The sequence below is a fragment of the Manis pentadactyla genome, chromosome 3 (assembly GCF_030020395.1).
Source record: "Manis pentadactyla isolate mManPen7 chromosome 3, mManPen7.hap1, whole genome shotgun sequence".
NCBI lineage: Eukaryota > Metazoa > Chordata > Mammalia > Pholidota > Manidae > Manis > Manis pentadactyla.
The window spans coordinates 16,526,712-16,648,607 of record NC_080021.1 but is presented as its reverse complement, the minus strand read 5'-3'; the positions used below and the strand labels follow the sequence as shown (position 1 = coordinate 16,648,607).

Sequence of the window (121,896 nt, the reverse complement as noted above, 5' to 3'; positions counted from 1 at the left end):
CAGCAAACAGAACAAGAAGTAGAAACAGTATTGGATAAGGCAATGGTCCTTTTAAGGTTGATGCAAGAAAAAGATGTATTTGAATGTTATTATAAGCAACACTTGGCAAGGAGACTTCTCACAAATAAAAGTGTTACTGATGACTCTGAAAAAAATATGATATCTAAATGAAAAGTAAGGGGTACATAAGATGGAATGGAGTCTGTCCAACGAACTAATGTTTACCACATGATTAAACACTAGTAGCATATTATTAGAAAATACTTAATTTAGTTAAAATATTTTTTAATTAGCAAAGGTAGATTTTGTTTTTTTGACCAGGCTATACTTTTGTTCAGGTTCTGGGGCATTCACAGTTGGCTGTTATTTGTCATGATGTGACAGGGCATGTTCATGGAAATGGGGAGCATCACCGTATAGTTCTGTTTCACAAACTGTGGTCCGGACTACCTGTACCCATTACCGCCTGAGATGCTTGTTAAAAACAGAGTTCTGGGCCCTACCATCAGGGAGGTATATCAGAATCTGAAAGAGTCTGGGAATCTACATTATAAAATAGAATCCTTGGGTTATTCATAGAGCAACTCTTGGAAAGATTTAGAAAAGATGGCAGTAGCGTGGAATAGTTTATTTCTTTGTACATTTTCTCATTAAAAAGTCCCTCATTTATTTATGTGTATTTGTGTTTTTCCTCCATAGACTGAATGTGGATGTCAGTTCACATCAAAACTGGAAGGAATGTTTAGGGAAATGAGCATCTCAAGCATAACTATGGATGAATTCAGGCAACATCTACAGACAACCGGGGTAAGATTCTCCACTTATTTCTACTTTTAAATGAAATTCCTTCTTGTATAGTCTTTTTGTTTTTAATTAAAGTATCGTTGATAACATAATATTACATTGGTTTAAAGTATATGACACTGTTATTCATCAGCTCATGTAGTCTTCTGCAGTGGGCATTTTCATCCATTATCAGAACTGAATTGCTGGGGTTGGTTCCTTAAATGTCATGAGAGACAATATATGTATTGTCTGAGTGCTTTAAAAATCATTTTCCCCCATATAAGCTCTTCTTCTAACTATCAATGTTAAAATACTTATTTCTTACTCTTCTAAAACTAAGTTTATCCTCCCTACATGAAGGAATGCACTGAAAATTTAATGAACAATGATTCTGCTGTTATAACCATTCTAGATCACGGAGAGTATCATGGGCTGAGGCAGGCGTCCTGAGTTTTAGTGCTCTTGCTTTCACTCGCCCTCAGCACCCAGCATTGTGCTGTGGAAGACTTGTTGCCCCGCTATCCTATGCCTCAGTCTCCTCATTCACATCTGTAAGAGCAGCCTAAATGGGCCTGACGTCTGACGAACTGAATATTAAACACTGACACCAGTGCATTTTAAATGTGATTGTACTGTGACTCCCAAAAGGCAGTAAGCTAGAATCTGTACAGCTTTGGAGTCCAGCGGGAGTTTTGTGAGGATTCAGTGAAGTTCAGAATTTTGTTTCTTTCTTACTGTTTTTCAACTTCACCTTTAACCGTAAGTTTTAGAGAACTCCAGCTTTTCTTTGACATTTTCTCTCTCAAATAGTATATACTGCTTTGTAATTAAGACATGTCACACCCATGAAAGAAATTTGGAGATCTTTCCTCTGATATTTAAATATGAGATCACTTCTACTGGTTCCACAGTCTCTTCACAAGTAAAATATATGAAAATACCTAATTCTATAGAAATGGGCATTTATATATATTAAGGCATTACTGGGACTTCTGGTCCCTCTCTATTTTAAATAGTTGTATGATTTGCCTCATATTTGTAGTGTAGAAGGGCTGAAAGCAGGAAAGATAAAAGTCTATGGTAAATAGAAATTTGGGTGGGGAGAAACTGAATAATGTGATGATCCTAGATACTTTTGTCTTTTTTAGATTGTTAGGGATTTGTAACTCTATTCTAATATATTGATATATATTTTCATGTAATTCAGTTTTTTTTCTGTTCATATTTATTCTTCAACTAACTTTACATATATTAAGAGCTACAGGGAGACAACTAGTCGGAATAAATACTCTGTTGAAACTACCTGTAAGGGAAGGTTCAACACCCTTACTGTTTTAAGTATTGTTGAAAATTACCTGGCCTGTGATCTTGAAGGCCCCTTGACAAGAAAATTAGGTTCTTGGCTCTTGACTACTTTGCTGGGGTTGTCTCATTTAAAAAGAGGGAGAGAATGATTATTCAACATAATGATTTCATCAGATCTGTTTGCCTTTCAGTTGTTTAAAGTTTGTGAGTTTTCCAGACTTAAATCTTGATTGTTCAGACATATCTTTCACTCTGGTAGAGTATTTGTTTAGTAATTTGTTAACTACAGTAAGGAGAGTACTTATCAAGATGCTCTGTTTTTTCTGCTAATTTGATTGCAGCTTCCACTTAACTATAAAGCCACTATTTACAAGGAATTATTGGCTTTTTTATAATTGTTTATGCTAAGGACCTTAAGCTCTAAATTTCTGAAGCCTTAATCTGCATTAGACAGATTTGATGAAAAGTGACAGATTAATCAAAACAGATCTTGAGCTTTCTGAAATCTTCGAGCTCTTTTAAAATATCACCAATCCTGCAGCTGATGATTCTTTGTAACTTTCTTAAAGGTTCTCAGTCTGTTGAAATATACCAAGACACTGGCTCTTCACTTTCTTTTAGAAGTCAAAAAATAAGTACTTTCTTGAAATTCTAATAATAATTGTGGTATATTTTATTTAGATAAATCTTAAGCTGTAATAAATTTAAGTATTTGTCCATTTTTTCCTCTGTTTTTATTTTTAAAACAGGGACAGGGTAAGGAAAATCATCTTACAATCATATTTCTGTTTATATCACAAATCACATCAGATCCTAACAGACTTTTCTGGTACCTCTGTCTGTGTATTTGCCCCTGTCATGTGCTATCTGAATATAGGCTGAGTGGCCTCAAAATATTGCTAAGATAGTTAGAAAGAGATGATACAAACTTCTAGTAATAGTTCTTTAAGGTTTTTTTTTCCTTCTATTTAACAAGTAATTCATCAAGTGTTTTCTGTGCAAAGCATTGTTGTAGAAGTGGGTATACATAGCAGAACAAAATAGACACAAATCCTGCCATGATGGAGCTTACATTCTGTTCTGGGAGACAGATAATGAACCAGATAAATAAACATAGTACCTTAGCTGCTGATAGGAGCTGCAGAGGAAATCTGCAACAGGGAAACGTGGTTAGGGAAGGCCTCCTTAAAAAAAAATGACATTTTGAGCAAAGACTTGAATGTTAAGAAATTGTGTGGATATATGGGAGAAAGATTAAAAAGACTTCGTTGTCTAGGATGTATCGAATCAAGTTGTGACCCCCCACTCCCAGTCCCCAATTTTGACAAATACAGTTATCCAACCTACTCTTTTCATCCTCTGAGAATCTCTGCTATGATCATCTCTCCTATGCATCATCTAAGATTTCTAGTTGCAGTTTTTCTAAAGTGGAGTAAACAATTAATAGATATGTGGGGAGAAATCTGACTGTGGAATACTTCTTTATGTTATAGATTCAATTGCTCTCTTTTAAGAATCTGTTATCACCAAATCATGAAGGTTAGATAAAAATGGAGTAATAGTTTAGAACAAGCTGTCGATTATCAATAATAAAGATAATACTTCCCCCTTAAAAATTCCTATTGATACACTTTATTGCTTACTTAAAAATTAAATTTGTTCAAAGAATAAATAATCATGGCAGTATTTCTAATGTATATTTTCTGGAGGTAGTCACACATTATACAAATATTTAGATCACCTACTATGTAGGACTGTATATACAGTGTCCCGTAGAGAGGTTGTTAAAATGTGAACTACATGTAAAAAACAAGTTTTGTCAATGTAGTTGAAATGTGAATAGGATATTAGAAGTAAGTTGTTTGTATGTTAAGATGGTTTAAAAGATTTAAAAGCTGAGATAAAAGATACTATCGTAGAAATTTCTTTAAAATGATGGTGACATATGGTCCCTTGATATTTTATCTGTAAATTAGCTTACAAGCCAAAATTTTACACTTCTCAGTGACACCAATAAGACTTTGTTCACATGCATAGAGTTATCCTTTGATTAGTATTTTATAAAGCCAACAACGTAAGCAATGATGATAAATATTTGCCAAGATAGTTAAAATTTGGAATACACTGGGATGGGTCTAACCTTTAAGAAGAGTTATGTGCTAGATATTGGACATGGAGCTAACTACTTTGATAACTCTATCAAATGTGTGAATGTGGAATGGGTAACTAATCCTAGTTAATTGGGGGGCATATGTCTTTCTCTTCTGCACAAGTATCTTTAGGTGGTGTTGACCTCACAGTCCGGGTGCTAATGACAGGATACTGGCCCACTCCGTCAGCCACACCAAAGTGCAACATCCCACCAGCCCCAAGACATGCTTTTGAGATATTCAGAAGGTAAACAGAAATACAACTTTGCTTTTCTGAGTGCAAATAATTGTCCAAAATTGAAATAAATTTGAGCATTGGTAGTGTCCCTGATTGAGGCTATACTCCATTTTTAACCTCATGTTCTAAAGGAGAAGTATTATCCCTATGCTTTTCAACTTGTAAGAAAGAGCTGTATACATTCTTTTCAGAGGAATATTTATTAATGTCTTTTCTTCAGCATTCAGTGCATGGTTAGGAGTATATTTTGTCTTGTTGATGTCTGCCAGTGGCTTAGGGTGAATTGATTGTGAAGAAAGGTGGTCTTTAGAACAGCAGTGACTGAGCAGAGGCCAGGGGCAAGTGTACCAGTGGAAATTATTTAGTATCCTACATTTATCATTTAATGCCTAGCTGAATGAATCACTTAGGTCTTTTTCCCTCTATCTCCGTCTCCCTCCCCCTTCCTTTTTTTTTTTTTTTTTGAGACTTGAATGCTTTATTTTAAGAAAGATCTTGTATTTTGACCCAGTTAACAAAAAGGAGCTTTCAATATAATAAGAGTTCTTCACTTTTCCCTTTTACATTAAGGGAATAAATATGGTCATGCTTGTAGGAGAAGACATTGAAATGTTTGGGAAAATGTAGGGGGTGACACTTCAAACAGAAACCCAGGCTTAGTTAGTTTTTCTATATAGTGGTTCTTTTGTTACTGCTTATATAAGCATTATATATGGGAAAGTAGCTTTTTAAAATCTAGTAAGAAGTAGTAGAAATTTTTAGCAATTTTTCTTAATTGTTAAGCAATGCTTTCATATTAGAAAAAATATGTTCCTCTTAGAGCTCTAAATTGATAATCACAATTTATTTAATAATCATTTCATATTATAGACTTAAATGTTGAAATTCATCTTAGCAGACTGTAATCCGTACAGGTATAAAATGAGATTTATATATATATATGTCTTAGCATGAAATATAGGTGGTGTAGAAATTACTGTTAATGATTTTCACTTTTAAAAATGAATTTTAAAGAAATATATTTCTATCAAAGTTGAGGACACATTCACAGTTCAAAGAAATGTAATTTAGCTAAAATTTCTAATGTTACTAAAAGAAAATGCAGAATATAAATTAAAATGTATTTTAACAGTTGTAAATATAATTATTAAATATAAAGATGTTAGCTCTGGTACATAAGAAAATATTTATAACTAATAAAAAAGTGGATTGTAGAATATACATGTTCTATGTATAAAAATAAGTAAAATATTTTATAGTCCAAAGGATATTTTCTAAGCCAGGTTATCCATGCAACTCTATTATAATACCCATCTCATTAGCATTACTGGAGCACATAGAAGCATGGAAGAAATCTAACAATAATCTTGTTTTAAAGCTCATATTGCAACTTTAGCAACTGTACATCTTGTAAAATGCTCATTTGGTGTGTCTAAGAGGTCATCAAAGAGCTGTTCAATTTGTTCCTTTTGGCTCTTTCTAATTAGTGTCAACATCATCTTAAACCTTTCTGCTTTGCTCAGATAGAAAAGATGCTGATACACCAATGAGGGATCTTTATCGATAAGATTGTTTTTCAGACACTGAATGAGGAGGAGGAATATATCGCCTTCAAGTTTGTTACTCAACAACACTGGCAAATCTTTTGGTTCCGTGATGGCTAAAAGGTGTGCGCAGGCTTCTTTATCTTTCCTAGTACTGACAGCATTTATAACCTGACCAAATTCATAGGCATTGTTAGGCTTAGTGATCAGTAGCTTTTCATAGTGTTCCCGTGGTGCATCGCTTGGGTCTCCCTCTTCAGGAGCAAGGCTGGCTGTGGCGACCTCCTCTGAGGTCCTTGAGGGCTCCTCTTCATGGCCTGCACTTACCTCTTGAATCTCGATTTTCCTTCTCTCCTTGTCTTTATTGAGTGATGCTGTATTATCCTTAATGTTAAGGAATCTGGTTACTTCTTCCAGTTCCATCTTTGCCTCAACAATACTTGAGTCTAGTAGAAGAACTTTATGGAGATCGCTTAAACTTTTCTGGTAGTTCTTGAATCCTTTATGAGCAAGAGCTCGTCTATAGCAAGCTTTCACATTCCTGTAATCTGTCTGCAGTGCCTGATCACAGTCCTGCTTTGCCTCTTCAAACTGGCACAGTTTCAAGTAACAGAGAGCTCTGTTTGTGTAAATGGCACATTGCTTGTTGTTAATGTTTAAGCATTCACTGTATTTACTGAGGGCATCTTTATAGTGTTTATCCTTTACACATTGATTTCCTTCTTCTTTAAGAATTTTAAACATTTTTTCATCTGTGGTGCCTTCTTGGTGGTGGCTGCAGGCATCTCCCACTTGGTCTGGGGGTGTCTCTGCTGTAGGCTGCCAAGCCCGCAGCTGCACAGAAGAGGGCACAGCAGGAATGGGCAACAGCTTCTCCCTCCAGCTTGGTCCATCCAGATCCATTAAAATTCTTGTTATTCAGCAGAGAGGAAGCGGCTGAAAAGAGATGTGTTGCCAGGGAGAAAAGCATATGCAGGGGAATTTAATATATACAGATTTCTTCCCATTTTCACTCAGGGGGTAAACATAGGTCATAATATAAATTAGATCCAAATTCTTTGCTATTTCAGCATTATAAATTAATACTCATCCTAGATGAGTGTCTATTTAAAAGGCATATAACGCAAATATCTAGCAGGCTCATGGAGATATCCATTCTCCTGAGGAGAAACAACAGATATGTTTCCACTGACAGATGTGGTGCCAGTGAACATGTGCAAATCCTGTTAATACTGTCATTTGCTAGCTGGATTCCACAGTCTATTTGCAACACTGTTTTATAATCCACATAAGCTTTCTGATACTGCTCTAAAGTTTCAGAGGCCATTGCTCGTCGAAGAAGAGGTTTGATTGAGAATGGATGAAGTTCCGGAGCCCTGTTACAATCTTGAATGCATCCACTGCAGTTTCCTTCTTTTAGGTAACATGCTGCTCTATTTGAATATAAGATACTCAGATCATCTGTACATCCACTTCCTGCAGGCTCCAGCTGTGTGATCGCCGCCGAGTATTTGAGGGCCGCCTCCGAGAACTGCCCGGTTTTGAAGAGCTCGTTGCCCCGGCTCTTCAGGCCGGCGGGGCCCAGCGGCAGGGCGCCGGGCTCGGTCGGCGCGCAGGCGGCAGCGGGGTCCCCGGCGCCGCCTCCGCAGCCCTGGTGTCCGAGGGTACTGCCCGCCGCCGCCGAGGCCCGCGCCCGGCCCCGCCTGTCCGTGCGGGCCCCTGGCGCCCGCGCCCGCCGCGGCGCGCCTCGCTCCGGCCGCCTGCCGCCCTCGCCTTTGCCGGTCAGCTTCTTCTGGATGTTGCCCATGGCGCGCGGCCCGGTGGCGCCGCCGGTTCCTGCCGGCTCCGGGGCCTCTGTGGGGAGCGGATGCGGGAAGTGAGAGTTTGCATCACCCGGAGAACCCACGGCGGAGGCCGCCGGGAGCCGGCGCAGGGGCGACCGCCGCTCCCAGGGGCGGGTTCGCGCGGACGCCTCCCTCCCCCCTCCTTTTATTGTTTCCTTTTCTGTAAGTTACGGGAGCTGAGCTTGATTCCTGAGATTTCCTTTAGCTTTCAAATCTCCCCCTCTGAGGATGCCGCACCGCCCAGTGACAGCTTCCCCGCTCAGCTCAGCCAGCTCTCCAGCCTGCACCGCCCTGCGTCCCATGCCCCCTGCTGCGCCTCCAGCCCCAACACCCGCCCTGTCACTGTGCCTTGTTCTTTTTGGCAGCAGTGCGCTGAGGGCCGTGCTGCAGGGGCTGAGGCAGTCAGGTCTGAGCCTGAGCCACCACAGTTTGTCATCTGGATGGGAGAGGCAGCTCTCTATTCCTTCTTTTTTTTTTTTTGATGAATTATGTCAATTTTAATAACATAATAAAAGAACAACAAAATTAAACACATCTGTAATATTTTGCATTAAACATAAAACAAGACTTGGTTGCCATATATCAGGTACATGGCCTCAAAGAGCTCTCCACTTCAGAAAAAAACAGTTCTTATATTTGATAGTATTTTAAAGTATTAGGCACGTGTATGTAGTCTCCAGCACTTAAGTGTCATGAGGACTTTTAATATGGGAGTGTTGTTTTACAACAATCATCAATATTTCTATTACTCTTTAATCATTATAAAGCAGTAAGGATTTGGTTATTCATTTTCTGCTTCATTTATAAAAGGCTGCATAGGATTGCCCCTTTTTAAAATGCATGCTCTTTAACTTTATTTAATGCAGAAGGTAGAAACAGATGAAATGAAGGGCACTGATCTACAAATTACTCAAGTAAGACACCTGCGTCATCTGTGAGTTTTCAAATGATTCATTGTTTAAATGATTAAGTGAACAACCAGACCTATAACAGGAAGTCCATGTAGGCATGATCATATCATAGGCATGTCTCCAGACTGGAGCAACTTTAACTTGGTTGGCTTGATGACATTAAATATGAAAAATCTAGCAGGATGTCAATAAATGTTAACCTTCTCTCCCTTTCTAAAATCAAAGCCATTCAATGATGATTTATTACTTGACTTTGATTTTTCCCATGTTCTACATCCATAGGATGTAGATATGAAATATTGATAAGGAAAATACTAGAACATATCAAAATATTACTGTTCACAGTACCTGTTAAGCACTGGTATTTTAGAAATCTGTAAGAAAATAGACCAAATGTTAATGGCAGTAGTGTCTCTGAATGGAGGAATTGTAGGTGGTGTTTTATTTTTTTTATGTTGTTCAAGTTTCCATGATGATCATGTATTACTACCGGATTATAGAAAGTTTTAACCTTAATAAGAGTAGATGAAAAGAAAGAGAAAGAACATGATACCTCCTTTCACTTATTAAATATCTTTAAGAAAACATTTTATAATATAATTTGTTTTAAAAAGGCTTTAAATGACCAAAAGAAGCTAACTACTATCCTAGCCTTTTTCCCAGCCATGCTGAACTACTTGTACTTCCACTCGTACATCATGCTGACTCCCTTGTAGATGCTGTTCCTGATGTCTTAAATACCTTCCTTGTGTCCTTAAAGTAACTAACTCCAAGATGTCTTTAAAAACTCATCAACACCTTATCCAGGAAGCCTTTCTATTCTCCCCAGTGCAATATAAATGTCCTTTGGACAGTCTTCTATGGTGATTGCAGAAAGTGTTACTCCCAAGTGACTTAGCATAGCACGTACTGAATAAAAAGAAGAGTGAATAGAGAAGCCACTTTGACATTTCTGTAATATGAACAATGGTTAACCTTTGTTCTTTCTCTCACTTAAGTGACAGACATCAGAGATGCATTAAGTGATTGGTCCTTTGACCAGAGTGGTTAAGCCAAACTAGGTGTCTGGACACTTTAAAAAGGGCTACGCTTACTTATGTAGACTCAACCTGTTAATTTCATAATATGTGTTCAGTAAATATTAATTGACGGCATAAATTCCAGGTTCTGTGTTAGGCACTGGAATATAGAATGGAGAGACAATGCGTCTTCTCCCAGTGAGGTTAGAGTCTCATGAGGTCAGAGGGAAAACCTACAGTTCTGGAGGGTGACAAGTGCTTGTGTTGAGGCATTCAAATACTGTGGCAGCAAAAAAGAGGTGGTGGGGATGGGGACAAACCTTCTCCCCCCCGCAACAATGTATAAAATTAAAATGCAGCTGTGTCTACAAAGGCAAATCAAAATAAGAGACAGGACTGGACAACCACCTGAGTAACATAATCAGTGTAAACAGTCAATGTCCTGTAACGTGAATAGACAAAGCAAACAGCAAAACCCGCTGTCACAGCTCCCGCTCACAGTGGAAGATTGGAAGACAGGCTGGCTGCCCCTCACTGCAGGAAGTCCAGATCTTTCTGTACACCAGCATGTTCGGTGATTCATCTGCCACCCCGTTGCTGGTCTGCCCGTAATTATTCCCCTGGGCCATGTCACCGCACACTTGCTCCACTCTCAGAAGCAAGAATTACCAGTCTGCCCTCCGCGCCAAGGTCACGGCCCCGAGGCGGCGCCCCGCTCGGGCGCTGTCAGATGGCAGCGAGCACAGCCTCGCGGCAGGGCAGTTGCGTCACCCGCGGCGGATGCGTAACCGCGCCGCCTCCGGCCGCTCGGGCCAATGCCAACCCCGTCGCGTGCACGGGCAGCTCGGCAGCCCGTTCGCCGCTCGCTCCGCCCGCGCCGCCCTCCCAGTCAACCGCCCCGCTGAGCGCGCGCCGGAGACCGGCGACGGCTCGTGCGCGCGCCCGCGCAGGGAGGGCTCCCTGTTCCTTCTTGAGTGTGTTTTGGTACTTGATTAAGTACCACTACCAAATAATTTGCCTATTAAAGCTATATTTTGTCAAATTTATGAGTTTAGAACTCTTTATTGTATTTCCTTATCCTTTTAATGTCCTTAGGAATATAGTGATATGCCCTCTTTTGGGTAATTTTCTCTTGTTTTCTTTGGTTAGCTTGGAAGAGTTCTTTCAGTTTTATTGACTTTTTTTCCCTGCAAAGAACTAGCTTTTTTTTTTTCATAGGTAAAACCTTTATTTGATTAACTTTTTCTTGAAATATAACATTCATACAGAAAAATGCACAAATCATGAGTGTACAATTCAATGACTATTTGCAGACTGAACACACCCACGTAAAAGCACCCAGATCAAGAAACGGAATGTGACCAGCACCCCTGAAATCTTCCTTGTGTCTCCTCCCAATCACTATACCCCGAAGACAACTATGATGACTGACTTTTAACACATAGATTAGTTTTACCTCTTCTGGACCTTTACATGAATGGAATCACACAGTGTGCATCTTTCTGTCTAGCTTTTTTCCATTTCACATTATACTTAATGAGATTTATCCATGTTTTCCATGCAGCAACACCTTGGTCATTCTCACGGCTATAATTCAAAATCTTTCTTAAATCTAAGTCTTGTCAAATGCATCTTCAAGAACTACATTGGAGATGCCCAGCTGGAGTGTTTTATCACATTCAATTTTCATTTGACTTTCCATGATTCATTTAAGCCAGTTTCTGCCTCTTCTCTCAGAACACTATTTCACAAGTTCTGACGTGCAGAAAATGTTCCTGAGAGTCTGAATTTTCCTTCCCAAGAATCCTTTTTATGTTATCTAATTACTCTCCCTGGGACCATTATATTTCTCCAGTGATGGAAGACTATTATTGGTCCCTCTTAGTCATCTGTTGGCTGTAGTGCCTTTCTTCTTGCTTTTATAGAACTTCTGTCTTCCTATTTTCTGCCATCATTTTGAAATTCAGAGTCCAAACCAAGCAGCAAAATTCCAAGGACCATGTCCAGCCAACAGACACACAGCTGGCCTGTACACAGTCTTCATCTAAGGGAAGAATTTGTTCTTCCCTGAGGTCTCTTCCCTGGTGCCCCCAGATTAGAACCAGCACTGTCTTGTTGAAAAACACGAGGCTGCATTTGAGAACAGGATTCGAAGAGAGGAGAAAATCAACTAATCCTTTATGACCATCTTGGTATTTGAAAGCACTCTTCAGGTCTTTATCAACCCTCACAGTTTTCTTTTTCTTTTTTTTTAGATAATTATTTTTTATGGAAGGGTAGTTGACACACAGTATTACATTAGTTTCAGGTGTACAACACAGTGATTCAACATTTATATACATGATAATTCTAGGTACCAGCTATCACCATACCAAGTTGTTACAATATTTTGACTATATTCCTTATGCTATACATTACATCCCGGTTACTTATTTATTTTACAATTGGAAGTGTATATATATATATATATATATATATTTTGTGTGTGTGTGAGGGCATCTCTCATATTTATTGATCAAATGGTTGTTAACAACAATAAAATTCTGTATAGGGGGGTCAATGCTCAATGCACAATCATTAATCCACCCCAAGCCTAATTTTCATCAGTCTCCAATCTTCTGAAGCATAATGAACAAGTTCTTACATGGAGTACAAATTCTTACATAATGAATAAGTTACATGGTGAACATTACAAGGGCAGTCATCACAGAGGCTTTCGGTTTTGCTCATACATTATGAACTATAAACAGTCAGTTCAAATATGAATATTCAGTTGATTTTTATACTTGATTTATATGTGGATACCACATTTCTCTCTTTATTATTATTATTTTTAATAAAATGCTGAAGTGGTAGGTAGATACAAGATAAAGGTAGAAAACATAGTTTAGTGTTGTAAGAGGGCAAATGTAGATGATCAGGTGTGTGCCTGTAGACTATGTGTTAATCCAAGCTAGACAAGGGCAATAAAACATCCATGTATGCAGAAGATTTCTCTCAGAATGGGGGGGGGAGGTTCTAAGCGTTACCTCTGTTGATCCCCAATTTCTCACCTGATGGCCCCCCTGCGACTGTGCCTGTCTTAGGTAAGAACTAGCTTTTGATTTTACTGATTTTGTTGTCTACGTTCATTGATTTCCATTCTGTTCTTTAGTATTTCCTTCTATATTTAGCTTTGGTTTTATTTGCTTTTCTCTTTCTAGAGTTTTAAGATGGGAGCTTAGAGTATTCATTGGAGTTTTCTTTCTACTATGATTTAGTGCCTTAATTTCTGTGTAAGAATCCTGTAAATTTTATGTTCTATTTCTATTTTCACACAATTCATATTATTTTCTCTTTCACCTTTAAATGTCTTTATTGACCCATGGGTTACCTTGAGGTGTATTTAATTTCCACACTTGAGGTCCTGTTTTTTTTTTTACTGTTTTGTTACTGATTTTAAGTTTACTACCCTCTTATCAGAAAACATTTTCTGTGATTTGAAATTTTTTCCCTTGTTAAGATTAGTTTTATGACCCGGTATATGATCTCACAGTGTATGTCATAATGCACCCTTGAGAAGAATGTACATTCTGTGGCCAGGCTGCATACTGGAATGTCACTGGGACCTGTTGGTTGGTAGTGTTGGTCTGTGGTGGTGGTGTTCTAGTTACAGACTTTTCTCTTTTCAGTTGTATCAATTTTTGCCTCGTGTAGTTTGAAGCTCTTTTGTCAGGTGAGTATACATTTAGAATTTGATGAAGGAAATCATAACATTATATAATGTCCCTCTTTACTCCTTGTAATTTTCCTAGCTCTGAAGCTCTGAGTATTTTGTCTGGTATTAATATAGCCTTTAGCTTTCTTTTGTTTAATATTTTCCATTTCCCTTAATGGAGGTCAGATTCTCTTAGCTTTCCATCATCTAACTCTCTCTCTCTCTCTCTCTCTCTATTATTCTTGAATTTGTTCCACAAATCTTTTGCTTAGATAAAGGATTCTCTTCTGGGTTGGCAGTTCTTTACTTGCCTCACTTTAAAGACACTATTGAACATTCTGTGGCCTCCACTGTATTTTATGAGAATTCTGTGATCATTCAAATTTTAGTTTTTCTTTGCTTTTTAGCATTATGACATGTTTAGGCTTATCAGGCCTAGCTGTTCATTACTGATTTTGAGTTTACGCCTTATTGGGCCTAAACTCTTTGAATTTGCTCTGTTTGGGGCTTGCTGAGCATCTTGAATCTCTAAATTTACATTTTTGTCAAAGCTGAGATCTTTTCTGCTCTTAGTAAGAATTGTTTTATCTAAAAAATAAGACTTTCTTTTCTTTTATAGAACACCTATAATGTGAAATTTAGACAATTTGATACTGTCCCACAAGTTTCTAAGGATGTGTTCATTTTTTCCAATGTTTTTTCCTGTCTTTCCTTCAGTGTAGGTAATTTCTGCTGCTCTGTTATCTTCAAGTTTACAGACCCTTCTATCATCTCTATTCAGTGGTTGAGCCCATGCAATGTCTTTTGTAATTTTTGGTAATTATATTTTTCAGTTCTAAATTTCTCGACGTGGATCTTTTTTTATAGTTTTTATTTTTCTGCTAGAAGTTTAGTCTTTCCAACTTTTAAGAGTATTAAGCATTACCACATTTAATATGGTTGTAATAGCTGCTTTAAAGTCTTTATGTGATAATTACAACATGAGGCATCTCAAAATAGGCATCTGTCTTTTCTTTTCCTTGAGAATTTGTCACATTCTCCAATGGCGTGTGTATGTGTGTGTGTTGTTCGCTTTACCGTGTGCAGTAAATTTTGGATTTTATTCTGGCCATTTTGAATATGATCATGTCATTTCTGAGTCATGTTTGTATAGGTGCATTCAGACCATTTACATTTAGGGTGATTATGGATTGGTATGTACTTATTGCTATTGCAGACTTTAGATTCGTGGTAACCAAATGTTCAAGGGTAACGTCCTTACTATCTGAGAGTCTAATTTAACTCACTTAGTATGCTATTACACACACAAACTAAACATTCTTTTTTTTCCTCTCCTTTTCTTTGTCCTCCATTCTTTATATATTGGGTATCGTATTCTGTACTCTTTCTCTGTACATTTTTATTACCTCTGGTGACAGCTATTTAACCTTAGGAACACCTCCATCTATAGGAGTCCCTCCAGAATACACTGTAGAGACGGTTTGTGGTAGGTAAATTCTCTCAGCTTTTGCTTAACTGGAAATTGTTTAATCCCTCCTTCAAATTTAAATGATAACCTTGCCAGGTAGAGTATTCTTGGTTCGAGGCCCTTCTGCTTCATTGCATTAACTATATCATGCCACTCCCTTCTGGCCTGTAAGGTTTCTGCTGGGAAGGCTGATGATAGCCTGATGGGCTTTCCTTTGTGTGTGATCTGTTTACTCTCTCTGGCTGCTTTTAATAGTCTGTCCTTATCCTTGATCTTTGCCATTTTAATTAGTACATGTTTTGGTGTTGTCTTCCTTGGGTCCCTTGTGTTTAGAGATCTGTGCAATCTGCGCACCTCCACGGCCTGAGAGACCATCTCCTTCCCCAGGTAGGGGAAGTTTTCAGCAATTACCTCCTCAAAGACACTTTGCTTTTTACACTCTCTTCTTCTTCTGGTACCCCTCTAATACAAATGCTGTTCCATTTGGTTTGTTCACACAGTTCTCTCAATACTCTTTCATTCCTAGAGATCCTTCTTTCCTGTTGCTCTTTCAGGATTAGTTGTGTTAATTATATTTTCATACTATATGTGGTCTTGGGGGGAGGCCTCTGTCTCACCTCTTACACTGCCATCTGCAAACCAATCCTGTCAGTAGTGTGGCTTCTTTACACTGATGTCATACTCACTGAGGGCAGGGGTCAACTCCTCCATGGTTAAGTGTACTCCCTTCATTTTGTGGTGCGGCAGAGCATCGTGGGCAATATCTGAGATGAATTTATGGGCAGCTAGGGAGATGAGCTGAATTCCATGTGTGTTCAAGGCCTCAAAGCCAGTATGGTTCAGGCAGTATCCAGTCATTACATCTGGGAATAGAGATGTGGAAGCCTCCAGCTACAATCAGGAAGTCCACTAGAGGTGTGCTGAACACCGTCAGCCTCACTGCTCCATGGGCAGTGTTGAGCAGAGGGTAAACGCCGTTAGACACGGCCCCCTCTGAGGATGCCGCACCGCCCAGTGACAGCTTCCCCGCTCAGCTCAGCCAGCTCTCCAGCCTGCGCCGCCGTGCATCCCATGCCCCCTGCTGCGCCTCCAGCCCCAACACCCGTACTGTCACTGTGCCTTGTTCTTTTGTCAGCAGTGCACTGAGGGCCATGCTGCAGGGGCTGAGGCAGTGGAGGCCAGTGCCTCCTTGAGGTCTGAGCCTGAGCCACCACAGTTTGTCATCTGGATGGGAGAGGCAACTCTCTATTCCTTCTTGAGTGAGTTTTGGTAATTGATAAGTACCACTACCAAGTAATTTGCCTATTTCAGCTATCTTGTCAAATTTATGAGTTTAGAACTCTTTATTGTATTTCCTTATCCTTTTAATGTCTTTAGGAATATAGTGATATGCCCTCTTTTGGGTAATTTGCTCTTGTTTTCTTTGGTTAGCTTGGAAGAGTTCTTTCAGTTTTATTGACTTTTTTTCCCCTGCAGAGAACTAGCTTTTGATTTTACTGATTTTGTTGTCTACGTTCATTGATTTCCATTCTGTTCTTTAGTATTTCCTTCTATATTTAGCTTTGGTTTTATTTGCTTTTCTCTTTCTAGAGTTTTAAATGGGAGCTTAGAGTATTCATTGGAGTTTTCTTTCTACTATGATTTAGTGCCTTAATTTCTGTGTAAGAATCCTGTAAACTTTATGTTCTATTTCTATTTTCACACAATTCATTTTATTTTCTCTTTGCCCTTGAAATGTCTTTATTGACCCATGGGTTACCTTGGGGTGTATTTAATTTCCACACTTGAGGTCCTGTTTTTTTTAATTGTTTTGTTACTGATTTTAAGTTTACTACCCTCTTATCAGAAAACATTTTCTGTGATTTGAAATTTTTTCCCTTGTTAAGATTAGTTTTATGACCCGGTATATGATCTCACAGTGTATGTCATAATGCACCCTTGAGAAGAATGTACATTCTGTGGCCAGGCTGCATACTGGAATGTCACTGGGACCTGTTGGTTGGTAGTGTTGGTCTGTGGTGGTGGTGTTCCAGTTACAGACTTTTCTGTTTTCAGTTGTATCAATTTTTGCCTCGTGTAATTTGAAGCTCTTTTGTCAGGTGAGTATACATTTAGAATTTGATGAAGGAAATCATAACATTATATAATGTCCCTCTTTACTCCTTGTAATTTTCCTAGCTCTGAAGCTCTGAGTATTTTGTCTGGTATTAATATAGCCTTTAGCTTTCTTTTGTTTAATATTTTCCATTTCCCTTAATGGAGGTCAGATTCTCTTAGCTTTCCATCATCTAAGTCTCTCTCTGTTTCTCTCTCTCTATTGTTTTTGTATTCATTCCACAAATCTTTTGCTTAGATAAAGGATTCTCTTCTGGATTGGCATTTATTTTCTTTCCTCACTTTAAAGATAGTATTGAACATTCTGTGGCCTCCATTGTATTCTATAAGAATTCTGTGATCATTCAAATTTTAGCTTATCTTTGCTTTTTAGCATTATGACATATTTAGGACTTATCAGACGTAACTGTTTGTTATTGATTTTTAGTTTTGACCTTATTAGGCCTAAACTCTCTGAATTTGCTCCTTTTGGGGCTTGCTGAGCATCTTGAATCTCTAAATTTATGTTTTTGTCAAAACTGGTGTCTTTTCTGCTTTTAGTAAGATTTCTTTTTCTAAAAAAATAAAATTTTCTTTTCCTTTATATAACACGTTAATGTGAAATTTATACAATTTGATACTGCCCACAAGATTCTAAAGATGTATTCATTTTGGTAATGTTTTTTTCTCTTTCAAAATTTTTACAAAATTTTATGTAAAGTCATGCTTGTAATAAAGGTACTATAATTTGATAATTCAAAGTTCTTAAATAAGGTCTTAGGTACATAGAAGGCTTTTTGTTTTTCGCAGGTGTATAAGTTGAATAGGTACACTTTATACAGAATTTAGTTCAATCTCCTCATTTTAGGAGTGATAAGTTATATGACTTTTCTGTGGTCACATATTGTTGGAAGAATTGTAATTGAAGCATTGTTCCAGGGAACTAATTTCCAGAGCAGTGTGATTGGTAAAAGTGAAGAATATGGTGCAGCCTTGAAAGTGTTAGAAAAGGAATACAAACTAGTAATTTGAATTTTTAATGCAATGTAGTATTAATTTAGGGAAGTGCAAAAAATATGTAAATGTGTTTTATGTAGTTAGATATTTAATAACAAGCATTATAATTGGTTTAGTTGACTTCACTAAAAGGGAGACAGGCTTAAAAAATTCTCTGTTGTTTAAAAAATTTTTGAAATTAATAAAATTAAAAACATTCAAGAATTTAAAAAATATGCTTTGGGCATGGAAAAAACTGGCTAGAGCTTTATTTTCCCTTATGAGTTTAATGAAATCAATTTTTGGAGTTTTTAATTTTAATTGGTAAATTTAAGGAGGACATGTTAACTAACATTTAATGTACTGTTTACTGTTCCTGAGTACTAGTCTACACTTAACATTTATTAACTCATTTAACCCTCACTGCTACTCTAGGAGGTAGGTTATTTCTTTCATTTTATAGACTAGGAAAATGAGGTTACCCTAGTTCATAGTTTGGTAAATAATTGTTGTCAGGATTCCTATCTAGGGAGTGTCATTCTAGAACCAGGTTCTGAAACCTCTCATTTATAGCAACCATTTTTGAAATTTGGTAATCTGATATAAAGGAACTGATACCAGAACCACCAAGGAATTCTATAGTATATCTACTTACATAATGAAGCAGATTTGATAAGGCCATATTTTAATATGAATCAGGTTATGGAGGAAACAGTTATCTATCTATGTTAAATTCATTATTTTTTCCCATTGCATTTTTATTAGGAATGTCTGTGTTAGAGTTGATTAAACACTGCCATGTGGTATCTGAAAGGAAAAGAAATCTTACTGAATTAAATCTATTATCTATTTTCTTGCATTTGAAGGTCATTAATAGATGGGAATCTTCCTGTTGTTAGAAACATATAATGGGTACATTTTGAGTTGTTGAGCATGTTTTTAATGGTCTTCCTACTGCATTATCTCTTTTGTTGATGAGCTTATTGCATCAGAGTTAGAGAAATCTTTAAGTACTGATACAGAAAGCCTTCCAGTACATAAAGATTTATCTAATTTTTAGAAGTGTATGTATAGTATGTACTTACATACTATGTATATTGGGAATTTTTTTTTAAAAGCAGCACAGGTGATTGTGATGATGAGCTGGGTTTAAGACCCCTGCACTAGTAGGCAACACTTTTTCAGTGAAATTCCATGTCTAAGATAATTTTATATATGTAGTCAGAAAATGATATACTAATTATTCTTAACAACTTTTGCTTTTCCTTTTTTCTTTTCTTATTTCTCTCCAATTGTTTATGCCAACGTGGCTTCATTCATACCGATTTCCCAAGGATTGGGAGAGCAGCATAAAATTAGAATCAGCCAGCTGATTGCCCAGCAGGATGTGGTCAACTATCCAAGAACAGAGCCTGAAGGACCCTGAGATTGCAAAACTCTTCTCCAAAGAAGATCCAGGGAAGCGCTTCACAGATCTCAGAAAAGTTGGCCAGGGAGGCTATGGAACAGTGTTCTTTGTAAGTGTTAAAGGCGTAATGTCAGTGACCAGCATTTATTTAATATCCAGTCCTGGCAGAGTAAAAATCAGTAATACAAAAAGACATAGGCAATAGTCTATTTTATAGTCACTTGCATTAGGTGTATATAAAAAGAGATCATTTTATTTATTGAGCTTCTTAGATTATTGAAAAAATGGGAAAGATATTCGGCTTTAATTTCCATGTTGTTTACACTACTTTAGCAGTTTTATGACTTACATTGTTATTGAATCAAATATTACAAAACACTGACCGTAAAGTCCCATACACACATTTCATTATTATTCATTCATTATTTCTTCCTATTAAGAATGCTTTTTTTTCTCAGCAACAAGTTTTGTATAGATGTTTAATATTGTGGTAGTATTAAAGATTTAGCTTTTTCATTTTAATGGGTACCTTAAGAATAAAAGAGAAAATGTGTTCCAAATTCTTAACAGTTTGAACTTTTCACTTAATTCTCATTTGTAAAGTAGAGGTAAAAATAAGGTAGTAGAAACTCCCTCTGCAATTTTCCTACCCAAAGACAGCTGCTGTTTAGATAAACATCCTTGCAGAGTCTTTTTGTCTACGCATGCTTTATGTGTGTGTGTGATGTAGGTTATATTTGTTTGATTTCTGGATTGGACACAGGATAAGGGAAGAGGCACTCAGAAAACAGGTATTTCATAAACAACCTTTTTTCTGTGTTACAGTTTTGTCTGAATGTAAGCTTCTCCCATTGTTCTCCTTAATACTACTGTGGAGAAATGTAGAATAAAAAAGGAAAAAAATATACAGCCTCTTAGAAATGGGCCCAATAAGAGAACCCTGTTGAAAAAATCCCTGTCATGTAGCCATTCAATGTGTGTCAGTAGTATTTTTTAGTTGACTTGTTTTATTAAGTGTAATTTATATACAGTAAATACAGATATGTTAAATGTACAGTTTGATGAAATTAGACAAGTTATATGCCATGCAACCAACAATTCAAGATACAGAATGGTGATAGTTGTGGGGAATAGAAAGAAGTAGAAAGAGGATAGAATGATAACTTGTTTTACCTCTTTTGATAATAAATATTTAGTATATTTGAAAGTTAAAATTGTCATTATGTATGGGGGGAGTCACTAATAGGCAAGCAGGAACAATGAATCCAACTGTATTTGGGCTATAACCACATTGGAGTAAAAACCAAAACTAATATAAGTAACTTCCATACACAGTATTTTAAGTGTATACCCTCTGTCTGGTTGGGAAGAGGAAACTGCCAACAAATCTTGAACTCTTCTCCGTAAACTTGTTTCATATTGGTATGGGTGTGAAAATTCTGAAACTGTGTGTTAAAAGATTGAGCAGTGAATAATTTTGATGTCATTTTGGACTCAGATCCTAACTGAAAAGAATGATAGAAATAGGAAATTGGCAAATGTAAGGAAGAACCATGTGGGACTAGATAGGTATTGGATAGGAATTTGTGGCATTAACATGAACTAATTACATGACATATATATTTCCTAGCTCTCTCGACTGTAAGATCCTAGTTGCGTTGATATCCTAGTAGCAAGCAGCACACTTAGCACTCAGATCTTGGTTTCCTCACTACATGGATCAAGAGCTCTTGCAGTAATGGTTCATTCTACTGTGGGGACAAGGATCATAAAAGATAAGCTTTAGAATAACTTGAACCAGAAATTTAAAAAATGCTTTTAAAATGAAAAATAGGACCTTTCAAGAGGATGCTAGAACCAGCTTGAAGATGCTCCCACTGGCCACATCTGGAACAATTTGAGCATCAATATAGACATCTATTGATCATAACCCATTGAATAAAATAGGAATTCCTAATTTCCATGACAGATATAGGATGGATAGATAGTTAGAAAGGGAGGGCTTTTCTTTATAATAGAATGCTGACTGATAAATGTGAAGGAATGGTAGAGTTGGGAAAAACCAGCATTTTGAAATCATCATTGCAAAGATTGTTTGGGGCTAGAATCTTCAGTGGTTGCTAAAACTAGGGGGAAAGTTTGATGAGCAGAATATTTATATAGTTTAAAAGTATCTCTCCACAGATTGCTTGTTAGATACAAAGTAGGAAACAGTGGTTATAACTATATACATTGGAAAGAAACAGTCAAACACCTTGAGTGGGTGATGAAAATTTGTAACCAGTGATGAACAGACATTGTATGCGTCCAGATATGATACCCTGAAAAGGACACAATATTACTCATGTAGTATTTCAGCCAGAGATATGTAACCAGAATCTAATCTTGAAGAAGCTTCAGACAAACACAAATTTAGTAAGGTAAGTACTGCTGTGTAGTCTCAAAAAATGCCAGTGTCATAAAAGACAAGGAAGAGTTGAGGAAATTGTTCCAGATTAGAGGAGATGAAGAAGACATGGTAAGTAAGCACAACTCGTAATCCTGAAGGGACAGAGAAACATGACTGTGGACATTAAATATTTATCTGTTGGTTTTTGTGTGTGTGTGTGTGTGATAGGCAAAAATAATCTCATGTTAATCTGATTTAATTTTAATGTAATCATCATTACTAATGCGTTTGGATTTTAATAAATTGCAGTCACTTTAACTTACTATTTTAAAGTAATACTAGAGCTGCAGATTTTGCAATAATAATAGAGTTTACCCTATAATCTTCTCCCAGATCCTTTAAAGTTTACAAGTTTCATAACCACAGAACCTTTATCAAAACTAAGAAATCAACACTGATACACTGATACTATTAACAAAAAATACACTTTATTTAGATTTTCCCAGTCTTTGCGCTCTTTTCTGGAATCTACTCCAAGTGACTACACTGCATTTAGTATACCCTCTTTTGAACTTTATCCTGTGCTAGTTAGAAATGCAGCTCTTTAGCAGAACAATGAAATTGGACCCTTACCTCATACCATATATGAAAATTAAAATTATAAAACTCTTAGGGTAAAATTGCATGACCTTGGTTTTGTCAAAGGATTCTTAGAAATGACAACAAAAAGCATGAACAAAAGAACTTGGATTTGATCAAAAGATAAAACTTCTATGCTTCAAAACTGAAAAGACAACAATAGAATAGGAGAAATTATTTGTAAATCATATGTCTGCTAAGGAACTTGTGTCTAGAATATATAAAGAACTCTTACAACTCAATAAAAAAAGGCAACCCAATTTTTAAATGGGCAAAGAATCTGAATTGACATTTCTCCAAAGATGTACAAATGGCCAAAAAGCACATAAAAAGATGTTCAACATTCACTGGTCTCAAATCTTGAAAACATTATACTAAGTGAAAGAAACCAGTCACAAAAGACCATATATTATATGGTTCCAAAGTGTACAGAATGGGCACATCTCCAGAGACACAGAAAGTAGATTAGTTGTTCCTTAGGGCTGAAGGGGTGAGGAATAGGGATAGGAGAGTGATAGCTAAAGGGTGTGGGGTTTCTTTTTTCTTTTTTTTTAATGGGGAAAAAATTTGAGGTAAGGTACACATAATCTAAAACTTACCATTTTAACCATTTTTAAATGAAACAATTTGGAGTTTCTCTTTAAAGTGATGAAAGTTCTAAAATTGTAGTTATCGGTAAATTGCATATATGTATCATATTGATCAGTATTGCCATGCATCTGTCAGTGTACTAAAAGCTATAGAATTACACACATTCAAATGGGTGAAATGTGTGCTATGTAAATTATATCTCATTAAAACTGTTAGAAAAGAATGTAGCTGGTTAGACCTATTGACTGAAATCAAGGGGCTCACAGATTGATGAGTAGAGAACATTTTGGAAAAGTGAATTCATATTCAAGATCTTATGCAGACAGATCCACTTCACCCATTATGTTAGGCGGTGCACGTTTTCCTTAACCAGTCTGCTAGTAATTGAAATTGGAAGGTCATTAGTTGTTCCAAGGACCCACTTAAAAGAATATATATATATATATATATTTTTTTAAGGAATTCTACTTAGGTATAATTTGCATACCTGCTTGTCTAATTTTTTAACAGCTTTTTTGAGATTTAAGTTACATACTCTCAGTTCACCAATTTTAAGTGTGCATTTCATAGATTTTTAGTAAGTTAGATTTTTGTAGCCATCACCATAATCTAATTTTAAAACATTTTATCTTTGGGAATTCATTAAAGACTGAATTGAAGATGAATTCTTCCACAGATGACTAGAGATGATGAACCCTTCTTACTGAACTCATTTGAAATGTTTTGCAGCTATCCTCTTGTGCCTTCTTTATATATCATCTTTTTTTTAACACATAATGAGAATTTGGCTCTCTCTTATTTTCTAAAGAGTTAACTTTTATGTTTCTGTTATGCTTTTATTTTTTTATCAAAATTCCACAGCAGTGGTAAAAGTAATGGTGATGGCATTTTAGCTGTCTTGTTTTAATTCTAGTTAATAGTTGTTTACAATAGACATGATTTATCATGTGGAGGAATTACCTTTCCCATGTGGGTTTTCTAAGAGTTTGGTCTTCCCTGCATTAGATACATTTAGAGTTGAGCTCTTTCTACATTTTCAATATTTATTAAGCATTTATATGTATAAGTATATATTTCCCCCTTTGATTTGTAAAAAAATATGGCAAATTATGAAATGTTTTCCTGTATCAAAATTTTGCATTTCTGTGGTAATATATTTTATCCAAATGAAATATTCTTTTAATGCCCAGTAATATTTGGTTTTAAAATTTTATTTAGAGTTCCCTTGCCTACATTTATAAGTCAGATTGGTACCTAACTTTCTATTTTGCGCTGCTTGTGAGGGTTTAGTTGTTGGGTTAGACTGCCTCCTTACAGTTAATGGGGTAGCTTTCGTTTTTCTCCCCTTTTATCCTGGGAAGTTCCCCTAGTGAAACTGCTCCACTCACAGTTTTAAAGACAATTAGTATTCTTTTCAATCTTCCACCACTGTTTTACTCAAATTTTCTTCTCTAGATCAATTTTAGTAGTTCTTTCTTAGAGAATTGTCCATTTCATTGAAATTTGGACATTTACGGGCCTAGCATAGACTTGTACTAGTCACTTATTTGTTTGTTTATAGTTCTGTTCAAATTTCTATATTTTTCCTCTCAACTAGCTGATTCAAAGATAAACATGCATTATTCTTATTTCTAAAGTACCAGCTCCTTGACAATTTGATACGCTTTTTGCTATCCATTTACTTATGTTTTTAATGTTCTTTAAAATCAGTTTTGGTATCTTTTTGGACATGGTAGTTTATAAATGTTAATTTTTATAGTGGTCTTCTGTCTTTTTTAGGCACGAGATGTGCACACCTATGACATGGTGGCTATCAAGATAATACCTTATAGTGGAAAGAGGGCTATGGAGGTAGGTGAAATATATATGTTTGTATTGGCATGTTATAGAAAGCCATACCATTTTTAATTGGGGATAGGTGGAAATTTTTTCAAAAAATGTTGAAAAATTTACAAATACTAAGGTTTATCTCAGTGAATTTACTTCCACAGACTCAATGTGCCCATTTAACCTGTACCTAGAGCCATAAACAACATTCCTGACATCCCAGAAACCTCCCAACTACATCCCTTACTTTTAATTTTTTAGATATGTGCTGCTGACATGAGTTTAATTTTTTTAATTGTTCAGCAGATTATTCTATAATAGAGGAATTATCATGTCTGAGAAAGTACACTAGAATAAGGTACATTTGACAGTAAATATACTGGATATAAATTTTTAATGGTTGAGAAATTATTTAACGGCTGTTTCAAATAATCATCGGCAGCAATATATCTAATCTGAAAAATAAGGCAGTGGGTAATAATCTGAAAAATGCAATTACTGATACTGTGTTGCATGTACTTTAGTTCATCAGTGTTCTGATTAGTTCTTCCTTAATTGCATAAGTTTATAAAATTACTTTCTAAGTCTGTTCTCTATCTTTAATTCTTTAAAAAATTTATTTATTTTTAATTGTGGTAAAGTACACAAAACAAATTTACCATCTTGACCACTTTAAGTGTAAGTTCAGTGGTGTCAAGGACATTCACATTGCTGTGCAACCATCACCACCATTCATCTCCAGAATTCTTTCATTTTGCAAAAGTGATATTCTCCACCCATCAAACAGTAACACCTCATTCCCTCCTCCCCGCAGCCCTTGGAAATCACCTCTCCACTTTCTGTCTCTATCAATTTGACTACTTTAGGTATCTCATGTAATTGAAATTATGCACCATTTGTCCTTTTGTGACTGGCTTGTTTCACTTAATATAGTGTCCTCAAAGTTCATCTATGTTGTAGTGTGTCAGAATTACCTTTCTTTTTAAAGCTGAATAATATTCCCGTGTGTGTGTGTGTGTAAAAACACCACATTTTGTCCATCTACCACCTGTAAATGGACACTTAGTTGCTTCTACCCCTTGGTTATTGTGAATAATGCTGCTGTGCACATAGGTACACAAGTATTTCTTTGAGTTCCCGCTTTTAAACTTTAGGGTATATGCCCAGAGGTAGAACTGCTAGATCAGTCTTTAATTTTTAAAGGTTTTGGCTTTCTACATTTCTGTAATCTCTGTTTTGTGGTAAATGTTGTTTTTTGTGATAATCATACTTATGGGTATGACAACACCGTTGTGATTGATCACTGTTCCATTACGTCGATACCTAAAAAAACTCTTAATTTCTAAAACCCCTAAAAAAACCTCCATTTTTTACAAGTTTAATTTAATTTGCCATTCTACAGTATAACTTTAGAACCAGCTTTCATAGCAGACTTGTGTTGGAGTCTGTTTAATTAGTCATGCCCAGAACCAAAAGTTTCACCTAGGGCATCATCTTCTCTCATCTAATATTGTATCCTTCCTGGAAGTTTTTTTTACATTGAAGAATACAGGTTTTAGCTTGGTTTTGTTTTGAGAGTTTGCCTCCCAGAGCACTCAAATTTGAAATGTAAAGCCCATAAAACACTTTCTGAAGTTAGCGTCTTACAGCTTACACATTTTACACTGTGAATATCTTGCTCTATTTTCTTGAAGGCTTATGAAATAACATAGGAGATACAGGATCTTAAATTCTAGTGCAAAACATTTTTTAAAGTTCTGTATTCTAGTTCCCCTACCTTTAGAAATACGGTACAAGTCAGCAGTAAAGCTTGGAAAAACTGAAACAAGAACAAAAAACAGATTCCAAGTTCCCATCCCACATCTACTAAGCCTCTGGTATTTTCAGTTCCCTGATTGCTTCTGACAAGTAACTATATTTAGGATATGGCCTAAGTTTCTGAAGTTGTCATAGAGTAGCTTTTATTGCTGAAGGTTTATCTGTTATTTACTAGTAGGCGTCAATGGGAAGGCTCTTCGGGAAATCCTGTAGGAAAATGTTTCCATGCTGCTTGGTTTTTCTGTGAACTTTCCTCTGTTATAACCTAAGTGTTCACTAGCATTTTAGAATATGTGCATTTAGGAATTTAGGTAATTACTTGATTTGAGTTTAAACAGCAGAAAAAACTTAACATTTGGTAGACAATATAAGCCAAAAAACACAACAGCTGAACTTTAAGGTATGTAAATCATACAACAATAAAGCTGCAAAAAAGAAGGGGGCGGTTGAACTTTTGAAGAAAAACCACTAAATATAGTATATAGTTTCCAACAGGCTTGGTGTGTGGTTGTAAAATTTATATAAGACTCATTGATAATAAATTTTATGAAAATAAAAATGTGTCCTACCTGGAATGAATTTTATGTTATTGAGTTGTAAACTATATGAATGTAATTTCTTTAAAATATATTAGTTTGACATTTAAATATTACAAATAAAGCAAAGTTGTATGTTCTTGTTAACTTTTTAATCTAATAATTACTTTTGTACTTCTATAGTTTTCTAAGGAAAGGCAACTGTTCCTAATTCTTTCCTTTATTCTTTTTTTTCTCCCCACAGAGTTGGCAGGGTATTATTAAGGAAGTCAGGTGCCTACGAACATTAAAACATCCCAACATTGTAGAATACAAAGGCTGCTATTTACGTGAGCACAGAGCATGGGTAGGTATCTGCTCTCCCCTTGCTGTAATTTTAGTAGGTTTAGTTTATAATTAATTCAAAAATGTCTCAAAATAGTTGTGTAAAGCCACGCACAAACACCTTGAAATGTGAGCTCATACTGAGAAAAGAGGAGCAGCTTTCCCTGAGACTCTTAGGCAGTAAGAGATAACAGAACCTTTGCCGGTTGACTCCAGAGATTCAGCTGACCGTCACGTGCACGGGAAAATGTTCTGATGTATGTTAGCGGTATCACTCTTCAAATGCTTTATCAAACATTTGTTGAGAGCAATCCTATTAAAGGATGAAAATCAGCATTTATTTTTGACATAAATGTATTGTAAGCTATTTAACCACAAGGATCTTGGTTGGAATATTGGTGGTGAATCCTGGTGAAATCTGAGCTGATTGTGATTCTTTGGCTGAATAATACTAAAGGTAGAAAATTGGGACATTTTATTGCAGAAAATGGAAATTAATTTTGCCCTATTGTTGAAACTAAGGTAAGGTAGTAATCTTACAACGGTTTAGGCATAGTAATTATGTCTTTTCAGAGAAAGGCTAAGTTTTCTTTAAACAGGAATGACCTTTTATTTTTAATAAGCTACAGCTGATTATCATTTTAGTATACAGAACTTAGATTTATTTAGATTTGTAATGTTTGGTTTAATTTGATGGTGATGGTACTCCTAAATTTGAGGCTGTGGTAAAAGAAAAAACAGTGGCAGAGAGGGTAGACTGCCTCTCTGTCTTTCCAGTTTCTCCATCTGTAAAACAAGGATGATAATAGGGTCTACTTCCAGAGGTGGTTATGAGAATTAAATTAGTTAATATATGTAAAATACCTGGCACATAAGAGGTACTCTTTGTGTGCTTTATAGGAAAGATTTAAACTGTAACCTAAACTTTGTATATATATAGTACCAGAGGACGATTTTCTGCTTCCTAACAATACCAGTATTGCTACTATAGGTTAATATTAATGGAATATATATATTCCTTTATAGCTTTAGTTAGTAATTATATGAAACACACATCTTCTACAAGCAGTTATATGTCGGCATTATAAAAGATTAATGTAGCATTGGCTTAACTTCATGTATGCATTTAACAAGTTTCAATATGTATACTTATATTTAAAGGTAATTGATAAGTAGAGTTTGTTTCACTTCAAACTATCTTCTCAATCTCCTTGGTGAATTTATTTTATCTCATATAGAATCTTTTTATTTTAATAGTGTATTTTAATGTTTTTATCATTTTTTCCCCCTGTAGCTTGTAATGGAATATTGTTCAGGATCTGTTTCAGATTTGCTGGAATGTAAGTTTCCTTTATTTATTAAGAAAAGAAAAGTATTAGCATAATAAAATGAGAATTCATTCACTAAGAGATTTTTAAAATAATGTTAAAACTTTCCAGGAAGAGTAAAAACCTTTGTCTTTTCTAGAGTCTCAGTGTGGTATGCACTGTCCTCATTAAATACTACGTTTTAGCATAACAGATGAGTTTTCTTTCATTATGATTTAACAGGCATTTTTCTGCCTTCTTTATCATTAAACTTGATTTATTCCTTCTGTTCAGAATGAAGATATGTAGGAATATAAAAAGGGAAAGCTTCTCTTTCATTGTTTTTATAATCATGAAATAATTGTTAAATGTTAACTTAGAGGAAAATTGGCTGTGAACTATAATAACTAGGCACAACTGCACACTTATTAAGTTCAATTGCTTTGTTTATTATCTTGGAAAGCAAAAAATTCCTTCTTGCTAAATGTTAGTTTTTTGAAATTTGCCCATATATTAGATATGTGTATATATATTTTAAAATGAAAATGTTCTATAGAATAATTATTTTCAAATAAAATCTTATTTTAAGTTCCCAAAATGCCAATACAAGAAATGGAAATAGCAGCAATTATACACGGTGCTCTTCAGGGATTAGCCTACTTACATTCTCATGGCATGATCCATAGGTAAGTACTTTAAAAATTACCATATATTAATATGCAAATTTATCAGACCTAGAATTTATTAATCCTGAAAGCTTTGTTGGTTTTAGCTAAATAAAAGTATTCTGGAGTTCTACAAACTCATATTCTTTTAGCTTATCCATGTCTTAAAATGAATATACTAATTTATTTGATCTCTTTGTTGAGAATAATTTTTATCTTTTTCTACACATGCTGCTGGGCCTTCTGAAGTATGTGCACTTTATAGATTTGTGATAGAAATTTAATTACAGAAAAGTTTAATTTGTGAAGTGGAAAAGACTATAGGGATTATGTATTCTTACTTGTTTCATTTTACAGATGAAGAAACTGATGCCCCAATTTGTGACTCACTTCTCAAAGCTGATGAAGCAAGATAGATTAGACTAGAACTAACCTAGATCTTTTGTCCTCCTGGTGACTCATAATGCCAGATTTGTTCCATTGATTCCATGACATAGACAAGTAGAAGCTACTTAACACTCTATGCTTTTGAGACAATCCTTGATAATCCCTGATAATGGATAGTGATTTAAAGATTAAACCATCATAAACTACATTTTTAGCATTGGTATTGGTTTTGCCTGTTTTTAGAAGGAAGCTAGCATTTTTAAAATTATCTATGTGAACCAGACAATACATAGTAAACTTGTATAGTAGAGTCATTGCAAATTAATGGGTTATCAGTTTTTTAGATGAGGATAGTAAGGTCCAAGAGAAATCCACATGCATAGTAAATAAGAGAATGAAAGAGTTGGAAGCAGAACCTAAGGTCTTCTCAACTTCAAAGAACCTTCCATTTTTAAAAAAAACAAATGGAAGAAAACAGATTGACTTAATGTTACACCCATTATAATACTGTATAGTATGAATTGACAAGTGCTTAGAAATTTCTTTCTGTTTGAATGTTATGGTGCCCATTGGGAATACAATCCCATTATAATTTTCTTAGTTCACATGTACATTGCTGATTTGGAAAAGAGCTTAAAAGTAAATTTGGGATCATTGATATTATCTTACTCATGTGTTTTAGTTTTCATTTCATATTTAGGTAGGAGAACTATGCAAAAATTTGGAATGATATGAGTAATTAAAAAAAAACTAATTTGGGGCATCAGGTTCTTTTTTTTCCATTATATTGTTAAGGGTCTACTCAGAAATCTTACAGTCATATAAGAATGTTCAGCTAAATTTTTAAAACCATTATTTGTACCAATAAACAGGCACTCAAATATCGAGTCTGTGCTATTAATTACCTAATTTTTTTCTTTTGTTTCTACTGCTATTTTATCTTCTCTTTTAGAAAATTGTTGCTATATACTTATAGGAATTCTGTGTATCTCATTTCTTAGTTTTGATCTTAATTCTCATTATCCCAATTGAGAGATTATCCAAGGCCTTAATTATTCTCATTTCTCCTTCCCTATTTTATAAATTTTTATATGATCTTTATCATTTTCAGTATAATCTTACAAAGGAAAGAAAAATAATCTTCTGTGTTCCTTAAACGCAGAGACATCAAAGCAAGAAATATCCTTCTGACACCACGAGGCCAGGTGAAACTTGCTGACTTTGGATTTGCTTCCATGGCCTCTACTTCCAAGACTTTTGTGGGAACACCGCATTGGTAAGCGTAGTCCTATCTGGTATTGATCCTCATAATTGGAATAGGCAGTGTGTGTTTGTACTTTTATCAGGTGCTTTATGTTTCTCTTGGAAGTACAGTGCTGCTTTAGATATTACTCTAAGCACTGTAGTTTCAGATACAGATTTGGAGTGCTGCCCTTGTATCTCCTACTGTATCATTTGTCCCCCCTACGTTTCTTTCCTATTATCATCTACATCATGTATTGGGGGTAGGAGAGAAAAAATTTAAATCTTTAAGAAGGGAGAAGATAGAAATGCTAAGTGGAAATTTTCTTTAGATTTATACTTACTGTGTGTCAGTATCTTCTGAATAAGAGTACCTGAAGACTGGTAGCTGATTAGGAACTTTTTGTTTTCATTTTTTATTGTGGAGAATTTCAAGTATACAGGGAAATAGACAAAAATATAACGAAGGCTCACACAGCGGTCAGCTCAGCCTAACAGCACTACCCCAGTGCCTGGCTTCCCTGTGTACTTGACCTTCTTGCCCTCCCTCCCACCTCCAGTTATCTGAAGCGACTTCTAGACATCATCTAATTTTATTCATAAATAATTCCATATTAATGTCAGCAAGTTTGAAGGGTATAATTTTCCACATCTTCAACTTCCATAGATGTCCTCTCTCTGTATATGTTGAGAAGTGTCTTAGGTCTACTGCATCTTCTTTTCCACCTACCTTTCAAATCTCCCAACTCCCAGTTTGTTAAAGAAAGGCTTCTCACCCATCCTGAAGAGTAGAGTGATGCATTGTTCTGAGAATTAAAAGCCTCAAACCATCACCAGAGGGACAATCTGAGAAAACGTAACATCTAGAATATATAGCATCAGAAATATTGAAGAGTTAGGACACCAAGTTTTGGCAAAGGGCCTTCTGCCTTCACAGTCATCTCTCTTCAGTTCCTTTTACTCCTTGCTCTTTCTTTTCCCCAATTATCTTTCCTCCCATCTTCTTTTCTAGTGAATCACATATTATCTCATTTACAACTGGGACAATTGTTGTGAGGACACATTAACATGTTATTTACAATGAGAAATGAAGTTTGGCATTTCCTGACAGAAAATAATTCTGATCTGAATGGTTCATATGACCGTGCAGACTGGGTTTGCTAATTAGGTTATTATACAGCAGTGTTTTTAATGAATTGAATGAGCGAGGTTCTCAGCTCCAAGTTGTAAATATCTGTAAAGCACATATACATATGTGTGCATTATATCCTTTGCAACTATTAAGTTTATAAAATTTAGATACCAACTCAAAAATGTACAAGCGGATACATTTTTAAAATAAATTCATTGGAAGTAAGAAAATAAAAAGTTTGAAGACCACTGTTCTGTATGACCAAAAATTTCTTATGTAGAACCCTAGTTTAGATAGAATCCTCTTCCCCTGTATAAAAAAAGGGTTCTTTGGACAAATAATGCTTCTTTATGGTCACCCTCTTTACAAGTCAGTGATCAATATTAGATACTAGAAAGGAGCTAGAAAGTTGTGCATTAAAAACAAAACTACCTTTTTAACTTTGTTGAACTTGGTGACTCCCCAAGCTTACTTCAACATCTTAACACATTAGAAGCCCTCTATTATAGGCAATTGAAATTTGTATATGGTATATTAGGAACACAGCACTATGTACATATTTACATATTTTTACACACAGGAACTCACATACGCCTGGTGACAATCTTATTAAGCAGTCAGAAACTGTTCTAAATGTTTGTCTGTGCTTAACAAGTAGAAAGGAAGTATAAGGTAAAGCAACAGTGAGAACATTAGTCTAGCTGAAGATGCGAATTAGCGTTTCATTTTATAGCCAAGACGCCTCCAAAGTTAATAATTGTATAATTTATTTAGTTATGAGTGGTGGTCCTAGCCACTTTTATCACAGAACACTACTCCTATTTGCAGAAAAGACTGACAAACTGCTTATTCATTGTTGCTTATTGTGGCAGATATTTTCTCAGCTAAATGTAGTCAGTTTGTTTACTTCAAGAAAACAAGTGCCAGTGATAAAAATTTAAACTTTTTAAATAAGATGCTGAAACCAAAATGTTTGAGAACCGCTGGCATAAAGGATATACAATATTACAATCTGCAAACTTGAACTGATGCAGAACGCACCCCTGCTTGGGGGAGTCTTCCCTCCAGGACGCTGGTACGTGATCATGACAACTGGTGAGAATAAGTCTAACACTGTGTACGCAACGGTAAATATTCACCTCTCACAACCCGTAATGCATTTATTTCCCTTTATAAGAATTCTTATGTCCAGACGTATCATCTGGAATTCACACAGGTATTCTCCATGTGGTTGGTCATTACATTTTTAAAGACTAGTATACTTTTCTTTTCTTTTTTAACTTTAAGTAACATTTTATGTTTTAGGATGGCCCCAGAAATAATTTTAGGCAGGAATGAAGAACAATATGATAGCAAAGTAGATGTATGGTCTCTGGGGATAACATGTATTGAAATAGGTAAGCATTGCTCTTTATTACTGTGTAGTAAGTTTCGATCAATGTTTCAGCTCAATTTCTGTACCAAAGTACAGTTTTTCATTTTTATGTCAGTGTTTAAGGGGAGCAATAAATCTATCAAGGTTGTCACTTTGGTTATTTGGCAATATGTATATATATATATATGCTAGTTTAGGTATATTACATTTGCTGTATTAAATTAGGTCTAAAATAGTTTCTACTGTGGTATTAATTTTGAGGTATCTGTGTCTAAAATTTAATGAGTATTTGTTAAACACCTAGAATATGTCTATGGTTATAGATTCATGAATGCTTTAGAGTAGTAGTACCACTACTAAGGTTACTTAATACTTCATGTTCGGTATGAGGATTAGGTTATCAGCTTGCATACCTTATTGTACAGTTTGAATTTTTTATTTTGGTATCATTAATCTACAATTACATGAAGAACATTATGTATACTAGGCTCCCCCCTTCGCCAAGTCCCCCCCACATACCCCTTCACAATCACTGTCCATCACCGCAGTAAGAGGGTGTAAAATCACTACTTGTCTGCTCTGTGTTGCACAGCCCTCCCCGTGCCCCCACACACTCTACATGCTAATCGTAATGCCTCCTTTCCTTTTCCCCGCCCTTATCCCTCCCTTCCCTCCCATCCTCCCCAGTCCCTTTCCCTTTGGTAACTATTAGGCCATTCTTGGGTTCTGTGATTCAGCTGCTGTTTTGCTCCTTCAGATTTCCTTTGTTCTTATACTCCGGAGATGAGTGAAATCACTTGGTACTTGTCTTTCTCCACCTGGCTTATTTCACGGAGCATAACTCCCTCTACCTCCATCCATGTTGTTGCAAATGGTAGGATCTGTTTTTTCTTATGGCTGAGTAATATTCCATTGTGTATATGTACCACTTCTTCTTTATCCATTCATCTACTGATGGACATTTAGGTTGCTTCCATATCTTGGCTATTGTAAATAGTGCAGCGATAAACATAGGGGTGCATCTGTCTTTTTCAAACTGGAGTGCTGCATTCTTAGGGTAAATTCCTAGAAGTGGAATTCCTGGGTCAAATGGTATTTCTATTTTAAGCATTTTCAGGAACCTCCATACTGCTTTCCACAATGGTCGAACTAATTTACATTCCCACCAACAGTGTAGGAGGGTTCCCTTTTCTCCACAACCTCACCAACATTTGTTGTTGTCTTTTTGATGATGGTGATCCTTACTGGTGTGAGGTGATATCTCATTGTGGTTTTAATTTGCATTTCTCTGATGACAAGCGATGTGGAGCTTCTTTTCATGTGTCTGTTGGCCGTCTGAATTTCTTTTTTAGAGAACTGTCTATTCAGCTCCTTTGCCCATTTTTTAATTGGATTATTTGCTTTTTGTTTGTTGAGGTGTGTGAGCTCTTCATATGTTTTGGATGTCAACCCTTTATCAGATCTGTCATTTTCGAATATATTCTCCCATACTGTAGGATACCTTTTTGTTTTATTTATCGTGTCCTTAGCTGTACAGAAGCTTTTCAGCTTGATATAGTCCCATTTGTTCATTTTTGCGTTTGTTTCCCTTGCCCGGGGAGATATGTTCAAGAAGAGGTCACTCATGTTTATGTCCAAGAGATTTTGCCTATGTTTTTTCTAAGAGTTTTATGGTTTCATGACTTACATTCAAGTCTTTGATCCATTTCGAATTTACTTTTGTGTATGGGGTTAGACAGTGATACAGTTTCATTTTCTTACATGTAGCTGTCCAGTTTTGCCAGGGTCATCCTTTGAAGAGACTGTCATTTCCCCATTATATGTCCATGGCCCCTTTATTGAATAGTAGTTGACCATATATGTTTGGGTTAATGTTTGGAGTCTCTGTTCTGTTAAATTGGTCTGTGGCTCTGTTCTTGTGCCAGTACCAAATTGTCTTGATTACTGTGGCTTTGTAGTAGAGCTTGAAGTTGGGAAGTGAGATCCCCCTGACTTTATTCTTCCTTCTCAGGATTGCTTTAGCTATTTGGGGTCTTTGGTGTTTCCATATGAATTTTTGAACTATTTGTTCCAGTTCATTGAAGAAAGCTGTTGGTAATTTGATAGGGATTGCATCAAATCTGTATATTGCTTTGGGCAGGATGGCCATTTTGACGATATTAATTCTTCCTAGCCAAGAGCATGGATGAGTTTCCATTTGTTAGTGACCTCTTTAATTTCTCTTAAGAGTGTCTTGTAGTTTTCAGGGTCTTTCACTTCCTTGGTTAGGTTTATTCCTAAGTACTTTCTTCTTTTTGATGCTACTGTGAATGGAATTTTCTTCCTGATTTCTCTTTCTATTAGTTCATTGTTAGTGTATAGGAAAGCCACAGATTTCTGTGTGTTGATTTTGTATCCTGCAACTTTGCTGAATTCCGATATTAGCTCTAGTAGTTTCGGAGTGGAGTCTTTAGTGTTTTTTATGTACAATATCATGTCATCTGCAAATAGTGACAGTTCAACTTCTTCTTTACCAATCTGGATTCCTTGTATTTCTTTGTTTTGTCTAATTGCCATGGCTAGGACCTCCAGTACTATGTTGAATAACAGTGGGGATAGTGGACATCTCTGTCTTGTTCCCGATCACAGAGGAAAAGCTTTCAGCTCCTCACTGTTCAGTATGATGTTGGCTGTGGATTTATCATATATGGCCTTTATTTTGTTGAGGTACTTGCCCTCTATACCCATTTTGTTGAAAGTTTTTATCATGAATGGATGATGAATTTTATCGAATGCTTTTTCAGCATCTATGGAGATGATCATGTGGTTTTTGTCCTTTTTGTTGATGTGGTGGATGATGTTGATGGATTTTCAAATGTTGTACCATCCTTGCATCCCTGGGATGAATCCCACTTGGTCATGGTGTATGATCCTTTTGATGTATTTTTTATTTCGGTTTGCTAATATTTTGTTGAGTATTTTTGCATCTACGTTCATCAGGGATATTGGTCTGTAGTTTTCTTTTTTGGTGGGGTCTTTGCCTGGTTTTGGCATTAGGGTGATGTTGGCTTCATAGAATGAGTTTGGGAGTATTCCCTCCTCTTCTATTTTTGGAAAACTTTAAGGAGAATGGATATTATGGCTTCTCTGTATGTCTGAAAAAATTCCGAGGTAAATCCATCTGGCCTGCGGATTTTGTTCTTTGGTAGTTTTTTGATTACTGCTTCAATTTCGTTGCTGGTAATTGGTCTGTTTAGATTTTCTGTTTCTTTCTGGGTCAGTCTTGGAAGGTTGTATTTTTCTAGGAAGTTGTCCATTTCTCCTAGGTTCAGCTTGTTAGCATATAGGTTTTCACAGCAGTCTCTAATAATTCTTTGTATTTCTGTGGGGACCGTCGTGATTTTTCCTTTCTCGTTTCTGATTCTGTTGATTTGTGTTGACTCTTTTTTCCTCTTAGTAAGTCTGGCTAGAGGCTTATCTATTTTGTTTATTTTCTCGAAGAACCAGCTCTTGGTTTCATTGATTTTTGCTATTGTTTTATTCTTCTCAATTTTATTTATTTCTTCTCTGATCTTCGTTATGTCCCTCCTTCTGCTGACCTTGGGCCTCTTTTGTTCTTCTTTTTCCAATTTTGATATTTGTGACGTTAGACTATTCATTTGGGATTGTTCTTCCTTCTTTAAATATGCCTGCATTGCTATATACTTTCCTCTTAAGACTGCTTTTGCTGTATCCCACAGTAGTTGGGGCTTTGTGCTGTTGTTGTCGTTTGTTTCCATAAATTGCTGGATCTCCATTTTGATTTGGTCATTGATCCATTGATTATTTAGGAGCGTGTTGTTAAGCCTCCATGTGTTTGTGAGCCTTTTTGCTTTCTTTGTACAGTTTATTTCTAGTTTTATGCCTTTGTGGTCTGAAAAGTTGGTTGGTAGGATTTCAATCTTTTGGAATTTACAGAGGCTCTTTTTGTGGCCTGGTATGTGGTCTATTCTGGAGAATGCTCTATGTGCACTTAAGAAGAATTTATATCCTGTTGCTTTCGGATGTAGAGTTCTGTAGATGTCTATTAGGTCCATCTGTTCTAGTGTGTTGTTCAGTGCCTCTGTGTCCTTACTTATTTTCTGTCTGGTGGATCTGTCCTTTGCAGTGAGTGGTGTTTTGAAGTCTCCCAGAATGAATGCAGCATTCTATTTCCTCCTTTAATTCTGTTAGTATTTGTTTCACATATGTTGGTGCTCCTGTATTGGGTGCATATATATTTATAATGGTTATATCCTCTTGTTGAACTGAGCCCTTTATCATTATGTAATGTCCTTCTTTATCTTTTGTTACTTTCTTTATTTTGAAGTCTATTTTGTCTGATACTAGTATTGCAACACCTGCTTTTTTCTGTTGTTTGCATGAAATATCTTTTTCCATCCCTTGACTTTAAGTCTGTGCATGTCTTTGGGTTTGAGGTGAGTCTCTTGTAAGCAGCATATGGATGGGTCTTGCTTTTTTATCCATTCTATTACTCTGTGTCTTTTGATTGGTACATTCAGTCCATTTACATTTAGGGTGATTATTGAAAGATATGTACTTATTGCCATTGCAGGCTTTAAGTTTGTAGTTTAAGGTTAGCTTCTTTACTATCTTACTGTCTAATTTAACTCACTTATTGAGCTATTATAAACACTGTCTGATGATTCTTTATTTCTCTCCCTTCTTATTCCTCCTCCTCCCTTCTTCATATGTTGGGTGTTTTGTTCTGTGCTCTTTTTAGGAGTGTTCCCATCTAGAGCAGTCCCTGTAAGATGCCCTGTAGAGGTGGTTTGTGGGAGGCAAATTCCCTCAACTTTTGTTTGGGAATTGTTTAATCCCTCCTTCATATTTAAATGATAATCGTGCTGGATACAGTAATCTTGGTTCGAGGCCCTTCTGTTTCATTGCATTAAGCATATCATGCCATTCTCTTCTGGCCTGTAGGGTTTCTGTTGAGAAGTCTGATGATAGCCTGATGGGTTTTCCTTCGTAGGTGACCTTTTTTTCTCTCTGGCTGTCTTTAATACTTTGTCCTTGTCTTTGATCTTTGCCATTTTAATTATTATGTGTCTTGGTGTTGCGCTCCTTGGATCCCTTGTCATGGGAGTTCTGTGTACCTCTGTGGTCTGAGAGACCGTTTTCTCCCCTAGTTTGGGGAAGTTTTCAGCAATTATTTCTTCAAAGACACTTTCTATCCCTTTTTCTCTCTCTTTTTCTTCTGGTACCCCTATAATGCAGATATTGTTCCATTTTGATTGGTCACTCAGTTCTCTTAAAATTCTTTCATTCCTGGAGATCCTTTTGTCTCTCTCTGCATCAGCTTCTCTGCGTTCCTGTTCTGTGTTTTCTAGTCCATTAATGGTCTCTTGCGTCTCGTCCATTCTGTTTTCAAGTCCTTCCAGAGCTTGTTTTATTTCTGTATTCTCCCTCCTTAGTTCTTGGCATATTTCTCTGCAAGTCCATCAGCATGGTTATGACTTTTGTTTTGAATTCTTTTTCAGGAATACTGGTTAAATCTATCTCCCTGGGTTCCTTTTCAGGGGAAGATGTAGCAGATGTCAACGCTGTCTGGGTTAGTCTTGTCTGGATGAAATTTTTTTGCCTTTTCATGTTGACAGGTGCAGTGGTGAGCTATTGGCTTTCTGTCTGCTGGGAGAGCTGAGGCTTTCCAGTTACTCCTGGCCTCTTTACTGGGACAACTGCGACCCCTAGTGGCTTGTGTTGGGTACTTGCGTGTAGACTGGGTCTCTCTATCTTGCGCGGCTGGTATGGAGGAAGCTCCCTTGCTGTGGGAGTGGCCAGCCTCAGGCTGCTGCTATGCTGTGGTGGGGCCCTGGAGGAGTAATGGACGGGAGCTGTTTGGCTGTTTACCTCTGTGAGGGGTATTAGAGCTGTTTCCCAGGGTATTAGTGTGCCCGGAGTTCCCTGGAATTTCCAGCTGCTGGACTGTGACCCAGGATGCTTCCGTCCAGCTGTGGCATCCCTGTCCCTTTAAGACTTTCAAAAAGCACTCGCTTTTCGTTGTCACAGGGGTGCTGGCTTCGGGACCCACTCACAGGTCTTGCTGTCCTGTTTCCCTAGTTTCCAGCACTCCACGCATGCACTGTGTCTGCGCTCTGGCCCGGATGGCTGGGGCTGGGTGTTCAGCAGTCCTGGGCTCCCTCTCCCTCCCCGCTCTGACTCGTCTCCTCCCGCCGGGAGCTGGGGTGAGGGGCGCTCGGGTCCCACTGTGCCGGGGCTTGTATCTTACCCCTTTCACCAGGCGCTGGGTTCTCGCAGGTGTGGATGTAGTCTGGCTGTTGTCCTGTGTCTTCTGGTCTCTCTTTTAGGATTAGTTGTATTTGTTGTATTTTCAAAAATATATATGTTTTTGGGAGGAGATTCCCACTGTCCTACTCACGCCGCCATCTTCAAACTACTCATTCTTAAAGCTGTTGGGAGGACAGTGTAAAGTAGGTGTCCATGTCACCTGCTGAGCCATGGTAGCCCGGCGTGGCGTGTCAGGGTCCTGTGAGGAGAGGAGGGAGTTCCCGCAGTCAGAATGCCGTGTATGTGGAAGCAGAACCTGTCCAGGGAGGGCGGCAGTCAAGTTTGGAGATTCAGAGTCGTGGTGGGGTAACCAAAGCATTCAGACCTGGAAGTAGCCCAGCATGGGGTGTCAGAGGCCAAGGAGCACGTCCACATTTGGGGGTGGGTCACCTGACACAGTGGCAGTGCCTGATTGAAAGGAAGGGGGCTTCCCTCCTGAGGGCTGATGAGGAGGGCCTCACTGCAGAAAGTGATCCAGTTTAGATGGGGTGTCAGAAACTGAGTGGATGAAGTGGCCATTCACACTGTAGACAGGCTGGGAATGGGGTTTGAAAACTTGATGGGGAAAAGGGGAAAGGGTGGTGGCCAAGATGGGAGACTGGCTATGTACAGGGGCGAGTCATCAAATATATTAAGGATAATGAGAGTGAGGTTTCTTACTGTCAGAGAAGAGTGCTACAAATAATGGAAAGAGAAGGCTCGAATAAATAGTACTATAACATTGGATTTGAGATATTGTAGTGAACTCAGTTGTTTTCAATAAACAACTAAAGATATTTAATGTGCAAGTATGAATACAAATACATGAGGGACGTGTGTGTTCCCTTCCTTTGTCCACTGACAGGATCTAAGGGAAGTGACACGGGCAGTAGCAGTGAGCACACTGCCTGCCACAGCTCCTTGGAGCCGTGTCTACAGTAGGGAAAGCATAAGATGATCCTGGAACATCTTAGTGGGCCAGAGAGCAAGGAGCTGAGCAGGGAATGATGGAGCCATGCCGGAAAGGCAGAAGTCGGCTAAAATGATTCTCAACTGCTCAAAAATGAAATGATTTCAACATCAAAATAAATGATAGTAGCAGGTTATAAATTATTAAATGAAGATTCTAAATCTATACAATAAGAGAATAAAATGATCTTTATACAAAACAGAATATTTATATAGACTCAAGTATCTTTCACGAATACTTAATAGTTACAATGGAAAAAAGTGAAACTTCACCATGAAACCTTGTGGAATGGCCTTAAGTGATCAAAGTGAACACCATCAATGACAAGACAGTCTGAAACCATGGACCTGTTCTATAGGATCATCATAGAATACACTGAGAAAAGCGAGACACTTGCTTCTGTGATTTTCCTGCCAGAGATGTGGAAACTAAATTTAATAACAGCACAAAGCCAAACTGAGGGATATTTGAGAGTCAAAATTGTATACTTGTGAATTGTCAAGGTCATGACTTCAACTGTCACCTTAAGACTAGAAAAAGAAGGGCAAATTCAATCCACAGTAAACAGAACAAAGAGACCCAGAAAAGATCAAAACAGAAATCAATTAAATAGAAAATGAAAACAATAGAGAAAAATCAATGAGATCACAAATTAGTTCTTTGGGAAAATTAATGAAATTAATAAACCTCTGGCTAGATGAAACAGAAAGAAGATACAAACAACCAATATCAGGAATGACAGGGGACATGACTCCAGATTTTACACATATTGAAAGGATTATAGGGATATTTTATGAACAATTTTATGTAAGTTTAAAACTTAGAAAAAATGGACAATTTCCTTTAAGGATGCAGATGGTTGAAGGTCATTTTTGCTACAAAGGACATTATTGGGACATTTGATTGAAACTACAATGGAGCTTGAGGATTAGATAATAGTCATGTATTCATATTAATAGTCTGATTTAATGACTGTATTAGGTTCTCTTACAATGTTCTTGTTTATTGGAAAAATACACTATTTAGAGATGTTGTGCATCAGGGCTGCAATTTCCTCTCTATTGACTCACTTAACTAAGTTCTCTGAACTCTACTTGCAACTTTTTTCCTAAGTTGGGGTTTATTTAAAAAAAAAACTAACAGTGCTTCCATGCTCCTATATAACAGGCACATATTTAACAGGAAGTTTTCTTTCTTTTATAGCGGAAAGGGAGCCTCCTTTATTTGCTATGAATGCAAGGCATGCCTTATATCTCATTACCAGAAATAACCCCCCTACACTACAGTCTAATGAATGGTGAGTATGGCTGAGAGATATATTGTTCAACATGGTAAAATTTAAATACTTTTTCATAATGTTATCAAAATGATTTCATTTCAATTAGGTGAAGTGTATATAACCTGAAGAAATATTAAAAGAGCTTTATTTTATCCTTACATCATGTTTATCCTTTATTATTTCTACTTTTCATAGCATGTATGTATCTCAGTTCAGAAATAAAAGATAGATGATGCTACATGGGAGCAAAAAGTATGGCTTTTGTATAAAAAGTAATATGTTTTTTGTACTTTAATGACACATACAACTCTGATTATATAATAAATAGCATGATTTAAACATTCATATTTTAAAACTGCAGTATATAGATTGCCACAACCTGTACAGATATTTAATTGGGGAATGGTTTATAATTGATATGATATAAAACATACGTAAAAATAATTTGATAATTTATTAGAATTACCAGATAATTCATAATTTTTGGATGATTCTAATTGTTATTTATTATTCCAAATGTGCTTTGATGTTGCATCTCCTAGTGCTTCTTTGATAATACTGTTATTCATGTAAAGAAGTTTATTGAGAACAGATGGACAATTTCAGGAAAGAAGGATTTTTATCAGTGATAGAAAATTTTAATGGGAAAGTCTTCAGGTGTATCTAGCATTTGAAAAATTCTAGGGGACTAACTACCATACTTAACAAATACTTTAAAATTCACAAGTAAGATGCATAAATTAGCAATAATTTATTTTTTATCATTACATTATTAAGGCAAGTTCACAGGTCTTTGCTGCTTCTGTAGAGATGTTTTGAAGAAATCTTGGCTCAGAGTTTATTATGGTACATCTGAATAATAAACACACGAAACACAGGCTGTCTACACTGGTTGATACTTTGGGGATTCAAAAAAGAATTCTTGTATAAAAGAATTAAATCTTATTTGAATATTGATGACAAACATTGATGGAATATTTTTTACTTACTGCCTTACTGAACTATCATCAGTAACACTATATAATAGTATGTTACAGAATTCTACTTTTTAAAAAAATTTTACTGTTTTCTGGAACTTTTGTCCATTTGCTAAAGGACACTAAATACTTAGGTATAAAAATTGTTATTTCCAAAACAAATAGCTTGATGTTCTGAAATATGCTATATGGAAGATGATCCAAGGGTCAAGCAAGAAAGAGACGTGGCTAGAGAAAAGAAAAAAAAATACTAAGAAGAATATTATCTTAGATTTGAATGCAAAAAGGAAAATGATTGACTTCCCTAATTTACCGCAACGTAGAATGAGTTGTGATACTTCAGTATGTGAGAGCAGGATTTTAAAATAATGTGTGCAAATCTATCTTTCGAAAATGGTAAAGATTCATTAGTTGCTTTGCATAGCTTTTCATAGACTTACATGATGAAATATATAGTGTGTTGTGTCTGCTTTCTTTTTATTATTTCTATTCTCCCTCCCACCCATAGGGACATGCCTTGATTTGTGGATGTGTTTTTAAAGGAAATAGCAATATGTTCACTTAATACTTTCCTTTACAATAGGTCCAGTTCTTTTCACAACTTTGTAGAGGCTTGCCTCCAGAAAAACCCTGAAGATCGCCCTACATCAAAGACACTTTTAAAGGTCAGTTCTACTCTGTTATGTACACCTAAGAAATTATTTTAAAGAATGTGTTTTATCCTTCTTTGATTCGGAATCAGTGTTAAGTACGCTGTACTGGGTTTTGCTAAAATACTAATTTCATAATACCGTTCTTTCTTGGAAATTTTCTTAGTTGCTAAGTTTTTCGTTTGTTTTTCAAAATTAACTGCTTTTACCATGTCTGAATAGACTATATAGTTAAATATTCAATATAGTAGTACTAAATGACTTGATTTTTATATGTGCAAGAATATATTCATGGGTTACAACTACAAATTTTAACTCATGTGGAACAATGTCATTTCAGAGGTGGCAAAGCATAGTTTAACTCTGGATTTAATTTTTGTATCTACCATACTTTATATATCGATCTGTCCTATATAAAGTAATATGAAAGGAAGAGAAATGATGTGTAATACATTTACATAAATACCTTGGAAGAAAAGAGATTTCAAAAGAACTGTTAAAAATGGATATCACATTTTATTTCCTTTTGAGAAATATGTTTTTCTAACTTAGCAGTGAAAATATTTTAAAAGTAATGTGAATTCTATTCATTTTTCAATAGGTTTGGTTATCTAATTTAAATAAATTATTAGTATATGCTTTCTGTCCTCAAAAATGTTTTCATTTAGAGGTTGACATCTTATTGATAGCAATAATAGTTTTGTTCAATTTAATATAGTTCTTAAAAACATCTAGATAAGGCATTAGTGAGTAGCAGTTGACTATCTTTTTGTGACCCTAAGGAATTTTGTGGATTTTTCACGAGAAAATTAGACTTTCAGCATGAATGTTTTAGAATTTCAAAGAAGTTCAGTTTATTCTCACCAACATGCAGTTCAATATGCAAGGCTATTGAAAGGATCATGTACATATTCAGTAGGGTTATTTGCAACTACAGTATGTAGAAGAGCAGTATAAAGTTTCAGTAACACTTAGGGAATTCTAGTCCCTAAGCACACTTACAGTCTCAAATGAAAGCCCAAAAACTAGGTATTCACAATAGCAACAAAAGGTTTAGTATAGCTATGAATTATGTAAGTGAAAAACAAGCAGGATCCATTTGTAGAAAACTATTAAATAACTTAGAATTACAAGATATATTATTTTTGGATAAAAAAGACCAAATATTATAAATAGTGGTACATACCAAGCTAAGGCTCAGGAAAAGGAAGAATGTGACTGGCTTCTTACATTTGCCTAATGAAGGCAAAAGAAGCTCTTTTGGTAATAACCCAACCCACCAGGAATGGATACTTGACCTTGGGTGATCCCAAACGTGCATATGTATTCATGTACCTGGTCCATTTTGTATATTGACATTATTGGAAGTGATAGGAAGAATCTGTCAAGTGCATCCTTCCCTTTGGCCTAATCACATTTCTGTTGCAGTCTGTCATAAGGAAAAAAAATAAAATGGAAAAAAGTGACTTACTGTATGAAGCTATTTATCTCAGAATGAAAAATTGAAAATAATTATCCAGAATTAGAGTAATGCTTATGTAATTTTGGCATGAACATTTGATGAAATTATCTGTAGGCATTATGAGTTGAAATAACATAATACTTACAGCAATAAAAAGAGAATAATATATAGTTACAACTCTTCAGAGAAGAAATAAATTTGAGCTAATAAAGGAGGTAAAAGTCTTAAAAGAATTCATGATCATCTCCTGAACTCCAGTGCACAAGTCATCTTTCTGCAATCTGTGTGCTAACTACAAAACAAAAATCTATACATGGAAAATTTCTGAGAAAAAATAAATATCTAAAAAATACGAAATGTAACAATGATAATCTTATAGTTCAATTGTTCTTTCTACTTTTCTGTATTGGATAATGTTACACTTTATTAAATATTAATGGTAAAAATCACTAATGCATAACGTCTTTTAATCAACTGCTAGTGTTTTATGAAGTTTCATTTAAGCAACATAAAGAACCCATTATACCCAAGTAGTATGTTATGTAATTCACCATCAGTATATACATTCCTGTTGAAATCTAATGTAATTCAGAACTGATAGTGTCTCCTGTATGAAACCAGTTCTAAGAATTTGTAAGCGTTTACTTAGGGCTCTATTTGGACTTCATTCTTCATGTTTACTTAGACTCTGATTATTTCAACTCTGCCTTTTCATTTGGCCAACAAAGGTGTCATATTCAAAGTTTTCATAAAAAGTACAGGGGAAGTTATGTAGGCACAGAGTGTATACATGTAAATTAAATTTTATAAATTAAGAAGTAAAAAGCATAGCAGAATTAGATAACTATAGATTACATGCATTATCTATAATTATTTAGGATAGTAACTCTAGGGTCCAAGGAGGGATTCATTTGATCTGAATGAAAAAATATATAGGTCTCAACCTGACTTTTGCCTTCTACTCTTAACCAGCACCCATTTCTTCTTCGGGAGCACCCTACAACAGTGGTAACAGATCTCCTTCAAAGGGCAAAGGAAGAAAAAAGAAGAATGCTGGACGATCTGTGCAATCAAAAGACGAAGAAGGTCCTTTCCCAGGAGGCACATAAAGGGCCAGCAGTAGAAGCACAGGAAGAAAAGGTAATAACTTAGAAACGGCTCAAGTATTGGGGTCTCTTTATTGGCTTCTTTCCTTATGGAACTTTTCTTGCCAAGAATCTTTTATATCAGTGGTTTCCAGATTGTGTTTTCACAGTGATTCTCTAAGGTCCCAGGTGGAGAAAAAGGTTTTGCATTCTTTAAACCAACCTCTTGGTAGTGTACATTAGCTAGAAAGCTCTGTGAAGTCTTTCATGAGAGAAACCTGTTCAACTTTTATTTAATCTAGTCCCTCTCAAAATTCTGGTCTACTGAACACTTTTTTGCCTGATTGTCTGATGGCATGGGACACGCTTTTGGAAGTATTTGAAATTACAGGCTTTGGAAGTTGACGGTGCTCACAGGGAAGTCAGTAGAATTACCAACCATTCTCCTTGTCTTGTTTATTGTATAAACCTTTCCCCCAGTGCCTTTTGTGTAATGTTTGATATATGTTTATTAAATTGGAAATTTCTTGCTTTTTTAAAAAAAAGTAAATAAAATAAACATGTGACTTAGCTAAATTTATCCTGGGGGAAAAAAATTACCAAGCATTCTTATTCTGTTACTAAGAACACTTCATTCTTTTCAGTTGTGTATAGGGATTCATTCCTCTACATGGTTCTAAAATACTCATTTTATAGGTGAGGAAAGTAATGCTCAGAGTGGTTAACTAACTTACTGTAGAAGCATATGGGTTCGGATTCATGTATTACTCTTGAGACCGAGTTGTTTCCAAGTTGCCATGTTTCCAAATTTGCAGTAGAAATGATACAGAAGTTCCTCAAAGGAAAATATAAAGCTTATGATTTGTGGAGCTATCTTTTTTAGTCTAAGTATTTTCTGTTTTCTTCTTTGCTCATGTCCCAATGCCAAAGCTTTGATTCTTTTTTATTGCTTTCTATTGAGAAAGATCCCTGCATTCTGAAAACAGGAGTAGTAGTTACTTTCCTTTTTAATAACACTACATAATTAATGAATTATAAAATAGAAGACTTTCTTACATACAGTTTTGGTATGTTTGATATTGTTTTTTAGTTCTAACAGTAGTCACTAGAAAATTGGGGCTATTTTAGGTTTATGAAATGCTTTAGTAAAGTGAAATTAATAAAATTCTAATGTCATTAAACATTAGAATAACAGCAACTTTTTTAGGCTGTGGATGTAAGAAAAGATCCTCCATATTCCATGGGTCTGTATTTATTATTATTCTGCCTATCTTAAAGAGGTTTGGTATGGTAAGACTATAATATTGGTGCCCAGATACCAAAGCTTGCCGGGTTTCTTGGGAAGAACAGTCTTCCAATTATGATTAAAATATATATACAATTTTTAATTTTACATAAAAATAAATAGGAATTAATATTAAATTACTTAGTGGAAGAAGTTTAGGCTAAAGACTATATTCTGAGAAGAAAAGAAATATAAAAGGCTTCAATAAAAAATAACTAAAAGGGATGCTTATAGGATTAAAAAAAAGGTTGGGGTTTGTTTTCACCATTGGAATCCTTGAGAAATGAGCAGCATCTCTGTGTATACCCCATGAGATGTGTAGGAGAAATGGATTTCAAAGTAATGTCAAAAAGTTTAGAAAAAGACTACACTTTGGAAATAAGTCTGATTAACTTTTTCACAGAGTTGGTTTGGCTTTTTGCTATTTACTCGGTCACATTTTTAATCTGTCAACTAACAACTGATAAACTTTCTGGTCTTGGCAAATACAAGGAATTTCTCAAAATCGACCACTAACATTCTGAAGACTGTGTGTGCCAAGCGGTGTGCTAGGTGCTAATAATCCAGAATTCAGGAGATAAAGATTTTTGAATCTAATGCTCTTTTCCCTCAGGACCAAGATCACGGTGTTGGACAGGCAGGAGCAGTGCACAATATTGGAAGTCATCAGTCTGTTCCCCGTATGTGCAGCAGGACCAGGAGTCAAAGCGGTGGGGTTGACATTCTTCAGGATGCCTCGGGTAACAAGGATGAGCTACCCGTGATGGAGGGAATCGAAACAATTACGTCTAATGATTCTGCCATCCGTTCAAGACCTGTGAGTATTTGGATTTCAGTGAAAAAAATTTCAACTTTGGTAACTAATTTTCCTAGTCTGGTTAGTTTAAGAGTTTGGGTTTTTTTTCTTTGATGTTTCAGAAGTTTGGAACATAATTTAGGCAACTTATTTTAAAAATGGCAAAAGGCTTTTTAATTCCCAGTTTAATGTCTGCATTTAGGAAACATGTTTTGAGAATGCAAAAAGAATATTTTTAAAATCTTAGAATAAACAAATAAAGAAATACCATATAATGTATTATTTGAAGTTACTTAGATGAAAACGAAGGTATTTAAAAATAGTAAGTATACAACATGATATTAATGATAATGGTTGCCTTTGGGACGTGGAGAAAGTTTTAAGGTGGGTGATAATGAAAAGTGATTCTTGTGTTTTCCATAACGTTTACATTTTAAAAATAAAACTGGGTGTAATTGTAGAAAATTACTTCTCAGTTTGGGAAATGTGGATGTTTGCTACACTTTCACGTGTAAGATTTTAAATTTTCTTGAAAACATTGGAAGGTCAGGTTAACTCCTTTTCACAATTGATAGGAATGCTTCCTTTTTAACTTCACTGCTTTCAGTATTACCAAAAGTTACTCGGCACAATAGCTAAAAGATGGAAACAACCCAAGTGCTCATAAACACATGAATGGATAAACAATCCATAGTATGTATATATATATATATACACACAAAGGTATATTATTCAGCTGTGAAAAGGAACGGTGTTCTAATATATGCTACAATGTGAGTGAACCTTGAAAAAATGCTAAATGATATAAGCCAGACACAAAAGGAAAAATATTATTAGAATTCCACTTATATGAAACATCTAAAATAGGCAAATTCATAAAAAGTAGATTAGAGGTTGCTAAGGGGCAAGTGGAAGATGAAATAAATACCTTTATTTATTATTTTATCATTTTGGTGTCATTAATGTACAATTACATGAGCAACACTATGGTTACTAGACTCCCCCTATTACCAAGTCCCCACCACATACTCCAGTACAGTCACTGTCCATCAGCATACTAAGATGTTACAAACATGTATATGTCTTTGAATATGATGTTTTAATTTCCGTGACAAATACATAGGATAAAATGGCTGAGTCATAGGGCATATGTATGTTTGACTTTCATTAGAAACATACAGGTATTTTATCTCAGATATGTCCTGCAAATATTTTTTCTCCATCTGTGATAAATTAAAATTTTTAGTTTTAAAATCCAATTCAAACAACCCACTAAAAATGAGTAAAGGCCATGAAAAAGCTAAAAACTTTTCCTCTAAAATCAGGAATAAGACAAGGATGCCTACTCACAACACTTTTATTCAACAGAGTATTAGAAGTCCTAGCTACATTATCAGGCGAGAAAAAGAAATAAAAGGCATCCACACTAGTAAGGAAGAAGTGAAATTGTCATTGTTTGGAGATGACCTGATACTAAATAAAAAAAGCCCTAAAGACTCCACCAAAAAACTATTCAAATTAATATATAAACTATACCTCAATTTAAAAAAATGTGTTAAAGACTTGAAAAGACACTTATCCAGAGAATATATACAAATGGCCAACAGCACATGAAAAAATACTCAATATAATTAGTCATTAGGGAAACGCAAATCAAAACTACAATGAGTACCACCTTACAGCCACTAGGATGGCCAGCTATTTTTTGGTTGTTGTTGGTAAGGTATCATTGATATACAATCTTATGAAGGTTTCACATGCGCAACACTGGTTACTACATTTACCCATACTATTTCCCACCTAACACCCCATTGAAGTCACTGTCCATCAGCACAGTAAGATGCTATAGAATCACTGCTTGTCTTCTCTGTGCTATTACTGCCTTCCCCGTCTCCCCCTCTGCACTATGTGTACTAATCATAATGCCCCTTAGTCCTCTTCTCCCTCCCTTCCCACCCACCTTTCCCACCCCTTTCCCTTTGGTAACTGCTAGTCCCTTCTTGGACTCTGTGAGTCTGCTGCTGTTTTGTTAGATGACTAGCTATTAAAAGAGAAAAACAAAAACAAAGATGGAAAATAACAACTAGGGAGCACGTAGAGAAATTGGAACTTCTGCTGTATATTGCTGGTAAGAATGTAAAATGTCAGCTGCTGTGGTAAACAGTTGATGATTTCTCAAAAAGTTAAACATAGCGTTTCCCCATGACTCAGCAATTCTACTCCTGGATATATACCCAAAACAATTGAAAGCAGGTACTTGAACAAATGCATATACACAAATGTTCATAAAAGCAGTATTCACAAAAGCCAAAAGGTGGAAACAACACAGAGGTCCAGCGACAAATAAATAGATAAACAAATGAGGGTATGTGCATACAGTGGAATATTATTCAGCTACAAAAAGAAACAAAGTACTGTTACATCCTATACAATATGGATGAACCTTGGAAACATGCTAGGTGAAAGAAGCCAGACACAACAGGTCACATGTTATATGAAACATCCAAAATAGGTAAATCCATAGACAGAAAATAGATTGGTGGTTATCAGAAGGGGAGCTTAGAGAGCAACTGATTAAAACATACAGGGTTTTCTTCTGAAGTATTATACATGTTTTGTAACCAGATACAGGCATTCTTGCAGAACATCACGAATATACTAAATACTACTGAATTGTTTACTTTAAATCATTAATCATACATTATGTGAATTTTGTCTCTAAGAATCCAGTTTGTACATTTTTTTCTTTACAATGGGGCAGTGGTTGCAGAATATCATGAATATACTAAATGCTACTGAATTGTTCACTTTAAATGATTAATCTTACATTATCTGAATTTTGCCTCTATTCAAGAATCCAGTTTGTACATTTTTAAAATTATAATCAGTGTTTTTTGTGTCGTACCCAAGAAATATTTGCTGACCCCAAGGTCATGACAATATTCTGTGTTTTCCTCTGCTCCATGATTCTGGATTTCAGGTTTAGGTCAAGTGAATCTTTTCAAATTAATTTCTGTGTATTGCATGATTAAGCATTTATATATTTTGAATACAGCTAACCAGTTGTTACAGCAGGCTTTGTTAAAAACACTTTCCTTTCCTCTTTGAATTAACTTGACATTTTGTTGCAAATCAATTGACTGAATATATGTGGGTCTGTTTCCAGATTTTACTGTGTTCCTTTGTTCTATTCAGCCTGTCCTTATACCAATACCACACTGTTCTGATTACTGAAGTTTACATCTACCAACTTTTCATACCCCCTCAAAACTTTGGCTATTCGAGGGCCTTTACATTCCCACTTAAATTTTAGAACCAGCTAGCTGCTCTGCTTTTTCAGATGAAATTTTATTAGAAGCTGTTGACTGGGATCTCCTACATGAATTACCTACTTAGTTGATAGTAGACTGGTCTAAGATGGTTTTGAAAGAAAAAGGTTTTGCTTTACTTCATTCTTTCCTCTCCATTGTTGTAGGTTACAAGGGAAATGCCAGAACATGAGCAGGAAAGTCAGCTCAGAGAACAAATGTCTGGCTGTAAGAGAATGACACAGCAACATCAGAAACAGCTGGTGAATCTGGTAAAAAAGTTAAAGGCTGAGATGGATGAGCATCGCCTCACATTAGAGAAAGACCTTGAAACTCAGCGTAAGACCTTTGCTGCAAAAATGAAGAAGCTTCTCAAGAAACACCAGGCGGCAGTGGAAAAAGAGGTAGCTGACCAGTGTTACTAATGTGTTTATTCTCCCTTGTGACTATTTCAAAATTAACCAAGATGGCATTTTGATGTTAGGGTATCTGTTCCCCAGAAGTAGCAAGTCAATTGGGGAAAGGGAGAACTATTTATATAATAGGTAAAATATCAAGTGCTGAGTCGGGAACCAGTAGATATGGAATTACGTCCTGATAACTTGATACTTTTATCATGTAACAGTGGTTAAGTCAGGTAGATCAGATTAAACATGACGATGTGAGAGGTGGGAGAGAGGCCTCCTCCCAAAACCACATATAATACGAAAATATAGTTAATACAACTAACTCTAAAAGATCAACAGGAAAGAAGGCAGCACAAGACTGCTTACACCTGGAGAAAAGAACAGACCTCAAAAAGGGTAACATACCAAAGCCGTGATCTGGGGGGACCCATGCACTTCTCCCACCCCAGCTCACTGGCAGAAGGAAGAGAAATGGAGTGGAGATGGGGTGGAGGCCTAGGACTGCTGAACACCCAGCCCTGGAGATCTGCTGTGGGAGCAAGAACCTATATTGCATGGTGCTCGAGATTAGTGGGGTTGGAAAGCTAAGACAGGAGGAATAGTTGGACAGACTGAGATTCCAGCTGTTGTGGAAAACAGGGATTCACATCCAGCTGCTCTGGGACAAAAGAAAGGCAGGCAGTATGAGAGACTTCCTAACAGTGAGATGGCTACTAAATGGACAAGGATTGCACAGAGCTTGCTGCTCAGGAGAAAGGACAGGTAGACAAAATTGTCCAGATTCACTCTGCCCAGCAGGTTGGAAACATTTCAGGAACTTCAGGCGCTCCATCTGCCTGGCTTGCTACAGAGCTCCGAAGCCTTCCACCATGATATGCAGCCTGCTGCACCTTCTGGCAGGCTGGCACTGGCTTACAAACCAGCTGCTCCTGCCCTGGTGTCAGTCCAGCCAGAGGGAGGTCCTGCCTACAGCAGCTACAAATGCAAGGCATAGAGGGTTACACCTGTGTGTTCAGCTGACTAGTCTGGCTGTGGAGAGATGCACAGTAGCCGGGAAGCAGGAAACAGCTCTTCCCAACCCCCAGTCACCAGTGTCGCTCTGCTGAGACCCTGACATCACTCCACGGGCTAAGTAACTCCATGGAGTATGCCTTCAGGGTCCTAGAGGGTGCCACATACAAATATGAAATGCCAGAGGAACCTGGTTCAAACCAAAATCCACAAAACACCAGAAAAGAGGTCAAGTGAAAATGAACTCATCAATCTTCCTAAAAGAGATTTTTAAAAAATAATAAACACATCCATGTAGGTACAGAAAAATGCTCAAGAATGCAAGAACTAATCCAGAACAGAGATCCATTCATTATGGAATACAATGAGGGGATTTAAAAGCAGATTAGATATGGTGGAGGAGACGATAAATGAAAAAAAATTAAAGAAGAGGAATGCAAAGAAGCTGAGGCACAGACAAAAAGATCTCTAGGAATGAAAGAATATTGAGAGATCTGTGTGACCAATCCAACCAGAACAATATTCATATTATAGGGGTATCAGAAGAAGAAGAGAGAGGAAAAGGGAAAGTGTCTTTGAGGAGGTAATTGCTGAAAACTTCCCCTACCTGGGGAAGGAGATAGTCTCTCAGGCCATGGAGGTGCACAGATCTCCCAACACAAGGGACCCAAGGAAGACAACACCAAAATATATAATAATTAAAATGGCAAAGATCAAGGATAAGGAGAAAATATTAAAAGAAGCCAGAGAGAGAGAAAAGATCACATACAGAGGAAAACCATCAGGCTATCATCAGACTTCTCAGCAGAAAACTTACAGGCCAGAAAGGAGTGGCATGATATATTTAATGCAATGAAGCAGAAGCAAGAATACTCTACCTGGCAAAATTATCATTTAACATTGAAGGAGGGATCAAACAATTTCCAGATAAGCAAAAGCTGAGAGTATTTACCTCCCACAAACTGTCTCTGCAGTGTATCTTGGATGGACTGCTATAGATGGAAGTGTTCCTAAGGCTAAATAGCTGTCACCAGAGGTAATAAAACCACATTAAGGAAAGCAGAACAATTAATTACTAAGCAAATGCAAAATTAAACCAACTACCCCAAAGTAGATTAAGGGATAGACAAAGAGTACAGAATCTGATACTTAATATATAAACAATGGAGGAAGAAGAAAAAGGAGGAGAAAAAAAAGAATCTTTAGATTTTGTTTGTAATAGCACACTAAGTGAGCTTAGACTCTTAGATAGTAAGGAAGTTTCCCTTGAACCTTCGGTAACCATGAATCTAAAGCCTGCAATGGCAATAAGTACATACCTATTGATAATCACCCTAAATGTAAATGGACTGAATGCACCAATGAAAAGACACGGGGCAATAGAATGGATAAAAAAGCAAGACCCATCTATATGTCACTTAAAAGAGACTCACTTCAAACCCAAAGACATACACAGACTAAAAGTGAAGGGATGGAAAAAGATATTTCATGAAAACAATAGGGAGAAAAAAGCAGGAGTTACAGTACTTGTATCAGACAAAGTAGACTTCAAAAGAAAGAAAGCCACAAGAGCAAAGGAGGACATTACATAATGATAAACATAATGATAAAGGGGTCAGTCCAGCAAGAGGATATAACCATTATAAATACCTATGCACCCAACACAGGAGCCCCTGCATATGTGAAACAAATACTAACAGAATTAAAAGAGGAAATAGAATGCAATGCATTCATTTTAGGAGATTTCAACACACCACTCACTCCAAAGTACAGATCAACCAGACAGAAAATAAGTAAGGAAACAGAGGCACTGAACAACACATTAGAACAGATGGACCTAACAGATATCTACAGAATGCTCCACCCAAAAGCCGCAGGATACACATTCTTCTCAGGTGCACATGGAACGTTTTCAAGAATAGATTATATACTAGACTACAAAAAAGAATGTCAGTAAATACAAAAATATTGAAATTGAACCAACCAGCTTCTCAGACCACAAAGGTATGAAACTAGAAATAAGTTACTTAAAGAAAATGAAAAGACCCACAAACCCATGGAGGCTTAACAACATGCTCCTAAATAATCAATGGATCAATGACCAAATAAAAACAGATCAAGCAATGCAAAATCTGTGGGGTGCAGCTAGGGCTGTGCTAAGAGGGAAGTATATTGCAATACAGGCCTGCCTCAGGAAAGAAGAGAAATCCGATATGAACAGTCTAAACTCACAATTAACAAAACTAGAAAAAGCAGAACAAATGAGGCCCAAAGTCAGTAGAAGAGGGACATAATAAAGATTAGAGCAGGCTTAAATAAAATCGAGAAGAATAAAACAATAGAATCAATGAAAGCAGGAGCTGGTTCTTTGAGAAAATAAGCAAAATAGAAAAACTCCTAGCCAGACTTATCAAGAAAAAAAGAGTGTCTAGAAATGAGAAAGGAGAAATCACTATGGGCACTACGGAAATACAAAGAATTATTCGAGAATACGGTGAAAAATTGTATGCTGAGAAACTTGATAACCCAGAAGGAATGAACAACTTTCAAGAAAAGTACAACCTTCCTTGGCAGACCCAGAAAGGAACAGAAAATCTGAACAGATCAATTACCTGCAGCAAAACTGAATTGGTAATAAAAATCTACCTAAAAATAAAACTCTTGGACCAGATGGCTTCACTGCTGAATTTTATCAGACATTTAGTGAAGACCTAATACCCATCCTCCTTAAAGCTTTCCAAAAAGTAGACAAGGAGGGAATACTTCCACCCTCAGTCTATGAGGCCAACATCACTGTAATTCCAAAATTAAGCAAATACACCACAAAAAAAGAAAATTCCAGACCAATATCTCTGGTGAACATAGGTGCAAAAACACTCAACAAAATCATAGTAAAAAATATATCAAACAGATCGTCTATCATGATCAAGTACAATTTATTCCAGGGGTGAAAGGATGGTACAACATTTGAAAATCCATCAGCATCATCCACCACATTAACTAAAATAAGGACAAAAAGCACATGATCATCTCCATAGAAGCAGAAAAAGCACTCAACAAAATTCAACATCCATTCATGGTAAAAAATATCAAAAAAATGAGTATAGAGGGCAAGTACCTCAACATAGTAAAGGCCATATATGACAAACCCAAAGCCAACATCATACTTAACAGTGAGAAGCTGAAAGCTTTTCCTCTAAGTCAGGAACAAGAGAAGGATGCCCACTCTTTCCACTTTTATTCAACATAGTACTAGTGGTCCTAGCCACAGCAATCAGACAACACAAAGAAATAAAAGGCATCCAGATTGGTAAAGAAGAAGTTAAACTGTCACTGTTTGCAGATGACAGATATTATACATAAAAAATCTTAAAGAATCCACCCCTAAACTACTAGTACTAAGAACTGAATTCAGCAAAGTGGCAGGATACAAAATTAATACACAGAAATCTCTTGCATTCCTATACACTAATGATGAACAAGCAGAAAGAGAAATCAGGAAAACAATTCCATTCCCAACTGCATCAAAAAGAATAAAATGCCTAGGGATAAACCTAACGAAGGAAGTGAAAGACCTATACACTGAAAACTACAAGACATTTAAGAAAAAGAAGATACTAATAAATGGAAATAACATCCCTTGCTCATGGATAGGAAGAATTAATATTGTCAAAATGGCCATCCTGCCTGAAGCAATCTACCGATTCAGTGCAATCCCTATCAAAATGCCAACAGCATTTTTCAGTGAACTAGATCAAATAGTTCTAAAATTCATATGGAACCACAGAAGACCCCAAGTAGCCAAAGCAATCATGAGAACGAAGAATAAAGCAGGGGGCGGATTATCCTCCCCAACTTCAACCTCTACTGCAAAGGCAATTTGGTACTGGCACAAGAAAAGACCCAAAGACCAATAGAACAGGGTAGGGATCCCAGATATAAACCTAAGCAAATGTGGTTAATTAATATACCATAATGGAGCCATGGCCATACAATGGGGAAATGACAGCGTCTTCAACAACTGGTGTTGGCAAAACTGGACAGCTACATGCAAGAGAATGAAACTGGATTATTGTCTAACCCCATACACAAAAGTAAATTCAAAATGGATCAAAGACCTGAATGTAAGTCATGAAACCATAAAACTCTTAGAAGACAACATATGCAAAATCTCTTGAATATAAACATGAGCAACTTTTTCCTGGATGCATCTCCTTGGGCAAGGGAAACAAAAGCAAAAATGAACAAATGGGACTACATCAAGCTTCTGTACAGCAAAAGACACCATCAGCAGAACAAAAAGGCATCCTACAGTATGGGAGAATATATTTGTAAACAACATATCCAACAAGTGATTAACATCCAAAATATGTAAAGCGTTCATATGCCTCAACACCCAAAAAGCAAATAACCCAATTAAAAAATGATCACAGGATATGAACAGACGATTCTCCAAAGAAGAAATTCAGATGGCCAAGAGGCACTTGAAAAGATGTTCCATATCACTAATTATCAGGGAAATGCAAATTAAAAGCACAATGAGATATCACCTCATACCATTTAGCATGGCCAACATCGAAAAGACTAGGAACATCAAATGGTGGCTAGAATGCCGAGGAAGGGGATCCCTCCTACACTGCCAGTGGGAATGTAAACTAGTTCAACCATTGTGGATAGCAATATGGAGGTTCCTCAAAAAACTAAAAATTGAAATTGCATTTGACCCACGAATCCACTCGTAGGAATTTACCCAGAGAAAAAAAGTTGTCAGATTCAAGAAGACATATGCACCCCTATGTTTATCACAGCACTATTTACAATAGCCAAGATATGGAAGCAACCTAAGTGTCCATCAGTAAATGGATGGATAAAGAAGAAGTGGTACATATGCACAATGGAATACTATTCAGCCATAAGAAAGAAACAGATCCTACCATTTGCAGCAACATGGATGTAGCTAGACGGTATTACGCTCAGTGAAATAAGTTAGGGAGAGAAAGACAAGTACCAAATGATTTCCCTTATTTGTGGAGTATAACAATGAAGCAAAACTGAAGGAACAAAGCAGCAGACTGACAAACTCCAAGAAGGAACTAGCGGTTACCAAAGGGAAGGGGTGCGGGAGGGCGGTTGAGGAGGGAGGGAGAAGGTCATTGAGGGCTATTATGATCAGTACACATGGTGTTGGGGGGATCATGGGGACAGTGTAGCACAGAAAAGACATGTAGTGATGTGGTATCTTAGAACACCGATGGGCAGTGACTGCAGTGGGGTATGGGGGGAACTCGATGATATATGTGGGTGAATGTAGTAACCACATTATTTTTCACGTGAAACCGTCATAAGAGTGTATATCAATGATACCGTCATGAAAAAGAAAGTCATTAAGTATTCTGTTCTAGGCCGTGGGTACTTTGGTTATCTGAGAAGTTTGATAAATCAGTTAGTAGGTGATTTAGGTGTCAAAAAAACATTCATCATTCTCTATGCACTTTTTGGAAACCTTAAATTTATAGTAGCATTTTTATATCAGAAGAATTGAAGAGTACTGTAATATACAGAGAATGTTAAATTAAGAGGAATTAAGAGGGTTTCAGATTCAGATTTAGCCCATTTGTTTACTACAAATAAGTATCATTCTACTGTATGATAAAGGTGCATTTTTTAGGAGTCTTTTGTGAAAACTGGTTTCTAATTTCCTTGGTGTCCCATTAGTTTCAATTTATTTTGATAATCACAGTTGTCAAGTAAAATGTAAACTTCTCAATAAATTTACACCATATCTTCAAATATGTCTGGCTAGTCTGCCCTGGGGCATTTATAGCTACCCTGTTCACCTTTCCCTGCAAAAAAAAGAATCACTCTCTCACAGGAACAGAGAATTTAGCAAAATAATTTCTGGTATAAATGAACATTTGATTTTGAAATAATTTGGTGAAAGAATGTAGAAATATTTAGAATCCTGTTTGGTGTTGTACTTTCTTGAATACTTTGTAAAGAGGTAGATACTAACATTTTTAGGAAAGGAATTCATTAAACAGGATGTACAATATGATTTTAGATTTGTTTTATATATTTATATCAATATCTATACATGCCTAGAAAAAATTAGGAAGGGTATGCACCAAAATGTTTGTATTGGTCATCTCTGGGTGGTAAAATCATGCAAGATTTTTCTTCTTTGTGTTTTTCTGTATTTCCTAAATGTTCTACAATGGATATGTATAGTTCACCCTCGAATAACATAGGTTTGAACTGCACAGGCCCATTTATACACACTTTTTTTTCAATAAAGGTCTTGGAAAATGTTTTGGGAGACAGTTTAAAAGATCATTTTCTTTTTTCTAGCTTTATTGTAAGAATACAGTATAGAATTTATACAACATACAGAATATGTGTGAATATCTGTTCATGTTGTTAGTAAGGCTGCCAGTCGGCAGTATGCTTTTAGTAGTTAAGTTTTTGGGGAATGAAAAGTTATAGGAGGATTTTTTTACTCTGTTGGGAGTCAGCACCCCTAATCCCCACGTTGTTTAAGGGCCAACTATTGCATGTATCATCAGAAATAAAATAATAATATACAGGTATTTAATATTTAACATTTTCATATTATTTAAAATACAAATTAAAAGTCAGGGTTTAATTTGAAGATGAACGTATTACATTGTTTAATACACAAGTCAAGCTAGATAAAAGGTCATAACTTAATTACATTTGTTTTGTTTTATTAGTGGGGGGTGTCGGGCAGCATACTTCACTTAAATGGGGGAAAAAAGGTGAAAAAACTGACCCTGTAAAAGATCAGCATTTTAAAGATGAGTTCCATTTTAGTGGTTCTCTGAAATTCAAATCATAAGGATGCTGAGTAATACTTGTTAATAATTTATTGGATATTCTTGTTTTGGTAATGATTATACTGATTTTATATTCTTAGGTGGGAGGAAATATCCTTGCTAATGTGTATTAAACTGCTGCTTTGAAGCTTATCTACTTAGCTAATTTGATCCATTTAAAAATTTTCCTATAGGCTAAAGTGATGTGCAAAAAGGTGAAAAAATTTCAGCAACGTATTCAGGCTGAGCAGAAGAAAGAACTGGATAGCCTTTTGAAGACCCAGAAGAGAGAATACAAACTTCGAAAGGAACAGCTTAAGGAGGTATTTACTTTATAAAAATTTTCAAGCCATTTACCTGCTTACTGGTTATATCCAATATTGATCTACTCATAGAACCATCAAGATAAATTTTTCTTTTGTTTGTGGCCACTAACAATATATCAGTTTAAGTGAGGACATTGATTATAACCTATTACTTTTCAATGGCTGAGATCCTCAGTTGAGTGGGATCTAAAAAGAGTGATCTCTTGAAAATGTGAATTATTTTATAAAGCTATTATTTAGTAGCTTTCCTAAGCACTTCTTAAGTAATTGAGTCACTAGAAATAAAAATATTTTAGCTGTGAAAAAGAGCCATACATCTCTTCCTTTAAAAGTAAATCATACCTTCTTACTTTGGGCTCAGATTACAATAATTTGTTCTTATTCTGATTTTAACACGGAAGAAGGATAAGAGGCATTTCTTCTCATCCCATTTTATTTAATAGGAAAGCATGCTAATTATGTCGTTATGGCTACAGGATTTCATGTGTGTTTGCCCTTTATGTGCTGCTTTCTTGAACTTATTTTTATCTCAGATCTAGTCTAACTGTGAGGAAAGCCATGTTGTCCTAAGGCAATTTCTGAAAGGGGATTATTATTCAGGATAGTGGTCAGGACAGGAAAATGGTATGTGTCAACTATAGCATATTTATTATATTGCAGAGAATATAAATCAGCCATCTTTTGTAGGTATAAGATGATTTTTCAGAGACTATTGACCTTATGGTTCTTCATCTGTTATTCAAGAAAGAAACCAATTCTTTATTACTTTTGTGGATAAAATACTCAAACACATAAATATAAAAAGCACATAAACTTGTAGTTCTCAACTTAAGAATGTCAATGAGAAGACAGGGATAATACAGGCATATACAGAATCACTTGGCTATGTTTTTCAAAATCTTTTGCCAAGGAAATTCCCCACCCACCAAGACTTCCCCAGTTTACACCCTCTTTTACAAACTGATGGACTGAAATTTTTAGTCCATGTAATTAATTATTAGCACACAGATAAACTAATCTTGATAAAATAATCATAATCTCTTTGGTATAGTGCTTTTTTGTGTGTAGGAATTTGACCTATAATTAGACATATATGTCTTATTAAGGACATTGGTGGCACAAAGCCTTGCTATATATACCCTGCCGAGTGAGGTTCATTGATAAGATTTTTCCAACTTTAAAGAATATAACCTGCTGTGTATTCCCATTACTGTAATCTAAAAGCTAAACTCAATACTAGAACATGGGATTTGAAAAGATGGTAAATAGGATTCCCAACTGTAAATAAATATCCAACAAAATGCAGTTCTATTGTTGTTTCCTAATGAAATCAGGTTTTAGTTTTATAAATGAATATGTTGTTTTAGATAATCCTTTAAGCATACAATTCATAGTCTAACAAGTTTGTTTTCTGTTAGAAGGTAGTTTTGTGTCTGCATATGTCTGTGTGTGTGTGTGTGTGTTCATTTAGAATGATAATTTCAGTATAGAGGAAGGGACATACTATAGTCTTTGTGGGTGGGAAATTTCCTTGGCAAAAGATTTTGAAAAACATAGCCAAGTGATTCTGTATATGCCTGTATTATCCCTGTCTTCTCATTGACATCCTTAAGTTGAGAACTACAAACATGTGTTTTTTATTTTTATGTGTTTGAAAATCTTATCAATGAAAGTAATGAATAATTGGTTTCTTTCTTGAACAACAGATGAAGAACCATAGGTTAACAGTCTCTAAAAAATCATCTTAGACCTAGGAAAGAGATGGCTGATTTATATTCTCTGCAAGGTTGATGCATTTTAGGTTGAAATATACTAGTATTAATTAGCATCCTCGGGTTTGCATCATTGAGTATATTGTCAACATTCTCATCTTGTCCAGTATAAATACATTTTTTTTAGGTAGTTTGTGAGATGATATTTAAAATGCTGTAGAAAAACATTGGTCTTGCCTTGTTCAGTGGTTATAGAGCTGAATATTAAATCTATTCTAAAAGGTCTCTATTTTCCTTTGGTTTTGTTGATTTTCCATTTAATTTCCTGTCTTTTATACTGAACCCATCCTTAACTTTGCCAAAAACTTAGTATTTCTATTGTTGAAACCAAGAAGTGAGACATAACTATATTTTAACCTTAATTTTAATTCAAGTGTGATTTTTACTTGAAAGCACTGTCTTCTTCCCCTTTTTGGGAGGACTTTAAAGAAAGATGTTTTACTTCATTCACCAATCATTGCATGCTTTCAAAGCTATGAGCCATCCTAAATATAGCTGTGCAAAGCTAAAATGTATGCATGTTTTCTAGTGTTTGTTTTCTCTTTTCTTGTCCTACTTCATGGATAACTCCAGAAACAGAAAAATACTACCTACCTCCTTTAAGGTAATTGACCTGCCTGCCCACGAGAGAGGGCACAAATTAAGTACTTTTACTGAAGATTACCAGCTACCAAATAGTATATTCATGTAGTTAATTTTTATGTATTCTGAACTCAGTTGTTCTTTATCTTGCCAGGAGCTGAATGAAAACAAGAGCACCCCAAGAAAAGAAAGAGAGGAATGGCTTTCAAAGCAGAAAGAGAACATACAGCATTTCCAAGAAGAGGAAAAGACCAATCTTCTTCAGCATCAGAGCCGGTACCTAGAGCTGCAATGCCGTCTCTTCGAAAGAAAGTTGTTACTTGGGTGCCACAACTTGGAGCAGGACCTTGTCAGGGAGGTATGTGTAAATGGTGTGAAATCAGAATCTTCCTGAAAATATGTCAGTCACATCCCACCCTCAGGGCCTTAGAGCGCCTCTGCTTGCCTTTGCCTAAGTCCTTCTTCCCTGGAAACCCAACCCACACAGTTCACCTTCTCCCTCACTTCATATCTCCTCAATTCTGATCTCCAAATCCTCCTCCCTTCTGTAAATATTCTTGCAGTCCTCCCTCTCTCTCTCTCTCTCACACACACCACACACACACACACACACATACGTGCACACACTTTTTATGGGGATCTCTGTTTCCCCAAGTAGAATGGAAATTAGATGAAGTCCCAGGTTCTGTTCAGGGCTGTTATATCCAGTGGCTAGATATATCCAGGCCTTGTAGCTAGTGGCTGGCCCATAATAGGTATTCAATAAATATGTAATAAGTAAATATATAATAAATATTAATTCCATGAATGGAAGAACTGTTAATTTTTAAATATGAGAAAATTAATAGGATAACTTATGCCTTTTCATCCGAAATGGGTGCCATGAAGGTATATACTACCATTTAACATAGTTTTATAATCATGAAATTATTCATTGGGAATATGTAGAAACTTATGCCAATGAAAACAACGGTTCTCATTATCAGGTATACCTATGAGCATAGATCAATTTATTTCCAAGAGTGGCTTAAAATAAACTTCAAGTATAACATAATTATTCAAATTCACTAATAATTAAAGAAATTCAAATGAAAACAATTGCATCAATTAGATAAGATCGGTCTAAAAAATTGGTTAGTCCTAGTAGTGGCATGGGAAAGTGGTCAATGTTGGTAAGAATATAAATTGACACTGCCATTTTGGAGCATAATTCATCAGCTTTAACTATTTAATTTGCATGTATCTTCTACCCATCGAATCCGCTTCTAGAATTCTATCCTAAAGAAATAGTAACATAATTACATGGTGTATCATGTGTAGATGTTTATTGAAAATTTGTCATAAAACAAAAAATAGAAAAACTATGGCATCAGAAAGCACAAACTTCCTATAAAAGATTTTTTTTAATCTGTATTTGTCCATTATATTTTTAGGTAAAGAAAGCATATTATATGCCTATAATATATATTGTTATTCAATTTTAAAACTGTATGTTTTTGTGTAATAGTTGTGTCACGATAAGTGTGGGGAAGGTTGGGAAACATATGCACCAAATGTTGGCCCCTGGAGAAGGGGCAGCAGAGGCAAAGGGGGCACGTCTGACTTCCTTCTACATAGAAAAAGAGAGAGAGTGTGTGTGAGTGTATGTGTGTGTGTGTTGTACATTTGATCTTTTAAACTGAAAAAAATTGTAGTAACATTTATTGATCAGGAGGTAGGTGTTCTGACAGCTTTCCACTTATGAACTCATTTCACCCTCACGTTAATTTTATGAAACAGCTATGTTATGGTCTCCATTTGAGAAGTAATGAAATGGAAGCACAGAGAGTTTAAGTAATTAACCCAAGGACTCACTGCTTGTCAGTAACAGAGCCAGGATTTAGAAAGCAGGCAGCCTAGCCCTGGAGTCTTGTGTTCTTAACCACTGCACTATACTGGGTATACTGCATGTAATAGAATTGAAAGTATACTCTGAAGAAATTCAAAGGATGACTTAGAAATTCTGTTCAATACAAAATTAGGAAACATAAATGATGGAAAGAGAGTAGAAAGGACATTAAGTCTCTTGGGACAGATTTGATATGTCTTAAGCTTATTGCTAAAAGTAGTATAAATAGTAAATGAACAGATAAGGCAATTGTACTACTAATTGCCCATTTTCTACAGTTCCAGTAATAAAAGTCTAATATTCACTGTGCAGCCATTATTAAATCAGAGGATTACATCTATATATCCTGGTTATTCTGTTTCTTAGGATTTTTTTTCTCCTGGCCTTGTACATCAGCAAATTACACCTTTGTCTTTTTTTATGGATTAGGAATTAAATAAAAGAAAGGATCAAAAGGACTTAGAGCATGCAATGCTACTGCGACAGCATGAATCCACGCAAGAACTGGAGTTCCGCCACCTCAACACAGTGCAGAAGATGCGCTGTGAGTTGATGAGTCTGCAGCATCAAACCGAGCTCACTGACCAGCTGGGGCGTAATAAACGGAGAGAGCGAGAACTAAGGCGGAAGCATGTCATGCAGGTTCGTCAGCAGCCTAAGAGTCTGAAGGTACCTTTAGCCTAAGCTTCTTGGCAAAGGAGGACAGATAAAAGGCATCATGTAAACAGTAAAAGTCTAAGCCAGATGTCTGTCATCAAGAAATTGAATAAGCTTTTTTTCTTTTCATTTTCAGCATGTTGGGTTAGTGTTGGTGTAGAGGGTCTATGGCTACAGACTTCTGCTTGTGTATTTCTCAGCAGAGTACCAAAAACTGGCCAGAACTTTTTAACTGTGGAAAGTGTCGTAAATAAGAGTCAAAATTCTCATTTTAAGTGCACCCAAATGTCCAGTGTTGGTACTATAATCTACATATCAACATACTAACCTGCTGGCTTCTCTCTGTTGTTCCAAGTTTTATAGTTTTGGAATCTTATTTCCTCTGAATGTGATTTGTATCCAAAAGAGGCAGTAAGTTCTTAATTAGTACAGAAACCAGTGAATGAAAAATGCCTTTTTACCCCCTCTCCCTTCATTGTCAATACTCATCTTTAGAGGAATAGTGGAATTATCACACTGTTACTCCCATTCTTTCTGTGTTTGATAACATAGGTAAGACCAGGGCATGTGTAGTTGGAGTGTATTTTTTTAATTAGTACATCAGAGTGAAGCAAGGTATTATATGCTCTCTTGTAGACAAATAAGGAAAGACAAGTATTGGTGATATATAATATCAAAGGACTTTAAATTTTGTATTTGCTTTGATAGAGAAATTTATTTATATGATACAAAATTCAAAAGATGCCAAAGTGTATTTATTATAAAGTTAAAGGTTTCCCTCTCCTTGTTCTTTAGGCCACCTGGTCCAGCCCCCTCTACCAAAATCAACCATAGTTAACAATTCCAAGGAATTTTCAAATTTTATCACTTGTAATGAATAAGTATAATCACATGAATCTTAATAAACAAAAAACCAAAATGACCCACTATATATGTTGTCACCCACAGTAGTACCTCAGTTAATCTGTACATGTCTGCACATTGTAAACTTGTATTTACATCCAATAAGGCCCCGGTTCCACACTATCTTCTTTATACCCTTTTTCAAACTCTTTGGCAATTTAACTATAAAACTATCAGGTAACAACACTTACCTGAATAACTCTCCTGAAGTGAAGTGGAATTCACTCACAGAAGTAATCTGTGTCCAAACCAGAAGCTAAACCACACCTAGTGGTATCTCTGATTCCTATTCAACTCCATTCATACAAGTTGTCCTGAACAAAACACAGAAGCAAAGCTAAGATTCACCCTCTCCTTGTGAATCTAAGTAAAATTTTATACTTTGCTGTATCTTCAAAACAGCTAATGAACATCGTTTACAGAGTGGCTCGTACGTTGACTACCCTCATAACCGTCATTAGTTAATGCTTATCACAATCAGAATTCATAATGATTTTCCAGATTTATTTTGTCTTTGTAGTGGTTACATAGTAGGGTTTCCCACCAAAAGATATTTAAAGCATGTGTATAAAATGAATTACAGTTTTAAAGTGAGCAGCACCCAGAAGTAAACCAAACTGAAAGCTTGTTTAGTGTCTTTGGTCAGACCATAAATCTGATACGACTTCATTTCTCTGGGGCTTGGAAGAGGTTAGTTGTTTGCTGTTTAGCCCTTCCTTTTTGTTCCCTGTTGTGGCAGCCTTCTCAGTTTGAAAGCTTGTAGACACTAGTCTGATTTTTACAGATACTGTTAAAAAATCAAGGGGAAAAATAATGTCTCACAGTCGTAGTCAGACTTCAGATAGAAAACGTCCTTCTCATGATACATAAGCTCAAGATTTCCCATAAAAGAAATTGTTCTGTTACTTTAGTGGGAAAGAAAATCACCATGTTCCTCTTAGTTGTATATATCTATCTACTTGCACAATTTGAACAAAACAGACTCTTTTTTTAAAATTAAGGTATCATTGATAAACAATCTTAAGGTTTCACATGAGCAACATTGTGGTTTCAACATTCATTCATACTATCCAGTCCCCCCCAACCCACTGCAGTCACTGTCAATCAGCGTAGTAAGACACTATAGAGTCATTACTGTCTTCTCCGTGCTGTGCTGCGTTCCCTGTGAACCCACTATATTGTGAGTGCTAATAATAGTGCCCTTAATCCCCTTCTCCATCCCTCCCCACCCACGCTCCCCAACCCCTTCCCTTTGGTAACCCTAGTTCCTTCTTGGAGAAAACAGACTCTATTTTAACATCATGTCATTTCATTTACATAAGTAATAGTTGCAACTTTTTAAAGGTAAATTTGTACTTGCTAAGTAGAAGTTCAACTTCAATAGCTGCAACTATTCCAACTTTCTCCAAGACTTTAAGGGGGATAGGGACTTCAGTTTGCACACTTAGGTAAGCTGACAGTATTTGTAGACATTGGGGCACCATTTCTGAGGAATGACTTGGGTAAACACCTATTGTTTATCTGCCATTTCTTCATCTGCCATTAGGTGACGTTTTGTCAGTATTAAGTGATTAAGAAACAACTGGAACATGTTTATCCTGCTTTCACTTGAGTGAAACATTGACTAATACAGTTTGTTCTTGGTATAAGTATTAATCTTGTTGAGAAAAATTTTCAGGACATTCCTTTTTGTCATTAGCTAGTGATATGGAGTGACTATCGTTTTCTTGGCAATATATTTGAATATTTAAAAGTTTTTTAAAGAATGGAGGCTGTTACACAAAGTCAGAAGAGAATTCTAAATTTCACTGTTCCATTTCTGGCTAACTTGGAGGAATTTTATTAACCAAGGGCAGTATTTAAGAGCAGTGCTAAGTGTAACTAAACCAAGAGTTTGTCTTTCTAGCTAGACATTTCTTGACCCTTCACACAATGAAGGTACTTGACTATGACTTAGTACCTCAATTGGTGTAAAATGCAGAAAAGGATATATATTTGATTTTGTAGTATCGGAGCAAAGAATGTGAACTAGTTCCTTGACAAGAGTATTTGGTCATACAAGCATTTGCACACTTAGTTAACCATTCAATATCTGGCAGTATATATATTGAGGTAAATAATTTCAACTATAGGTTCTGCCTTTGTGTAGCAAATGAGTGTTGTTACTTGTAGGCTTGATGGGTATACCTTATAAAATATATCTCATCTTACTAAGTTTTGTTGAAACTTGAGTTCATAGAATAATTAACCTGTGGTTTAAAGCCAGAGTTATTTATTCTGTTTCTGAACTCAAATTATTTTATCTCAAAAATGTTTATGTAGTCTGATATCATTACCACAAGAAGGGTTGTCCCTTCTCTTGCCTCATAACTTTTCTTTGACCTTTGAAAGATTAGTTAGCTGACTTTCAGGTTTTTGCTCGTGGTGCTAAAGAGTAAACCCTAAGGAGAAGCAGACCCAAAACTTAGCCATCTTAACTGAGCAGTATGACCACAACATGAATGAAATGCTCTCCACTCGAGCTGTAAGTTTACTTTGCTTAGGCAAAACAAATTTAGTGCCCCTTTCCTTTCACCGCCCGAATAAAATCCCAACAATTGAAATATTAAGTTGGAAATGAAAACTCTGCTGCACCTTGGGAAATAGTGATGGTGGTCCATATTCTTCTTGTTCTCAGCATTGCTTGGAAATATGCATGATGCATATGTAATTCTCTTTGATACATTTGGACATGAGGCTCCACATAGGCTCTCTGTTGGTGCCTTGCAGAGGTTTAGTACATATACCAACAGTGTATCAAGATTGGAGAAGCAACTTTGTTAAGCAGTGTTCAAAAAGTAGTACTTTATCTGGAATCCAGATGGTCACATTTGAGTGCGGGTACAAAATAGTTGCTATGTAAGTTTACAGACTTTTTCTTAATGGGCCAGATAGTAAATATTTTAGGAGGAAAAATTGAGGTTATTATGTGGGTATTTACATAGCCATTTAAAATGTGACCATTTCAGAATGTAAAAAACCATTCCTAATTAGTGGACTATTGAAAAACAAAAACAGAAAATCAGGTAGCTGTTCAGATTTGGCCCATAAGCTGTGGCATGCTTGTCCCTGTTCTGTAGTTATTTCCATTGGAGAGAAGAGATTCACAGTCTTATATCAATCAGATTCTCTGTTTTTCTTTAAAAAATAATGATTATTTAGGCATCATCCGAATAGCTTATGATAGCTTTATCCTTATAATGCCGTCATTGGTTGCTGTGTTTTCCTTTTCCAGAGATGTTTACTCCAAGATGTAAAAGAGAACAGTTGTGCCCTGTAGAAGAGTAGTCTGTCTTAACTTACACCTCCTCCTTTCCAAAGGTCATGAAAAGATAGCTCACAGGAGGATATATCTGTTTTCTTTCTCTCTTTCAGCCGCATTTGGATGAAGCACAGGAGGCAGAGTGCCAGGCTTTGAAAACGCAGCTGCAGCAGGAACTGGAGCTGTTGACTGAACTTCAGAGCAAGATCAAAATGCAGGCTGAGGCACAAGACGCTCAGGAGCTTCGAGAGCTTGAACAGAGGGTCTCCCTCCGCAAGGCACTCTTAAAACAACAGGTATACGTAATAGAAAAAAGTAATTGTGCCAGTATTTGCTTTCATCAAAATCATGACAGAGGTGGCATTAGATTGTTTTCACAATACCATATTTCCTTAATTCTAGTTTTGGTAGTGTTTTCTTTTTCTTTAAAATTACTGATTCAGTAATGAACCTTAAAATTAATGAGTGTGATATATTAAAGGAATATACTTAAGTAGTAATTGCTAGAGGAATGATGTGGAGTTATGTGAAGACAGTTGAATTGTAAAAGGATAGCTCTGGCTCCGTCTTCCTCACTTCTTTTGTGTACCTAGTTGTACCTACAGAAATTGGAGAGAAACTTGGATAGTGAAGGAAAAAACTTTAGTAATTGCTTGAGAGAGACAAGGAAAAGGGATCAGGAATATACTTTGTTCATTCATCCCTGGTCTGAAACTGTACAGATTGATGCATTACTAGAAAAGAGAAGGTGAAACCAGTTTTACACAGTTGAAGAGTCAGGCTGAAAATATTATTTCTAGCTGTAGCTTTATTTATTTTACTTATTCTTTGTCATGTATATTAGAACCAGAATCCCTGAATTCACTTGTGTCCTTTAAGGTACTGAGGCTGTGTGTGTGTGTGTGTGTTGGAGAAAGAACAATGGGTAGAAGCTTTTGAGAAAGAAGGAGAGGAAAGGCATTTGTCCTGAGTAGCAGCAGGATATCAGTTGTATCCAGGGTGGAACGCTATGTTCCAGAATTCCTGGGCCATAAGTTCCCAGCAGCTGGCACGGTCTTAGGTCCCCTGTGAGTTAACACGTGCCTAATGGTTTTGTCTATTAAAAATTGTCATTGCTTCTGGACCATTAATTGGCCCATAGATTTTCCTCTGCTTTCTACAGTTCTTGTGATAAAAATAGAATACCTCATTTCTATTAAAAAAAATATGTTCTTAAAAACTCCACCTAAATAAGGTGTTGCTATTTCTCTGGCACAGCTGTCTTTATGACTGGCTCCTTTAAGAGTTCCTTGCCTCTAAAAACTATCTCAACTGTGTTTCTCATTTAAGATGGGAAGGCAGAAACACATATAAATTTTTAGAAAAATGTAGTTGTCCCATGTACAGAATTCTTAAATCTGCCTGATTTCAACTTGCATATCTAAAAGTTAATTTAAAGTTCCATCTCTTAGGCTTCAAAATTATCACTAAAAGAGAAACCTATAGTATTTCAGTAACAGTGTTATGAGAGAAATATTGGTACTGTTTTATTTGTATTTTTACCTCCACCTAGTGGCTTCGAGTTAAAGAGAGCTAATTAGTATCTTAGGTGTAGTCTTATTTCAATATATGAACTAAGGCCTTCATGTTCTACAAAATCAGGTAAAATGTTGGCATGGGGCTGATACCATTGCCGGAAGTGCAGTGGCACTCTCATCCATTGTTAATGCGTTTTGGACAGCAATTTGGAAGTATAAACTGATCTTTGAAAATGTTAAGCAAAGAATTTAGAGAATTTAGAGAAAAGAAATCCTGAATACAGGAAAAGCAATACGCATCAATATGTTAACTATGGCATGGTTTATAATGGTTTAAAACACCTAACCATCTAAAATAATTAAGTGCTTATGACCAAGCCACTTAATAAAATCTTACTCAACCATTTAAATAATGGCTATAAAGATAGTATTAATGTGGAAAAATGCTTATGAGGTGTTGAATAAAATAAAGACAAATCACACTTAAAGTGAGTTGTACTAATACTTATAATGGCTATATTAACATGGTAGATTGGTTGAGGTGGTTTGTATTTGATAATAGACATGCATAAGATTATTTAGTATTAAAAATAATAAAAGAAACAGTGGAATAAATCTACAGTGCTTTGAGTTGCTACTTGATTTTTAGGGCTCATGTTTATATTTCAAGTGAAGTGCATGACTATAAAGCAGTTTGGGGTCAGTCAGTTGGCAACTACCAAGGCAGTGATATACCTATGGTATGATTTGAAAACATCATAACATCCGTATTTTCTGTACTTTGTGCCTACTGGTTGTACAGATAAGAAACAGTCATCTGAAAATAGAGGTGGAACCAGAGAGAATGTTAGTTCTTTCTGGATGAATAATAATTCTGTTTGAAGATTGCTTTCAGCCTCCAAATGAACCAAGAAATTTTCTCCAGGTCGAGACACCAACAGAGGATGCCTCAGTTGAGGCTCACATGAGGTCTTACTGCAAATTTCCTTGTGCTTCATTTACGTTAAAGTTTCAGCAAAATGACAACATAACTATAAATGTTAAATTCTATGTGCAATCCATACATGCATAAAAAGTGGCAATATTTCCAAAGTATAAATGGGCTTTTCTCTGTCTTATTTCCTTTAATTTTCCCTGAATATTTCACTTAATATCAACAAGATGGTTGGTAGTTTTTAAATAAGAATTGACAATTGGAATATCTTACAGGACCTTCCGAACTGAAAATATTCACACATTTGATTTCAGAGAAGATAGGTTAGGAGAGAAGTCTCAGAAGTTTTATATCCAGTGAAACCACCTTTCTTATTTACAGCAATAAATAAGATATTTTCAAAGAAATGGGGGTTAATATAACCTATCACAAATCTTAGTTTTAATTTTTATTGAAAAATATTTTGAGTTTCTTAAATGACAAAACTAATTCAGCAACGAAAATTGAAGCTATGCTTACTAGATGAAAGTGGATAAGCATTAATGTGTGTAATATTTTTATCAGGAGTTTCCTTCAAATAATATACAGGGCATTCAAATTAGTTAAATACTCAGTACAAGCCTATCCTTTATTAGGTCCTTTGAATGAAATGTTCTTAATAAATGGATTTTTGAAATTTTAAAATAGAAAAGATTTAAAAGAAAAATTTGAAGTTATTTGAATCCTTACAGATATATAAATTTAATTCTATAAGAATTGGGTAGTTTATATGTAGATATTAAAAGTGGAAAAGTTACTTTACAAATGCATATTTTTTTAAACTTGGCAATTATAGAGAAACAAATAGAAACTAAAATGTCTTTAATCTCACCACTCAGAAATCACCAGTTAACAATTTGATATCTTTCCCTTAGAAGAAGCATTGTGTCTAATCTAGGTTCTCTTTCAACCTTCATTAGGAAGTGCCCTCTCTAAACCTTTGTAACACTTTAGTACTTAGAGTTTAATAATTTTCAAACTCACCCTACCAAAGTCCATTCTGGCCGATTTGTAATTGCCCACACACATTTTATCATTTTGCATGTCTTTGCCCATGTTCCCTCTGCTGAATATATCTTCCCCTTCCCTTGTCTTCTGGTAAACTTGTGCTTTTCCTTCCGAATCCAGTTTCTGTCACCTTCTCTGAGAAGACTTCTTTGCCCTACTCCTCTTCCCCTGTACAGTGAAGTACTCCATCCCTTTGTATTTCTGCTTTACCTTATAAATCTGTTATTACATCTTATCATATTATGTGGCAGTTTTTTATTTGCATGTGTTTCCATGCTAAATCGTGTGTTTTTAAAAGGGCACTTTAAAAAACAACACATAAGAGAAGACTTGATAATATGGGTGAATGTTGTAACCACAATGTTGCTCATGTGAAACCTTCATAAGATTGTATATCAATGATAACTTAGTAAAAAATATATACATAAAAATTAAGCACATTTGTTGAGCTAGATTTCTGTGTAGAGAACAATGACTATTGGCTTAAGTCCTCAAGTATCTTGAAACCTAATTTAATACTTCTTTACAAATACTCTTTATTTCCTAGTTTTTAAAAACTTTGTATCATGGAAATTTTCAAACATACAGAAAAAGTATTAGTGAAATTATGAAGAACTAGTACAATTAAGTCCCCAAATACTCATTACCCAACTTCAACAGTTATCAGTATCTTGTTTATATTTCATCTGTTTCCCGACTCCACATGCAGCTTTTTAGGGGAGCAGAATAGGGGGCAGAGTATCTGAAATATTTTAAAGCAAATCCCAGCACAGAATCATTTCACTCCCAACACAGATAAGGAAATAAGGACTCTTTTACTTCAACATAGTCATAATTCCATTGTGTTAACTAACAAAATTATAATAAATGTTTAAGATTACCTAATACTCAGTCCATACTTAGATTTCCCTTTGTATCTAAAAAAAGGTCTTCTTGGTTTATTTAGATTGGGGCCCAAACATGGTGTAGACAGTGCATTTGATTGTCTTTTAAGCCTTTTAGTCTCCCGTGCCCTTTTTTTTATTATTGTGGACTGGGTCATTTGCTTTGTAGGAATTCTCACATTTGAATTTGGCTGATTCCATCCTCATGGTGTCATTTAATGCATTCCTCTTTACTTTACATTTCCTGTAAACTGGTAATTAGATCTAGGGGCATGATTATATTTACTTTAAATTTTTTTTTCCTTTTAAAAATTTTTGTGAGGAATTTTCATAAGGGTTACTGTGTTACACTTCCTTTTGCATCACATCAAAAGATATATAATGTCTAGTTGTCCCACTTTGAAGTCATATTTGATGAGTGGGCTCAGATATTCTCATTCATTAACAATTTCTCCATCAACTTTTTCCCATTGTCATTGACTTTATTGTGTATTTTTCACACTAAAATCTATTTATAGTCAGCTATATATATTTGTAAACCTTTGAGTTGTCCAAAACTGATTATGACGGCTACCCAACCACTGATTTCTAAGTACATAGCATCTCCTAACTTTCTAATGGAAATTTTATAGTTTTTGTTTGTTTTTCACTCAATGCTCTGATCTTCCTGGAATATGGTATCAGATGAGGTTCCATTTTTATTTTCTTCCACTTGTGCCTGTGTTGTTTTTCCCATTAAATTAATTAGTGCTTTTGTCCTGCATTAAAAACTTACAAACTTCATTCTGTTTCTATGTTACTAATTACTGGTTCCTACACCAATACCATATTTATTATATAGAGTGACCTTATGGTGTATCTAATGAGGCTAGATTCTCCTTACACATTTTCTTTTTCAGTCTTTTTACCTAATGGATTTGGTAGCCATTGATGATAATTGCCCTGATTTATTGTTTCAATAGAGATTATTACCTTTGCTTTTAAGAACTTGATTTTACACATTTTAGCAATATAAGTTATATATGATTCCTACAGTACATCTCTTTGATTTTTAAATGTACATACTTTAAAATAGCCAGAGTGGACATTTTTATGATTCACTTTAAACCAGAATAATTATTGTTTCTGTAGTTTATAAATTTTTTTAAATAAATGAGCTTTCTTTTTCCTTCCCCCCACCAACCCACAACAGATTGAAGAAGAGAAACTGACATCACAGAATGAGTGCACTGAAAGGATACGAAGCCTGCTGGAGCGTCGAGCAAAAGAGATGAAAGCTGTCGACTTTGAAAGTGAGGGACTAGGTTTTAGAAACATCCATTCTAACCTTGCCCCTGAAGCATTCAGCCACAGCTCCCCCAGAGCTCCTCACAGGGGGCATCCCATAGGTGGCCTACCACAAGCCTGGGGCCATCCAGTGCAAGGTGGGTCCCCAGCCATGCAGGTCACCCTTCTGAGCCAATGCATGGGGTACCCCGAGGTAGCACTATGGGAGTTCGCAATAGCCTTCGGGTTCTGAGGCGGACAGCTGCCGGAGGATGTACGGAACACGGCATGAACAGAAGCACCAGTGTCACTTGACAAATATCCAATGGGTCACACATGTCTCACACGTAACTTAATAATTGAGAATGGCGAGGAGGAGCCAAGATGGTGCCGTGAGTAGGACAGCGGAAATTTCCTCCCAAAAACATACATATTTTTGAAAATACAACCATTCCTAAAACAGAGACCAGAAGCCAGGCTACATCTACATCTGCGAGAACCCAGTGCCTCGCGAAGGGGGTAAGATACAAGCCGTGGCCCGGCAGGACCCGAGTGCCCCCCACCCCAGCTCCCGGCAGGAGGAGGAGAGTCAGAGCGGGGAGGGAGAGGGAGCCCAGGACTGCTAAATACCCAGCCCTAGGCATCCGCACCAGAGCACGGACACACAGTGCGTGGTGTGCTGGATACTAGGGAAACTGAACAGTAAAACCTGCGAGCGGGTCCCCACAGCCAGCGCACCTGGAACAAAAGAAAAGCAAGTGCTTTTTGAAGGTCTTAAAGGGACAGGGGCCTCACAGCTGGATGGAGGCGTCCCAGCACACTCAGCCGAGCAGCTGGGAATCCCGGGGAAGTCCAGGTGCCCCGACGCCCTGGGCGACAACGCGGCTCGGAGCCCCTCACAGTGATAAACAGCCTCCCACCCATTCCCCCTCTGGTGCAGCCCCACCAGTGCAGAGCAGCAGCCTAAAAGTGGCCACGCCCACAACAACCATGCGGCGCTTACTCCACAGTAGCGGGGCAAGAATCAGAGACCCGTCTGCACGCAGCTGCCCAGTAAAAGCCGCTGGGGGTCACCGTTCTCCCAGGAAAGGAAGGCCAGGAGCAAGTGGAAAGGGACTTTGATCTCCCAGCTGACACACATGCCAACTGCCTACGACTACCTCTATCACCATGAAAAGGCAGAAGAATTTGATACAGACCAGACTAACCCAGACATCCTCCCCCGAGAGGGAATCTGAGGAGATAGATTTAACCAATCTTCCTGAAAAAGAATTCAAAATAAAGGTCATAACCATGCTGATGGACTTGCAGAGAAATATGCAAGAGCTAAGGAGGGAGAATACAGAAATAAAACAATCTCTGGAAGGACTTAAAAGCTGAATGGATGAGATGCAAGAGGCCATTAATGGAATAGAAATCAATGAACAGGAATGCAGAGAAGCTGACACAGAGAGAGATAAAAGGATCTCCAGGAATGAAACAATATTGAGAGAACTGTGTGGCCAATCAAAACAGAACAATATCCACATTATAGGGGTACCAGAAGAAGAGAGTAAAAAAGGGATAGAAAGTAACTTTGAGGAAATAATTGCTGAAAACTTCCCGAAACTGGGGGAGGAAATAGCCTCTCAGACCACTGAAGCACACAGAATTCCCAACACAAGGGACCCAAGGAGGACAACACCAAGACACATAATAATTAAAATGGCAAAGATCAAAGACAAGGACAGAATATTAAAGGCAGCCAGAGAGAGAAAAAAGGTCACCTACAAAGGAAAACCCATCAGGTTATCATCAGACTTCTCAACAGAAACCTTACAGGCCAGAAGAGAATGGCATGATATATTTAATGCAATGAAACAGAAGGGCCTTGAACCAAGGATACTGTATCCAGCACGATTATCATTTAAATTTGAAGGAGGGATTAAACAATTCCCAGACAAGCAAAAGTTGAGGGAATTTGCCTCCCACAAACCACCTCTACAGGGTATTTTAGAGGGACTGTGCTAGATGGAAGGACTCCTAACACTAAACAGATGTCACCAGAGAAAATAAAATCACAGCAAAGAAAGCGGACCAATCAAATACTAACTAAAGGCAAAAAATAAAATCAACTACCCAAAAAAGCAGTCAAAGGAAACACAAAAGAGCACACACACACACACACACACACACACACACACACACACACACGAAAAAAAACACCTAACATTCAAAGAATGGAGGAGAAGGAATAAGAAGGGAGAGAAATAAAGAATCATCAGACTGTGTTTATAATAGCTTATAAGTGAGTGAAGTTAGACAGTAATGTAGTAAAGAAGCTAACCTTGAACCTTTGGTAACCAAAACCTAAAGCCTGCAATCTCAATAAGTGCATATCTTTCAATAATCACCCTAAATGTAAATGGACTGAATGCACCAATCAAAAGACACAGAGTAATAGAATGGATAAAAAAGCAAGACCCATCTATATGCTGCTTACAAGAGACTCACCTCAAACCCAAAGACATGCACAGACTAAAAGTCAAGGGATGGAGAAAGATATTTCATGCAAACAAGGAGCAAAAAGCAGGTGTTGCAGTACTAGTGTCAGACTAAATAGACTTCAAAACAAAGAAAGTCACAAGGACATTACATAATGATAAAGGTGTCAATCCAACCAGAGGATATAACCATTACAAATATATACACACCCAATACAGGAGCACCAACATATGTGAAACAAATACTAACAGAATTAAAGGAGGAAATAGAATGCAATGCATTCATTTTAGGAGACTTCAACACACCACTCACTCCAAAGGACAGATCCACCAGACAGAAAACAAGTAAGGACACAGAGGCACTGAACAACACACTGGAACAGATGGACCTAATAGACATCTATAGAACTCTACACCCAAAAGCAACAGGATACACATTCTTCTCAAGTGCACATGGAACATTCTCCAAAATAGACCACATACTAGGCCACAAAAAGAGCCTCAGTAAATTCCAAAAGATTGAAAGTCTACCAACCATATTCTCAGACCACAAAGGCATAAAACTAGAAATAAATTGCACAAAGAAAGCAAAAAGGCTCACAAGCACATGGAGGCTTAACAACATGCTCCTAAATAATCAATGGATCAACAACCAAATCAAAATAATTGAGAATGGCCATTCCGCTGGGACAGTGCACCAAAGGAAACTCCCCATAGACGTCATCACAAGCGGCCTCCTCGCTTGCGTGCTACCGTGTGGAAGCTGAGTGCATGTGGTATATTTTATTCATTTTTGTCAAGCGTTCTGTTTTGTGTTTACTAATTGGGATGTCATAGTATTTAGCTGTCAGGTTTTGCGTTTTGTTTTATTTTTAACTTTTGGGGAAATTTTATGTAAAGGGGAATTGGTGTGTATGCGTGTTTATCAAATACGCACACATACAGTGCACGTGGTAAAAAGAAACTGGTTAGGTGGGGGTATTTTCTGAAAACTGCAAAAACAATTCAGCAACGTGGCTTGAGTCATCACTTTTGGATAATTCTACCCTAAGAAATTTGTGAAAAGATCTAAAGCCTTTGTCTGTATACCCCAGGTTCTTATGAGCCGCTCACAGCAGGCAGCATATGCTAAAACAAGTTATTATGGAAACACACCTGTATCCCCTCACCTATGTATTTTGTTTATTAAATAAATGTATTCTGTCTGACTTTTGTTGATTAAATTGGCCTCATTTGGAGTAGGAAAAAAGTGGAAATCCATGAACACTAAAGGGTTGCATTGACTCTATCAGAGAGTAGAAGACAACCTAATTCTTTTTCTGAATGCTGCAAGCTTGTCAGTGATTTTTTTTTTGGTCCATTCAACTGTGCCTTCTTTGTGGCATGGTGGGATGGAGGTGCTTCAGGAGATCACAAGTTTTGTGGAAATTGCATCATCAAACCTGTGAGCCTCCAAAGGGGAAGACAAAAAGGGTGAGAGGGGCCCCTGAAAGCTCATATGATGGGTATGTTCAATAGCAGAGTGAAGAGATGAAGCCTATATATATCCTGACGTTTTGTTGCTTATGCTGTGATATGTCATCCTAGCTGAGCTAAGCTCTGTTAACTTCCAAGATTCCAAGCAGTACTTTTACTTTGTTTATACAAAAACAAAGACATATAGCCAATACAAATCAAAGGCCAGAGGTATTTGAATGATGCCGTATTTACAGACCGCCATCTCCTGGAATTCTCATCACACTACTTAGACATAATTCGATGACCCCTTTTTGGTTTATGGGGTTTCCTGTTTACAAGTAGAATAGCCTGTTATTTAAGTGCTTAGTTGCCATAGTGAGCCAGGAGTCACTAAGCCTGTGACTTTACCAGCTGCTGACTAACCCTCAGCATGACTGTAGGTTTTGCTGCAAGTGCAGGTCCTCTTCTTTTTTTTTTTTTAATTGCTGTTTTTGTTGCTGCAATACTTTACAAACTTATAGTTCCTTGAGACTTAGTGATTGCTTGGCATCATGTTAACATCACACGACAGAAAACACCACTTCCAGTTGTCTAAAGCCTTGGTGCTAAAGTACTATTGAAAAGGAACCAGCAAGTTTGGCAAATTAAAAAAAAAACACAACAAAAACTAAAGTGAGCTATGGTGGTCAGGAAATCTCTTGACGAAAGCTAACTTCTCTTTTCCAGAGAGGGGTGTGTTTTGTTTTATTTTGTTTGGTTTTGCAATGAAGAATCCACCCGATGCTGACAGGTGTGACTTGGGGTCCCACCGCCAGTGTGGAGACTGAGCTGCAGGCGGGTGGGGAGCCATCAATATGACTTGAAGGGAGAAAATGTCCTTCCCAGTGAGCACTCAAAGTTCCTTAGGTTACTGTCCTGCCCTCTCCCCAGTTGTCTTGAAGCACCAGGAGCCCTGCTGCTGACAGGTTCCTGCTGTTCCCAGAGAGCCCCAAGGTCAGATTCTCCAAGGCCCTCTCAGTGATGCTCTCCACCTAGACCAGACTAATCACCACTGAAATCTTGGTTTTCTCAACCAATTTGTCTTCTCCAGGTATGTCAGTCCAGTCTGCCTGAATCCACCCCTGTAGGAGTTTCTAGCATTCCTTTAAAGGGAACTGGGAGAAAAATCAATATTTTAGTGTAAATATTTTTAAAAACAAGATCACAGTAGAATTCACACACAGTCATAGGGTGTGTTACATGTAGTGCTCTAGTCCGTCGTCCTCTTGGCCATGGTTGAAATCACCAGTTTTTAGGTGGACATAACATGTACTTGATTCTACTGAAAGGGACTTTTAATTATTTCAATATCTCTTCTGCATTCAAATATTGCACGGTATCGCAGACAAACTGAGATATCTACATGTTTAGAGGAAAATGATGGGACCAAGCTTTAGAATTTATATAATTTCCAAAAATATAATGGAATTTGATACCTTTTAAAAAATTCTTATGAGATCTGCCTCCTTTACACTACTGAAGCAGATCAGTTTTGCATATAAAACTCTAAAATCGAAATGGACTTAAATTAGTCAAACTGAATTACTGAGTTCAAGCAGACTATATGTACTTGTAAAATCATGATTGAATACTGACTCCAAATGTCTGTCCAGTAGGGCTTTGTTTTTGCCACACAAATCAGATTGAATTGTGTGGCAACCAGTTTTACATCACTATACCTGGATTATTCCATTAAGTTAATTTGAATTAAAATATATATAGTTTGCAAAAAGATTCAAATTAATTCAGATTAATCATTCAGATTGGTTTGTGTGTGTTTGTAAGATTAACTTCTGAGGAATCTCAATCATGGTAGGAATCATCAAAGAGTAAAAGCAGGAAAATTTTAAGGAATTTGAAAGATCCTAAAGAAAGAAGCAGGCACTTTCTCCATCAGCGTACAAATGTCAGCCTTAGTTTAAACTAATACTACCTCCTCCCCGGTGTTGGTGTTCACTTAATATATATGTGTTTAAGAAAATAAAGAATATGGGAAATTTGTCCAGCATATCAGAAGTTTTAAATGCTACATCTGGTATCCAGAACTTGGCAGTAAAAAGTTTTCTGTGTTCACTATCTCTCCCTTTTTTTAAGTGAACATTTTGAAAATGTAAAACCTCATACCTTGAGATATTCCTTAATTGGGTTCCCTTCCTTTCATACATATTTTCTCTCCCTTTATTAAAATCAGCTGTATCCCCAAATTACAGTATCTACAGGTATTTTCATTGGTACGTAAAGTTAGCTGGAAAATGCATTTATATTATTTTTATTCAGAACTGCCATTCTTTTTAGTAATTTCTATACCTGGAGATGAATAGCCCTGCATTTAAAGCCACACCCACAGGTATAATATGCTTAGTACTCTGAGCCAAGGATTTACCAGTAAGTTGAACTTTTTAGCATAATCATCATTGTGTTCAGCTGCCTGGACATCAGGTAAACACCACTCAGCACACTAAGAAACTGTCCTTGACACTCCTTCCCACTCCCGCCTGTTTCCTCATCCCCTTTTCAAAAACCAAAAACTCTGTTATGAGTGTCTTTTTCAGACCATAAGGCAGACTTTAGTAACTTTCTGCTTTAAGTACTAAATGTCTGGCATTTTAAACTTTCATAGAGTACATTGTGTTGGACACCGAAATAATACTCTTTATTTTCATTTTCACCTGTGAAATACGACTTTATTGTACTTGAAACACCTCTTTTGCATTTCTCCATTTGTGCCATTCACTAGTGGAAATAAATTGTATTATACCATGATCTACTGGCTTTTTAAAAAGCTGTTAAGCATGCATATTTTTGGTATAGCTATTATTATTTGTATGTATATATTGTATATACACGATTGCCTATATGTGTGTATAGATAGGGGATGTATCTCATACTGTACATTTCCATCAGGGCACTTAAGGTTCTGTTACTTGGTTATTTCTGTCCTCAGTTAAGGCAAGAATGCATGTGTTTCTTAAGAGTGAGTACTCTGGGTTGATATTTATGAAAAGATGGTCATTAGATGCTATATTTTCTTTTTTAATACCCTCTTCGCACTTGTGTGGGTGGAAAGAAAGCTGGGTAAAATGGGGATCCATAAGATGCAATGCAGAAAAAAGTACTGGGGATGGAGCCAGTTAGTGTTTCCATGGGTCTGTGTCGTGATAGAGTAAAAAATAAGTGATGCAGAGAGAAATGAACCATGGAAATTGAAAAACACTGGTGGTGATTCCTCTGCAAAGATGATAACCAATCACATAATCTTCATGTATGCTATCTACACATTTTTCTTAGTGATGCCGTTGATCCTTGTACTTTCTGTGCTCCATTAATGCTAATAAGTATTAATTTTGCTAAGGACCAAAATAGCCAAGAAAGGAATTACTGCTACGGCATCTAAGGTTCTCCTAAACTAAAATCAACAGGCAATGGCCACTGGGAGAGAGGGATATGGTATTGGCAAGGGGCTTTCTCTCTCTAGCTGCCTCTTCTTGCTTGCTAATAGTTCTTCATGCACCTTCTGCCCCTTCTGAGCCACTACTATATAAGCACAGATTTGGCCCAACACAGCAGCCCTTTCCTAGGAATTTTATATGGTCCTGTATATTTTTGTCCCATTCTCCCAATGTAAAGTGTCTAGTGTGTATTCAATTCAGGAAATTATATGTTTAAGTATATAAGTATGAATCTCTATTAGTGATGTAAGGAGGTTTCTGTTCTTTAGATAAACTTATTCCTCTAAGGGGAAAAGTCACATCTTGGGGTGCCATCTTTGAGCTGCTTACCAAAACACAGATCATTATTAAAGAAAAACAAATTCGCTATTCTGTTTTTCCTCATCTAACATGATAGGGCTCCTACCGGTTTGTAGCACTGCCTTTGAAAAGGCCCCCTAAGTTGGTAAGAACTGGAAGTTTCCCATGCTCAGATTCCTTAAAAGGATGAAGAGTGTGCTGTACATTTAGCAGACTTGCCTCTAGTGCACAAGGACTACTGATTGAAGTCTATTTTGCTGTGTGTCTGGTTATGTTGTCTGAACTTTTATGAAATCATTACAATAGGTCTGCATTGGAAATGCTTCTTTGTGAAAAACTAATTTTATTGAACACTGTCTAGAAAAAGAAATTGAAGCTGAGAACTCTTCCTTTATTGTGCATTTACAATTTCTACTGAATTCTGGTAGCCCTCTTTATAGTCACATTGACTAATTTTTCCCTCATTTATATTCACATTTACAAATTCTCACTCATACAAGGGAAGAGAAACCATTTGGCCTAATGGTAGTCTTCAGATCACAAGTTACCAAGAAAGGACTAACAGTTACCAAACGGAAAGGGACTGGGGAGGATGGATGGGAAGGGAGGGATAAGGGGAAAAAGGGGCATTGTGATTACCACACATAATGTGGGGGGGCAGCCACGGGGAAGGCAGTATAGCAACCACAATGTTGTTCACGTAAGTATATATTAATGATACCAAAAATAATAACTAAAATAGAAAAAAAAAAGAAATGATAAATGTGCCAGGTGGGGAACTGAAACTCATTACATTGCTGATGGGAGTGTGAAATGGTACAACTATTTTGGAAAACTCTTTAACAGATGCTTATCAAGTTTAATAAACATTTACTATGATAAAGTAAGTCCTTAACCAGTTATCATTTACTGAAAAGAAATTATAACACTGGCACTCAGGAACTAGTACACAGCAGATTAATTCATAATGGCCAAGAACTGCAAATAATACAAATATCTATCAATAAATTAATGTATTATAGGATTATGGTATATTCACAATGAAATACTATGCATCATAATAAAAAGGAGTAGAGTACTGATACATGGTAGCAACACAGGTGACTATGGAAAGCATTATGTTCAGCCAAATCCAGAAACAAAACAGTAAATATTATACAATTTCCCTAAATTCTCTAACAGGCAAAATTTGTCTAAAGTGATAGATCTATGGTTGTCTGGGGCTAGTAGGGGGCAGAAAAGGGAATGTGAGAACAGAAGGAACCACAGGAACTTCACAGGATGATAGAATGTTCTACATATTATTGGGGTAGTGAATTACACAAGTGTACACTTTTCAAAACTCCAACTGTACATGCATTTACTGCATGTAAGTCATTGTCCCGACCCGTGGGACTATCAACGGGGGTCGACGACCTGGAGGAGAGAATGAAGGGGCAAGGGACACAAAGAACGGACAGCAAGACAGGATATCTGATCAAGCTGACACAGTTTATTGTTTGCAGGCTCAATTTATACAGGTAGCGAGGAAGGGGTGGGTCAGAAGGTGATTGGGCCTTAGGTGGCGCCGGCGGGAAGGTGCAGAGGGGTGATTGAGCCTTGGCTGGCGCTGGCAGGAGCGGAGGACCCGGAAGAGAAGCAGGGAGTTCGCCATCTTGTGGGAGGGAGGTTTTAAGGGGGGGCTTTCCCCTGGGGCAGTGGGTGTTCTTGAGAAGCAGGGTGTTGGCAGGGTCCAGTGGAAAGAACAGAGAAGGAAACGTTGCTTAGCAATCTGACTGCAAGATCTATATTGATTTGGCTAGGAGAGCAGCTTTGCTTTTTCTAGGATACTGCAGAAATGATTGCTGTTGTCTTAACTTACATAACTGGTATTGCTTAAAGTCCATAGGCTCGCTCCCAACAAGTCATACCTCAATTATATATATATAATGCAAACTTATGAACAAAGTATGGAAGGATCTGTATGAAATGCTGATATTTCTCTCTTAAAGTAAGTAGGGCTGTGAAGAGCATTAGCTGTTAGCCTAGACATCTGTATTACCTAAATTTTTGTAGCAATCACTCATAATTTTAAGAAATTTTGTTCTAAATTTGAGAAAAATAAAACAGAATATTTTAAAAACCACAACACACTCTAATTAGGGAGACAACCCAAATAGCTATTAGCAAATTTTTTTTAATCCACAAAAGACTAATGCATTTCTAAAAATTTCTATGTCAGAAAATTTGAACCAAACATGAGAATGGAAACATCCAGATTAAGGGTTAATATTCCTTAAATATATACATATCATTTAAATCACTCAGAAAGTACCTAACCCACCAAGATATAAATGGCCAAAGGATATCAACATTCCATAAACAGGTAATATAAATAATTGGGAGGAGAAGTCAAAACCTGAAGCATAATGGGTATAGTCATGAGTTTTCTGATTCCGTTTTCCTCTGTCTCCTGGCTGTGACCTAAGAGTTGCCTGAGTATTTTGATAGTGCTAATGACAAGAAAACCCTTAAAAGGAGGCCCCTTCTTCTATCCCAAAGGGGACCCTGTGATCTGGAGATGGTGAAGAAATATGCTGGGATTGTTTCCTACTCTTTTTCCTCTTATTCCTAGACTTGCAGGGCCAGAGGAACAGAAAAACCATATGAGAAAAACCTTTCTCTCAGGCCAGAAAAGCTACAAACAGGGCCTCTGTCGTCCAAACAGTATGAGGGGAATTACCATTATGTTCTTTTTCCTTTTCTCTCTTCTTTCTGAACTTTATGCGAGGACAGCCCCAGTTACGGGGGAACTGTACAATGCAGAAGTCCAAAGGTGTCTGTGTCTTTCTGATCAAAGTAACTGGGAAAAGGCCACTGGAAACTGAAGAGAATGGGGGAAATCATGGAGAAGAAAAAACTGGAAAAGACATCCCTATTCTGGGTATAAAGTAATACAAATAACAACTTGTGTTTGTTTAAAATAGACTCAGAAAGTATAGCAAAGGCTATGAGAAAGAACTAATAATGTATGATATATACTACTGCCTAAGTCCTGGACTATAACTGAGAGACATAGCACAGGGCAAATGCAAAGAGCACAGGGAAAGTTTTGAAAGTAGAACTGGTATTAGAACCACCACCCACAGAAAGTGAGACAGAACTTGTCATCTACACTGGTTGCTGTCTGCTAAAACAAACAAATCAACCTTCTCCAGAAGATGCAAACATGACTCAGAAATGACAATATCATATTCAAAAAGACCAGAATAAAATCCAAAATTTACTGCACATGCTAAAACAAACAACACACACACACACACACACCACTGGAGAATGTGACAAATTCTCAAGGGAAAGAAAGGACAGATGCCTATTTTGAGATGCCTAATGTTGGAATTATCACATCAGACTTTAAAGCAGCTATTATAACCATAGCAAATACGGTAATGGGTAACACTTGAAATAATTGGAAAGACTGAAGTTCTTAGCAGAAAAATAAAATCTATAAAAGAAGATCCACGTCGAGAAATTTAGAACTGAAAAATATAATTACCAAAAATTACAATAGAAATTGCATGGGCTCAATCACTGAACAGAGATGATAGAAGGGTTTGTAAACTTGAAGATAACAGAGCAGCAGAAATTGTCTACACTGAAGAAAAGACAGGAAAAAACATTGGAAAAAATGAATACATCCTTAGAAACTTGTGGGACAGTATCAAACTGTCTAAATTTCACATTATAGGTATTCTATAAAAGAAAAGAAAATTTTATTTTTTTAGAGAAAATAATTGTTCCTAAAAGCAGGAAAGAGCCCAGATTTGACAAAAACATAAATTTAGAGATTCAAGATGCTCAGCAAGCCCCAAACACAGCAAATTCAAAAGAGTTTAGGTCTGATAGGGCCTAAAATTAAAATCAGTAACAAACAGTTAGGCCTGATAAGCCTAGACATGTCATAATGCTAAAAAGCAAAGATAAACTAAAATTTGAATGATCACAGATTTCTCATAAAATACAATAGAGGCCACAGAATGTTGAATGATTAAGGTGAGGAAAGAACTGCCAACCCAGAAGAGAATCCTTTATCTCAGCAAAAGTCTTGTAGAATGAATGCAAAAAACAGAGAGAGAGAGAGAGAGAGAGAAAGACTTAGATGAAGGAAAGCTAAGAGAATCTGACCTCCATTAAGGGAAATGTAAAATATTAAACAAAAGACAGCTGAAGGCTATATTAATACTACATGAAATATTCAGAGCTTCAGAGCTGGGAAAATTACAAGGAGTAGAGAGAGACATTACATAATGTCAAGATTCCATTCATCAAATTATTTAGGCCTGCTCTAATCTTTATTATGTCCCTCCTTCTACTGACTTTGGGCCTCATTTGTTCTGCTTTCTCTAGTTTTGTTCATTGTGACTTTAGACTGTTCATATTGGATTTTTCTTCTTTCCTGAGGCAGGCCCGTATTGCAATATACTTCCCTCTTAGCACGGCCTTTGCTGCATCCCACAAATTTTGCAGTGCTGAATTAGCATTGTCATTTGTCTCTATATATTGCTTGATCTGTTTTTATTTGGTCTTTGATCCATTGATTATTTAGGAGCATGTTGTTAAGCCTCCATGGGTTTGTAGCCATTTTCATTTTCTTTGAGTAATTTATTTCTAGTTTCATACCTTGGTGGTCTGAGAAGTTGGTTCAATTTCAATATTTCTGAATTTACTGAGGCTCTTTTTTGTGGCCTAGTATGTGGTCTATTTTGGAGAATGTTCCATGTGCACTTGAGAAGAATGTGTATCCTGTTGCTTTTGGGTGTAGAGTTCTATAGATGTCTATTAGCTCCATCTGTTCCAGTGTGTTGTTCAGTGCCTCTGTGTCCTTACTTGTTTTCTGTCTGGTGGATCTGTCCTTTGGAGTGAGTGGTGTGTTGAAGTTTCCTAAAATGAATGCATTTCATTCTATTTCCTCTTTTAATTCTGTTAGTATTTGTTTCACATATATAGGTGCTCCTGTGTTGGGTGCATAGATATTTATAATGGTTATATCCTCTGGTTGGACTGACCCTTTTATCATTATGTAATGTTCTTCTTTGTTTCTTGTGAATTTCTTTGTTTTGAAGTCTACTTTGTCTGATACAAGTACTGCAATTCCTGCTTTTTCCTCCCTGTTAGATGCATGAAATATCGTTTTCCACCCCTTTACTTTCAGTCTGTGTATGTCTTTGGGTTTGAAGTGAGTCTCTTGTAGGCAGCATATAGACAGGTCTTGTTTTGTTATCCATTCAGTGACTCTATGTCTTTGGATTAGTATATTCAAACCATTTACATTTAGGGTGATTATCAATAGGTATGTACTTACTGCCATTGCAGGCTTTAGATTCGTGGTTACCAAAGGTTCAAGGGTATCTTCCTTACTATCTAAGAGTCTAACTAAACTCACTTAGTATGCTATTACAAACACAATCTTAAGGTTGTGTTTTTTTTTCTCTTCCTTTTCTTCCTCCTCCATTCTTTATATATTAGGTATCATATTCTGTACTCTTTTTCTATCCCTTAACCTACATTGGTGTAGTTGATTTAATTTTGCATTTGTTTAGTAATTAATTGTTCTGCTTTCTTTACTGTGGTTTTATTACCACTGGTGACAGCTATTTAGCCTTAGGAACACTTCCATCTATAGGAGTCCCTCCAAAATACACTGCAGAGACAGTTTGTGAGAGGTAAATTCTCTCAGCTTTTGCTGATCTGGAAATTGTTTGTTCTCTCCTTCAATGTTAAATGATTATCTTGCTGGGTAGAGTATATTGGTTCCAGGCCCTTCTGCTTCATTGCATTAAATACATCATGCCACTCCCTTCTGGCCTGTAAGGTTTCTGCTGAGAAGTCCGATGATAGCCTGATGGGTTTTCCTTTGTATGTGATCTTTTTTCTCTCTCTGGCTTCTTTTAATACTCTGTCCTTACCCTTGAGCTTTGCCATTTTAATTATTATATGTTTTGGTGTTGTCTATCTTGGCTCCCTTGTGTTGAGAGATCTGTGCACCTTCACAGCCTGAGAGAATATCTCCTTCCCGAGATTGGGGAAGTTTTCAGCAATTACCTCCTTAATGACACTTTGCCTTTTTCTCTCTTCTTCTTCTGGTACCCCTCTAATATGAATATTGTTCCATTTAGATTGGTCACACAGTTCTCTCAATATTCTTTCATTCCTAAGGATCCTTTTTTCTGTGCCTCAGCTTCTTTGTATTCCTCTTCTCCACTTTCTTTTTCATTTGTCCTCTCCTCCACCATATCTAATCCACTTTTAAATCCCCCTGTTGTACTCTGTAATGAATGGATCTCTGTGCTGATTTCTTTCCTGAGTTCTTGCCTGTTTTTCTGTACCTCCATGGTCATGTTTATGATTTTCTTTTGGAATCTCTTTCAGGAAGGTTGATGGGTTCATTTCATTTTCACTTGACCCTTTTTCTGGTGTTTTGGGGATTTTGGTTTGAACCAGGCTCCTTTGACATTTCATATTTGTATGTGGCACCCTCTAGGACCCTGAAGGTCTACTCTCTGGAGCTGCTTAGCCCATGGAGCAATGTCAGCAGTCACAGGGGGGCAGCACTGGTGACTGAGGATTGGGAGGAGCTGTTTCCTGCTTCCCAGCTACTGTGCCTCTCTCCACAAACAGACCAGTGGGCCAAGTACACAGGTGTAACCCTCTGTGCTTTGCCTTTGTAGCTGCTGTAGGCAGGACCTCCCTCTGGCTGGACTGATGCCAGGGAAGGGCAGCTGGTTTGCAAGCCAGTGCCAGATGGCCAGAAGGTGCAGTAGGCTGCATATCATGGTGGAAGGCTTCAGAGCTCTGTAATCAGCCAGGGGGATGGAATGCCTGAAGTTCCTGAAAAGTTCCCAACCTGCTGGGCACAGTGCAACGACAATTTTCTCTACCTGTGCTTTTTCCTGAGCAGCAAGCCCTGTGCAATCCTTGTCCATTTAGTAGACATCTCACTGTTAGGAAGTCTCTCATACTGCCTGCCTTTCTTTTGTCCCAGAGCAGCTGGATGTGAATCCCTGTTTTCCACAACAGCTGGAATCTCAGTCTGTCCAACTATTCCTCCTGTCTTAGCTTTCCAACCCCACTAATCTCGAGCACCATGCAATATAGGTTCTTGCTCCCACAGCAGATCTCCAGGGCTGGGTGTTCAGCAGTCCTAGGCCTCCACCCAATCTCCACTCCATTTCTCTTCCTTCTGCCAGTGAGCTGGGGTGGGAGAAGTGCATGGGTCCCCCCAGATCATGGCTTTGGTATGTTACCCTTTTTGAGGTCTGTTCTTTTCTCCAGGTGTAAGCAGTCTTGTGCTGCCTTCTTTCCTGTTGATCTTTTAGGGTTAGTTGTATTAACTATATTTTCGTATTATATGTGGTTTTGGGAGGAGGCCTCTCTCTCACCTCTCACATCGTCATGTTTAATCTGATCTACCTGACTTAACCACTGTTACATGATAAAAGTATCAAGTTATCAGGACGTAATTCCATATCTACTGGTTCCCGACTCAGCACTTGATATTTTACCTATTATGTAAATACTTCTCCCTTTCCCCAATTGACTTGCTAGTTCTGGGGAACAGATATCCTAACATCAAAATGCCATCTAGGTTAATTTTTAAATACTCACAAATTAGAATAAATACATTAGTAATACTGGTCAACTACCTCTTTTTCTATTGCAGCCTGATGTTTCATGATAAGTTTCTTCATTTTTGCAGCAAAGTTGTTACGCTGAGTTTCAAGATCTTTCTCTAATCTGAGGCAATGCTCATCCATCTCAGCCTTTAACTTTTTTTCCAGATTCACAAGCTGTTTCTGATGTTGTTGTGTCATTCTCTTACAGCCAGACATTTGTTCTCTGAGCTGACTTTCCTGCTCATGTTCTGGCATTTCCCTTGTAACCTACAACAATGGAGAGGAAAGAATGAAGTAAAGCAAAACCTTTTTCTTTCAAAACCATCTTAGACCAGTCTACTGTCAACTAAGTAGGTAATTTATGTAGGAGATCCCACTCAACGGCTTCTAATAAAATTTAATCTGAAAAAGCAGACAAGCCAGCTGGTCTAAAATTTAAATGGGAATGTAAAGGACCTAGAATAGCCAAAGTTTTGAGGGGGTATGAAAAGTTGGTAGATGTAAATTCAGTAATCTAAACAGTGTGGTATTGGTATAAGGACAGGCTGAATAGAGCAAAGGAACACAGTAAAATCTGGAAATGGACTCACATATATTCAGTCAATTGATATGCTACCAAAAAGTCAAGTTAATTCAAAGAGGAAAGGAAAGGTTTTAATAAATCCTGCTGTAACAACTGGTTCTCTGTATTCAAAATAAATAAATGCTTAATCATACTATATGTAGAAATTGATTTGAAAAGAGTCACTTGAGCTAAACCTAAAATCCAGAATCATACAGCAGAAGAAAACACAGAATATTGTCATGACCTTGGGGTCAGCAAATATTTCTTGGGTAGAACACTAAAAACACTGACTATAATGAAAAATGTACAAACTGGATTGTTAGGGACAAAATTCACATAATGTATGATTAATCATTTAAAGTAAACAATTCAGTAGTACTTAGTATATTCATGATGTTCTGCAAGACTGCCCGTATCTAGTTACAAAACATATATAATACTTCAGAAGAAAACCCTGTATGTTTTAAGCAGTTGCTCCCCCATCTCCCCTTCTGGTAACCACCAATCTATTTTCTGTCTATGGTTTATCTATTTTGGATGTTTCATATAATATGTGACCTGTTGTATCTGGCTTCTTTGACCTAGCATGTTTCCAAGGTTCATCCGTATTGTATAGGATGTATCATTACTACATTCCTTTTTATAGCTGAATAATATTCCACTCTATGCACATACCCTCATTTGTTTATCCATTTATTTGTTGCTGGACCTCTGTATTGTTTCCATCTTTTGGCTATTGTGAATACTGCTGTTACCTTAAAGATACTGAAAAAGGAGACAGGTGTTGAGGCTATGATTCTTGCTTTTTTTTCTCCCCATACATTTACCTCTCCATGTGATTTTCTCCCATTCTTTCTTCTGTGACTTCCCCACTCCAACTATGTGGACATTTTGCCACCATACCCCTCCCTTTTTATGTGCCTAAGAAAAGTTAGTACACACACACAAAATTATAAACCAATCTCTTTGGAGAGCAAGAGTTAGATGAAATAATAACAGCTCCAATCAGTCAATATATAATAAGAATAACATGAATTATCAAGAAGGATGAATTTCAAGAAGATAAGGATAGTGTAACATTAGAAAACTGGTTAATATTAATGAAGTATATTTCATAGATCAAAGGAGAATAATAGGACCATCCTAGTTTTTAAAGTCTTAGTAAACTGAATCTTGAGGAGTACTTCCTTTGCATGATAAAAATTTATATTTAATTAACACTTATTGAGAAACAGCATATGCATGGCATTGTATTATGTTTTAGTGATTCAAACATTAAATAAAGCAAATCCTGCTCTGAAGACCTAAAACATGTGGTATTACTCACAAAACATTCACAGTCTCCTTTTCTGCAGCAGACTATCTCACACCTGGGAGTTAATCTAAAGGAAGTAATTCAAATTAAGATACTTTGATAAGTTCATTGCAGTGTTATTTTTAGGAGCAAAATCTCTTAACCTTAATGTCCCACAATAGGTGAATACTTGTGGTAATTTCTTCACATTAACTTAATGGACTATGATGCATCCATTAATAAGTTTCCTTCAGTACCCACAATGTGCCAGCAAGCTAGCACATAGACTAAATTAGTTCAAAGGCCCTGCAGTAATATTGAACTCTATATCTGAAGTAAAATAAGTTGCAAAAAGTATAACAGTTTTTCAACTGCCGTGTCACTTACATTTTGGATCAGGTAATGCTTCCATGGGGGCCAGGGGTTTGTCCTGCACACTGCAGGATATTTCACAGCCTCCCTGACTTTCACCAGTGGGCCAGTGCACCCTCCTGCTTGGTTTTGATAACTGAAACCATCCCCACATGTTGCCACATATCCCCTGTTGGGCAGGCTTGCTTTGGTCAAGTATATTGTGTATTTGACATATAACACAATATTCTATATATAGTTTGACTACAACTATGTAAAAACCAATATTGAAAAGAATAAAAATTGGGAGAAACAATGAGGAAGTATTACTTGCCATAATTATTTGAGGTAGGGCAGGGATATGGGACAAGCATCATGATTAAATTTCCTAAAAATGCTGAGGTAGAAATAGTATAGTAAGAATAGGAGGAACTGTATGTTAAGGGTAAGATTCCATTTTTTTTTAAACGTGGGAGTTAGGAGGTGAGATTCCTAACATATTTTATGGTAGTCAGTCAATAACTGACCCTATCTTAATGCAGGGCAAGTAGTCCTAAATGGTGTTTCCCCATTGCTTGAGGGCAACCACTACCTTGGAGAAGAACAGGATTAAGAAATTCGCTGTGTTGTTTATCTTACAGAATATCTAGAAGATAGACTATAGATGAGGACACTCACCAGAGATAGACATCATGAGACCACATGTCAAGCCTGCACCACCTACCCCCACCTCCCTTTGCCCCAGTCTTGAAAGCCTTAAAAGACAGAATAAGCCTTTAAGTCTGCCTCCTCTCTGAGGTTGCCCACACTCTCCTTTCTTCAAGTGTGTACTTTTTGCCTTAAATAAAGACATCTCACTGCTCAACTTATTGTGTCTTGTCTTCATGCTCTTCCAGTAGTAAGTGTTTTTGTTACTTGGCTATTTCATTCTATTTTCCAGACTGAAGTACATGTCTTCATTCTGTCTCTGTTCTACTCCAGACAAGAAAGGAAAGGCTACTGAGATTTCTGATTTGGGCTTACAAGTTACCGTCCCCTGGGTGGCCGGGACAGGACTGCAGCTGTATGATCATGCTCTTTAGTAGCCTGCCTGAAAATCTTTGACTTTTGGAAGGTCTTAGAACATAATCTCAGTCCATCCAATGCTCTGTGGCTCCCCAAAATCCTGGGGTGGTAGGGCCTTTGTTCTCACACTGTGCAGATTCAAGCAGACACGACGCCAGGAGATCCTGGCTTCACGATTTAGCAAGGGATCTGCCTTATGCCGAGCAGGAGTTCAGTGAGTATCCCTGTCCTCCCTCTGCTCTTCCTTGATCTCTATTGCCTGCAGGGCGGCTGCATTCACTACTACTCTCCCTTTAATGGTTCTTTCCTTACCTACACTCCTTCGACCTCTTTGAGAATTCTTTCTTGTTCAGAGTCAAGAGACCTCCCCTCCCAACACCCCTAACTTCCTGTCCCTCCAAATCCCCCCCTGTCCAGGTTGAGGTTTCACCTAGTACTCAGGGAGAAACCTCACCAGAAGCAGCTTCCAGACAGCATATTAATAGAATTCTGATTGCAATTCCTTTCCTCAATTTTCTAATCATTTTAGCAGTAAACACAGTGCATTTTTTTTTTGGTAGATAATTATTTTTTATTGAAGGGTAGTTGACACACAGTATTACATTACATTAGTTTCAGGTGTACAACACAGTGATTCAACATTTATATACATGATAATTCTAGGTACCAGCTATCACCATACCAAGTTGTTACAATATTTTGACTATATTCCTTATGCTATACATTACATCCCGGTTACTTATTTATTTTACAATTGGAAGTGTGTACTTTTTTTGTTGTTGTTGTGAGGGCATCTCTCATATTTATTGATCAAATGGTTGTTAACAACAATAAAATTCTGTATAGGGGAGTCAATGCTCAATGCACAATCATTAATCCACCCCAAGCCTAATTTTCGTCAGTCTCCAATCTTCTGAGGCATAACAAACAAGTTCTTACATGGGGAACAAATTCTTACATAGTGAATAAGTTACATGGTGAACAGTACAAGGGCAGTCATCACAGAAACTTTTGGTTTTGCTCATGCATTATGAACTATAAACAGTTAGTTCAAATATGAATACTCATTTGATTTTTTTTTTTTAGATAATTATTTTTTATTGAAGGGTAGTTGACGCACAGTATTACATTACATTAGTTTCAAGTGTACAACACAGTGACAAAACATTTATATACATAATTCTAGGTTCCAGCTATCACCCTACCAAGCTGTTACAATATCTTGACTATATTCCTTATGCTATACATTACATCCCGGTTACTTATTTATTTTACCATTGGAAGTCTGTCCATTTTTTTTTTTTTTTTTTGTGAGGGCATCTCTCATATTTATTGATCAAATGGTTGTTAACGACAATAAGATTCTGTATAGGGGAGTCAATGCTCAATGCACAATCATTAATCCACCCCAAGCCTAATTTTCATCAGTCTCCAATCTTCTGAGGCATAACAAACAAGTTCTTACATGGAGAACGAATTCTTACATGATGAATAAGTCACATAGTGAACAGTACAAGGGCAGTCATCACAGAAACTTTCGGTTTTGCTCATGCATTATGAACTATAAACAGTCAGTTCAAATATGAATACTCATTTGGTTTTTATACTTGATTTATATGTGGATACCACATTTCTCTCTTTATTATTATTATTTTTAATAAAATGCTGAAGTGGTAGGTAGATACAAGATAAAGGTAGAAAACAGAGTTTAGTGTTGTAAGAGAGCAAATGTAGATGATCAGGTGTGTGCCTGTAGACTATGTGTTAATCCAAGCTAGACAAGGGCAATAAAACATCCACGTATGCAGAAGATTTCTCTCAGAACAGGGGGGTGAGGTTCTAAGCCTCACCTCTGTTGATCCCCAATTTCTCACCTGATGACCCCCCTGCGACTGTGCCTGTCTTAGGTTGTTCCTCCCTTGAGGAATCTTACCCGTCTCTGGCTAACCAGTCATCTTCCGGGGCCATACAGGGAAATGTAAAGTTGATAAGTGAGAGAGAAGCCTTATTGTTTGAAATGGTTAGCTTTTTATTTCTTTGCATATTTATGCCCTGTAGCTTCTATGCCCAGCATTTGTCTCGAGGTATCTTTACCACTTGGAAGAATTATGATACTCGGTGAATTTGATATGAGGCACGAATTCTATTTAAGGGTTGTAATTAGGAAGGAAGAAGAAAAGCTATAGAAGTAGCAGGCGGAAGAAAACATGGGAAGATTGATTATTTCTTTGACATATCTTCTTGTAGAGTAACTTCAGCATGTATAGGTTTTAAGCTACTACTTAAATTGCGCACACACATTAACATAATAGGAGTATAGTTACATAACCAAAGCATATCTGTAATTACCAGCCATCTGCAGTGAAACCAAGAAAACCAGTTAGGCACCTTAGGCATTTGTGAAAACTTATCTATGATATGGTGCGTATTGTCCAACTGAACTTGAGCAGTCTGAGAGAAATCAGACAAATTAAAACAACCCATTCCTGGGGAATGTTCACATCCCTTATGTTCTTTTAACAGTAAATAGTCTGTAGTTGTAAGATTTTGGAGCGCTACAATTTGCACTTCTCCTAATTCTTGGTTGAGTTCCAACAGTATAGATCCAGTCAAATTTGTTGTTTTACTGTATGCACAGGCCAGCTTAGATATCTCCTTCATTCCCATGGCAAGTCCAGGAGCTGGTGGGATGAATGCATCTAAAGCTGCAGCAGTGCGTGGATCTTTGTTGGGGTTTTTTGATGATCATCTTCTGGCATGAGTCTTCCAGAGAGTGCTGATGTTGGAAGTTCTCTTTCTTATCGTATCTTAGTTCATTTTTGGGGTAGCCCAATTAGGCTTTGATCTTCTTTATAAACGCAAATAGACCCTTTGCCTACACTTTTATAAGCCCTTTGTACCCTTGTGTAGAACTCATTGGAGGTTACCACACAGGAACTGCCCTTTTGTTTTGTTTTGTTTTGTTTTTGGTATCACTAATCTACACTTACATGACGAATATTATGTTTACTAGGCTCTCCCCTATACCATGTCTCCCCTATAAACCCCTTTACAGTCACTGTCCATCAGCATAGCAAAATGTTGTAGAATCACTACTTGCCTTCTCTGTGTTGTACAGCCCTCCCTTTTCTCCTACACCCCCATGCATGTTAATCTTAATACCCCCCTACTTCTCCCCCCCACTTATCCCTCCCTACCCACCCATCCTCCCCAGTCCCTTTCCCTTTGGTACCTGTTAGTCCATTCTTGAGTTCTGTGATTCTGCTGCTGTTTTGTTCCTTCAGTTTTTCCTTTGTTCTTATATTCCACAGATAAGTGAAATCATTTGGTATTTTTCGTTCTCCACTTGGCTTGTTTCACTGAGCATAATACCCTCCAGCTCCATCCATGTTGCTGCAAATGGTTGGATTTGCCCTTTTCTTATGGCTGAGTAGTATTCCATTGTGTATATGTACCACTTCTTCTTTATCCATTCATCTATTGATAGACATTTAGGTTGCTTCCAATTCTTGGCTATTGTAAATCGTGCTGCGATAAACATAGGGGTGCACTGATCTTTCTCACTTGATTGCTGCATTCTTAGGGTAAATTCCTAGGAGTGCAATTCCTGGGTCAAATGGTAAGTCTGTTTTGAGCATTTTGATGTACCTCCATACTGCTTTCCACAATGGTTGAACTAACTTACATTCCCACCAGCAGTGTAGGAGGGTTCCCCTTTCTCCACAGCCTCACCGACATTTGCTGTTGTTTGTCTTTCGGATGGCAGCCATCCTTACTGGTGTGAGGTGATACCTCATTGTAGTTTTACTTTGCATTTCTCTGATAATTAGCGATGTGGAGCATCTTTTCATGTGTCTGTTGGCCATCTGTATTTCTTTTTTGGAGAACTGTCTGTTCAGTTCCTCTGTCCATTTGTTAATTGGGTTATTTGTTTTTTGTTTGTTGAGGCGTGTGAGCTCTTTATATATTCTGGATGTCAAGCCTTTATTGGATGTGTCATTTTCAAATATATCCTCCCATACTATAGGGTTCCTTTTTGTTCTATTGATGGTGTCTTTTGCTGTACAGAAGCTTTTCAGCTTAATATAGTCGCACTTACTGATTTTTGCTGTTGTTTTCCTTGCCCGGGGAGATATGTTCAAGAAGAGGTCACTCATGTTTATGTCTAAGAGGTTTGTGCCTATGTTTTCTTCCAAGAGTTTAATGGTTTCATGGCTTACATTCAGGTCTTTGATCCATTTTGAGTTTACTTTTGTATATGGGGTTAGACAATGGTCCAGTTTCATTCTCCTACATGTAGCTGTCCAGTTTTGCCAGCACCATCTGTTGAAGAGACTGTCATTTCGCCATTGTATGTCCATGGCTCCTTTATCAAATATTAATGGACCATATATGTCTGGGTTAATGTCTGGATTCTCTAGTCTGTTCCGTTGGTCTGTGGCTCTGCTCTTGTGCCAGTACCAAATTGTCTTGATTACTATGGCTTTATAGTAGAGCTTGAAGTTGGGGAGTGAGATCCCCCCTACTTTATTCTTCTTTCTCAGGATTGCTTTGGCTATTTGGGGTCTTTGGTGTTTCCATATGAATTTTTGAATTATTTGTTCCAGTTCATTGAAGAATGTTGCTGGTAGTTTCATAGGGATTGCATCAAATCTGTATATTGCTTTGGGTAGGATGGCCATTTTGACGATATTAATTCTTCCTAGCCACGAGCATGGGATGAGTTTCCATCTGTTAGTGTCCCCTTTAATTTCTCTTAAGAGTGACTTGTAGTTTTCAGAGTATAAGTCTTTCACTTCTTTGGTTAGGTTTATTCCTAGGTATTTTATCTTTTTTGATGCAATTGTGAATGGAGTTGTTTTCCTGATTTCTCTTTCTGTTGGTTCATTGTTAGTATATAGGAAAGCCACAGATTTCTGTGTGTTGATTTTGTATCCTGCAACTTTGCTGTATTCCGATATCAGTTCTAGTAGTTTTGGTGTGGAGTCTTTAGGGTTTTTTATGTACAGAATCATGTCATCTGCAAATAGTGACAGTTTAACTTCTTCTTTACCAATCTGGATTCCTTGTATTTCTTTGTTTTGTCTGGTTGCCGTGGCTAGGACCTCCAGTACTATGTTAAATATGAAATAATTTGGATAGCACATGAAAGCATGAGAAAGGACAAAAAATTTTCTGAATCCCACTATCCCCTAATAACTACTGTGTTCACTTAGGTGTATATCCTTCCTTCCAGGCTTCTATTTTTTTTTCTGTGCAAATGAATGTACACAATTATGGTTATACAGTTCATACTCTTTAGTGATCTCATTTCACTTAGCGACTGCTCATAATGAATTCCCGTATCATTATTTTTTCCTGGATCATCAGTTAAATAGCCACCTGGTATTCCACCTTATTAATGTCATGATTTATTTCACCGGTCTTGCATTTCAGAACATTTCTTTTCCCATTATTTTTTCGCTGCCACATACAATGCTAGATTGATATTTTTTCATATGTTCATGATTTCCTTAGAAATGGGATTCTGGGGTCAAAATACATTTGGAGAGCTTTATATATATATATATTACCCATTCCAAAAGATGTACCTTCTCACCCATGTTCTGTAAGGGTGGCCACCCTGCAATTCTCCACTGCTGTAATTATTGTCTTTAAAAACAAGCCTGAAATATTTTCCATCTTAAAGAGGAAGTTATGTCTAATGAAGCTGAGGCTGTGTTAATATTGCATAGTGTGGGGCTTCATGGAAACACTTGGATATTTTTCCTATTATTTTACCTGATCTCCATGGAACTTGGACAATATGCCACTTCTCTTATTCTCATCCCCTATTGAAACTTCCTGTCAAAACTTGTCCCATCTTTACACCCCTAGTGAGGTTTGACCTCCACCATCAAGATGAGATCGCATGCTGTCTGGCTAAAACCTTTTATTGCTTCAGTATGAGCTCCCTGGCACCTAGACCCATATGGACAGTACAATAAGTGTTTGATGAGTTTAAAAGAAGAGGTAGAATAATCCCTAAATATATGAATTATGCCAGCGAATTCTCAGAACTGGCTTTAGTGTATCTATTTTTAAAAATCAGTTTTTGTATCTAGTACTTTGATGTTATTTTTCAAATTCCTTTTGCAATGATCAAAATCAATGCTGAGTGAAGTACTTGGCTGGGCTCTCAGACGCTTCCCAGGGTGTCTGCCTGGTAATATTTATAGGGTAGGGGAGAAGAAAACTGTACTTGGGATGGGAAGCTTTGGAAGGGAAACTGAGTGTCACCTGATCCAGTCTCTCTTCCAGTCTTGCACCTGAGAACAAGTCTGGGCCTTCTGTTCCTTCTGACAGACAGCTTATCCCATGTAATATAATGACCTGAAAACCTGGTCCTATTATTATTCCCATTTTACAAATGAGGAAAAGGAGACACAGGGAGATTAATTATCTTGCCTTTACCACACATCTACTAAGCAGCAGAGCCCAGATGCAACTCAAGGAGCTTGCTTCCAGAGCCCAACTCCTACCACTTCACTCTGCTCAGATGGGAAGAGTTAGCAGTGTTCTGAGCCAGCCAGGCTGACTCAGGTTTGATCCCAGCGTGTGTTCTGTCTTCTCGGTCTGCCCTCCAAGCTGTGTTGTGGTCCAGAATGCACCAGTTGGTAATGCGTTACAGAGAAAAGAGGATGGCCTCTCACATCCCGACTGACTCCTCCACTGACTCACCCTGCTTCTTTCAGCACATTTCTCAACCCCTTGAAAGCCACATTTCTCTTTCCTGAATGGAGGGGATCAAATAATCACAGCATTTCTTAGTTGTGGATTTTCAATGAGGACTTAGAGAGTACCTACAAAATAGGTGGTGAGCAAGTTTCCATCTATCTTTTTTTTGTCATAAGAGACAATACCTTAAATATCCCAAGGTTCAACTTGGTCTCATTTTCTCTTTGTTTTCAATGATCTTACTTGCTTGAATGAATGAATGAATGAATGAATGAATAAATAATGAATAAACTAGATGGTTTCCTAATTCTTCATACCTCTAAACTTTAAAAGCAAACATTCAGTATTAGTACAGATCTGTCTTATGATTACTTAATTTCTTTAGGAGTCACTTTATAAATTGGTGAACTGCTCAGTCCATAGTCCATCCTAGCTTTTCTTTGGGGCAGATTCCTGACTGTACAAGGGAATCATCTGGTCCACCCTTTCTGTCATACAACATTTGAGTGGAGAAAGCTTCATATGTCAAAGCGGGGAGACAGTGTTTTGAGGGTAAGCTCAGTTTAGGTAGTGCTACATGCCCATTGGCTATGCATAGAAGCCATGTCAATAAATAGGACTCACTAGTGGTGAAGCTGACATTTGACCTCTATCTCTCTAATCCCAAGTCCATATCTCATTTGGTTCCATAATTAGAGAAGATGGAATTTGTGACTTGTTGACTAAACAAATTCTGTTTTTTGGTGGAACCAGATGATCTTAAATGACAAATAAATGATATCTGGGGGAAAAATAAAAAGTGTTGAGATAGAGGATTTGCTGGACAGAGGCATGGCTGTGGGTCCAAAGCTCTGGATCATGGTGCCCACGTGGGATTTTGACTCATTTGCACTGACTTGTGTTGTACTATGGAGCTGGTTTTGGTTTTATAGTTGTGTGAACGGCCTTGTAGAGGCTTTTTCTGCCAATGAGTAGCTGTTATTATATAAGCAAGGATGGACTTTAGAACATGGTGGCCATTTGGGCTGCTGTAACTTGACCTTGAACCACATAGGTAGGACTTGTACTAGTGTTTCCGATGAGGCTGAAGGCGATACTAGGACATTTTGGTCTTGATGAATGCCTCATAATTTCTGCTTTTCCTGAGGTCCTCAGCCAAGAGTAGTCAGGTCTGTAAGTGGCCCCTTCAAACTGCAAAGGCAGATACATTCTACATGAACAGCAGAGCCCGAGTGTGTGAAACTTTCACTTTAAAGTGTTGTCAGGCCCCGGGAAGCAGCCCTGAACTTGCTGCCCAGATAGTCTTTGCTGTGCTGAGGACCAGAGGAGGCACGGAGGTCCTAACTGCTCACAAACATGGGCTTGTCTGAGGGCTCTTGAGGATTACTCTCTACTGTGTGGTCTCAAGTTGGCCTGGAGTTTGTTTGTTTTGAGGTTCTGACCATGGCTTTAGTTTTTCAATTAAATTAGTTTTGTGGCTTCATCTGCAGAATGGTGGTAGATTTTATTAGGAAACAGGTAAAATGAAAGAAGTTCCTTATTGTAAAGATTCTCTTGGAGGCAATTATTTAAAAATCCAGGGGTTAAGAAAACAATTAAAAAGACTGTCAGTGCCTGGAACATTTCACAACTAGGAATCATTTTATTTATGAAATCAAGGAGAAAATAGAATATCTTGACTAGTATGCTTTAGTCTCACTATTTCAACAAAAGTAATAGGAAACTGAAAATCAAGGACAGGAAGACAGTGTTAAAGCAGAAAGATATCTCCTTAGGAAAAATGTTGACATCTTAGAGGAACAACCACACAGATATGAAAGGGAAATGAGATATTAAGGGTGATGATAAGCAGATATGAAAGGTAAAAGCAGGTGCACCCAGGTGTAATTACTCTAAAAAGGGCATTAGGAAAGTCATTTTAATTGTTACTAGATCAAAAAACATGACAGATGTACAAAGAAATATAATAGAGGGAAAGAGGCAAGATCTCAGAAAATTGACTGAATGACTATGCCAGCAGGTGGAGATCACTGAGATGACCGTGTAAAGACCCCACACCTAGAAACATCCCGAAGACTGGGAGACACATGTAAGTGATCCAGAAACACTGGATAGACAAGACAGATCACTAGAATACACTCAAAAGAATTTCAGGATCAAGTTCAGGGTGACACGGATGTTACAGGTGAGATTGCAGATATTTTCTAAGCCATTAGAAAATAGGCTTTGTGTATTTCCAGATTTAGGATTCTAAGGCCACCATCCAGAGGTAACTCTCTGCATTTAAACGATTAGATTAATCACACTAGGATAATACAGATAATCTTCATTTTGATTAACTCAGTGTCAACTGATGAGTAACGTTAATTATATTTTTAGAATCCGTTTGCCATGTCACTTGCAGCACAATCCCCAGGACGATGTCATATCCACAGTCCCAGGGTTTAGGGAAGTATATCTGGGCGGGGGGTATTTTTAGATTCTACTTACAACAAGACATATTCAAGGGAATCTAGGCAGAATAAGAATAGATTAAGTCCAGCCTAGGCTAGATAAATAGACTGATAGGAAAGGATCTCTGGGGAAGATGATTCAACTCAGGAAATGACAATGGACAACATTTGTTGTGTTGAGGCTTCTGGCAGACCCAGAAATTGTTAATTTCAGATCCCTCTTTGTGGGAAACCATATGGGATAACATTTAAAGGATGGTGTTGGGTGAACAAAAATCTTGGCCAGAAAGCAGAGGAAAAAATTCAAAGGCAAGAAAGAAGGAATTTAATCCTAGCAAGCAGTAGAACTTCTCTATTTGTTCGAGAAGGAAAGGGGCCAAGCTACGAAGCAGATTAAATAGTTGGAAGCTCAGCTGAGCATTCCTGTGAGACTTAGCAGAACAACAGAGAGGAAAGAAACCTCGGGAGCCTAGTTTACTACTGCAGAAAAGGAGGTAGCAGGAAAAAAATGCTGCTCAAGATGAGGATGATTTAGAGTGAGTTAGGACAGTGCTCATGACAGATGTCGTGGCCGTTACAAGGTCCCTGGAACAAACATTTCTGAAGCATCAAGAGCAGCTTTGCTTCTCTCAGATATTCACAGGGATATACTCTGGAGGATTATTTAACTGGAACATTCAGAGGAAGAGAAATCTAGGAAACAGATTTCTTAAGACTTAAAGAATTTCATATCAAGACAACACCACCATCTCAGAAATGAAAATGCTTGCTCACAGAGATATGTAGACACTGTGATAGTGATGTCATCTAGGGCGCTAAGGACACTGGCTTCAATGGGATCAAGGAAATTAAGAGATTTTGAATCAAGAGGGGCTTCCACTGGTGGGTGTTTCTATACTTTGATGACTTGCTGGATAGTTTGCTGGACTTGCCCTCCCCCTAGATATGGACAATATGCTATTAATACTTGATGAAATATTTCTCCTACATGGGTTTTAGCTAGAAGTCATAGATCCTGGGCAGCTTAAATCAACTGACCAGCAGGCTCAACAACCTGATGCTCATGCTTTTCAGAGTCTCTGCTATCTACTGCATCAATTAATATTGGCATCAAATTTTACCTGTATTAAAATATTTAGGGACTGGAGATTTTTGCTTTCTAAAAATTGTGGGTGTGTTTTAGATGCCAAGAGAATATTTTTATCTTATTAATTATTTGTCTTCTTTAAAAAGGGGAGCTCCTGAGAGATTTGGGATAGGACTTGCACAGGTTTCAAGACCCTGAGAGAAACCCACTCAGTACAGTAAGAGAGCCTGGGTGGTAGACACCAAGGGAATCAACTTCCCTGGCATCAAGAATCCTTTTAGGAGAGATTGTGAAGAATAGGCAATCGGGAGGTATTCGATTTATTTGGATTTTACTTCAAATTTTTTGGACTTTTAACTTTCCCTTAAAATACCAAATGTTTCTTTTAGGAATTAATTAGTTTCCAAGGACACTTGATCTTTGAACATTGGTTTCTTCTGAGACTTTGACAATGGGAGAAGTGGAGAATCGTTTCGTTGCCATTTGACCTGATTGCAGAACCCCTGATGAGCTTTCTTAGACAGTGTGACTGGACATAATCTGGTAGAATAGGAAATAACATTTTCAGTTTGGGGTACAGCATGGCCTTGGGGTTATTTTAACTTATATCCATGTGACATATTTTAGGGGTACCTGACCCATACTGGTGGCAAAATATTTATAGCTTTCTGGTAAGATACCCTTAGGTATAGTGGTTAGTACTGAAGGGATGGCTTCATGAAGAAGGAAGCAAGAATTATTTGACAGATCGTTAATCTTCTCTCCAGAGGGATTGGCTATACCATGGGGGATCTTGGGTTAATGATTAAACTCTTTGAATTAAGAATTTAAAAATAAATCTCGAAATATTGGAAAAGCAACCTCCTTTCTCCTGGCTTCTTGTTTCCTATGAAAGGGTCCCCATTGGAATAATATTCTTGACGTCTTGACCCACCTCTTATCACCTCCATCTCTACCCCAGCCAGAGAGGGCTGATGTGTCTGATTGATGAGTTGGCATGACTGGCTTATCTCCCTATGACTTCACTTTTGGGATCTGTGTACCTTTAAGGGGAAGCATTCTGAACTTCTCTTTCTACCAGTAGTTACCTGAATGGAGCAGAATCTACCCCCTGCAAGGAAAGCCTGCAGTTTTAGGAACTAAATCCATTTCAGAGGGATGTTAGTAAGCCCATTTGACTACTCATCTTCAAATGGAGCTTTAATCCAGGAAGCAGCTAACACGGTTATCTTCAGGTATCACCTGCTTCTAAGTTGCTTTCAATGCACTGACTGAAATACAATGAGTATAAAAACACTAAACAAGAAGGAGGGCTCTGGGCACTCAGTTCAGCCCTGCCACTGACGTGCTGCAGGATGCTGGGAAGGTGGCATCTATTCCTTAGGCCCAAGTCATCCCCGATATGCAATGAAGGGCAAGGTAGTCTCTAAGATTTCTTTTAGCTTTGAAGCACTGTGGGCTTAATGGGAGAACACAGAGGGGAGGGAATTCACATTTATGGTCTCAGTAGCATCTTGATCAATTGCTTTTGGGTGTCATAGCTGTTATCCACATCTTATTGATGGGTTTGGGGAACTGGGGTCCCAAACAGTGGTGCCATCCATGGGGCTAACTAATCACTGCTATTAGGGGCAGCCTGGCTGTACCCGGGGACATTAGACAAAGAACAGAGCCCATTTGGTTTCCCTGCCCTCTCATGTTTAGATAATTCTGACAATTAAGATTCTGGTAATGCAGACATTTTTTCTCAGGGCTAGAATGAAACTACTGCCAAAATCTCCAACTGAGTTTCATTTGAATTTGGCTGGATTTAAGAAGCATGTCTTCAAGTGTAAACAGTGTTTTTCCTTTGGAATGAGTTTAAGGCTGATACTCCTGCCTCCCCTCCTGGTGATTCCGTGGTTTTCTCTCTGGCTGTCTCTTCAGCTACTCTCTCTCTCTGAGAGTCACCACTTGTCTCTCACTTTAATCCCATTTGCATTTCCAACTGCCGGAGCCCCTGGGTGCCTTGACGATCCATTTTTATTGTAGCGTGGAGTAGAGTGAGGGAAGCAGATGAAAGTTCAGTGCTAAATACATCTTGGGCCTCTGTATGTAGTTTTGAAATATTTTGGGAAGTTGGTAGCTGGGAAAAAAAGCCAGGATTTTGAGGATTTTTGTTTTTTTGTTCTTTGTTTTTTTTGCACGAGATGTACTCCCTCATGCCCATGTAGACACTGGACCTCAGATTCTTTGCATGTTCTGTTCCCTCTTTTGGAATGTCCTTCTCTACTTTCCCTTCCCACCGTCCCCTCTCTACTAACTTCTCCCTGTCTTCTTTGCCTATCTAAAACCCATCCTTCACCAAGTTCCAGCCAAATGTCCCCTCTTCAGGTGGCTTTCCTGCACCCCTCAGTCTGGATGCTTCCACAGCCGCTAGTGGTACTGCTCTGAATGTCATGCACTGCTGTCACTCGCAACTCTAGACAACAGTCCCCTAGATGCTGGGATAGTGCTTGCCTGTTACTCACTGTATCCCAAGTTCTAACACTGTGGTGCTTGGGACAAAGCAGGTGACAAATACAGGCACACCTTGTTTCGTTGCGCTTTGCAGATACTGTGGTTTTTGCAAGTTGACGGTTTGTGGCAACTTGGCTTAAGCCATTTTTCCAACAGCGTTTGCTTCCTTTGTATCTCTGTGTCACATTTGGCTAATTCTCACAATATTTCAAACTGTCTCATTGTTATTAGATTTGTTATGGTGATCTGCGGTCAGTGATATGACCTGCTGAAGGCTCACGGGATGGTTAGCAAGTTCTAGCAATAAAGTAATTTTTAATTAAGGTACATACATTGTTTTTAGACATAATGCTATTGCACACTGAATAGATTACAGTATAGTGTAAATGCAACTTTCAAGGCACTGAGAATCCAAGACATTCATTTGACTTGCTGTATTGCGATATTCTCTTTATCGCAGTGGCCTGCAGCCAAAGCCACAATATGTCTGAGGTGAGCTCTTAGATATTCACTTCAGAATTTAGTGAACAGATGCATGAAAGAAGGTAATTGTTGAAGACATATTCTATTCCTGATTTTCCCTCCCATGGGCAGGGATTTCTCATGATAGTGACGTTCCAGCCCCGTCTTTACCCTTTTTCCCCCCTCTTCATGGGAGGGAGAGCGGCCGGTGAATGTGGGGTGAGGAAGGCCAGGCATCCCCAGCCTCCTCCTGGGAGCCCCCTGCCCACAGCACACATGGGTCACAGCCCTGCTCCTCTACTGCTTTGCATTTGGAAAGGGCATGCTCACGCCCAGGGAGACCTGCGGCTGGTGTTCAGAAACACGAAGCGCTTTCTTGCCGTCCACATTAGCCACTTCCCTGGTTCAGCTTTTATCAGTAATAAGGCTGCTTTACGTCTCTGTCTTTTTCCATGTTTAATTTTTGTTTGTTGGCATGCTTGGACCTCTTTGTCTCCTTCATTTATTTCACCTGTCCTCCTACACCCATCACCAATATTTAACTGGCTCAGAACATGAGTGGAGAAGAGATGGGATTATTTATTAGGTCCCTCCAATTCCAACAGGCACGAGATTTTTATTTCTTAAGGGAGCATGGCTTTTTAAAACCTTAGAAGTAGTGCTGAAGCTAATGTGGGACCTTTGAAAAATACTGTGCAAGGAGTTAACATGATGGGCTTCAGCAACCTGGCAAACATTTGTGGAGTATCTGCTCAGTACAAAGGGCTACGCTTGACACTGTGGGGGGATATGGAGATGAATACCAGCAATTCCAGGCCTGTTGAGAGCTCACCGTCTATCAGTGGAGACAGACACATACCTAAACAACTCTGATTCAAAAGCAGACTGTGATAAGTGCTATCACAGAGGGAGAAACAACATGCTATGGAGTTTAGGGGAGGGAGACACTAACTTAACGTGAGAGTATTTGGGGCTCTTGCAGGAGAAAGAGGAATTTGACCTGGGCCTTGAAGAAACGTGTTGGAATGCATTTAGCCTAGGGCTTTGGTTGGGGAGGGGGTGATCACAAGGACCCTGAATCCTAATCCCTGACACAGAAGAAGGAGAGGGTTTGGGATGCAGTCAGCAAGGGGTCTGGTCCAGAGTAAAGGTGCTAGAGAGGTAAGTGTTCCCTGGAGAAGCTCTATCCATCCAAAGGAGAGCAGGTGTGTGGGGAGCATTGCAGAAAATTGGAATAACCTGGTTATTTGAATAGGCTTTTTGCCTATTCAAGTTCTCAAGGGTTGGTCCTCCTGGAGCCATGGGTCCCATCCTTCCACCTAGACTAGCGCAGCCCCAGACATCTGCCCAATGCACAGATCCTCCTCTGAAGAATTGTTCTACATACAATGTAGTTCCACTTACAAGCAGGTTTTTTTTGGGGTACTTCATTCAAATGATCAAGATGGCAAAGGCGTATTTTTCTGGATCACCCTTACCCGTGACCCCTGTTGCATGTAGCAAGGTAAGGAGAAAGACCAAGCATGGAACCAGAATCACTCCAGCCCACAAGGCGTCCAGCACACACTTCATCCTGAGTCACCCAATGTACCGGATCCATCGTGGTGGGCACTGGCTGTTTAGCCTTCCCAGCACCTGGTAGGTCCCTTTTCCTTCTTACAGTGCTGATTTTGGGGAGGTATGTTTCTTCTCCCTGGCCAGGTGATGGGGGTGCACAGGAATAATCCAGAGATGGGGTAGGGCTTAAGCCGTCTCACTGAGAAACCATCCTGAAACTTGGCACAACGATTGTGGAAGAGGCACTCATCTCTTAGAACTCGCTTACTGAAGGAAGACAGCCCCCTAGTGAAACAGAGCGGAAAGCAGAACCAAGCTACAGGGAGAGAACCACGCAGGAGGGCGTCATCTGTGCACGTGTAGCCAACCAAACACGAAGCCAGATATATCCCTGGGGCTTTAAGTGATACGAGCCAATTCTTCCCTTTCCCTTCAAGCTGGTTTGAGTTAGGTCTTCATCAACTGTAAGGAAAGGGAACTGAGTCGTTCACCCAGATGGTGCACCACATCTGAAATGTCTCTTTCAAGTCTTTCCATCTTATGATTTGCTGCTCTTTACTTTTTCTTCATTTTATGATCCCACTTTCATCTTTACATTTGATGCCAGGTTAGCTTCATTAGCTACTTTCTGAACTTCCTTTCCTGACAAACAGCAGCCCTGGGCACTGCACCTTGCTCTGAGGCCTAGGAACCAGGGTGAGGGCTGGACCTGGATTTGGGTTGGCCTGTGACCTTCTGAGGGTGGAGTCCAGGTACCACGGCCAGCCAGCATCCTGGCTCTGAGTGGAATCATACCAGACCGACAGACGTGCCAGCACATCAGGCCCGAGGCCCTGAGTAGCCCAGGCACTGGGACAAGAGCCTGAGAAAGAAAGGCAGTTACTCTAGGGTGGTGAGGCAGGATGGAGCCTGAGGGCGGGACTGCTTCCTGAAGGGAAAATAGGTGTCCCAGTAGAATGGTCTTGGGGGACTTCTCAGGAGATAGCCTTGAGTGGAAGCTCACGGTCAATCTGTGCAGGGTTTTGAAAGCCAGACAGAGGAGTTTGGAATTTGTAGTAAAAGAATTGGCACTTCGTGACTATGATTCCGGAGGCCATGTGCAGCAGACAGGTGACATGGGGAGCCTGCCATCCAACACAAGAGGGCTCTGGCTCTGAGGCTGTGTGCCTGGAGAGAGCCAGCCTCATGCCTGAGGATAGGGGGCTCCTCATGGGGAGCTGGTTTCTTTCAAGAAGAAGGAAGTAGGCTTTGCATTGGATGTTAGGTGCCTGGAATTTCACGTACCAGCAGGTGAAGACACCATGGAACACACCGACTTGAAGATGCAGAGAGTTGAGCTGATGATTTAAAGTTAAGGGTCATTCCCTTGAAAAGACAAAACGAGGGCATGAGTGGGGCTGACTTTTTAGGGGAAATTGCAGAGAAAATCTGCCTCTTGATCTTTCACTTGCTTTATGGAAGGAGAGTGGTCATCCATCTAATAGCACACACACTTCAAAAAAATATGGTGATTTAGGAGGAAATAGAGATGCCTGGGGTAGGATCTAATCAGCTGCAAGGGGTGATTCCCTTCAGGGAAGGCATTCAGAGCATTGCTCCTGCTCATAGTGCCAGGAAAGCTGCTCTCCTCCAGAAGACCACAAGCAAACTTAGGCTTTAGAAACAACTGGGAAATAGAATCAAAACGTAATTATCGTACAGAAAACATCATTTACTTTTTATCTTGTATTTGCGATTTCATGGCAGAAAGCCATACTGCAGGAAATCATGTCTGACAGATTATATTAGGTTTGTAAGGAATGCGTGGATCACCTACCACTGTCAAGGAAAGAAATGTTGTAATGAGGCCAGAAAAAACACTGCCAGAGATTATTTATTATTGACTTATTCCTTTCCTTTGTCCCTGCATTCCATCATTATTTATCTCTGCCAGTATTTTTTTCCGTTGTCTTTTGGAGCAGTTTGTCAACCATATTCATTACGAACCTCCTATGTGCAAAACCACACCAGGCAATGGAGACAGAGAGTAAGAAATGGTTTCTGTCATCTGGTTTCTCAGAGACAAACAAGAGAACAGATGAAACACAACTCGCTTGCTGGCCTCTACTGTAAACCAAAGCTGTGTTAAAGGTCATGATGGAGAGATACTTTCAGTCTTGGTTGACAGAAAAGATTTCTCTCAGGCAGTGATATTTCATATAGGATTTGTAATATGACATAAAACATGAGTAGGAATTTTCCAGTCACAGGAACACAGGAGAGGGCATTCCAGGTTGGGGAATAGCACTGAACACTATTACTTTGTGAACCCACTCAGCCCACCAAAACCTATTAAAGTCCTAGATATGGAACCCGGTACTAGCGATACAAAAATGAATGAAAGGTGCACAAAAGTAGCGTTGTTATTTTTAGAATCCATTTTTTATGCCTCCAGGATATTGTTCTTAACACATTTGTCCTTGTCTTTCTTGGATCCCAGTTTCTATTGACACTTTAAAAAAGATAGGGATTACTCCAGGGTCTATGATCGCTAAACTGAGCCTCTTTATAATATTAGCCGACCTCATCACGAAGAGGCCATTGTTGTGTAGGGTGTTTCATTCATATTGTTGAAACCTCAGTGTTTTCTGTCTAGAGAATTAATGGTCTCTCTTTCGCAGGCAGCTGGGACAAGCTGAGATGGTTGTTGTAGCTTCGGATACCCGGAGCAATTAGCAGTCCTCCTGCTCAGCTGCCTGGAGAGATATTCTGATTTCAGTGCTGTCACATATAATACTGCCTTGGTCAAGAGGAAGCAGTGTTTGAAATGACAATGTAGGCCCTCTGCCCCATGTGGTGGATTTAAAAATAGACCCATTGCTGCCAGGCGTGCCAGGAATGTCACCTTTCTGTTTCTTAGTTTTTTGCTTCTCTTTCTCTAGTTCCTTTTCCCCAACTCTGCAAGCCTTCAATATGCACAAAGAATGTCAGGATCCTGGGTGACAGACATGGTCTGTGCTGTCCGGGGTCCTGCACCATCATTGTCATGACTCAGTTCCTTGTCTTCCAACGGCCAGGCTGAGTGTACCTGGACAAGGACACCCCATGAGGGAAGGCAGAGCTCAGCTTGCTAGTCTGCTGCTTCTATGGGGGTTGCAATCAACAGTTGGACTGAATTTTAGAGCGGATTGACTAGGTGCTGTGACATTGTGTGGACACAAGTCCCATGTGGCTCTGCAGCCACCCAGGGGAATGCAGCCATCCCTTGTCCTTCAATTGTCAACTTCACAGGATGTCCCTTGTGGGCTGACACGTACAGATGTGTCTTCTGACCTCGATTTTCCTCCTGTTGGTTCTATTTATCTCCCAGTCCGGGAGGTTCATGTCTCTAAACCCAGCCTCTCTCAGTGTTCAAGCTCTCTCAGTTCCTTCTTTGTCATCTCTCTCTGATACAACCCTACTTTCTCATTCCCATTCCTTCTACCAAATTCCATGGTTTGTTACTTCATATCAAGATCACGCCTATCCGCCTCTGGAGGCTCTCACCCCATCTGCAGTCCCCTTGGTCTGCAAGGTTTCCCATCAGCAGGGCCTGTAACTTTCCCATTGAAATAGTCCACAGCTCCCCGTAAATGCCTTGTCTTCAGGAGGGGATTCAGAACTTCTCACCGTCTTTCCTCCCATTGCTCTGCCTCCCTCCATCAACCCAGAACTTCTGATTCCACACGCTGTGCTTGTTTCTTCCGTACCGGAAAAGGACTGCCCTTTCTGTCCAAAGCCATTGGTCCAGTGGCCTCTGTCCTGTCTTTACAGTGCCCTTGACACCAGCCCTGGGGCTGCCAGCTTGGTGACCTCAGTATGAAGAGGAGGCGTCCCCCTTGTCAATCTGGCAGAGTGTGCCCGAATGACCTCATGTGTCATGTATCATTGTCCTAAGCCTTCTACTATGACTTTGATGCCACTGGCATTTCCCCGGATCCAGATGTAGTTCCCTAATAATCAGAGGAACAAATTAGCTTGAAACTGGGGAGGACAGCAGAAGACTCTGTGGCAACTGTTTCAAGAGGCAAGAAGACGTTAGCTGCACTTTATTCGGAATCAGGACTCTCTATGCCAGGAGCAAATCACACCTGCCACCCACTTTCTACCTCCCAGGACTCCTGATTCAAATGCTTATTCAGGGGAAATCTAACTGTAATAAAAAGCAAGAGCAATCTTTCGGAAGAAAAGAAACAGGGAAAGATTTTATGAAAAGATGCCATGAAATCTGAAAGATTCCTGTTTATTTATTTATTAAGCAACAATTATTTGCATGATGCCTAAGGTTTATTTTGTAACTAAATCTTTATGATGATCCTGTAGAGTACATCATTTTATGTCCTTGCTGTAGACAAGGAAACAAGGCTCAGAACCTAACCAAATCCATTCAGATTATGAATAAAGAAGCTGGGATTAAAATTCCCCATTAGTATTATTTCCAATGTCACCTCTCAAACCACCAGTGACAGCCCCATCCTGTCATTAATTCAACAAATACAGCAAAGAGGGTTTGTGGACTTCTAAGGTCACCAGGTTATGTGTTAGGCATTGGCCATTCAGTGGCGAATAAGACATGTTTTTAGGCATCAAGAGCATCAGGGTTCTCACAGTGTAACAGTAGGCACAAATGGATAGACAGGCAATTAGAATGTAGAATGACAATTATTTCAACAAGGGGAACCCAGAGCATGCCATTGACAGGCGAAGCATTTCAAATCTGCTACTTGTAGGATGAATAAAAGTGAATAAAATGAAGGACAAATAAAGGACTAAGGAGAAGCAGCGTGTGCTAAAGCACTGGTCCAAGAGAGAGGATGGGGCACAAAGAAACTAACCACGGTTGGCGTGCAGTCAGCAAGGAAGCCGTGGAGGCGGTGGGGAGGCAGTGACGGAAGCCGAGGTTGAGCCACCCTGAGGAGTGTCCCTTCACCTGTACGCTGTGAGGAAATTCTGAAGGCTTCGAAATCAAGAAATGTCATGATTTAGATGATACTGGTATTAAAAGGGGACTGTGTTGAAAACTAGCTACCAGTAAGCAGCCTATGCTAGTTATCCAGATGCAGGGAGGAGAACCTTTCTTCGATTCTGGGTTCTTTGGTGGGCCTAATAATTAAGTTAACAAAAGACAGATGAACAGGAGAAAAACAAATTTAATGTCACATATATGGGGACTTAACAGAAGACTCAAAAATTTAGGACTCTCAAAGAAGTGACCAAAGAGGGCCCGCTTTTATACATTTTAGGCAAAAAATGGTAGATGTGCGAAGAATTGACAGAGAAGTTTGGACTAGGGGCAGTAAATTAGGGAAGAAGTTACCAGGTTTGTTCCTATAGCCTTTTTGGCCCTAAATAGCCTACCGCTGGAGATAAAAACCTCTCTCCTGGTTCAGGGAGGGTACGCTTCACACTGAAAATTTATTTCCAGCTTTCAGGGGGATGAAAGGTCAGTGTGTTCTTCTTGGACCAGCTGTTTTCTTAACTAACTTTAATTCAAAGTAATCAATATGCCAAAGTGGCCTATTTGGGGGCACCCTGCCCTGCACTCCATCACGGACAAGTGCTGATAATAATCTGGTATAGAGTAGTTTTCTTGAAGAGAAGTGGAAAGATTTGAAAGTTTTAGGAGGTAGATTGGTTGGCAGTTGCCCCATAGCGTCACCTGGGAGGGTAGCCAGGTGGATGCTGCCTTTCTTCTCTTGTGAAGCTTCTAGATCCGATTTCTAGATCTTGGAGCAGGATTGGGGGTGGGCAGAGGGACCATTTTTCATGAGACCCTCAGCACTAATTCCAACCTGCCTAATTTTCCTGTCTACCTCAAGGCTGGCAGAAGTCCCAGCCTTTCTGCTCATCCATTACACCCTGAACACTTCTCCCCTTGTTTGGTTGGTATAATATTTTATTTTTCCCCATTTCTTTCGAACTCAATTCTTGGAACCATTCCACTGTGCCCTTCGAAGCTCCCAGGCCATGACCCTCACATTGTTTACCCTCATCTTGAAATATCCATAAAATAGCTACTCTCCACTTCCTTGCTACTCCTGAAAATGTATTGGTAACAATGTTTCTTTCTACATTAAGTCTTATCCACTCTTCAACTTCCATCTCCATCTAACATCCTGGTTCTGTGTCCTCCTTATCTTGAGGGACCTTTTTGATGTTCATCAAGTTCACCAGCTTTTAATGGTCACATGCTTGATTTTGTCATTATTGGACAATATGCTTTCAAAATCACACTCTCAAATCGTCCAATTTCTAACTGATGAGGACTTTGTTCTCCCGATCAGATGCCTTCCTGCATGCTTGTCTTTAACCTCATTCTCTCCAAACCTTTTCTCTATCTTCTCCTCTGAGGGCTTCCCTCTGTTTCTACCTTAGATTTTTATGGAGGATTATTTTATTTTACTTTTCCTTACTTTTCTTACCCCTGCTCCACCTCGCTCTACCCCATTCCTCATTGCACTTGCCTGGAAAAATTATCCTGGGTGATGCCATCCAGCTGTCTTCTGTCTGTGTGCCCTCATGATGAGTGAGCTGGAGTAAATCACACAGCCTAAATTTGTGTCACTAGAAATTTATAACCATTGATGAATAAAGGATCACATAACATTTTTCAACATTCCTACCAAGTTTCTTTAGTAAGTGAAGTATTCCCATTCCTGAGGACTAGTTCATACTCAATTCTCAATGCCAACTCCACACCTCCCTCCCTCCTAGGGGGTGTCACTTGAACTTTCATTGAATCAATAGAAAAGGGGCATACTCTCATCCCAAATACCATATCTATGTTGTTGATGGTTATTTTCTACCTCCTTTCTGCTTAAATGGAAGACGTTTCTCCTCTTACTAAATGCCAATTCCCTTCTCTGTGCAACGTGTGTGTGTGTGTGTGTGTGTGTGTGTGTGTGTGTGTGTGTGTGTGTGTGTGTAAAACCTCTGGCCTAAACCTCTTTTCTGACAATCAGACTAACATACTCAAATGCCCACTTAATACATTAAATTGTTAGGAGTTTTCTCAAACTCAATAAATGCACAATTGAATTCTTCAAATGCATTCTCCAAATGCTCTGCCCTCCAGTCTTTCCTATCTCAATAAACAGTTCCATTATTCTCCAAGTTAAGCCAGAAACCCTGAAGTCATTCCTTTTCTTACCACCATTTACTGTTTATTACCTGATTTTGTTGATTCTACCTTCAAGAATGATATTTAATTCATTGAAGCCTCTCCATTTCTACTACCACCAACCTGGTAAGCATGACAATGTTCCCTGGATCTGGACTGCTGCAAAGCTTGGTAACACAATCTGCGTATTTAATAAAATCCCACCTCCCTTCCCTGGTCAAACTGCCCTGTGTTATGTGGCTTTTACACACCCCGTTAGCCTTAAATTCAACCATCCACTCATTTCTTCTCTAAGTGTTAGCCACATTGCTGTATTTTGGTTTCTTAGTCACACAACTCTGTTCTACCTCAGGCCATTTGCACATGATGCCTTCTCTGTCAGAAATTTCTTCACTCTTTGCCTGTCCTATTCCTACTTACCTCTTACTTGTTAGCTCAGAATCACTTCTTCAGTGATTTCTGGTTCTACTAATCAAAATTAGGGCTCCATTATTATTCTTTCTTTTGAATTTTTCTTAGTAGGATATAGTTTCTTTCCTTCCTGTTTTATATTTTTGTTGGGGGACAGGGTTTATTAATTTTTTTATGCTTAATCCTTCACTAGAATTCAACTCCCAGGCAGTCAGGGATCATGGCTCTTTTCCTCACCACTTCTCCTGGCACCCAGCACAGTCCCTGAAACACAGTGTGTGTTTAACAGATACGGAGCAAATGGATTTGAAGTTGAAGTTGGAAGCACCTAGAAGTTTCTGACTTCTAGTTTCTTACTTAAATGGTAAGTTTCTACCTGGGACAGCTGAGAGGATGAATGTGGCATCTACCTGATGGGGGAAACACAGGATGCTGGGTAGACGCAGTTCACCGGATATGGTGGTAGGGAAGGGATGGTTGCCTTTTGGACATTTTCCATGTGGGCCCTCAGGTGTTAGGTGGCACTTACAGTCCCAGAGCTTAGGATAGAGATCTGGGCTGGAAGCAAAGGTTTGGGAGTCTGCCATACAGATGGTAATTGAAACACAAGTAATGCTACCTAGAACTTTAATTGTAGTGCCAGATAATGGTACTTTCCTCCATCACTAACACTAGCTTTTTGGCTGTAGCCAAATGGTTCTGGAATTGGGAGAGCAGGCCTCCAGGTTGAGAACACCAGTTGCCTGTGTTACCAAAGGACTGTTTGGAATATATCAAATGGCTCCTGAAGAGAATTTTGGTAAAAGCCTTAATGATAATCCCTCACCAGGACTTGGGTTAAATGACTGACTATAAAGGAGAATGGCTGTTTTAGGAGGAGCTAGTATTTATTGATCATCTACTGGGCACCAGGCTGTTGTACAACTTCATGTAATTTAGTCTTCGCAGACGTGGGGATATCACATCTGCTTACTGACCTTGGCCTGCCTTTCTTTGGTCCAGAAGGAGCACAAAATTCTTTTTTAAGGTTTGAGTGCAACAACATAGAACCAAGTACCTAGCACTCAATAAATACTACTTCACTGCCTTCTGTTCTACAGCCCTGGCAAGCACGGGTTTTAACTCTACAGTTACCCTTAGGCCTTTTACTGCAAGGATTTCCCAGCAGATGAACATGAGTTTCTCATGGAAAGTCTGAGAACAGTAGAAAGGTACAGGTGTATGTATGAGTATTTCCCAATAAACCCATCACAAGCTGAAAATGCGTCTAATACGCCTAACTTACCAAGCATCACGGCTCAGCCTAGCCCACCTTAAACATGCTCAGAACACTTACATTAGCACACAGTTGGCCAAAACCATCGAACATGAAATTTATTTTATAATATGATATTGCATATCTCATGTAGTTTATTGAAAGTGGAAAACAGAGTGGTGTATGGGTACAGAGTGGCTGTAAGTGCGTGAGTCGGCCCTGTGGCTCACTACCCTGCCCAGCATCATGAGAGAGGACAGGACCACGTATGGCTGGCCCAGGATCCAAATTCAGAATTCCAAGTACGGTTTCTACTGAATGCATATCACTTTGGCCCCATGGTAAAGTTGAAAAATCCTGGACCGTTCATAGAGGCATGTGTCCATCTGTAGTCTACCGACCTACCTACTTGCCTCAAACCAGCTCTCAGAGCAGATCAACATTACTTGTTCTTCCACATCTTGCTGGAAGAGGTGATGTACAGGCTGTTGCTGCATTTTTCAACTTCACCGGTACTTGCCTTAAGCCTCTCCTTCCAAATATTTGCATTCAGAAATTAAAAATAACTCCAGTGGGAACACACATTGTTTTCAATTTTCTGAGATCCCTTAGGCAGTGGTTGGAGCTGGGGACAGGGGTGGGGGTGGGAAACTGCTTTTAATTTGTTTTCAAAGCTTGAATTCTATTTATCTACTTCTGAGAAACTGCCAAATATCTGCGGATGCTTCCCTTAATTTTTGGTCTCTCCCTGAACTTGTTCCTTCTCTGACCTGGATGGCAAAGGTAGAGACTTCCAGAAGTTCAGAACATGAGGGGGGTTTGGAGATGCTCTTCTATAATGGCTTCTTTTAAAGAAGAGGAAGCTGAGGTCCAGAGAGGGAAGGTGACCTTCCCTGGGTCTCATAACTACAAAGTAACAGAGCTCAAAATGATCCAGTTCTCTCACTTCCTATTTAGGATTTTTTAGGGAGTATGACTGATACCTTTGCTTATGCTGATCCCCTCATCCCCACCCCTTGGCCCCTCTCTCCCCACACCCCTGGGGATCATAGGAATCCTCAAGTCAGCCCCAGCCACATCAGGACCCCTGAGGTCCTAGACTTCACGGGTTATACTTGACCCAGGCACTTGCCCTCTTTCTGCCTTCATTTCTTTGATCCAAGAGACTTTAATGTTTCCCCCCTTCTTTTTCTTATAGAGACAATGTGTGGACAGAAGGAAGCCTTTTATAGGGCTGGAGTTTTGTGATCCCGACTGCTGCGTGATCCAATCAGCTTGTTAACGACATACGTAACCGATGACGAGGGCAGACACAATCTGAAACCGTGCCCACCCGTCTTCCACCACTCTCCCAGCTCACTGGCGTTCTCCCTGTTCCCAGATCACATGGCGCACATCGCCTCCAAGCCTCTGCCCTTGTAAACGCCGCTGCCTGGAACCCTCCTTTCTCCGGAGTCTGCAAGATTGGCTCCATCAGTTCCTACAGGTCTCTGTCCCAATGTCAGCTTGTCAGTGAGTCCTTCCCTAACTCCCTATTTATAATTCCCTGCTTATTACATTGGCATTTATTATAGCACTTTATACTTGTTTTTAGTATATTATGTTTTTCCCTAAAAGGATGTAGACTCTATGAGGGCAGGGGTTTTGTCTGTCCCAGTCTTGGCAGCCTTATTAGTACCTACAAAAGTGCCTGTCACGTAGGGCACCCAATAAATATTTGATGTGTGAATGAGTGAAGGAATGAAGGAATGCTGTGTTTCTTCCAGTAGAATCTGGTGCTTTATGGTGTCCTCAGTGACCTAATCTCGGGGATCCTTCCCTGTGAAAAGGGCTTCTGCTTGCTCAGCATTCCTACATGCAGACACCATTACAGAATTCCATTTCTAGGCTGCACAGAGGGTGGGAATGAGACCTGCCTTCTCTCCCATTTACTTCTCACTTGGTGATTCAAAAGAACATTGAGCTGGATATCAGGAAGCCTGAGTTAGACCCCCCTACAGCCCTCTGATCATGTAAATCCTTCTTCTCTTTGGGCTTTAATTCCTTTTTCTGGAAAGTGTGCTTCCAGCTTTGACAGGTCTTCCTTGGAGGGACATTAGCAGCAGGAACGCTTCACATCAGGGAGCCTGACCTTGTCTTGGGGAAACTGGAGCTCCTATGAAAAGGACCGTGAGAGGGTCTAAGGCATAAAATAAAAGAGGGCCCCTGTTATTCAGAGTCAGACATGGGGTGAGGACTCGATTAAGAGAACAGAAGGTGACCGAATCACAAGGTCAGAGTAAGGCCATGGGTAATATGAGCTTCTTCATTAGCTCCATAAATTTTCCCACGTGAGAAGGTTGGGAGAGGAGCCTGGGGCAGGGTGTTGGCCCTGAGAGGCCTCGGTACTGCGTGGTGGCCTGGGGTGATGAAGGAATCTCGCAGTTCACTCAGTCAGGCCTCTGGGCCGAGGATTTCCCGTGCACTCCAGGTCCCGAGGAGGAAGCATTTTCCTGAATGGTTCCAGCACACTGTGCACTCCTTGCTAATCCACTGGGTGGGAGGGAAGAATCACCTGATCAGCAGCTTGGAAGAGGAGCTGAGCAGAGATCGGCGCCTTCGTCCTGCTTCCTGTGGGGGTCACGCTGCTGCGACTTCAGCCTGGGAGGCTTTGCACTCTCGCCTGTGAGACAGGGAGTAGACGTACCTGAACCTGGGGCTCAGTCTTAGGAAGCCCACTTGCCCAAACACAGAAGCTGAACTCTCCCATATTAGCTTATCAGTCATCAAGACGATGTTTTGGCCTCCATAAGCCTTATTCTTTTGTCTTATATTTCATTTGGTTTAGAACTTGGGTAGGAAAGAGGAAGGCTGTTACTAGGTCCCTTCACCCCCCATGCCATCAGTGTGTTAGGCAGCTAACCATACCTCCTAAGTGCCTACCGCACGCCTGGCACTGTGGCAGCCAGGAAAGTGGGTAGGAAACTATTTGTGGAGCATGTACTATGTGCTGGTATGTTCTTCATGCATTACACATGCTCTCACTTAAGCCAAACAGTGACTTTGGAGGCAGGATTATTATTCCCATTTTACAGGTGAGACAACTATGGCTCAAAAATGTAGAACAATAGGCAAAAAACTTGTCCCTTGTAAGCATAGGTTGTAAATGTTGAAGTCAGAGTATATATGTACTTCCTATGTTTGATGACAGAAGTTATAACACCAGATGTGGTTTCCGTTCTCCAACTCATAAGACTACTTACTGGTGGGAACAATTAAGTGAGTCCCAAATTAAACATCTTCCAGATTGTGGCCCCTGTTAGTTAGGCACAAGCTACAGTGGGGGGAAAATAAAGGCCTTCTGCTCAGACTGAGGGGGGCAGGATTATAAAAGACTTGCTAGCAGGTGATGATTGAGGTGAATTTTGCAATATGAGTATGAATCAGACAATACTGGATCATTGCCTTACCACTTACTATACATTGGATATCAAGCCAGTTATATAGCCCCTTAGAGTCTCAGTTCTTTCATTTGTAAAATAGCAAATTAATAATTGTAAATAATTGTAAAATAATAATTGCAGCCCTGTAGGTTTGTAGGTGAGATTAAATAATGTAGTATTTGCAAAGTTTCCAACACACGTTTTGGCCCAGGGTAAGTGTTCTTTACTATGCGTGTTCTACATCCACAAGAGGAACTGGAGTAAGAAGTGTTGTGATGTTGAGAAATTAATTTTTCCTGATGAGACGTGATTTGGTTAGACACATCTGTGACTTCTGGCCATGAGAGTGACTTTCACAGGTGACTTCCAGAACTTTAGACTTGATACAATTTCAGTATGGGGCCCCTATTACCACCCTTGGGCCTGAAATCAAAACATCCTACCATCTGCTTGATCTGACGCTCACAAACCTTTTAAAGGGTAGACAGAACCCAGATGTTCACAGATCTTTTATTGCTTAAGTTGCAGTTTATACAACTCTGACGAGACTGTTACAATCCAAGTGTCCCTGTGCTTACCCCAGGAAAGCAGAAGGTAATTATCATATCTGTGAGCTCTCAGCGTGCTTTGAAACATTCTTCATCCCCCAAATATAAAATGGAGGTAATTTTCATTTTATTTGTTTAGTTCTTGATTGTTTCTTCCTCTCTTTTTTATGGGATCAAAAAAGAGAATGTTCCATATTACATTTGGCTTGGGATTAAAACAACAGTGTGTCCTCAAATTGTTTTGTAAAGACCATGATTGCATTATTTCCTGGACTGGGTAGTACAGTGATTGAGCAGGTTTTGCAAAAAGAAAATGTAAGTTAAAGGAAAACTTGACTAATGAGATGTTTTCTTCCTCCTCTTGCTTCTGAGCAGAAGGGAAAGCAAAGTATGAAAGAAGGCAATCTGGAAAAGTCCAGTATGGATCTCACATCTCCCTCTGTCCACATCCCAAGCTGCTGTTCACGGAGGGAGGATCTTCACTTTGGCACGTTCCACCTTTGGTCTTGTCCACCGTGCGAAGAATGGACCACCGACATGTGGAGCACCTGGTTATGTGTTAAAACGGAGA

The 121,896-nt window shown here is 38.0% G+C and overlaps 2 protein-coding genes and 1 pseudogene across 2 annotated transcripts; 1 reads left to right on the top strand and 2 right to left on the bottom strand.

The window, feature by feature from the left end:
* Positions 1 to 4,956: 4,956 nt before the first annotated feature.
* On the bottom strand, positions 4,957 to 8,277 carry LOC118911236 (sperm-associated antigen 1-like). The gene is given in 3 exon segments (XM_036883026.2): positions 4,957 to 5,888; positions 5,890 to 6,937; positions 7,242 to 8,277. Coding segments are annotated over 3 exon segments (1,674 nt in total). The 5' UTR covers positions 7,831 to 8,277; the 3' UTR covers positions 4,957 to 5,851.
* A 7,035-nt stretch (positions 8,278 to 15,312) lies between these two features.
* On the bottom strand, positions 15,313 to 17,457 carry LOC130682811 (transcription initiation factor TFIID subunit 10-like; annotated as a pseudogene).
* Positions 17,458 to 17,765: 308 nt separating this feature from the next.
* Positions 17,766 to 75,587, top strand: LOC130678862 (serine/threonine-protein kinase TAO1-like). The gene is given in 18 exon segments (XM_057497751.1): positions 17,766 to 19,569; positions 24,859 to 24,930; positions 27,505 to 27,606; positions 28,879 to 28,924; positions 29,481 to 29,577; positions 31,106 to 31,219; positions 33,623 to 33,714; positions 42,154 to 42,247; positions 43,790 to 43,871; positions 46,291 to 46,458; positions 48,302 to 48,505; positions 51,960 to 52,196; positions 60,238 to 60,366; positions 62,878 to 63,081; positions 65,041 to 65,280; positions 69,586 to 69,768; positions 75,047 to 75,283; positions 75,286 to 75,587. Coding segments are annotated over 18 exon segments (2,619 nt in total). The 5' UTR covers positions 17,766 to 19,437; the 3' UTR covers positions 75,472 to 75,587.
* Positions 75,588 to 121,896: the final 46,309 nt, after the last annotated feature.